Raw genomic sequence first — 143,615 nt, 5'->3', positions numbered from 1 at the left:
ACACTGTGTCTTCATCGACTCCAGGTGTCTTCATCGACTCCAGGTGTCTAATGGCCTGGGGTGACCCCAAATGGCTATCTTCTCCTGACATCTGTCTTAGCTGCAGAAGTCTGAGACCCACTCATTTCTTGGGTGCCTGGATCAAGTCTTTGAATTCCTCAAGCCCCCTCCTCCAGAGGCCTCTCTTTGTGGCCCACTAAGACCCCACTGGGGTATGCCACACTTCTGTTCACCTGGGTCCCCTGCCACCCTATGGTATGGCTTCATTTTTCTTTCCAGGGGACTCTGGTGGCAGCTGACCCTCTTCTCCTGACTCTTCTCAAAAGTTGAGCCCACAGCACAGTACTGTGGGGGACATCTGCCCCCCAGTACTCAGGTGGGCCCCAGACCAGATGCATGAGTGTCCCCTGGGCCTTATGAGACAGGCAGAATTTCAGGCTCCAGCCTAGGCCTTCTGAACCAGAATCTGCATGTTAACAAGACTCCCTCGCTCCTTCCCCTTCCTGCCCCTTGAAGGTGATTCCTTTGGATGCAAGTTAAAGTTTGAGAAGGCCCATGTTGAACTGACTTGAAGGTGCCTTGATGCAAATCATCCACAGAGCCTGGGCAGTCTGCTGTCTGGGTTCCTGGATGCCCCATCTCCTCCCAGCCCAAGCCCTCATTGGGACACGTGCTGCAGTCCAGGGCCCCAGGAGCTCTTGGTGGAAGTAGCATACTAGTCACTCCCATACCCGGAACCTGTTCTGAGCATTTGTCCCCAGAGCCTGTAGGGGACCCATTCACAGCAGCCTCTCCCTCCTGCTACCTGGTGACACAGAGCCCCGTGGTCTCCCTTCGGATGGGATTCATTATCCTTATGAGACCCCATGCCTGGGGATGCTGGCAGGTCTTTACCTGCAAGCCAGGATGGGGAAACCATGGCTCCCCAGCACGTTTGGAGCCCTACTGTGTGTCTAGGGTATCCCTGCTTACTGCCAGTCCACTGATGCCCAGGAGATGTCCTTATCCCATACAACAGATGAGGACACAGACACCCTGAGAGCTTAAGTGACTTACCCAAGATCACACAGCCAACAACGGGGAAAGCAGGAAATTAAGCGCAGGCCTATGTGACCTCCAGCCTGCGCTTTCCTCCTTGAGCCCCACATTGGAGGACTGGGAGGAGAGGGTTTGCAGATATGTCCCTGGGGAGAGGTCCCTTAAAGGTCATCATCACACTCTTCTCTGTTTATAAGTGGGAAAACTGAGGCCTGGAGAGGGGACTCACTCAAGATCACGCAATGAGACAGGGCAGCTCCAGGACTGGGACGGGGGTGTCCACATCAAAGGGATATGGTCTGGCAGGCAGGGCAGACAGAATAATCCGGGGCTGGGATTCCAAGAGGCTTTTGAGGGGTCACCCAGCTGGACCCGGGGACACAGGGTCAGTACTGAGGCCTGGGCTGGGGTGGCTATCCTATCAGGCAGAAGGCTCTGTTCAGGGTGGGCTCTGAACCTATTGCCTACATGCCCTTAGCTCGGTGACAGTCTCTCCCGGTTCCACCTGCTGGGGGCAGGGGTCTCCCGCCATGTCCCCAGCCAGACTCTCCCGGACGCCTCCAGAGCATCCGGTCCTCCTGTGCTGCCTTTCCAGAACCCTCCTTGGGGGCCCAACAGCACTGCCATCTGTTCTAGCATCCACTAGCCGTTTTCCTTCTGGTGGTCTCCTTTTACTTATGTCAACTGGAAAAGAAACTTCCTCGTATGACCCTCCATGGACAATCAGAATCACTTGCTCTAATGAGGAGGTGGCTATAAAAATAAACACAATGAAACCGCTCGCGGTTTTTACACCTCCACGGCCTTTGTCTGAGACAGGCCTTGAGTCTGAGGCCGCTGATGTCCTCTATTAACAAAGAGACAGAGACAAGCCTTAGAGACCTGCAATCACCACATTGAGACTGCTCTTGGATTTACTCGGAGGAAATGAAAACTGCTGCAAAGGGAAATGAGCCGCTGAGCACATGACCTGGATCATCCGGTGCTCTCTGTGCCTCGTCTCAGTCCAGCTGGGGCCTTGCTGCCACGGCCCTGGCCCCCATCCCTTTCCCATGCCCTGAATCAGCCCTGCTATCTGTCCGGCTCCTCGATCGTGGGCCTGCTTTCACCTTTGACATCCTTGGCTTCCTCACCCCAATTGGGAGGTGGTACCCGGGCTCCAACTCTGGGCTTCACAGCCTGACATCAGGTAAGACTCCCTAAATGCAGGGAGAGTTCTGCTTCATTCGAAGCCAGAACCTGGAGTGTGTCCTATAGCTGGAGTCACTGTGTCCCCTGGGAAGAGCCAATGCCCTTCCCTGCAAGAGGCCCTGCACAAGCCCCACCCACCCAGTCAGCAGAATAGAGCCCCTCACTAGCCTTACCTGTCTGCCTGCTTCTCATCTCTCAGTAAATAATGATGAATGATGCTCTTACTCTATGCCAGACTCTGGCAAGAGCTAGGGACATAGCGGTGAGCTGGACAGATCAGGTCTCTGCCCTCATGGAGCTGCTCATTACAAGGGAGGCACTCACAGAGCAAACTGAAGCTGGGACAGAATGGTCTCCCCAGATGGTCAGGGAGGGCTTCTTAGAGGAGGAGGTGTTTAAAGGAGCCATAGGGGAGGCTGAGGAGGCAGCCACGCAGAAGCATACCCAGTGGCAGGAAACTCCTCTGTGCCCAGGGAGCCTCAGCCCAGGCCTGCACCCAGGAAAGCAGCAGACAGGCCCAGGACATCCCTCCCCCAAGGGGCCTCCTGGCTGTGCCCATTGAGAGGAAGGGTTCCAGGTACTGACAGAAAGCCGCCTGGCAACACCATCTGGCCCGTTGCAACATGAATGAGCTGGAAGTTCGTGTTTAGGGCACACAGGCCCTGTGGGTTTACAAGTGACAGAAAGCCAGGGTAATCTGACAAAGAGAAATGTATTCTCTGAAAAGCCCAGGAGTAGCTTAGCTTCAAGCCAGATTGGAGCCAGAAACTCAAACCCTGACATCTTCGTCTGGTTTCCTTCTCACTTTCGCTTTCTCTCTGTGTCTCTTTCCTCGGCTTTGCCTTCTCTCTCAACAAGCCCTGCTCCTGGTGCCAAGATGGCTATAGCAGCACCAGGCTCAGATGTCCTTCTCGGCAACCCCCTCATAGGGCTCCCACAAAGCTCTAGCTTGAAGGATGTGTAGGAAACACCCAGCCACATGTCCTTTCCTGACCACAGTGAACAGGCGGGGCAGACTGCAATGAATTCCCCTGGCCTTCACCACAAATCGGTCTCCACATTGTAATCCGCTTTTTAAACTTTTAAATAGACTATTTTTTAAGAGAAGTTTTAGGTTCCACAGGAAGATTGAGTGGAAAGTACAGATATTTCTCATATCCCCTGCCCACCCACATGCAACCACTCCCTACGATTAACATGTCCCACCAGAGGGATAAGTGTGTTACAACTGATGAACTTACAGTGATGCATCATTGTCACTCAGAGCCCGTAGTTTACACGAGTTTACCTGGGGTGTTGTACATTCTATGCATTTAGACAGAAGTATGCACCATTATGGCCCCCCTCGTGGCCCAGTGGTAAAGAATCCACCTGCCTATGCAGGAGACACAGGAGACCTGAGTTCGATCCTTGGGTCAAGAAGATCCCTTGGAGGAGGAAATGATAACCCAATCCAGTATTCTTTCCTGGAAAATTCCATGGGCAGAGAAGCTTGGCAGGCTATAGTCCATGGGGTTGCAAAGAGCTGGACACAACTGAGCGAATGAGCATCCACACATGCATCCACCATTATAGTATATTTAATGTGATAAATTAAATGATGATTAGCGTGATTAAATTTTATCTATATATCATGAGCATTTTCCTAGAATATGTAATATTCTTCCGTGCTATTTCTAACAACATAGGTTTCTAATGTATGTGCCACCACTATTTTAACTGTCTTGTAAGGTTCCGAATTTTTCTGAATGCGGCCAGCAAGGCAGCCAATGTCTTGATCCAATGTCTTTTTTGCATTTGTGCTCTCTTAAGGCAGTTTCTGAGGAGGGCATGGCAACCCACTCAAGTATTCTTGCCTGGAGAATCCCCATGGACAGAGGAGCCTGGCAGGCTACAGTCAATGCGGTCCCAAAGAGCTGGACACGACTGAGCAACTAAGCACAGCAGCCCAGCACAAGGCAATTTCTAGCAGTGATATTTCTGAATCATAAACACAGTTACTATTTGATAACATTAATTCCTCTCTCTGGAGAGGCTGAACTAACCTGCTCCTCTAGCAGCTGAGTGTGAATGAAGTGAAGTGAAATGAAGTGAAAGTCGCTGAAGTGAAAGTGTCTGACTCTTTGTTACCCCATGGACTATACAGTCCATGGAATTCTCCAGGCCAGAATACTGGAGTGGGTAGCCTTCCCCCTCTCCGGGGTTCCCCCCAACCCAGGGATCGAACCCAGGTTTCCCGCATTGCAGGCGATTTTTACCAGCTGAGCCACAAGGGAAGCCCCTGGGAGATGCCCATTTCCCTGAAACTGCCATAACACTGGATGTTAGCATTTTAAAGCTATTTTTAATGTGATAGTGAGAAATGGCATCCATGATTTAGTGTGGTTTCCTCGTTTCTAGTGGGTATGAACATGTCTCATAGGCTTCCTGATCAGTTTTATGGTTGTAAAAATGTTTCTTTTCCCCTTTCCATCTGCGCTTTCTGGAAGAAGGCGGGACCTGGCGAAGATCTATTCCGCAATTTTAAAAATAAACGGCAGATGGTGCTGCTGCACCGGCGGATCCTAAAGCCTCGCGGGCTGCGCTGGAGAAAAAGCATTTAAGCAAGAGGGAAATTGAGTGTTTCTCTAGAAAGGAAAAAACAAGACTCTGAAAAACCGTCGGAAGGGGGTTAAAATAATGCTGAAAAGAGCTTTTCTGGGAAAGCGCTGAGGCTTCGCTGCCTCTTAACCGCTACTTTCCACCTCCCGTGTTGTTTGGAGGGTACCCACTTGGGGTTCAGGACCTCACTTCTCGGTTTCTGCTCCTTCATCCTCTTCCCCCAGCCCCCACACCCAAAAGGGCAGAAGGAGGCCTGCTCGCTGCCTTCCCTCCACCTCCTCGGACCAATCAGCAGGAGGCAGTGATACCGCAACGCAACTCCGAGCAAACCGGGCGGGAGCCTCCAGCAACAGGTATGGGTCCAGGCGCTGCGCTCCGAGGTCTGACAGCAGTTTGGCCGGTTTCTGAGGGAGGGCGAGGGGCCTTTCTCTAATATCGGGGGGTGGAGATGGGAGGGGGAGTGGGCACCCACAAAGCCCTGCCCAGCGGCTTTCCAGGACGGAGGCCTTGGGTGCCACGCCCCTCCCCAGATCCCACCTCTGACCTCTTGAGGACCCAGATGGTACTTGGGGCTTCCCATCCATCTGCCAGCAGAACTGAGGGAGAGAGAAGGGCCACATAACTTAACTTCTTTTCGTCATTAGCTACCTGGGCTCCCTCTCGAGACTGTTGGTCAACTGTGAGTTGAACCAGTAAGTACACGGGAGGGAGGGAGAGGGGGAAAGTGGGAGGACAAAGAAGAGAAATCTGCCTTGCTTGTTAGAGGATACATTTGCGCATCCGGCACCATCTACTAAAGCTGAATGTGGACAACTCTGTGAGGACCCACAAACCCCACTTAAGAATATACCCTATAGATAGATAGACACCACCATCAACAAAAGACATGAATTAGAATTTCAGAGCAGGACTCCCCCCCCCCCCCCCCCGCCCCGCCGCCCCAGAATATTCCCCATCTAGAAACAACCCACATTTTCATTAGCTGTCAAGCAGGAAAGCAAATGGTGGTACATTCATATGTTGGAATATTATACAGCCACGAAAACATTGGACACATACACAATAACGTGGATGAATCTCATAAATAGGACTGAGTGGCTGAAGTTAGACACAAATGAATATAGCCTGTGTGATTCCACGGAATAATGTTCAAGAAGAGGAGGAACTAAATGATAGAGGTGAAGAAACCATACTGAGACGGCAAAACTACCAAAGGGGGGAAAAAGCAGAGGGTACTATGAAAGTTGAGGTAGTGGCTATTACTTCTGGGGCACAAAGGGGCAGCTGATAGGAGGGACCGTGAGCATCTCTGTGGCATGGGTAGTGTTCTGTTCCTAGTCCTGGGTGATGGTTACAGGGTGTTTGCTCTGTAATAATTTGTCAAGCTATACAATTACATTATGCACTTTCTGTTTATGGTGTATTTCACAGTAAAAAGATTTTTATAGAACAATGAATAAATACAGCAAACATGAGTTCAATAATTATTGTGCGCCAGGTAACGCAGCACTCAGGTCTGGGATCTGAGCCCAAGGCTTCTGCCCCTAGCCTGTGCTGCCCTGTAGCGCTAAACCGCTGGGGATGGGCTGGGGTTCGGGGTGTGATCACATGAACTTCAGCCCTCAGACTAGTGAATGGTGCAGACCAAGAAACGTCATACTTACGCAGCTAGTGTGGTGCTCGGACTCCAATCCACACTTTCCTTAAACCCAGGAATGAATTATGAAGGTAGACCCTCAGAAATAACACTCTGCTAGTGCGGCAGGGAGATCCTCACAGGTGCCTCACTTAAATAAAGTGGTGAATTGCAGGTATGACCGCGGTTCTTTGTCCCTCCCGATCACCATGTCATTCACCCTGTGACCCTACTTCCTCTCTCTACAAAGGCTCGGCCAGTTTCCCTGCTCCTTAAGTCCTTGCTCTGGCCAGTAGGATGTGGCAGAGGGGTCAGTGTACCAGGTCCAAGCTTCGGCCTCAAGAGACCTTGTGTGTTTCGCCTGCACTCTTGAGTTTCTGCCGTTGACTTGAGAAGAACTTGCCCAGGGTCTCCTATGGGAGGATGAGAGACCCATGGGGCAGGACCAAGGGCAGCTGAGACCCAGTGTCAGCCAGCTGACTCCCAGACATGAGGGCAGACTCAGTCCGGATCAGCCACCTCTCAACCATGTGATTTGTGAACCCAAAGTAATAAATTGTTTTAAGCCCCTGAATTTTGGGGGTGTTTGTTATGCATAAGTAGCTAACTGATACATTGTCTGTAGACAATTGTGGGGTCTGGGAACTTGTTGGAAAAGTTTCCAGAAAGGAGATGCCCAGGCTGGGGGGTGAGCAATGCCAGTCTGCCCAATACCCCTGCCTTTGCTGGATTCCCTCTGAGGCCTGGAGGAGCCTCCATGTCAATATTACCAACGAGGCTACTGATGCTATCTACAAAGAATATATCTGTTAGTTATTTCTACATAATAAATAGCCCCCAAACTCAGTGGCTTAAAACAAGAATTTCTTAGTTGAGTTCACAAATACGTGGTTGTATGTAGAAGGAACTCACGCCAGGCTCTTGGTTCAGCACCTTACACACCTTTCTCACTTAACCCTTACACCAGCCCTATGAGGTAGGCACTATTACCATCCCCGTTTGACACATGAGACTGCAGACAAGAGGTTAGAGAAGCAACTCAATCCCATGGCTTGTAAGAGCTAGAACCAGGATCTGACCTCAGAGCCTGTGCCATCCAGCCTGCCCATCCCAGCCAGTTCCCCCAGGAGCATCTTCCCCAACTTGGGATGTCAAGCCTCTGGACTCTGCAGCGAAGGTCACCCCTTCCTCTGCTCGCCTTCTTCTCTCCCTCAGGGCCACCAAGTCCCCAGCATGGAGGTCATCCAAAGCAGAAATCCTATCCTAGCAGAAGATGGTTCCTGTGGCTAAACAAGAGGCTGGTTTACAGGAAACAAGCAGCAGGAAGGATGCTTCGCAACAGCTTCTAAACAGGATGAAGTGTGTTGGAACAGAGTTTGTCATTCTGATGGCAACTCTTGGAATATTTGGGTTAGAGGACTAATCCAGTCCAAGTCTCGGACATTTTTTAAGCCACAGAGTCTTCTTCAAGTGAAACTTGATATAGAAACTGAACACATAAGGAATACCAAAGCCAAGCTTTTCAGGCTGTGAGGTTGGGGAGGTCTACCTTAGGCTCATAGAGGGTACCCTTGGGGCTCCGTGGAGCACTATTTGAGAACCACTCTGGTGGCCCCATTGGGTCATTTAAGTGATGGGAAATTGTCTCAGGGTCGCAGAGCACTAGAGTAGAAGAACCAAGACTTGAACTCAAATTTCCTGCCTCCCATCTCTAGGTGTCCTCTTATTCAGGAATAAAAACACTCATTCCCAAAGGAAGGCATACACCTGATTTTTCTTTTTTTTAGCATCCATTTTTCAAAATGGTGCACTTGGCTTCTCACCACAGTCATTGGATAGAATCTCTCAGTCAGCAAATTTCAGGAAGCCATTCTTTTTTTTTTTTTTTTTCCCATTGCTTTGTCATATTTAACTTGGGGTCTGCTGGGACCCTGGACCCTTTTCCTCATGATCACTTCCCTTGTTTATTACTCTCCCCTCACCTCACTGCACAGCTCTGTGTAGCCAGTTCCCTAGGGAGCAGCTTTTCTCCAGTATCTTCACAACCTCCTCTACCTTCTGGGATGATGGTCAGACTGCAGGTGTCTGCAGACGTGAGAGGATGCTCCAGAGCATTCCTCAGGTCCTGGAGGAGCTAGAGAGGCCAGGGAAGAAGCTGGGCGTCACACATTAGGTGTCTCTGGGTATCGTCTGCCTGGCTTCTTCTGGAAACAGCACAAAGGCATTCTCCTTTGGGAGCCACCCCTCCGTGGTTCCCATCCGTGTAGTTTCTGGGAGCACTGGCTGCCTGTAGGCCAGCTCGTCCCTTCCCTGGGCCTCCATTTCTCTGCTGGTAAGTCGTCATCACTTCCTACGGATTCTATAAGAATGACCACAAGCTGGGTACTCAAAACAACAGAAATTGATTGTCTCACGGTTCTGGAGGCCAGAAACCTGAGATCAAGGCATCAGCAGGGCCGTGCTCGCTCTGCAGTTCTGGCGAAGAACCTGCACCGTGCGTCTCTCCAGGCTTCTGGCAGCTTCTGGCCATCCTTGTCATTCCTTGGTTTATAGACACATCACTCGGATCTCCACCTTCATCTTCACATGGTCCCCTCTGTACGTATCTGCATCCAAATTCCCCTCTTCCCGTAAGGACCCAGGGCCTTGGATTAGGGCTTGTTCCAATCCAGTGTGGCCTCCTCTTACCTGAATCACACCCACAAAGACCCTGTCTCCAAATGAGATCACATTCTCAGGAACCAGGGGTCAAGAGATCCAACCTCTCCCCTCCTCTACACACCTGGCCCGTTAGACCCCAAACACCTTCCTTGTCTCCTTTCTGCCCTCCCTGCTCCACCGTATGGGTCCCTTGATCCTTGGAACCACCCAGAGCTTTCTTGTACCCGGCCTTTGGTCCTGCTGGCCCATCAGTTTGGAGTGCCCTTCCTGCCACTCCAGACCCTCCCTGGTGACTCGCTGCTGTTCAACCTCCTCTTCCTTATCTCTGTAAGAGCTCACATCCCCAGGAAAAATCATCTTGGGGTCTGCTTGGGTCCTGTCCTTCTCCCTCTCCAAGGGTCAGTTGCTTTGGGGCACAGCTCACCAGGCACCTGCCCTTGGTACCTAGAAGAGTGTCTGGCAGGGCAGGCATCATGGCCGTGTGGCCTCTGCAGCCACTTGGGGCCCTGTCTACAAGGGCCACACACTTGGTTTAATGTTCTACTGTCACTGAGCTGAAAATCTTAATACTTTCTAAAAATATTTGTTTCTGTATTTGGCTGCATCGGGTCTTCGTTGCAGCATGGGATGTTCGTTACATCACGGGGGATCTTTCGTTGCAGGGCACAGACTCTCTAGCTGCAGCACTCAGGCTCTGAGCACTCGGAGCACTGAGGCTTCAGTAGTAGTTATAGCACATGGGCTTAGTTGCTCTGCGGCATGTGGGATCTTAGTTCCCCAATTGGGGACCAAACCTACGTCCCCTGCATTACAAGGCAGATTCTTAACCACTGGACCACCAAGGAAGTCCCATCTTAATACTTTTTGAAAAGAGGACCCATATTTTCATTTTGCACTGGCCTCATAAATTATACAGCTCGTTCTGATGTCTGGCAGGTTTCTTAACCGATGTCTTCGGTTAAGACACTTAATCATTATCAAATGCCTCCACAATGTCCCTTGGGGAAGGCAGACCCTGTACTCTGCCCCTGCCTGCAAATCTGCTTCTGGGAGGCTGGGCCAGGATGCCACCCAAGCCTCAGCAGAGATGCAGAAAGGGGAAGATGACCAGGTCAGTGAGGTAGGAAGTTTAGAAGGAGGTGAATCCTCTGCCTCTGTCCCAGGGCCTCTGAAAACACGCAGAAACATCAGCAGGAGGGCCCTGGGGCCAAATGGACTGCAGGGCCAACTAGGGGGATGGGGAGACAGGCTGCAGGGAACTTCCTGCTGTCCCCCCACTCAGGAACAAGCACGATGAACTCACTCACTCTGTCACACCTGGATGGCCAAGTGCACCCCTGGAGACTAGCACTGGGAGGGGCCTCTGCTCATCCAGCCAGTCTCTCCCAGAGTGGAGGTATAGCCATATAGTGACCCCATGCCTTAAACCACCTGAGCCCCAGAGTCAGACATCAATCTCCTTTCTCTTCCTTCAGTTGTGGCCAGGAGCAAGCCTCCCTGACACCTCCCCACTCTTGTCAAACTCTGCTTTTAGCAAAGAGGGGGGCACTCTCCTCTTGCTCTTTCTAGTGGACAAGAGCTCAAATTTAATGACATTTTTATCACTGTATTTATTTTTATGGTTATTTTTCTTATTATGGACCAGATGTGCACTTGTATCATCAGTTGTGTGACCCCGTGGACTGTAGCCCATCAGGCTCCTCTGTCCATGGGATTTTCCAGGCAAGAATATTGGAGTGGGTTGCCATTTCCTCCTCCAGGGGATCGTCCCAAACCAGGGATCTAACCTGCGTTTCCTGTGTCTCCTGCATTGCAGGCAGATTCTTTACTGCTTGAGCCATCGGGGAAACCCTTTTATGTAACATGTCAAAACCTAATTCCACCTATTTATTTATGTGTTAGAAAATGGGAATGCTATCCAAGTTTTATTACAAACCAAACTGGATTAAACAGAATGACACCTGGCACATAGTAAATGTTAGATATTTCTCTTTCCTTTACAAAAGATTTTGTCTCCCTATTTTCAATTCTTTCCCCTTCATGTTGGTGACATAAATGTTCCTTATTAAATTAAATGCATTTAAGTTAGGAAAAGGGAATTTCATGAATTGTGGCCAGGTGATGGTGGATATGGCAGAAATTGCAGGAGTTTCTGAGAAAAAGAAGAAGGGAATCCTGAATGCTGGTCCGGACTCTGATGCAGCATGGACACGGAAGCTCAGACGGGGGACAGGACGTGTCTAGAGTCCCATGCAGGGCTGGTGGTAAGGCCAGTTCTCTGGACTCCCTGCCCCAGTGCTCTTCTCCAGCTGACCAGTCATCCTCAACAGTCTGTGATTCATGATGCCTCAAAACTGGGCTGCCACTGTCTTCCCAGAAACTTCCCTCTACAAGTCCCGTGGGGACCCCTACCCCCGCAAGCTCAGAGTTCCTGGCCCATTTAATAACCCAAGCTGTGGGCGAATCCTCCTTAACAATCCCCAGACAAGCAAGACTGGAAATCATGTTTTTGCTTTGAAAACTGCCACCGACTGCCTTTCCCACCTTCTGCTCAGCAAATCTTCACAGGCCGTGTTTTAAATACTTTTTTCTCCTTTCGCTGTGATCAAAGGACTTGCTTGTTCCCCTGATAGGTGACAGAAGATGTCAGGGAGACTAATGAGAGAATGCGGTGGCCTCCCTCTTCCTTTTTCCCTGGGGAAGAAGTCTCGCAGGGCGTTGTGGGCTGGGTGGCCTTTAGGATTTGGGGGTGAGCACAGAGAGAAAGGTAGAGGCTACAAGCAGGGATGGAGGAAGGGACCTCTGGCAGGCTGATAATTTGGTTCTAGTGGTTGACATCAGTTGGGTGGATACTCCCAGCATGCATTTCTCCTGGGCAGAGCGTCTCAGTTTTGCTTTAGGATAACCATCCTTCCTCCACCCTCATCTGTTTCAGGACGTGTTGGCTCCAGCCTCAGCTATGGGCTGTATGCCTGACTCAGACCTTGTATTCTCCTGGCCCTGGCAATTATGGTGGGCATGTCAGCCCATCAGAACCATGGAGAAGCAACCTTGGAGTTCCAATTGGATTGACTATGGACAGAGAAGACAGCTCTTCCAGCTGGTGAGATAAAATGCAAGCCGGCAGCTGCCAGAAAGTTTGCACAAGAGGGACTAATGAAATGGAGCCCCCAAATGGAGAAAGAAATGGACAGACACTGAGTCTTGATGATCTTAAACTCCTCGACTGAACCACATCTGGATACAAAAACAATAAACTCCCTTTTGCTTAATCTGTTGAGGTTTTTCTTTCATCATGACAAAGATGACCATTTCATGATCATCTTTTATTATCTGAACATGTGTCTTCAGGCACCTCACTCCCTGCAGTGACCCCACCCTATGCCCAAGGATATAAATACAATTTCTTCCATTCTCCCCATTTCTGGGCACAGTTTCGGCCCTTTCCAATCTCATCACACGCCAACACTGGACGACTCTCTGTTAGAGGACACGAGCCCGATTGTGGAAACTGAGGCTCACTCACATAGGGTGCAATATGGAGAGCTCCAGGGTCACATCTCTGGGATGGTCTCTGCCCAGGTATCTTCCCACCCAAGAGACAGCGCAGAAGAATGGATCAAACATTCTCCCTAGTCCAGGGACTCCTGCAACTCACACTCCTTGAACATGATGGTCCCATTTCCCAGGTTCAAGGCTGAACACCTGGGACCAGCACACCCGACACTCCTGCTCTCAGCTCTTCATCTTGACATGCACTTAGCACATAACCCTCCACTCTGCAGCTAGGGGAGAGGGAGAATGAGAGCTGAAAACGCTGCTTGTGCTCCTGGGCTCAGCCATGCCTGAAGACCCTAGACCTACCTCTTGGATCTTTCAAAGACCCTTAAGTCCTTTTTTTAGGCTAAGACAGGTTACGGTGGCATTCTGTCACTTGCAACCAAACGAGTCCTAATTATATAGCTGCTTTCAAGTCTTCAAGGGTCTCTGTGTCATGGGACAAAGAGAACAGGTCTATCCAGCCAGCCCCAGAGGTCAGGAAGTAGACCTGTCACAGGAAGCTCACATTTCATGGGCCTCCCTAGTTGTCTAAGTGGGAAAGAGCCCCTGGAAGCAGTGGGAGGGAAGGCTGACAGTGTGGGGACGTGATGACTTGGATGCATAGGTGACCACAAGTGCCAGGACAAGGTGCCCCTGAGATAGGGGCTTGTCTTTGAAGAACTGGAGCCATAGGTGCCCCAGACCAATGGCCCTCAAAGTGTGGTCTCTGGATCAGCAGCATCAGTGTCACCTGGGACCTTGATAGAAGTACACATTCTCGGGATCCACCTCAGACCTACTGAATCAGAAACTGGGTTTGACACCAGCAATCTGTGTTTTAATAAGACTTCCAGGGGGTTCTCATGCTGAGCAAAGCTTGTGCACTACTGATTTAGACATTTAAATAAATTCAATGTGCTTACTGAAGAAAGCAAATTATTGAGAAAAGATAGGGGAGCCCAGAACCCAGCTATGGAGATTTCCTGTTCACAAGGAACTCGGGGATCCTCAGCAGATATACAGGCCAGTACAGTAGCCCTATGCCTCTCCCACAAGCTCATGCCAAGCAAGGTGGTGAGGCAAGGGATGCCACTGCCTAAAAGTCCCTCCAAGCCCACTTGCCTCAGCCTCCTCTTGAGGACCCTCCTGAACTGAGGAAACTCCAGGAAGCAACTGCCAGGCCCGCATACAGAGAGGAGAGCATAGCACAGAGGGTATAAGCATTGTGCTGGGGTTGACCAGATGACCTATAGCCTGACCAGCAGCAAAAGTAGATACTAGCCAGATTCCTGACTGTAGCCCTTCTTCTGTCCCCAGATCCATTTCAGTAACTCCGCCTCATAATAGTCAGGATAAGGCTGCGTTGTCCTAGCGGTAACATGCTATCCTGACCTCTCAGTGGCTTTGTACATCGCATAATACTTTCTTGCTCTCAAAAAGTCCAGAGCAAGTGTATGACTCCCAAGGATAGCTTTCTTCCTGCAACATCATCTTAGCAAACCAGACTGCTTTCCTCTTGCAGCTCTGCCCTTCCAATACCAGGCTTTAGGGGCAGGGAGAACAGGGAGGGATGGGCACAAGTTCTTAAATCCTTCCACCTGGGTCACTTCCACTTGCAGTCCACCAGCCAGAACTGGCCTGTGGCCCTAGGTAGCTGCAAAGGGGCTGGGACACATGGGGAAACCTGTCAGACGCCCCTGGCTGTGGTCCCGTCTGCCACCTTCCTGGGATCACTCATTCCTTCACCAAACACCTATTGAGGGATGACTTGGAGCCTTCCCCATGGGCAGCATGGGATCCACCACCATTAAGGGGACAGACTTGGTCCCAGCCTTAAGGAGTTCATGGGAGTAGGATGGGAAGATCAAGCATACCCTCATCAGTTTCGCAGGCCCCCATTTCTGTGTCCCCTCTTGGTTATAGCATCACCGTCCTTCCTGACACGCCAACTAAGATTAGTCATCTTTCATTCCTTGGACGAGCCTCAGTTTTCTCATCTGTATAATGGGGATAATGAGGGCAACATCATCTGATTAAAATGAGATAAGTCAGTCACTTGGGCTCAGATGGTAAAGAATCTGCCTACAATGAGGGAAACCTGGGTTCGATCCCTGGGTTGCGAAGATCCCCTGGAGCAGGGCATGGCAACCCACTCCAGTATACTTGCCTGAAGAATCCCAATGGACAGAGGAGCCTGGTGGGCTACAGTCCATGGGACTGCAAAGAGCTGGACATGACTGAGCGACTAAGCACAGCACAGCAGATGTCAGTCACCGACTGAAGAAACCTCACAGTCCTGGGCAGTGGAGCCGGGATTCATCAGTTGATTCCTTGGTTTGAGTCTCTTCAGTGGCTCTGGTCTTTTCAGATCTCCCTGGGTGAGTGGCTTCTGCAGAGTTCCCTGCAACCTTTCAAACTCTACAGTGGGGAGATCTGACAGCCCAGCCTCCTGGCTAAAGCCAAGGTTTGCTGTGCCTGGCCTTGAGCCAACTTGGTCCCCTGAAGACTACTTAGGGACCTGACCTCTAAGGCACTCCTGGAGCCAGCTGCTGGCTCGGGTCATTCCAGAAGGGTCTCCCAACCCACTCCACCCCCGGGGCCATGGACAGAGTCAGCTCCGAGCCCCTCACCCCCCACCTCTCTTTCTCCAGACTTAGATGTGGTTGAAAAGCTTACCACGGGACCAGCAAGGCCACCACCACCACCATTAGAAACCTGATCCCGAGTTGCTGATTAAAACCAGGAGGGGGTTTTAATCAGCTGGGGCCATATGCTATTTAACTGAAGATGAAAGGACAAATGATAAGCATCATCTCGGAAAGGATGTCGTTAAAGGAAGAGCAGAACAGCAAGTGGCATCTTTTATCATAACAGCAGCCCCTCGCAAAGCTCTCGTTAGGGGCTTTGAGGACCATCTGGGCTGGTCTTCATTATGCAGCACTGACGGTGTCATTGTGTTTGACGGCGGCTCCCGCGCCCATGCCACGCTAAACTCCTAAATATACAATTAATGCCTATTAATTATAGTTTTCAAACCAGCAAAATGATCCTTCATTAACTTAATCGCCTCTTCTATTTTATCAGGAAATTGTATCCTCTATTTTCATAATCCCCACATCTGAAGCCACCCGTTGGCGGCGGCATGTGCTGCTCAGCCGGCTGTTTATGGGACAGGCTTCCTGCCGGGGCTCCTGGCCATCTCGACCCTGCCCACCCCAGCCTCGCCCCCAGCCTAGAGATGGGGAGCTACCGCAGGCCTCCAGAGCATTCCTACAGGTTGTCTGAGCAGGTGTGGGGTCCAGAGGATGGAGGTGAGGCTGGGGCAGCTGCCATCCCGGGAACCTGGTCAACCTGACCCTGGGTTGGATCAAACTGGATTTAAACTATCATGCGGGTGTGGGGTGAGGAGGAGGCTCAAGAAGGAAGGGGTATATATATATATATATATATATATATATATGTATATATACTTATGGCTGACTTGCATTGTGTGTGGCAGAAACCAACACAACATTGTAAAGCAATTATCCTCCAATTAAAAATTTAAAAAAAAATATGAAATGTGAAAAATAAATAAATAAATCATTGTGTGGGGGGCAATGTGGAGAGGAAACTGGGGTCATCACCTTCTGACTGTGTATAGTTCTCATCTTCACTGCTGGAGTCTATCCTCCCAGCCACAGTAGCTAGCCACTTAGAGTATTATTAACCCATTGCATGGATGGGAAAATTAAGGCTCACAGAAGAGAAATGATTTCCTCAAACTTGCAGAGCAAGTCAGCCGCCAGCCTAGAACTCAGACACAGGTCGTCTCATCCTGTTTGTACATGTAGCGTCAGCACTACTGGACCGAACATTTCCCTGTCTCTCTGCCCACAGTGTGGTGGCTGCTCTCCTGCCCCTTTGCCTCTGGGCTTGGCCGTGTGACCTGCTTTGGCCAATGGGATGGGAACAGATGTGATGCCCACTACAGCCCCTGTGTCTTGGATGGTCAGGAAATGCTCAGGGAAAGAAGAGAGGCAGGAGGGTGGGGAGGGGGAGAAAAGGGGAAAATGTCACAGAGCATGAGCTTTGCAGCCTGATTGGGCCAAATGCCTTAGAGAATTGTATAACCTACCGGCTTTACCGTCCCCATCTGTAAAATGGGTGGAATAGAAAATGGACCTCACAAAGTGAAGATTAAATGGGCAGTGCTTTGCCTAAAGGGTCGCTTTGCCGCCAGTGGGATTGGGACAGCGTGGCATCTCAGAGAGCCTAGAGGAAGCGGCTGCATGCTCACCACCCCCACATGGTTCATGAGCCTGTCCCCTGTCTCAGTTCAGTTCAGTCTCTCAGTTGTGTCCAACTGTTTGCAACCCCCATGGACTGTAGCACACCAGGCCTCCCTGTCCATCACCAACTTCTGGAGTTTACACATACTCATGTCCACTGAGTCAGTGATGCTATCCAACCATCTCATCCTCTGTCGTCCCCTTCTCCTCCCACCTTCAATCTTTTGTTAAAGCCCTATTACAGTTATCTATAAATTAAAAGGGTTTCTGCAATGCCCTCTGCTCCAACTTCATTTTTATAGCCTTAAGATCTATCGTTTTATCTCTTCAATGCCTTAAAGTAGTTTACAGACCAACAGCTGTGATACAGGGATGGGGGGTGCAGTGTGGGAGGCTCAGGAGGGGCACATGTCCCAGCCTAGGGGATCAGGGGCTTGCTAGAGGAGCCAGGTCTCAAAGGAGGAGTGGGGCAGATTCACACAGACCCAAGGCCACCTGTAACTTCAGTTGTGACCGCCAGGGACAGCCCAAAGCACAGATTCACACTGCCCCGGCAGGAGTGCATCCGTGCAGAGTCCCGGGACCCTCTGCAGTCGCCCAGGAACCCGCGTGCAAGACACAGCCTGGTAGTAAGGAGGCCTCACCCAAGACATGGGCTGGGGCCAGAGAACGCGTTCCCCCACCTCTCGTCCTCCCAGAGGCCCACCGCCTCCAGGGGCAGCCGTGGGGACACATCCTAAAGTCACCCTGTCATCTGTCTCACTCTCCTGCTCCCCGACCCTCTTCCCAGCATCACTCTCCGCAGATGTGGTCTGTTCTCATGTCCTTGTCTTGGGCTCTGCCTTGGGAACCCAGGCTAAGACCAATGGCAAGAGTAGGCTTTGCAGGGAGGAGGAGCAGCGTCTTCTAGGGGAAGCAGAGGTCTCTCTTGTTCAACGACCACCAGAGGTTCAGTGCAGCAGGATGGAGCACAGCAGGAAACAGGCAGGAATAGCTCGCAGACAGCCTGGTCTGCTGACCTGGGACTGGGCCCTTGTCCTCAGGGCAGCAGGTTGGGTCTGCAGTAGCGAAATGTCACGGTCAGATTGCATTTGAAAAGGCACTTTCTGTCTGCACTGTGAGGACTGATGGAGGGAGCAAGACTGGAAGAGGAGGTGATCAGGCTGAGGACAGCTGACGGGCTCCTGGTGGGCCCAGTCCCTGAGGGTCCTGGCAGCTGGGATGGAGGAGTTGGGGATAGGTGGAATCTCTGGAGGATGCAGAACCAAAAGTTTTCAGTGACTGGACTAGGGGAGAGGGAGGGAAAGTAGGGGAGAGGGAGGGAAAGTAGGGAAGAGGGAGGGAAAGTAGGGGAGGACACCCAGGCTTCTGGCTTGGGTTACCTGGTGGATTGTCATGCCATTTACTGAGCTTAGAACAAGTTTTGAGGTGGGATGACATGCTTCCTTTGGGGGCATGTAGTTGAAACTCCCTATCAACAGCCTTGAAGTGGTCATCAAGGCCATGGAAGTGGGTGAGGTCCCAGAAAGAGTCCATGGAGAAGACAGGGAAGCCAAAACTGAGATTGAAGCAATGCCACTATTTTTAAAACTTTTTATTTTGAAATACTTACAGATTCTGCAAAGATAGTACAGAGAGGTCCCATGTACCCAGTTTCAATGCTGTGATTTTTAAAGGAGGATTAGGCAATGCTGACTGCTTAAAAGCAGCTCAGAGAGGCTGGAGAAAATCCAACAGGGCTTGATGTCAGGAAAGCAATTTCACTTAGGATTTAATTTGGCTACAAGGGAGAGTGGTTTAAACAAGTGAGAAGATGATTCCTTCCTCATTTAATAGTCTAAATGTTGGTGTCCAGTTCTGGAATAGAAGCCCTATTTCTCTAACTCCTCAGGGATACAGGCTTCTGCCAGTCACCACACCATCTCTGAGGTGTTATTCTTGTCCTCATGGTCCAAAATGGTGACCAGAACACCAGCCATCACATCTGATTTCCAGGTAGCAGAATGGAAGAAGGGATGGAGAATAAAAGGGAGAATAGGAATAAATAAGCAAATTCTTAAGGTGGATTTCTGGAAACTGTCACATAGCACATAATACTGACTACATACAGTTCAGTCACAAAACTTAGTTGCAAAATAGTCTGAGAACTGTAGTCTTTATTTTTGAACTCAAAAACCAGAGATCCTATTACCAAGAAGAAAAGGTGAATGGATACAGGGGAGTAACTAGCAGCCTACACACAGAATCCAATCATGGAGGGTGTTCTGAAAAGAGGGGTACGATCACTATCATGAAATATAGCCAAGAAGTCAAGAGATGTAGCTACTGAAATTCCCATTGGATTTTGGGACCAAAAAAGTGGCAACTTAATGGAGATAATGATCATTGTCCATCCCAAAGCCCTTCATCCTAATACTTTACTTTTCCAAAGTGGGCATTTGTCAGGTGGATGGGGCAGAAGGACAGTAGGTGATGAAGTTGAGAATGGCGGAAATCCAGGTCACCTACTACAACAGAAAAAGCAGGAAGTGAAGATGAGAGAGTGAAAGGGAGTAATGCATTGGGGAGAACCACAAGGGACGGTCAGGAAGACAGGAGTGAGGACAGAGGGAGGTGACAGGATTGAGGACAGAGGGAGGTAACAGTCCTTGTGGCTTCCAGGGTGGGACGCTTCTGGGGCGACAGAAGGATCAGGAGTGGGTGGCTGAAGCCAAGAGGAAAAGGAGCTTGTTTCTGGGAGGGGGTTGGTTTACAAAATTTAGAGATCGGATCCAGATGAGTGCTGAAGTCCCCTAAGATGCTGGCTGGATGTCAGGTAAAGGTGGATGCCCAACTTCCTGGAGAAGACCCAGGCCAACCTCCCCTCCAACTCTTTAAAATTATCATGGTCATCATGACACTGCCCAAATAGTTGTCCTTGAAGAGTTGTTCATGGATTCCTAGGAAAACGTTCAAACCTGTCACCTTTTCCTCTGAGGTTCTCCACGATCACTGGGCATAGATTAAGATGCTGTCAGCAACAGAAACCCCAAGGACCGGACAATGCCAGTGTGTGGCCCTGAGTGCCCGGATGAAGCGTTTCTGCCTGCTAGTGCACTTCCCAACTCCTAGCGCTTGTGATACATTATGGAAAGCTCTGCCTGGCCACTGGAGCTTGTCCTGCCTGTGGTGGGAGCAGCCCTCGACTAATGACTGAAGGAATGGGTGATAAATGCCCAGGCCTCCTGGTTCTGTGGGTGAGTAACTCTGAGGGGCATTCAACTTGGGTTCCCAGCAGAATCAAGCTCTAGTTATCTCCCCTTCCCTGTCTCCCTCCTCACTCCCCTCCAGCACTTTCCAGATTGCCTCAAAATAAACAGCTTGCCCTCAAATCTTCATCTCAAGATCTTCTCCTGAGAAAAGCCAAACAACCAGGGTACAGATGATAAGTAGCCACTGGGTACCCTACAAGTGGTAGTTCAGTGACATCCTCTAGGGCCCGGGTTCTTCCCCATGTCTGCTCTGCGATCCTCAAGCTGGTGGCAAGATGGCTACCACCCAGATATGTTACAGCCCCTCAACAGAGTTCCCTTCAGGTCTCATTGGCCAGAATAGGGTCATGTGACCTCTCCTGAACCAATCACTGGCAAAGGGCATAATGGCTTTATCAAGACTTGCTGAGACCAATACAGTTAGTAGAGAAGACCCCCTACTTCTGTGAACTTGTTGAAAAAGATGGAGGAGGGGGAAAGAGGAAGAGGAGGAATGGGGATGGGGTAGTAGAGGGAGAAGAAAAGAAGATGAAGCAAGAAAATAAAAAGAGCCCAAAGGTATAATGCTTAAAGAACAACCTTACAAGCTCAAAATTTTTTTGGTTATGTTGTCCATATTAAAACCAAAGTGTATTAAAAAAAATAATAAAATTAAAAAAAGACTGGCTTAGACTAATCACCAAGAGACAGAAAGGATATTGGGGTCAACTATAAGGACCAAAGCATACCCTCTTCTTCCCTGCCAGTCTGAATCTTCCACCATAGATGTGAAATACTGAAACGAGGGAGCTGGTTGACTCTGAATGCCATTCATTCACTGATTGTGTTCACTCAACAAGCATTTATTGTTTTTCCCTTGCCTTGAAAGAGCCCACAGGCTAGCTGCTGGGGGTGGAGGCTAGGGAGACAAGAAAGGCGCCGAGGGCTGAGTGTGGTGGGGGCTGAGCAGCAGAGGCATGATTCAGGGATGTCCTGATTCAGCTGTTTTGCCATCTAGAATCTCACTCCCCCTCCCCCCAGAAGGGTTAGGTTTAGGGCCCCACTGAGTCACTCTCTTCCAGGAAGCCTTCCCTAATTTCCAGGCCTCCAGTCTCTACTATGTCCTGAGCCCCCTCGGACTCTGGATGGATCAGGCAGGCCCTGGGCTGACACTGCCTTGGATAGCTCTGAAGTGCCCTTGTGTCCATTTGTCTCATCTTCCCCCTTAAGAATGAGGGCTCCTAGAGGGAGGGGTCGTGTCCCCAAGTCTGACCCAGAGGCTAGGCCAACCTGCCTGATCCCATCTCAGCCCCCTTACCTGCCTTGTGGCCTCCTCCCCCTCTCCCTATCTCTCCCATCAATTTCTTATTTCATAAAAATCAGTTTTTGTCCCGTTTTTGCCATCTACATAAAAGACTGTGGCATCAATTAGCCTTCGTTCTCTCTCTCTCTCTTTTTTGCTCTTCCTCATCTTTTTTGGAAACCTCTTTGTAGGGAAAATCTCATATTTCAGCAATTTGCATTATCCACACACCCAGCTTTGAAGTTCTAAGTTATGGTAAGAAAAGGACCCACTTATCTGCCCATAAAAAATGTTCAAAGCTTATAAATTCCCTGAAACAGATGTACATTATCATTGGATTTGCCTTTCTTTTTGCTAGAGCATGCCTAATAGAGTTTTGGCCGCCCCCTGGTCCCCTTCCCCCGCCCCTGTTAGCATCTAGTCTCCACAGAAGCCCACTCCCCACTGGGCCAGGCCGACTTCAAAGGTCCCAGGCTGTCTGTTAGCAGCAAAGCACAAAGTGGGAACATAGGGGCCTTTTAAATCCCCCACGTTTAAGTCAATATCATGCCTCCCTTCTTTCCCCTCTCCTGGCAGAGGGACGTAAGTCAGCCATTCCTTTTCTGCCTTCATGAGCGCCAATTCAGCAATTACCAGAAAGAGGAAAGTGAGACCTCTGTCTCTCTGTCTTTGCCCTCATGTTCTTTCCAACTTTACTTCTGTTCCTTCTCACATTTAAGATGTTGTTCCGCATCAGGGAAGGTGTTGCTGAGCCCGGGTGTAGACAAAGGCCCTTGTCTCCTCTGACAATCGCTTCCTCTCTAGGCTACTGTTTCCGGTTCCTTCTGTGGTCCCCTCCCGTCTGCTGTCTGTGCTCAGCTTCTCAGACAGCTCCAATGGCCTGCCCTCTCCCTCACCTCAGGCCCTTTGCTCGAGCTATTTCCTGTAACTTTCACCTGGTTCATTCCTCCTCCTCCTTGAGGTCCCCACTTAATGCGGCTTCCTGCAGAGGTCTTCCTCTCCAAGCCCCATTCTCAATCAGATCCCCTCTGTTATCCCCTCACCTGCCTCCCCAGAAGTTATCACAGTTAATAACGATGTGATTGTTTGGTGTGACAGCTTTCTCCTTACCAGACTGAAAGCTCTCTGAAGGGAGGCAGGGACGCCTGATTTATTTCCTGCTGAGCGTGGTTCCTGACATATAGCGGTTGACCAGTGAGTGTTTGAGAGTATAAATGGATCAAGGAAACTGGAGATGAACTTGAGACATGTGTGGTCCAGGGAAAAGCCAGCTGGGCCTGAGAAGGGCCTCTCTGAGCAGTGAGAATCAGGTTTGGGTCACCCTTTGCTGGGAGCAGGTTTGATTTTGGCAGCTCCCTGTCACCAGGGGATGGTCCGACCCCAGAGACTGACTTGCAGTAACTAAACTGCACAGCAAGCCCCAGCGAGGTCCTCAAATGATAGATTCTTTCTCCACAATGAAAGAAGAAAGGAGAGAGGGAGGAGGAAGGGGAAAGAGGTCATGGGGACCACATTAGAATATTCTGGTATTCTGGCTAGGAATTTCTGAACAAATCACAATCAGATGCTGCTTTTTGAGAACAGAGCCAGAGGAAATGGAACCGGGTGACCTCTGTTAAGATGGCCAAGCACCCGCCCCATCAGAAGAGGATCTGGCCAGGGGACTGACCCACTCAAAGTCACCCAGGACTCCGGCCCTGGTCTGTGCTGGGAGCCCACAGGCCAAGCTGCCAGTGGTGCTGCCTCTCTGCTCCCCAGCACCCAGAACATCCCCTGCACATCCCTGGGTTTCAGTCTGTCCAGAGGCTGCTACCCCTTCCTGGAGGCAGAATGAGCATGTCAAGGAGCCTGAGCAGGACCCTGTGAGCGGGTGTCCCCCGCCTGGTTGTCTTCATGAATCCAAACTACAGAGACGTGTTGAGTGCCAAGAGCAGGCCACATGCAAGGTCTGGCTTGGGGCCGGGTGGGCAGGCCGGGAACGTGCTGTGGTTCATGCGCTCGGTGGATATTTAACAAGCACCTATCTTTGCTGGGCCTTTGGGATTACAAAATAATCTTTGGTGAACAAGATAATGCTTTAGTGGAAACAGATGTTAACCAAATAATCAGAGGCACAAACGAGCTCCTACAGTTGATCCTGATTATTCACAGATTCTTCGTGAATTCGCCTGCTCACTAAAATTTATTCGGAACCTCAAAATCAATACCCACGGCGCTTTTATGGCCATCCCTGCTCTTGCGCAGGGCAGCGAAAAATCTGAGCCATTAGCTGTGCATGTTGTCAGCTGACATCAAACAAGGCAACACTCGGCCTTTCCGTTTCAGCTCTCGTATTATAAACGTGTTCTTTCCATGGCCTGTTCAGCACTGCACTTTTTGCATTTTTGTGCTCAGTGTTAGCGATGGCTGAAGGGCTGACTAGCGGTCCAATGAGCAAGAAGGTTGTGATGTGCCTTATGGAGAAAACATGCGTGCTACGGACTTCCCAGGTGGTCCAGTGGTTAAGACTTCACCTTCCAGTACAGGGGGTGTGGTTCGATCTCTAGTCGGGGAGCTAAGATCTCACATGCCTTGCAGCCAAAAAACCAAAACGTAAACAATGGAAGCAATGGTGTCACAAATTCGGTAAAGGCTTTAAAAAAAAATCCACATCAAACACATCTTAAAAAGAAAATACATGTGCTAGACAAGCTTCATTCAGGCACGGGTTATGGTGGCTCTGGGCCCTGAGCTCAGTGGTAACAAATGAACGTGGTAGAATAAACCTGGTGTCTTTAAACAGAAACACATACAAAACAGAGCTGATGGAAATGTTGTGATCAGAGGCTCGCAGGAACCTAACCCGATATTTCCCCAAGATCAGTGGTTCAGTATTGGCTAAATCAGTGTTTGTGATGACTTTACTGAGAGTAAAATGCCGCAAATAACTAGGCTCAGCTGCAATTACAAACGTGATCAGTGCTATGAATGAAGGGATGGCGGGGCACCCAGAGAGCATGGGTACCATCTTGCTGCAGCTGAGAGCTCGGGCCAGGCCAGCAGCCCCACCTCCCAGACCTTCCCTTCACTCACATTTCCCTGGACTTGTCTGGGCTGAGGGCAGAGGAGTGGGAGGACTGGTCTTTGCTAATTTTTGTCCATGCCCACAGGCTCCTGGCAAGGGAGGGTTGAATAACAAACAGCTTGTCCCCGTGGACAGGTATCACGCTATGTTTAACCCTACCACACACTAACCATGACCCTGCCAAGTCACTTGGCTGATATGTAACTTGGTTTCCTTCTTGGCTTCCACACAAGGCTTTTCTAAGGACGTCAGCAAACTCAGGTTGAGCATACAGTGAATGCTCCATAATTGACTGATATGGCCATTTAGCTTCCTCGTAATCCTAGGGCTCTGGGTCTGCTCCCAGGGGCTGGACCAGATTCCTGGAAGGACAAGGAGAGACCCAGATGCAGGGCAGCCAAGGACTGTTCTTGGGGTTCCCTTGCTCCTCATCAGGGGCAAGGAGCTGCTGAGCATGACTTTCAGGCTGCCAGTCCCAACCACTGCCCCATCCTTTTGGGAGGGCAGAGCTGCCACCCCCAGGCCCAGTTTATCAGAGCCATATGGGCAATCTCATGCACATTTGGGATTGCTGGCCCACAGTGGCCTGGGCTTCCCCAAGTTCACACCGCAGGTTGGATCTGGAGGGAATGGAGTGAATTCACTGAAGGTAGAAGGGAAAATTAACTAGGCAGGTGGGAAATGGCATGCTGCCACCACTGACCCCCAGGGGCTCTGCAGCTGGGGTGGGAGTGGGGCACCTGTCATCAGTCAGGACTGCACCTCCTTCCCCACAAGCCCTATGGGGTCAGATTCTCAGAATAGTAGCTGCCATTTCCTGAGGGCCTGCTCTGCGCCCAACAGTGAGCTGAATGCTTCAGGCCCATCAGATCGTTTAATCTGATTCTCACCACAGCCCAGTGAGCTGGGTACTCTGATTAGTCCCGTGTTGCAGAGAATGAAGGGCTTTCCCGGTGGTTCAGTCAGTAAAGAATCTGCCTGCAATGCTGGAGACCTGGGTTCAATCTCCGGGTCAGGAAGATCCCCTGGAGGAGGGAATGGCTACTCACTGCAGTATTCTTGCCTGGAAAATCCCATCAACAGAGGAGCCTGGTGGGCTATACAGCCCCTGGGTTCGCAGAGTTGGACATGGCTAAGCGACAAACACTTTCCCTTTCACAGAGAAGGAAGCTGAGGCACAGAGAGGCTGCGCCTCTTGTCCAGGGTGGCACAGCTGGGAAGTAGCAGGTCCAGGACTCAGTTCCGGTCTGCCTGACTCCAATATTCATACCTTCCACCCTGAGCTGTCCTGCCCATCTGAGCCAAGGCCCCAAGCCTGCATTCTCTGGTCTGGCTACTAAACCCAGTCACCTCCTCAGCTCCACCCACCAAGCCAAAGAGGTACGATAGGGCGCCTGTATGCTTGGGGACCAAGCCCCGGTCTGCAGCATGGCAAAGCAGCATAGCTAGGTGGTCACATGGAGCCTCCCCTTTCCCAAGGCTGGCTTTGACCACCTGCACAAGTGTCTCTCCAGGGAGCCAGGGCCTCAAAGCACAGCAGGAAGACTGGGAAGGGCCCATGGGGATATCCCTAAAGAGCCAAGGGAGGAAGGGGAACACGGGATCCCCACACCGGGGTTACTGTGGACACACCCTAGTTGGAGCACCTGCCTTGACTCCCGCCAAATCTGGGTCTTTGGTGCCTGAAGTTTTACGAGGAGGAGCGTGGTAGGTTATTGAAGGCCTGAGTGGCAAAGCAGGTAGGAAAGGAGCTCAACTGACACCTACGGGAAAGTTATTAAATTCCCCATTTGTGTCCTCTGGCATGGTCATGACCACGTGCTCCAACATCATGAGGCTTTTTGGAGGTTCTGGGTGGGGCAGGTGTGTGGGGTGCTCTGTCTCCCTTACACCTCAGGGCACACACTCCTTAAGGCTGGGCCACCAGAGTTCCACCCTGCTTGTGCCAAGGCCCTGGGCTCCTCACACTGTAGTCTGCAGGCCCAGCTGCCACGTCATGTCCCGGGGTGAGCGCTTATCAAAAGCGCCAATCCCCCCGCCCAGCCCCAGGCCCATGGAATCACAGTCTCGAGGGGTGGGCCTGAGTCTCTGCATTTAACACGCTCCCTGAGAGATTCTTATGGCCCCTAAAGTTAGGTATGGCTCTCAAAGGAGGTCACCCGGGTCCTCAGCCTGTCTGCCCAAGAACTTGGAACACCTTGGTACCCAGGCCAAGGAATCTACACCATCAGAGGTGGGGCCTGGGCACCGGAATTTCAAAATCTCCCCAGGTGATTCTGAAGGACTCATTGGATGAGAATTTCTGGTTGTGAGCATTCCATCCCTGCCTGTTCCCAGGCCCCTCTCCCACAGGCTGGTCTAGGCCAAAGTCTGGAGGGTCTCCATTGAGGTAGAGACCCTCTTGTCTCCACCAGGCATGTGAACTGGACGCACCACAATACTCCTACTTTATGGAGAGAAAACGGAAGGGAGAGGAAAGCTCTGGGGCAGTCAGGGGGTAGATGGGGAGTCTAGGCAGGCCTCTGCCATTTCCTCCACCTCTGAGGTCACCTTCTGCTACTAGGGGATGGACCTCATTCCCATTCCCTCTTCTCACACTAAAGCAAAGTGGGGGTGCACAAAGCCCTCGGCAGGGACATACATTAATCAGAATCATTCAAGGGCATGAGCCCCACAGGAGAGGGGTCAGGTTCAAAGTTCTGCTGCTTCGCAAGAAGGTGACAGGGCCAAGAATAAGATCAGAACCCCAAACAAGGGACATGACAGTAAAAAGTGATACAGCTTCAGTGGTTGGAGAAGGGTGCCCTTATACAGCCTTTGAGAGTCAATACACAGCTTTTGAAATAATATAATGCAATAATGGAATACTTGCTTATGTGTGTTAGTCGCTCAGTCATGTCCAACTCTTTGTGACCCCAAGGACTGTAGCCTGCCAGGATCCTCTGTCCATAGAATTCTCTAGGCAAGAATACTGGAGTAAGTTGCCATTCCCTTCTCCAGGAGATCTTCCCCACCCAGCAATCAAACCTGGGTCTCCTGCACTGCAAGCAGATTCTTTACTGTCTGAGCCTGCTGGGAAGCTAATACACAGCTTTTAGGAGTCAACAAAGCATTTGTCTGAACCACCTGTATTGGTTCTGCAAAACACAGCCACGTACACATGGGGAGAAGGGGTGATATTGGGGCTGGTCCCATGCCTGGAGGAGCAAAGGCAGGAGCTGGGAGGGTGGGTACTGGGGCAAGGGGCAAGGCTGCCTTGGGGTCCTTGGGGCCTGCAGTCCCTACTATGTGCTAGTGAATTCCTGTCTTCCGAGAGGAGGTGAGGGCGGTGGGGGTGGGGTACCACAGCCCGCTGGCACAGAGCACAGCTCAGGGGACCCCTTTCGTTTCCAAGAGCGCTGACAGGCCTCACAGAAGCCGGTTATTAGTGCAGGCAGCCTTCCCCTCCTCCTGCGACCTCCAAGGTTGCCTTCCCTCTGGCCCTGTAATGATTTGACATCTGAATGCTGAGGAAAAGGTGGGATGGGAGTCGGGGTGGGGGAGAGTCAAAGCAACTGCTCCTGGCTGTTTCCTTTGCCAGAAATTGTAATTGGCACTGCTGGATATGAAGTGCACGGGCCCCTCCACCCCCTGCCCACCCCCTCCCCGACCCCCTGTGCTTCCTGGGTGACTAGAGCCTCAGCTTAGTTGGCTGCCTGAGCCAGACATCCCTGGTGTCAGGGACAGATGAGCAGAACCGGGCATCCTAATGACCAAGCACCCGGAGTTTTGCACATACATACAGGCAGCCGGCAGACCCTTAAGTCAGGTCCCTAGATCCCAGGGAAGGTCCGGCCCTCAAAGCTCAGGGCCTGGGGAGCTAGAACAGTTCCTCTGCAGCGGGTGTCAGATTTGCCTGCAGGAAAACGCTCACAACCTCACCAAGAAGCATGGTTGACCTCGCGTTCATCCTTTCATTCCTTCCTTCCCTTCTCTCCCTCCCTCTCTTTCCCCCCTTTCTCTTCTTCCTTTAGCTGCTGATGACTGGGTACCACTTCTTTTAGAGCTCGTTCACAATCGATCAACATCAAATCGCACAGGCTCTTGAACTCAGCAGATCAGCATTGGCACTCCAGGCGCCAGGGCTCCAGCTGGTGGGCACCAGACAAGCCAGGCACAAGGATGTGCCTTGGCCTAGGAGGAGACCCACCTGTCTGCAGGAGAGGAAGGGCAAGCCTCGGCGGGGATGGCAGTGCCTCAGAGCAAGAGAGGGCTTGAGCAGCTGTTGGAGAGGAGTGGGCAGAGCTCTGTGATGGACACAGGGAGCTCTCCAAATACATTAGGTCAGAGAGGAAAAGGGCCTAAGTATGAATACTATGCTACTCCTTGGGTAAAAATAAAAGGGTGTGGTGGGAAGAGGATTAGGTGGTAACTGCAGTGTTTTCTTTCTTGAAAACAGATCTGAAATAAATATTGCAAAATGTCAGCATTTGTAAAATCTGGGTAGTGAGCCTCACAGTTACTGTTACTCAGTTTTCTGTTTCAAAGTTTGTTAGAAATATTTTTTAAAATAGCAAGGTGGGAGGGTAGGGGAGAGATGAATAAGCAGGGCATGGAGCATTTTAAGGGTAGTGAAAATACTCTGTACGACATTATAGTGATGGAAACACATCATTATATGTGTGCGTGCGTGCTAAGTTGCTTCAGTCGTGTCCGACTCTGTGCGACCCTTTGGACTGTAGCCCATCAGGCTCCTCTGTCCATGGGACTCTCTAGGCAGGAAACTGGAATGGCTGCCATGCACTCCTCCAGGGGATCTTCCTGACCCCGGGATCGAACATGCGTCTCTTAGTCTCTGGCATTGGCAGGCAAGTTCTTTACCACTAGCGCCACCTGGGACCCTCACACATCATTATGCATTTGTTCAAACCCATTGAATGCACACCACCAAGAGTGAGCCCCAACATAAACTGTGGATTATGGTGTGTCAATGTATGTTCAACTGTGGTAAAAAAAAAAAAAAAAGAAAAAAAAGTACCATGTTCGGAGTGATGTTGACAATGGGGAAGGCGATACATGAAGCAGAGAAAGGGTATATGGCAAGTCTCAGAACCTACCTCTCAATTCTGTTGTGAATCTAAAACGGCTCTGAAAAAACAGTCTTAAAAAAAAAATAACAGAATTTAAATGGGGAGATATCTCATTTAAATGTATTTATTTTTATAAAAACTGTCAGTGACACTTTCATAGTGTTCCTCTGGGCCAGAAGCTGTTTTAAATCGATGAATTCTCACAACAAATCTGTGGGGTAGGTCTCTTATGCTTCCCCCTTCATACATGGGAAGCTGAGGCTTGAAAAACACACGTAACTACTAAGGGAGGGTGTCAGGATTTGAACCCAGGCAGCTGGGCACCAACATCTGTGCTCACACCACCACGTCACACTCAAAAGGCACCAGGAAGCTGGGATCAGGGAAGTCAGAGGGTTGTGTGCTTCTCTGTGTGCACTGTTGTGAACTGTTTGAACATTCTACATGTGCATGTTACTGCTGTTTTTTTTTTTTTTTAAGTTAGGTAAATTCCAGGTACCAAGAAATACTAGAACCCTGACAGGTGTGGGGCTGGGGGAGGCGGCACGGACCTCCTCTCAGAGGCTGAGGAAACACTCTAGAGCCACCAGGCCACAGAGAGGCTCCTTGCGTGGACCCAGTGCCTCGCTCGTTCCCATGGCTGCAGCAGTTCTGGGCCTGGGGCACGACCCACTGTCTGCTCAGTATCCCTCTTCTTTCTTCTTCTGGCACAGACCCCACCCCCTCTCCACAGGTTAGACATATGACTCCGGGGGGCCACAGTGATTGGTCCAGGGATGGGTACCGGATCCAAACCCAGCCAATCAGAGTCCTTCCCTGGGCTTGTCCTAGTGGAAAATCCTTTTCCACCGTGGGTGCCAATAGCACCCACACCATGGCAAAGCATGTCAGTGGAAGCATACATCCAGAAAGGGAGCAAGAAGAACCAGGGAGTCTCAGCTGCATTCACAGCCTGTCATCTCAAAAGCAGCTCCCTCCCTGCCTTCCCTGGTTTGGTTACATTCCTATCAGTTTCAGTTGGTTTCTGCCTGAGAAAAGCCCACAGCCCCAAACTTGAGAAGCCCAGATCCACTGGTAAAGGGGTCCTGAGAAAGACTAGAATCCCACCTCTGCCACTTGCTGTGTGTTCTCAAGAGAGTTACTCAGTCTCTCTGAGCCTGTTGTACTTACTCCCTGAGCTTCTCCTGGCCGCCTCAAAACTCACGGTTGTCACAAGGATTAACTATACTAACCCAGTTCCAGGTATGGCAGTAAGTAATAAAATTAATATGGTGACAACAACTCCACACACTATCTTCAAAAATTACTCCTTACCAACCCCAGTAAACCAACAACACCAAAGGCTCTGGAAAAGGGGGTCCCTGCTGGGAGACCAAGTAGCAGAAAGGCAGGCAGCTGGAGCCACTTTTTCTTCCTGTGTCCCTCCAGATTCACCCTCCACTCTCCTCTTTCCTGGAAGAATCCCCGTGTGACCCCCATCAGTAACTCCCTTGCTCTCTGGTTCCTGGTGGCTTCAGCTGAGGAGGCCTCAGCAGGACACAGGAGGCAGGAGAGAAAGCTCCAGAAGTCGTTTCCCTGGAGGGTCCCCACAGGCTGGCTGCACCCTTCCAGAAAAGGCCATGGCTCCTTCGGGTGCCCCCAGCCCTCCATCTGCTGACGATGACCCCCCAACCCCCACCCCCTCCACTGCAGGGGTAGGAATGGCACCCAGAGTGCCGGCACAGGGCCTTTTACTCTTTTAAGAGGCTTGCCCCCACTATGTAGATATTCCCTTTATTAAGCTCACGCACTCATGTTCAGTCACTTCATTCGTGTCTGACTCTTTGCGACCCTGTAGACTATAGCCTGCCAGGCTCCTCTGTCCATGGGATTCTCCAGACATGAATACTGGAGTGGGTTGCTGTGCCCTCTTTCAGATTAAGCTCACTCCATTATCCAATTAGAATGTGTGTGTCACCGGTTTTCACAAGGTCCCTGACTAGTTGACAGGGGTCCTTTTCCTGGCCTCCCCAGGTCTCAATCAAAATTCTCTTCTACGGAGGACACTGCTCCAGGGTCCCAACTCTGGCCACTGTTCCCATTTCCCTCCACACTTCCATAATCCCACAGTCCTCTCCAAAACCTATCAGATCCTAAACCTTGAGAAAGGACCCCCTGGTGAGAGGCAAGTGGCATTTAATGAACAGCAGCCCCACAGGGAGGCAGACACAGGGTCACTTCTGGACTTTGGATGTGTCTTGAGAAGCAAAGCATCAATTTCTGCACACCAGAAAAGATACCTGAGAGTGTATATTTATAGAAAGATACATAGAAACGGACAGATGGCATCTATCTACAGATACAGGAAGCTCTGTTCGAGAATCACGTAGGTATGTATATATTTGCCAATGGCAGGACATGAGGTTTCCGCATCTTCGTTCATAACCAACAACACACAATTGCCTGATCTTGGAAAACCACACTTGTTTATGTGGTTAGTTCCCTCTCCAGATGTTTCCAAAGTGAGAAGTTTCCAAAGTGAGAAGGCTGGTTTCAGGGGCAGTCTTTAAATATGTGTGTGTATCTTTCTAAAGAAGAGAGGAGGAAAGAAAAAGGAGAAATGTATTTTCACGTTGCACAAGGCAGGAAAGATGGGGCTGATTTGGGGCAGGGGGTGTGATCCCACTGGAAAGGTGTGAAAGGTTAACTCCAGAAAGGACAGCTAAGGTTTCTAGGTTGGGACATCAAAACACAACAGCCGGAAAGGTCGCGCACTCCGCTGAAATCCCTTGTGCACATTACAATCAGTTAAGGGCAAAATAAAATCAGAATCATACTAAGAGGTAGCAGCTGTTTATCTTCTCGGAGATTTCGAGGGTCTCTGGAAGCCCGGCCAGGTGAGGGTGTTCTTCTGGAGTGGGGCAGGGCTCTGGCCCAGGGCTCCAGGGGTGGGGGTGGGGCTTGGGGGGGGAGGGAGGTGGGGGAAGGGAAGGGTGTGGGATGGCCCAGCGTGGACACTGGCAGCTCCGGAGCCCCAGGGAGCCTCTGCCACTGCAGGCCACTTCCAAACCCACAGTCACTTCTTGGGTAAGTTATGCAGTCCCCACAACATATAAATAAAAGTTTAGTTCTGTGTTTCCATATATCTTCTACATGGAGGCTAGCTGAATATTAGTGGAGTAACAATAATTATTAATAAACAATAATCGTCATAATAACAATAATTAATAGAATAATAATGCCTTGGGGGGCTGGGGGAGGGGGTCCTTCATATGGTGGGGGCGGGGCAGGGGGCGGGGCTCTATGTCTGGTAGAAGTGATGGTAATGGTGGTGGTGTTCGTGGTGGTGGTGATGTTCGTGTCTCTGGACCGCCTGGCCGGCCTGGCTCTCGTACACCACCACGGCGGGCAGCTCCCTCAGGTGGTCCCGCCCCACGACGGTGCCACCCACGGCCAGCGGCGCCTGCAGGCCCCGGCACCCTTGCTGGCTCTCCTTGGCGCGGTGCTTGTGCTTCCGGTGCCCGAGGGGCGCCAGGGTGGGAAGGAGGGCCGGGCTGGCGGCCAGGTGGGCCGACGGGGCCACCGCAGGGACCGCGGGTCCCCCGGGGGGCTTGCTTCGCGCCCCTCTGGCCATGTGGCCCACACCCACGCTCTTGCCCTGGGCCTTGGGGGACCTCACAAAGTGCTTGCTCCCGTCCTGGGTGCCGCCCCGGAGCCGCTGCTGGACCTCCGAGGCCTTGGCGAAGGGGGCGTCAAGAAAGTGGAAGGAGCCGGGGTCCGCGCCCGGGGGCTTGCGGTGTGGGACGTGGATGGCTTCCGGCTCGTGGGAGCGAGATCGAGTAGGGTTGGAGGCGCGAGGGGGCAGTTCTGACTTCTGGGCCACTGACGGGGAGCCTAGGAGTCAACGCAACAGACGTTTAGTGAGCACCTACTGTGTGCTGGTGTCTCAGGGTGCCCCAGAAATCACCCGCACCCCCGGTTCTCCCATACGGAGAGAGGCAGCTGTTCCTTATCGGAGCTCCTCTTCCCCACCCACTGCCGGCTCCTCCCTGTCCTGGAGGAGAGTTTCTCGGATGGAAATTTGCCATCTGCTAAGTGGGGAAAAAACTGTTTCTTTGTTAGGTCTTTAAAAATAATTAATTCTCCTTCTGAGAGTTTGAAAAGAGAGGAGACAGAGACACTGTTAACTGTCTAAGGCCACCGGGGCACGAAGAAAATCTATGAGCATGTTCCTTTACTTACAGAGGTAACCCAGAGAGGAATTAAACACAGGAGGAGGGGGAGAAGGGCGCCGAGGGGAGTGAAATTAAGTGGGCTGCGTCTTCATTTATCATAGCAAGAGCCAAGATGTCAAGGGCTCATAAAGACAGAGCGGTGTTTTGCTTAACCAAGCCCGGGGTCCTCACTGGAAGAGAGGGGAACTGGGTGGGGGGCGGGTCAGGATACAACGCTGAACTGCTGTTTTCACTGAATTAGAAACCCTTGGATAATATTTGATTTTGTTCAACTTCGTACATGTATTACTTTAATCTTTCAAAAGTTTTCAGGATCGTCTCCTCAAAGACTAGAATCACTCTAGCAAAAGCTACGCCTCCCCCCAGCCCAGGGAGCCAGTGAACACCTTCGCCCCGCCCACCTGCCCGCCCGGCCACGCCCTCCCCTGGCCACCCGCTCAAGTAAAGGCGCTCCCTTACCAGGCCCAAACTGGGACGTGTAGTTTTCTATCCCGGCGAGATCTAAGTAGTGGTTTCTCCTCTCAATGTTCTCATCCACGCAATGGTGGTAGCAGCCGGACTGCTCCAGATGGCTGTCACCCTGGAACCTTTCGGGGAAGGCAAGCGAGAGGGTGGGCCCTGGCCTCACAGTGGGAGAGGTCTCACAAAGCTCCTGGGAAGTCACCAGACAAGCATTTCTGGACCCTCTGTTAATTTCGGTCTGGGTCTTGGGAGCGGGGGAGGGAGTGACTACTTCAGTACTCTGGCCCTGCTTTTCCTCCCCTGCCTGGCCTCCCTGGGCCAAAGCAAAGGAGAAAGCAACTGATCAAAAAGATGGTCCAGAGCCAGGCTTCTACCCGTGTGCCCCCAGTGTGCGCCTGGCTCCCCAGGGGGTGGGGAGAACAGACGCCCCCAAGCCATTGGAGTAGAGGTCAGCAAACTCGCAAAATCCAGCATGGGCTGTCCCAGTGTGTGTGTGTAATGGTGTGTGTGTGTGTAATGGTGTGTGTGTGTGTGTGTGTGATCAAGGGTCTCTGTGATCTGTCCATGCTAGCTTGCCTCCTCCCTGCTCCCCTTAGGACAGCCTCCCACATCTGTAGCCAGCCTGGGCACCCCTGATTCCTAGCCCTCTCCTCACACCATGCTGCGTGGATCCCACTACCACTGCTTGGATCCCACCTTCTCTCTCCCCCCTGTGTTACTATTTCTCAAATCCCAGTCATTTCCTTTCCACATACACAGTAGATACTGATACATCTTCATGCCTCCCAGGTTACTATTACATTATATCACTGTTTAACTCAACATGTTACTTTACTCAGTCTCTCTCTTTTCATCCCTCCCTCCCTTTACTTCCTTCCTTGCAGTTAAAGAAAAACAACAGGTGAAAGCTAATTGCAGTCTTACAATCCTTTATCCACATTTCTGAAATCCAAAACGCCCCAAAACAAAGATTTTCCATAACTCGTTTGGCAGCCAAACTTGCTCTAAACAGATGTGAAGGTAGCTATAGTCTTTATCTCACTTAGCGTGAATATTTATACATGTCCCTGCAGAAATATTTCTGTGCTAAATCCTGGGTTGCTGCTCAGACCTCAAACAGAAATACAGTGGGAGCACCTTTCTAAAACTCAACAAATGCCGAATTCCAAAACAAATCTGGCCCACAGCATTTTGGATGAAGCAACGCAGACCTACATTTAGGTATTTTGGAAAACTGAGCTTGATTTGTGAACCTGTCCTCTTAAGTCACACCCCCCCACCCCCACTACCACTTCCCGCCCCAGGAGGCTGGAGGCTGCAGACTGCAGCCTCCTGCTTGAAATCCCTTAGAAGCTGGTACACAGCTGGTGCTCAACCCGTGCTTGGGACCGCCTTACCTGAGGAGGGCCCGCTGCTTCTTCTCCCAGCTTCGCAGCTCCTCGGCGGGCTTGGTCTCGGCTCTGGGCCTGGCACTCTGCAGGTCTGAGTCCCATCCAAAAAACAAATGGGTGAGCGGCTTGCTCCTGTGCCCACCCACCTCCCGGCCCTTCCCAGGCTGCCTAGCACACAGTCCTTAAAAACTGGCCCACAGAAGCTTCACAATAGCTCTGTGGGGAGGGTTCTCCGAGCCAGGACTAAATAGAGTGGTCTTGCAGCTATGTGCCTGGCTTAACTCCTTCCCCAGACTCACCTCCTCCCAGACCTCTTAGCCACCTTCGAGGCTCGGCACACTTGCCCACTCTCCCCATGCCCAGGCCCACCTCCAACGCTTTGCTCACCCAGGGCCTTCCATCTCTAGAACTCCTTCCCTATCCAAACCCTGGTCCTTCAAGAACCTGCTCAAACCCTACTTGTCCACAGAGCAGCTCACAGGAAAAGCCCTAGGCTCCCCAGCCCCACCCCCGCACTCCTCCCATGTGGGCCCTGAGCCTCCCTGAGAGCCTGGAGTGGACGACCCCGTGGCCAGCATGGCCTGCCAGCCCTCACCGGGGTGATTGAGGACGATGCCCTTTTTGCTCTGGCTCCCATCGGGGGCCACCGTGAGCTTGACCCGCAGCGTCTTGCTCGATGTCGGGGAGTGGTTGACTGAGGAATCGACCACCTCGTAGATGGTGTGCAGCAGGCTGGTGATGTCCTGGATGGGGAAGGAAGCAGAAAACCACGTGCATTTAAAACAGAGGACTCGGAGGGGCAGTGTAGCCTGAAAGGCGGAAACCTCCCCAGTTCTCCCAAAGCCCAGCCTCAGGCAAAATCTAGGATGTCAGAGGCTCACCTGGACCAGAAGCAAGAATAAGGGAGAGGGCAGGAGAATGACCTGAATGCACAGGAAGGGCAGTGGGCAGCAGGGCTCAGCGGCGCCTGGGCCCACAGAGGCACTGAATGGAAGTCGCTTCAGAAAGCTCATGCCTCGCAGGTGCAGAGTTGCCCCAAGGATTCTACATCCTCCGGATTTCCATAATGTCCTGCCAACACTAAGCCATCTCCCAGGGACCAGAGAAAGCTCTTCCGCTGGGCACTATTTAACAGGTAAACTGAGAGGAGGGGCTCAGATACTGTGGGCATGAGCATCAGCAGCATCTGCTTCTGATCTGATGAGCACCTTCTCAATGAAAAATAAAAAAGTGGATGCGTCCCTAAAGATAAACTCTTTTGTGAGAACTTAACCAAAACTCCTCTTCTCTCTAGACCTCAGTTACCCCCTCAACCAGAACAAGGCTCTCCAATCCTTTGGGTTGGGAGATGGAGGGGGGACCAGGTCCCCCCAGTAGGTCCCACCCACCACATCTGCCTAAGGTCCTTGGCCTGAGGGGAGGCTTCATGCTTTAAATGATGTTGGAAACCTCTAGAAAAGTTTGCCCTCTATAGGCCAGGCTCACAGACTCTTCTGCCCAGAGACTCTTCATGAATACAGATGGACTCAGCCCCCTGTTGCCCCCTCACCCATAAGCCTTTAGGCAGAGGTGACAGCAAGTACTGCCACGGCTCTGCAGTAGGGGGATAGATGACCAGAGGTGGTGGGACCAACTGGGTACATCCCCACCCAAAGGAGGTGGCAGCCACCCAACTCAGCTACTTGTAATGTGACAGTGCTGGCTGAGGGTCATTCCAGAGAAGCCAGAAATCCAGAATCTCCTGTTACATTTTCAGAATCTTCGATACTGGCAACTAATTTTTTTTTTCCAACTCGGTTTCCTTCTGCCCCCAGCCCCTGGCAACCCCCATTTTATTTCTGTCTCTATGAATCTGACTACTCTAGATGCCTCATATAAGTGGACTCATGGAGTATCTGTCTTTTTGTGATTGGCTTCTTTCACTTAAAATAATGTCCTCGAGGTTCACCCATGTTGTAGCATGGGTCAGAATTTCCTTTCTTTTTAAGGCTGAATAATATTCTATTGTATGGATATGTCACATTTTGCCTACCCATTCATTATTCATTCATCAATGGACGGGAGAAGGCAATGGCACCCCACTCCAGTACTCTTGCCTGGAAAATCCCATGGATGGAGGAGCCTGGTGGGCTGCAGTCCATGGGTCACTGAGGGTCGCACACAACTGAGCGACTTCACTTTCACTTTTCACTTTCATGCATTGGAGAAGGAAATGGCAACCCCCTCCAGTGTTCTTGCCTGGAGAATCCCAGGGACGGGGGAGCCTGGTGGGCTGCCGTCTATGGGGTCACACAGAGTCCATGGGGACACGACTGAAGCGACTTAGTGGCAGCAGCAGCAGCAGCATCAATGGACACTGGAGTTTGTGCCCACCTCTTGGCTACTGTGAATAATGCTGCTGTGAACATGGATATGTGCAAGTATCTCCTAGAGGATCTGCTTTCACGTCTTTAGGGTATGTACCCCAAAGTGGAATTTCTGGGTTATATGGTAATTCTATGTTTAATTCTTTTGAGAAAACTCCACTATTTTCCATAGTGCTGAACCAATTTACAATCCCACCAACAGTGCACAGGGGTTCCCTTTTCTCCACATTCTCACCAGCACTTGTTATTTTTTGTCCTTTTGATAACAGCCATTCTGACTGTGAGGTAATATCTCATTGAGGTTTTGACTTGTATTTCCCTCATGATTAGTGATATTGAATATCTTTTCATGTACTTATCAGCTATTTGTATATCTTGTTTGGAGAAATGTCTAGTTAGTCTCTGCCCATTTTTTAATCAAGCTGCTTGTTGTTGCGTTGTAGGTCTTTATATATTCCGGATATTAACTCCTTCTCAGACACTTGATTCTCGGATATTTTCCCCTATTCTGTAGGTTGCCTTTCATTTTGCTGATTGTGTCCTTTGATGCACAGAAGTGTTTAATTTTGATGTAGTCCAATTCATCTATTTTTGCTTTTGTTACCTGTGCTGGGCTAGAACACCTGGGGGTTAGATTGGGGTTGTTGGGGGCTGCCAGTTTGAGACCTGGGCTCCAGCCTCTCACTTGCTGGCTCACTGGGCATCCCAGCAATTCTAGCAAGGCCCACAGAGGACTCCCTCTTTCTTCTTCTCTTTCCCTTAAGCTGCCCCACACCACCACAATTGCCCACCCTCTCTCATCATCTTAGGAAGCCCATGAAGGCGGCATCATTATCTCTGTTTTACAGATGAGGAAAGTGAGGTCCATCAACATCATTGCCTAAAGCATCACATACCAGGCCTGGGGCTCTGGGATGCAATCCCCGAGGGTCCCAGAAGATTCAAGGTGCAGGAACAAGTGTGCTTTGGTAGTCCCAGCTAGAAAATCAGCCCTGTTGATTACACAGAGTCCAGCACAGAGGAGTAGGTGCCTGTGACTATTTATTGTACAAATGAACACCTGAAGGATGAACAGGTACTTTCTTCTGAGTTGGGAAGCTGGCCCAGATGCCAGCTGTAGACTGTGGTTGCAGTGAGGTGGGAATCTGAATGCCCCAGCACACAGGAACGAGCATGCTGATGGCCAAAGCGCGTGGAGGAAAGTGGTATTTATAGCCAGATTTGAGGAGTGGCTTTAGAGCTAAAAATAAATCGGGGGAAACACCAGGCTGGGTCCTCCCTGGACTGGGAGCCAACCTCCTTGCTGCTTGGCAGGAGACAGACACCAGTGAAGGCTCTCCCTGCAACTGGGCTGGGGCACCCTCTTTGGAAATCTTCACATCCTTGCTATTCCTCATGTTAGCAGGGGGTGAAGGATAGCAGAATAAAGAATGAGAAAGCAGCGTCTGCCTGCAAGGTTTCGTGAGGCCTCCGAGGTGGGGGCAAACCCTTTTATGATCAACTCCTGAGACTCCCTCAGTCTCTTCTGAACCAGAAAGGAAGAGGGTGGCTACCAGGGGCCACCGCACGTGTTAGCAGAGGTGAAAGGCCACCACACCCCCTGAGAAGCCCAGTCTGGCCTTCCCTTGAATTGCCACCTCCACGCATTTCTGTTACCCAGGCTTTAAGCCTGGGATGCATTCTCCTGTGAGGATAATGACTCCATTCCCAAATAGCCTGGGAGGGGGATGGGGGGCATGGAGGGAAGAACAGGAGCTTCTCAATCTGAAAAAACAATGACCCCTCACAGACAGCATGATAGCTGGAGGGCACTTGGTGTGTGTGTGTGTGGCAGTATGGGGGGGGGGGGTGGTCTCACCTATAGCATCCCCCATCTCCCCAGGGTCCCAAATCGGGAAGGGTCTCTGATGCTTCCCAAATACTCAGGTCTCTCTGGGGGCTTTGCCTGCTCAGAATTCATTCCCTTCCCCAAATAACAGACCCTTGATTTCATTTTGTGATCCAAATCCATTCCATTTTTCATTCTATGTGACTCGCGTGTCAACTTTCCCTTGACTCCAGAATGAGCACGTGTACTCAGAATCAGCCATTAAAAGCATCACGAACTTGTGGCCAAAATGGTTCTGGACCAGTCATGTCACTCAGTCAAAGCCGGTCACATTCAGCTGTGGAGCTCCACGTGACATTCTGAGTTTGGGAGCGCTGCAAACAGGCTGGGGTATAGATTGAAACTATCAGTCATTATCTTGCCAACGGGAGAGACTGTTGATAATGAAGGAACACAGAGGAAAGAACCATGAAGCACAGCTAGTCCTGAAGACACTGAGCCTCTGGATCCAGCCATGCCTGAAGTCAGTGCCCGTGGACTGAATTCTCAGTTACATGAGCCAGTATGGTCCTCTCTCTCTCCCTCTCTTTTCTTAAAAACTTACAGTAGTTTGTACTGGGGTTCTGTCACTGACACCCAAAGAATCCTGAATGATTGAAATTCACTCACAGCTTCTTCCTCCAATCTGTTCTAACATCCCCTAAACCACAGCCTGAGGAAGAGGTGGCCTTTTGTCACCTGGGTCTCTCCTCTGGCAGCTTCTCCTGCACTATTTACAGAGAAGAAAATACTAAGCCCTGAACCGGGACAGGGAGATAAGATAGCAAAGTTTCAGTTCTCCCTGGGAGCAACCTGAGGCCCTCAGGTGCTGGGCGAGAGGCAGGCGTGGAGCCAGACATGCTCCTCTCGGGTCTCTGCGGATCTGTTACAGGCCACACACCTGGGCCTCCTGGGGAGGGAGTGGATGTCAGAGAGAAACAGGGCTGAAAAGGCAACAAGGAGGCAGAAAGGAGGATATCAAGGCCCAGGCAAACGAGAGGCAGCAATCATCAGTAGTAACTCAGGCGAGGTCACGCGCCAGCCTAAGTAAGCCCTCCCCTGGCTTCCCTTAACACCTAAATTGAAGTCAGGTTGCCAGCTGCGGCCTCCGAGGCCGCGCACGACACGTCCTGCTGGCTCCTGGCTGCAGCCCTGTCTTTCCAGATAAGCAGCCATTGCGCCAGTCTCTTCTGGGTCCTTAAGCACCCTGGTGCTCTCATTCTCCCCAGCCCGGGGCTCTCCCCCAGTTTGGTACCTGCAGGGCTCAGTGCCCAAGTCATCTCCTCCAGGAGGCTTCTCTGGTCACTCCAGCCCATCTCATTCCTGCGCGTGTGCTAAGTCACTTCAGTTTCATCCAACTCTTTGCAACCCTATGCACTGTGGCCCGCCAGGCTCCTCTGTCCATGGGATTCTCCAGGCAAGAACACTGGAGTGGGTTGCGATGCCCTTCTCCAGGGGATCTTCCTGACTCAGGGATCAAGCCTGTGTCTCTTATGTCTCCTGCATTGGCAGGCGGGTTCTTTACCACTAGCGCTACCTGGGAAGCCCTTCTTAGTCACACCACTCCGTTTATTCCTGTCACTGAACAGATCACAGCTTACGATGATCCTACAATGGTTCAGGCTCTGCTTCTCTCAGCTGACTGTGAGAGCTACATGGCTAGGAATTGCATCTGTGCCATTTCCCCAAAGCATACCCAGTGCACAGGAGGTGCCCGCTGTAGATGCGCCGTCTGCAGACCAAGGTATAGAGGAAGGTGAGAGGAGCCCAGGGAGGAAAGAGATGTGGGAGAGGTTTGAGGGGAGAGAGAGACACACGGCCTGCAGCGAGGTGCCGGGTGGGGTGGCGGTGGACAGGCTTGTAACAGAGCCGCTGGCAGCACCCTGGGGGCTGGGCTGCTCATTTTTGCATCAGTGTAGAGAGGCACTGGGTGCCCAGCCCACCCCAGCTCCTGGGCAGACCGGCCGAGATGGGAAGTGGCTTGGGGCGATCTTGGAGCTCCAGGACCAGAGAGAGAAGGAGGCTGGACAGACTCTGCTGGGGACCGGGTCTCCGTCTAGGGAGGTCTGGGGCCCTGCGCCTGCCTCTTGCCCCTCCCCAGCTGAATGGTGCCCAGAGCAGCCTGGCGGCCCTTCCTCTCTGTCACCTCTTCCTTCTCACTGGTTTCCATGAAGCTTCCAGGGGCCTCACTCCTGCCCTCCCCAGCTGCCCTGAGGGAGAGGGGAAGGGGCAACAGGGGTGGGTGCACGACAAAGGGTCCTGCGCCGGGGGTGTGGCCTGGCAGGAGGCCCAGCGGGTACACTCACCTCTCGGGTGACCTTGCCGTTGTTGTCAAAGTCGTACAGGGTGAAGGTCCACTCCTGCCGGCTGTCTTCCTCCACAGACACGTCACACTGTAACTCCTGAATGTAAATAGACAACAAGCGCACGTGGCTTGTCACTCAGCGCCTGGGACACCCGGAGGCTGGGTCACAGGGCCGCCAGCCTCCCCACTGCCCACCCCAGACCCTCTGTGAAGGAGAATGCAATGACCAAGACATGCCAGGTCTGGGAGAGAGGCCAAGCCAGGCTGGGAAGCTTGGGCCTGGGGAGAAGGGCCTGCCAGTACCAGACACTCTAGGGTCTTCAAAGGCCGAGGAAACACAAGGGAGGGCCCTGGGAGGACGCGTGTGGCCTCAGGAAGAATGAACTTGGAGCCAAGGGCAGAAGCTACCGGAAGACACAGGGGGTAACTTAGCCATGGGCAGCCACACAACCTGGAAGGCAGGATGGGAGGAGTGTTAAGAGCTGAAGGGTCAGCCCCAGGTGCCAGCCTGGGCTTGGCCCTCTGCAGTGGCACGACCTTGGACATGGCCTTTCTCTTCTCCGTACCTTAGTTTCCCCTCATGCAGACTACAGAAGATGATGGTACAGACCTCAGAAGGTTGTTGCGAGCATTAACTGCCCCGCACCATGTCTCCTGAGCCCCCTCCACGTTCCCCTGTAGTTGTGGTGGGCCACTCCCCACCTCGCTCTGTGTGCTGAGGTGGCCACCTCATGCGAAGGGTTGACTCATTGGAAAAGACTCTGATGCTGGGAGGGATTGGGGGCAGGAGGAGAAGGGGACGACAGAGGATGAGATGGCTGGATGGCATCACTGACTCGATGGACGTGAGTCTGAGTGAACTCTGGGAGTTGGTGATGGACAGGGAGGCCTGGCGTGCTGCGATTCATGGGGTTGCAGAGTCGGACACGACTGAGCGACTGAACTGAACTGAACTCCCCACATCCCACCTCCAGCGTCCAGCTTCCCTGTCTGAGGAGTCAGGGACTGAAGATCCCCGGGAACCAGAACGAGGAAGGGGCCAAGCTGGGGAACACATCTGAGACTTTCAGCGTGGCTCTCTGGGGAGCCCAGGCAGCCAGAGCCCCGCTGCCCGAGGCCTGCTCTTGAGCCAACCCCCACCGCCCCCAGTGACGGGCACCCCTCCTTCCCTGCTCCCTGGGGTCACCTCCCAAGTCCTGTCTCAGGGTCTGCTTGGAGAGAACGGGACAAATACGTAAGCCGCTTGGCTCAGAGAAAAGCCCAATTAATGGTGGTAGCTGCTATTGTCTTTGCTGGAATGACTAATACAGCAATGACGTCATCACCGTGGCTCCCACAGCCCGAGGTGTCCAACTGCAGGGACCGTGAGCAGGGAATCAGGGAGCTCCGTCACTGGCCACCTGCATGCAGGGGCTGGCTGAACCCCAGACAGAGAAGTCCAGAAAGGATGGCCCTTTGGGGAAAGAGAATCCACAAACAGCCTTTTAGGTCCACAAGTCCTATGAAAACAAGTGAATACACCCCCATACCATCCAGTTCCATATCTTGCCTTGGCTCACTTTTCCTTCTGCAGGAGGACAGACTCAGTGCCCCCAGAGAGGGGCAGTGCCTGGCCTCCCAAGGCTGGCGGGAGTGAGCCCCAGCACTGCAGCCCTGCCCCAGGCTTCTGCAGCTCACAGCCAGCTCCCTCTAGCAATTCTCGGGTGGCCCACGCTGAGTTCAAAGCCGGCCTTCCCTCAGTTGTGACACGCCTGTCTGATACCTGCCAAGTGCCTGCTCTGCTCTCCAGCACTGTCCTGCAACACTAAGCCTGCACACATGCATGTACACAAGTGTGTGTGTGGGCACGTGCACACATACATACATATGAACACACACACAGACATATGTCTACACACCGATACACACATCTACATACACATTCATACACACACGCACACCTGATGCCCTCTCCCAGCCCCTCCACTTGGCTCCAAAGACAGCTCCGGTCAGAAGTTCAGAAACATGGGTCAAGTAACTACCCCCACCTCCCGTGACCTCTGTCACATACGTCTTCTTGTCCCCCCAGCCCCAGACTCTCAAGTGAGTCCTCCTCGGAGACCATGGGTGACTCACAGGCATCAGCCGGCCCCTATCTGGAAGCAGACCCACATGGGCTTCCAGGAAAGATGTCCGAGTCTGGGCCTTTCCTCTGCCCTGGCCTTGATGTTGGCTTTGCCAAGCACCCCCAGAAGACCCACAGAGACCCAGGGTGGAGGGCTCAGGAAGAAGTTAGCAACCCCAGCTCCTCAACGAGACGCTGCCTGCCCCCTCGGCTCCTCAGTCAGGAGGACGCAGGGCCCTTAATGACCTATCTCACCCCCTCTTCTGCATCATCTCCCCTTTGCTATTCCCACACAGCCAGCCAGCACTGGCAAGCCTCCAGGCCTTCTGCTCTTCCCTCAGCTGGGAGTGTCCTCCTGATCCCAAAGGCTCCCCCATGCAACACCTCTCCCCAGCTCCTGCCTCTATGCCCAGAGGCTCAACACAGACACTTGCCCTCCCCAGCTTCTGCCTGCAGCCCTGGCTCCCACCTCAGGGCACTGTGCAGAGTTTGGGATTGCCAAAATGCCCATCACTCTCGGCACCCTCTGAGCTGACTTAGGGGACCTCTCTGTCCCCTCTCCACACTCTCAGATCCCCATCACAACACTGACCGTGCTGTTATTGGGCCTGGGTCACTCATCTGTCCCCCTGACCACACTGTGCTCCGTGAGGCAGGAACAATGCCCCCCACTGCCAGGTTCCCTGGAACCAGCGGGTGTCAATCCCCATTGCTTGGAAGGAAGAAGGAAAGTACTTATTCTGCACTGGACACCTTTTTAAGCACCTGAGATGCCTTAATTCATCATGTTTCCGACATCCCAGCAGATAGATATTGTCAGCAGTCACCAACCTTTTCGGCACCAGGGAACAGTTGCATGGAAGAAAATTTTCCACAGACCAGGGGGTAGGGAATGGTTTCAGGATGATTCAAATGCATTACATTTATTATGTACTTTATTTCTATTCTTATTATATCAGCCCCACCTCAGATCATCTAGCATTAGATCCCAGAGGATGGGAACCCCTGGATAAAACGACTATCACCATTTTACAGGGCAGGCAAGTGAGGCAGTGGCAGAGGTGGGAACTGAACCCCCATCTGTGGACCCCAGGGCTCTGTCCTAGTGATTTTGTAGGGGAGACAGAGCAGGAAGGAGGGAGGGTGAAAGGAGGGTGGGGATAGGCCGGTAAGCTCCCTGCGGGCAGCCTGGGTCTCCCACTCAGCACCTGGACCTGTGCTTGGCACACACGAGGAGCTTAATATACCATCTACAGAGGCAGGACAGAAGGACTGTGGGCTCTGAGTGGGCATGTCTCTTTTGCTGTTGACCATCTCAGTCCCACCTGGGCTTCCCATGTGGTGCTAGTGGTAAAGAACCCACCTACCAATGGCAGGAGATGTAAGGAATGCAGCCTCGATCCCTGAGTCAGGAAGAGCCCCTGCAAGAGGGTTTAGCAACCCACTCCAGCATTCTGCCTGGAGAACCCCATGGACAGAGAAGCCTGGCGGGCTATGGTCCACAGGGTCACACAGAGTCAGACGCGACTGAAGGGACTTAGCACACACACATCTGAGTCCCAGAGTGAGGGACCTGCCCAAGGCCTCCTGGTCACCTGCCTGACCGGAGAGCCACATCGTGGCCCCCTGGACAGCCTCGGGAGGGAGCTGGTAGCAAAGATCTCCTTCACCCACGAGGAAACGGAGGACCAGAGAAGAAGTGCAGGCAGTCACGGCAGCACCGGGGCCAGAGTGCCGTCTCCCCTGTCCCCTCTCCTGTCCTTCCCCCAGACCAGCGGCCACCGCCTCTGGCCACCACCCCACGGTGAGAGGCCAGGGACCTGAGCTGAGAGGGGAGGGCGGCAGGGAGTCCCCAGGGCCTGTGCCGAGCTGGGGCAGCCCCAGATGTGGCAGGAGGAATGGTTGTTCATGGGGGAGGAGAGGGGCCGTCACATCTGGAGGGGCCTCAGCATCCGCCCCATCAAAAAGCAGCACCGGGCAGAGAAAACTCTTCCGCCCAGGGCTCAGCACCAGGAAAGGAAACTTACTTCGAATTTCAGCTGTTTCTTGGAGCCCGAGCAGGGTTCACCTGACTTCTCCATCCTCTTCTCATCTCCGCTGGCCAGTCCGTCTGTCTTCTCGGGAGGCAGGGCTACTGCGGGGGGAAGGAATAAGGGAGCAGGTGTGAGTTGGAGGGCCCCGAGCCGCCCCAGGCCCAGACCCTGTGGCTCTGTCTGGAGGCCATCCTCACCACAGTGCAGCGGACCCGCGCTGCCCAGCAGCTTTGCTAGAGTCAAATCCCTCTGTCCTCTGGCCCTGTTAATGCCCAGGGCTGTCCCAGGGGAGGCCCCCTCCCAGGGTGCCTCTTGGCCAGCCGCTCAGGTTGCCCAGTGGGCCTTGCAGGCCTGTGTTTTCTGTGGCCCAGAGAAGCAGCCTGAGGCCACCCACGGCATCTTTGGCCCAAAGAGCAGGTGAGTGAGGACAGAGCGGAGCTTCTGGAGACCCCAGAGGGAGCTCTGGACCACGGCCGCTTTCTGCAGTCTCCCTGCCTTCCCTGAGAACACTGCAGTGACCTCAAAGATGCCACCCGCCTGGGCTCAGCATGTCGCACACTGGTGGGTGGTCAGGAAGGGGAACAGAAGTGGGGAGTGACGGAAATGGAGGTCACTGAGGTAGGGGAAGCACACATACACACACGTGTGTGCACACGCGCACACATGCATGCACACCTTGGTATCTTCAGGAACCAGCTCACCCTGGGCCTTCCATTCTGCCTCTGCTCACCTAGAAGGGCCTCCCTCTGCCAAAAGTGTGGAGTAGACGGGTCTCTGGGCCTTCCATGCCCTCCCAGGAGCAGTGGGAAGGTGGGCATGAAAAGCTGGTGGTCTGTGGACATCACTTTCCCGTGAACACCCCCAAGGGGTGCCAGGGCACAGGGCTAGGAGCAGCCATCAACCCTGAGCCCACGGCTCCATCAGATCTTGAATGTCCCATGAGACCCCTCCAGCCAGCCCCTTCTGTCTCTGCCTGATAAAGGGGACTCAGGTTTGCTCAAGAACGTGCTTTCTAGAACCTCACAGCTCCTCTCCTTAGATTCCCTCAGCTTCCCTGGGGCAGTGATTCTGTTGCCCTGTTTTACAGGGGAGCAAACAGAGCCTGGCTCTCACTTGAGGAACTTTCCCCCTATGTCCAACTAGGGGCGGCCCAGGAGGGCCTGTGAACAGCTGAGATACCTGAGCAGTGGCCCCAACCAGGGCTGGACTTTCTTGGGAAGTCAGGAGCCTGGAGATATATGTCTACCAGGCCAGGAAACCAGGTGGAGGGCCTTGCCTCTCCCCTGACCCTGTTCCCCACCACACTCACACACCCCAGCTTTGCAGACTGGGACCCAGGAGTGGCTGCTGGGGAGTGCCCCAGCTCTCCCACTTGACCCCTGCCCCGTGGGCCCAGCAGTTATTCAAAGCCCTTCCCGGGGAGCCCTCAGAGCTTCGTGGTTGACTACACTGCTCATTGACTCACTCGGTCCTCACAGCAACCCCAGGAGGCAGGTACCAGGATCAGCTCCGCTTTCCAGTTGGGAAAACTGAGGTACAGAGAGGTGAAGTGATTTGCTAGTAAATGGCAGGGCTGGGATTTGAACCCAAGCAGCCTGGCTTGTGCTATTGACTTGGTTCTGCAGACTTGGTGCCAGCCCTGGAAGAGGGTACTCTCTGCTTTGGCTCTGATCCTCCAACACTGTGTGGCTCCAGGCAGGTCACATAACTTCTCTGGATATCTCCATTTCCCCAGCTTTACAGTGGAGATGATAATAGTCCCTTCCCCAGGGGACCCTTGTGTGGATTCAAGGAGCTGCAACTGAAAGGGCTAAGAGCCCGGGGTCAGCACACGGGGTCCAGCCATTAGTAGTGACAGTCTGGCGAATGATGTCCCTGGGTCTCCCCAGGTGGCTCAGTGGTAAAGATTAAAATCGCGCCTGCAATGCAGAAGCTGCAGGAGATGCAGGTTCAATTCCTGGGTCGGGAAGATCCCCTGGAGGCCGGTGTGGCAACCCATTCCAGTTTCCTTGCCTGAAGAATCCCCAGGGACAGAGGAGCCTGGTGGGCTACAGTCCATGGGGCCACACAGAATCGGACATGACTGAAGCAATAGCACACACACATGATGTCCCTACACATTTTATCTTTCAGGAATCAGGAAGTGAGTAGCGAAGTTTTCTAAAAGCTCAGGCTTTTGGATGCAAACAGACACAAAAAGTGTCATATCAGCCTGGGTAGGAAGCAGGACAGGGAGGAAGACATAAAGATAAGGATGCTCCAGCCACCAGGCCAGACAGGTGGGGACAGGAAGGCCTCCACGGCCAATGATGTCCTGGCTCCATCACAGCTCCCTTCTTGACTGAGCCTGGGGGCCGGGCTCAGTGGGATGCAGGGAGCCCCCAGATCTCCACGCTCGCACAGCCGACAAGGGCTCCAGCTAGAGTCCCCATCTCAGTCACAGACCCCAGCTCCTCCCTGGTGGTTTCATAGAATGAGGCCACTGAGAATAAACCTGAAAGATGCAGGTGGGGGCACCTGGCATCCTCATGGCTGGGGTGGTTGACAAGAGGAAGGTCAGGATGCTGCCTGCTCCTGGCGTAGAGGATGAAACCAAGTCCAGTGCTCTCTGCTCCTCCAAAGCAAACACCTCAGTGGCCAAGAGGTCTGGTTGTGACACCGAGCCCTGGAGAAGTCAGGTGGGAGACTGGCCAGTGACCCAAGGACAGTCAAGCACACAGCCTGCACCACCCTGACCCCTCCATCTCAAATCTACCAGCACACCGCTGGGCCAGAGCTGCTGCCATCGTGGGGAGAACAAAAAGAAAAAGAAGAAAGAGAAACAAAAGGCAGCTCCATCTTCAAAGCTGCTGCCTCCCTCTGCCAAGGTCCTGGCTGGAGATGCAAGCCGGCGAGGCTTATCGAAACCAAACTTCAAGTTCAAAGGGAAGTTATCAGAAAACCACCTTCAGGTTCAATGTTGCCTTTCAAGTTCCACTTGATAAAACCCAAAGAAAAGAAACCTCTGTCCCTGCTCTCTCCTCCTCCGGGGCACCCCTCCCCCTGACACCCAGACAGCCCATCCTCCCCTAAGCCCTCCTCTGACTGCCCTCCTCTCTCCTCTCCCGGGGAGGAGGGGAACCTCCCCCTCGATCCCTTATCCCCTTCATACATCTTCTCCAAAGACCAGGGTTTGTCCTTTCTTCATCAGTGGGTCCCACCTCTCAGCCCATCCTAGCTCAGAAGACCACCTGGACACCCCCCAGGGGCCCCTTCCCAGCATGAGGGGCAGGCACAGGTGGGTAGTATTACTGGAAGCCATCTGCCCTGGGGCCTGAGACCAGGAACAAGGACAGTCAGCACCCTGTTGCCCCCACCAAAGAAAGCCTTTCTCCCTTTCACTGTCCCCTGCCCAGGGGCCAGAGAGATGGCAGATGATCAATCAGAAAGCCGTGCAGACCCTGGTGCCAGACGCCCAGGCTGGGACTCAGGGGCCCTGCTTCTATATCCACATGTGAGTGAGCCCCTTGAAACTAAATGACATCAAACCACTGCCCACCCCAGCCACCCCTGTGCAGAACACACCCCCTTCTCTCCACTGTCCAACCTCGGGCTCATGGGTAGATAAGAGAGGGTGAATGGGGCTCAACTGCTGGCTTCCCAGGCCCCACCAACCGGAGAACAGTATTTTTGTCAGGATGGATTTTAGCACCAGACCCTGAGCCCATTCATTCCTCATCCCCTACCCTATGCCTGTTCAGCCCACAGATTCCCCCCCTCCCAGAGGTGATCTTTTGGGGGACACGGTTTTAGGGGGGCTCTGGTCACTGTTCAGTTGCAACAGTTACAACACTGCTAGTTGGAAAGCAGTGGAAGGAGGAGGAGAAAAAGGAAGGGAAGGGACTGAGTGAGGAGGAAGGAAAGCCTTTCACTTAGCATGACGTATCCTTGGGTGACCTAGAGGAGGGGCTGGCAAACTACAGCCCATGAGCCAAAGCCAGCCCACCACCTATTTTTGTAAATAACATTTTACTGGGACACAGAGACACCCACATCCATTGTCTATGGTGAAAGAGAGTTGAGTAGCTGCAACAGCCACTCTAATGCCCACAAAGCCTGAAATATGTACTCTTCCTGGCCCTTTAAGTAAACGTTGTGGACTGTGCAGTTTTGCACACCCATGAGGATACAGCCTTGATAGGCAGAGCACAGGGTGATTTCACCTGCTGTTCACCTGCTTGATTGGAAATCCTTGTGCAGTCCACAGCCTGCCCAACCATACACAGCAGCCATAGAAGAAAGAAAATGTCAACTCTGCTTTCTTAAAACCAAGTCTCAGCTCCAAAGAGTGGGGCAGCGTGCGGAGCTCCTTCCCCGTGGAAGCTGTCCCCTGTCCCTCCTCTCACCATAGCTATGGCCATGAGGAGCCAGCCGGCCGGCTGTGTTTACCAGATGATGGCTCTGTCCCACATTAGCTCCCAACCTGGCATCTCTCCACCCCCAGCAACTGCCAGATTAAATGCATTACTTGACCATCTTCACCCGGCTCCCTTTGATGTTCCCTTCTCAAGCTTCAAAATACCTTTTGGAGGGAGATCAGACAGCATTAAACAGAATTACTAATTAATTAAGCAAAGTTAAATTTTAAACACTGTTTGTTGTGTTAGCCAAAAGCCTGAACAGAACAGACTTTTTTCCTCCGCTGAGATCAAAGACAGTCTCTTCCCTCTCCCCTCCCCCAGTTTAAAAAGGAGGTGGGGGTGGGGAGGAAGAGAGGGAGAAAGAAGAGAGTGTTGAGTACCTCCAGGGAGAATAGGAAATAATCTAAATGGGGGCAACTCTGATCATGGGCCCCCCATGAACCTAGTGGGAGGCATCCGAGGCTCCCTTGGAACCTCACGCTGTGAGAGCCACGGTCACTTTCTTGGGACTGTTTAGCAGTGATCCAGGGAACAGGATGGCATAGCCAACCCAGCCAGAGCTGTTGACAGCTGGCGCCGCCCAAGCAGTATGGGAAGAAGAAGAAGGGCTGTGAAATGAAACAGATCCACCCACCCGAGACCCCACCCTCCTGAGTAGGATAAGTGCCCCAGGGCTCCTCCCTTGGGTTTGGGGTCAGGGTCACTTGGGGTCATTGGGAGACTGGCTCTGAGAAGCCGACAACTGTGCACGGTACACCTCAGGGGCGCCATTCACATGCCGGACATCTTCGACTGTGTATTGTTCATGACAGATGGACAGATGGCAGAAAGTTGTCTTGAGGAGGGGCCCCTTTTCCCACTTTGCACAAACGCATTTGTTGCTAGCAGAGGGCTGTCTAAACTCATTCAGTCTGCAGTCCTCTCTGGGATTTTCTGATAACAATGGGAGCCTACCATGTCCACGCGGCCAGAATGCAAGTTTCTCAAGAGCTGGCCCTGCTGGCTACTGCCCCGCAGCTGTCCACAGTGTACCACACGTGCACAGAGCAAATATTCCATCCCAGAATGACCCACTGCACCAAATCCCCCAGGTGGACAGAACATAGGCTATGTAACAAACACTATGAATTCCGGTGTGGTTGGGAATGGAGTGGGAAAGAGGGCAGTTTAAAAGGGGTAGGTCCATTCTGAATCCCAGACATCGGCTAAAATCCAAACCCTGGATGATATCAGCAAATGCCAGCTTATTTTAACACAATCCAGAAGGGCCTGGTAGATATTAAACTTTGGAAGAAGAGACAAATTTGAAACACGGTATGATTAAGTCAGCCCCACCAAAGACCAGAAATGACTAATGCCGGAAGGCCTGGCGGACACCTCTCTTAGCCTGGTTACCTGGCAGGTTCTTCTCAGTTGATAGAACATAAGATTTAACACAAGCCAGAGCTTCCTGGCTGGAGTTTGGACACTGGCCTTAACATACCCACAGGCCTTTCTCAATTGTCCATGTCCAGAGTATCTGCCACAAATATTTTAGGCTCAGGGTGGCTTGCCAGGATGTCTCTGACTCCCCAACCCTTCAAGAGCAGCTGTTAGAGGGAATGCAGATGAATTTTAATATTAGCCTATGCCAAATATAATTAGGAGGGTAAATCTGCTGCCAGTAAAAAGAGAAAGATATCGTATGTGCATTCCAGACCAAATGGTTTCTTGCACTATCTGCATGAGGCTCTCCTCGGGGCACGAGCGTCCTAGAGACACACAAATGTGTGTGTCCTTGCACACAGCAGTGGCTTGTCTGGGGGTGCTGGTGAAGTTAGTGGGTACACACATTATCCCATTATGTCCTCTTAATATCACTGTGCAGGGTGTGGTACCACCTGCATTTTACAAGAGGGAACTAAGTGGAGGAAGGCAACTTGATGGAACCATCTCCCAGCCCCGTCTCTCCACAGAGCCGGTCTTCCCTGCCAAGGACACTCTTTCTGTCTCTCAACACCTGCTCCTCCTTCAGGTCTCCAGGTTAAACGTCCCTATCTTCTGAGAAGCATGCCCTCCTGTGCTCTGGGGCTGGGTTAGGTTTCCCTGCCCTGATTACACTGCTATCATCAGCACTCGTGTGACTGGATCTTTCTGCTGCAGCCCCAGCCTGTCACCCTACATAGGAGTGTATCATCATCGTCATCAAAATGCAACAACCAGCAGCAGCAGCATCAGGATGTGAGCACAGAAGATGCAGAAACAGAACGAAAATCCCTGTTTCCTGCCTCCCCAGCCACTGGTCTGTCCACTCTGTCACAGGACAATGGCTAACACCTGTTCCTGCCTGTCCCGCAACCACGCTCCTCTTTCTGATAATAGCATCTGGGTTTTCTCCAGTGGGCCGCCTCTCCCCAAGCTCAATCCGTGTGGTTTATGGGGGCGCTGATCCCACTCCAAGCTTCCTGGAAGCACCCAGACCCGACCAGCTTATTTTATCCTGGTGGCCCTGTGTCCTCTCTCTAATGCCAAAGGACAGTTGTTCGTGAAGCTGACGAGGTTAAAGTTGCTGGGCCTCTGACTTGCACGGGCTCCTTCCAAGTTGGAATGTGTGGACGTGGTTGGTTGTTTTTGTGATGCTTTCAAAATTAGGTATTTTATCCTCGCTTGGTTAAGAATGCTGTCTCTTCCCATTCTGACTTCCCGCCCGTCCCCTTGTGTCATGTGGTATTGGAGTGAACACAAGCATTTCTGGAATCGAGCTAAGGGGAACTTGAATTGGGGATATATTTATTTAGGTTTAGTGAGAAATAAATGCATAGTAAATAGAAATATGTAAATACATGTATTTGTATATAAATGGTCCACAGTTATGAAAGAGAATCGTGTATTCTTTCCCTTAAAAAAGACAACCCCCAAACTGGATAAACTTGGGTCCCACAAAAATCTAGACCTACCCCGGCCAGTAAAGTAAGAATCAAGCTTTTGCAAGAAATAATGGACTTCGGTGCTATCTTTCACCTGTGATGGCTCAGCTCATAGGATATGAGGACTCAGAGCCGGGTAGTCACCTTGGCCACCTTACTGGGAGGAAAACGGAAGGAAACAGAGGGAAAACGGAGAGATGACAGAGACAGAGAGAGAAAATGAATGAATGTGTGTGTGTGTGTGTGTGTGTGTGTGTGTGTGTGTGTATGACATGGTTTGAGCTCCTGGATCAACCAGCCCTTCTTTGGCAAGATCTACCTTAGGATTTTTCGATTCTATGAGCCAGATTAAAAAAAAACAAAACATTTATTTATTTATGTGGCTGCACTGGGTCTTCAGTTGTGGCATGTTGGACCTAGTTCCCTGACCAGCAATTGAACCTGGGACCCCCTGCATTGGGAGCCTGGAATCCCAGCCACTGGCCCACCAGGGAAGTTCCTATGAACCAGATCTTAAGCAAGTTCAGGTTGAGTATCCAAAAGACCCCAAAGAATCCTGACTTAACTCTCCATCACTTGGAGCCCTTGCTTTTCAGGAAAAACAAAACCACCCAACACATAATTGACCCAATGCAGTACTCTCGAAGCAGGCTTCCAGCAGTTTCTGCCAGTGGGTGTCTACCCCTTCCAGGGTCTTTTTCTCCTCACTCCTGCTTCCCCAGGTTACATTTTTCTGTAAGTAGATTTTATTTAAGGGCCAGTTGTGACTGAGGGGAAAGAAGAAAGGGGGGAAAAAAAGCCTTCCCAACAAATAGCATTCTGGCCTTTTTTTCTCATCAGAGCATAAGGTTGATGGCCATTCTGCTTTGAGGTTTGAATAGGATTGAGACGAAACATCTGTTGGGGGAGGGAGGGGAAAACGCCAGGAGAGGGAGAGGGAAAGGGAAAAAAGCCTTCTTTGGGCTAAAAATATCATGTCCCTGCCACTCTCCCCCCATCCCCGCCCAAGTTAAAACATGTGATGAAATTCAACTTTTAAAATCTAACCCCGAGCTACTTGAAGCTATGAAAGCCTCCTCGGTATCTGACACAAGTCAGAATTTCCACTGTTCAAGCTGAGCTTTTATGAAGAACAGACTTGAGAGAGACTGCTGTCACGGCTGCAGCCCGGGCTTCTGGGGGGACTGCAGTGGACTGGAGTCGGGGCGACTGACACTCGCCGGCAGGACAGGCTCTGAACTGAGGGAGAGGAGCCAGCGGGGTGTGGCCCGCCTGCCCCCTCCATCTGGGGGTCCCTGCTGCTCGGCAGTGAACTCCCCTTCCTCCCAGACTGACGGGAACCACCGGCTGCCCCATCGATTGAGAGCCTCGCCTGGGACTCCAGGGCTCTGGTGGAGCTGTCTGTGGCCTCTTCCTGAGAAGTCCCCTCCCTCTGTCTTTCTCTCTCTTCCCCAGCTGCTCCCTGAACTCCAGACTCGGTGTCCATCTGTCTCCTCCATAGCCCTACCTGCATGTCACACAGGCCTCTTGAAGCCAACACATCCAAAAACAAAACACATCGTCACCTGCTGAAACCGCCACCTCAGAAGTGACCGCTTAGTTCCCGAAGCCCAGTCTCTGAGGCGTCCCTGGGGCCCCTTTCTTTCCCGCACCCCCGTCTCCCAGCCCCACCACCCCACCCCCAGGCCCCTCCACGTCTCTTCAACCCCTCAGCCCCACTAGGCCGAGGCCATCACCTCTCCCCTGCACCATCGCAATTGCCTCCTGTTCTCACTGCTTCCCCCCACCTCAGAATGACCCGGCCTTCACAGAAGCCACAATTCGCTGGTGAAAAGGGAAGTCAGAATCTGGCACTCACCTACCTCAAACTTGCCAGCAGTCTCTCTTCAAAAGCAGCGTGAGATCCCAGCCCGGGGCCCCACCCTTGCCGGCTGCCCCACCCCCATCCCCCAGTCTCTGGCTGCCACCTGGGCCTCCCTTCTGTGTCCCCCAAACCCCACAGCCCTCCCACCCTGGGGCTCCCCTCACTCCTCTGACTGTTCACCCCTCATATCCACCCAGGGCGGCTCCTTCCTGGCACCTGCATCTCGGCTGAAATGTCACCTCCTCAGAGAGGCCTGTCACCCTCCACCTTCCCTCCACCTTCCCTGGGTTTTACCTCTTCACAGAACACCCCTCCCAGAACCTTGTGTGAACCCGATTATCAATTCTCTACCTGCCTGCCTCGTGCCAACACCCTCACAGAAAGGCCCACCTACCTTGTCCGTGGCTGGAACCCAAGGGCCTAACAGGGCCCCACACCTGCAGTAGGCACTCAGCAAATATTAAAACATGTTGAGTGAAGAATAGACTGTCCTCAGGTCTGCTGTGTGACCTGAGACAGGTCATGCCCCTCTCTGGGCCTCAGATTCCTTACTACAGATGAAGGGGACGAAAGGCCTCCAAAGGGCTCCTTCTCTCTGTGAAGGGTTGACATTTCCCACCTGGGAGCCTCGATGGGCTGGAGGGGGGCACACGGGGCTTTCCTGGGAGCTGGACTCCAGTGACTTCGTGGTGTTGGCTTCATTCTTCCAGAGAGCACAGTTGGGCCCTGACTAACAGTTTTTTTGACTTTATAATGGTACAAAAGTGATACACGACTGTACGTGGAATCACAAATCTGGGTCTTTTCCCAGGCTGGCGATATGTGGTACAACTCCTCTTGTGACGCTGGACAGAGGGTCCCAGCCCCCAGTCAGCTATGTAATCACGAGGGTCAAGAACCTATACACTTACAATCATCCTGAACTCAGACAGCCAAACTTTTTTTTACTTCCAGCACAGTATTCAGTAGATGACACGAGCTAGTCAACACTTTATTATAAATAGGCCTTGTGTTAGATGATTTCACCCAAGTGTAGGCTAATGTAAGGTGGGCAAGGCTAAGCTATGATGTTCAGGAGGTTAGATATATGAACGCACTTTCAACTAATGATATTTTCAACTTACAATGGGTTTATTGGGACGTGACCCCATCCTAGGGCTTCCCAGATGGTGCTAGTGGTAAAGAATCCACCTGCCAATGCAGGAGACATAAGAGACATGGGTTTGATCCCTGGGTTGGGAAGATCCCATGGAGGAGGGCATGGCAACCCACTCCAGTATTATTGTCTGGAGAATCCCATGGACAGAGGAGCCTGGCGGGCTACAGTCCATAAGGTCACAGAGAGCTGGACACGACTGAAGCGACTTAGCACGCACGCACGACCCCATCCTAAGTCAAGGAAGATCTGTTTTTATTGAGCACTATGGCATGCCAGACTATGTCACGCACTGGGAGTGGAAGGAGACATTCAGAGATTCTAATAGGATTAAAGAAGCTTTGAAAATAGGCCGTCTTTGATCTGGACTAGTAAATAATTACAAACATCAGTTGGCTCTTCTTCAAGAAAGAGGAACCCACGAAACAAGAGTCAGGACAGCTCACAGACACTGGCATACTCTGAACCAGCACTGCACTCTGGGCTTATATAAATAACCTCGCTGTTACAGGCCCTCAGAGGAAGACGTGCTATGTCTGCCCCCAACAAGAAACTGAAGCACAGAGAAGTTAAGTGACTCTTCTAAGATCACACAGTGAGCTACAGTACAGCCAGGCTGGATCTGGGGTCTGACTGCAGAATAAAGGGAGAAGGGTGCCTCTCATGTACTCCCATGGGGTGGCAGGAAGACCAAGTTCGGGCCATGCCAACTGGGACAGGCCCGGAACTCACAGTGGGGCTGCTTTGCCCTTGGGTGTCAGTCCCAACGCCACTGCTCTGCTCCACACAACTCCAGGCACCTCCCTCTCGGGCCAGAGAAGCCGAGACCCCTGCAGACTCTGCCAGGTGACACCTGGGTTAGGCCAAAGCAAGGCCTGTCTGTCAGCAGCCCTGGGGGCCTAGAGGGGGGCCAGGCCCCAGAGGGAGGGGCTGCCCGACTCACTTTTGGTCCTTAATAAATGCACGACCAGCAGGCAGAGCTCTGTGGACTCAAACTTTCTATGGAAGATGCCGAGCTAACGCACTCTGCCCACTTTCACCTCCAAGCAACGAGGTAGAAAGACAAGAAACAGTCATGATGTTGAGGGTTAGTGGTCAGAGGTCAAGGGTGAGAGGTGGGAGTGGGCCAAGATGCTGGGCAGGGATGTGGCCAGCACTAGGTGGGGGAGAGAGGGGATGCAGGGAGAGAAGGGGCCTGTGACTATCTGCAGGTCCTTCTCCCCTGAAGAGAGCAGAGCCAGAGTTCAGTCTGTGCTGGGTTGAGAGGACACGCCCAGACACAGGGCTTCCTGGAGCCCCTGACACCAAGGTCCACCTCAGGCCACAAGCCACAGGCCGCCACCACCTGTCGTCCTGCCCAGCTGGGGAGGTGGGGACCTCAGGTGGGCACTGGAGTGAAGGGTGGGGTGGCCCTCCCCAGTCCTCAGTGCCCTGCTGGGTCAGCAGAAAGTGGGGGGGTCCCTTTTCCCTCCCCCTACAAGCCGCAGGTCCCGCCTGCTGCGCCAGGACAGCTCTGGAGCGCGGGACTTTTCATGCTTACTTTGTTCTCTCCACAGTTCAAACGGAGCTCGAAGTCCCAGCCCTCACTCTGGGCCCAGCCTTAATCTCCCATCCCTCGAGCTCCCAGCTGGCCAGTTAAGGCAGTTAAGACGCTGGATTAGGGCCGGCTTTACATAACAACGCTGGAGCTAAAGCCATCCTCTCCTGGGATGGCTAAAAGACTTCTTTTTATCTTCACGCCTCAGATGGCCTTTTTTCCCCCTTAACAGCCCTCCAGCCAGCCAAGAGGCAATGAACTTGGCCAACAGGAAGACAAAGAGGAGATTCAGGATTCGGCTTGCTCTCCCTTGGCCCAAGGCTCAGAGGGATGCCCGCAGCCCCAGCTCCAGGCCAGGTGGTTGCTTCGTCGTGGCCAGGACGTGGCAGCGCCCACCAGGCCTAGCCATCCACAGCCACGTCCATCATCCTGGGAGTGCTGCCTCGGACCCGGCACCAGCGGTGGCCCAAGGACCACAGGCGGCCGCTGGGGCCAGCATCCCTTCCCGGAAGCCTCAGGGGCCACACAGGCAGGCCCAGAGCAGCCCAGCCCTACTGCTTTATTTACTCCTTGATCTCACGTTTTAGTTCTGTTCTTAGTCTTTCGCTTCAAAGGGACACATGGTCACATTCTTCTTGTAAAAGCTGAAACATTAATTACAGTTAATACTACAATCCTCTGACCACGCTTTCCAATTTTAATCTTCTCCTCCCCTGTTCAGAAGGAACTCTTTCTGTCTGTCTAAGCTTCCAGCTACACAATTCGATACATACATATGTGGTCCACATTCATACACACAAGGAAATACAGAGTGCTGTCTGGTACCCTTCGTTACATAAAAGGTAATTAACATACTATCTATAACACACTGCATCTTTGAGCAGCCTGGTCTGTCTTCCATTCTGTGCTCTGTATAAGGTTTTGTTTGAAGAAAAGGGGCTGGAAACTTGACCACCAACAACCTAGTCTAATCCCTAGTTGGAAACTGAGTCAGGCTTGTGGCTCCCAACTCCTCCTCCCCCCGCCACCAATGGTGGTACTGATATATTTGGACGCTGTCAATGACTGGCAAGGTGCCCAGTCGAGGCACCTTCGAAGCTGTCCTCGAAGCCTGACCTGCAGCTGGTGGACCACAGGGATGGACCAAGTGCCACCAACATCCCCACACTTTCTCTGACAGGAGCTGGGACTCTTGGGCACCTCCTGTTTATCTCCCCTCCATCAACCAGTGTTTATAAGTGCCACCCCACAGCAGTTTATCCTCTCTACAGGGCGCCCACATCCTCTGCACATGTGCAGAGCCCACACCCCCATGCATCGTGTTAGAGAGGGAGGAGCCTGGCCAAAAGCCATAGCGAGTCTCTGTGGGAGCAGGAGGGGAGCGGGGACTTGGAGACAAGCCTGGGGGTTCCTTGGCCAAGGGCTCCTGCTGCTGCATCCAGCAGGGCTCATACTATGATCAGAGGTTGGACAAAGCCCCCTCCCCTTCTGAAGAGGAAGATTCCATAGGCATTTCATGTCTGCAGGGAAAGATGCCTCATGTGAAACCAATTACATGATTTCAGGCTGAGCCTCAGTGGCCAGAGAAGTGCCTCATTTGGGGCAGTAACCAGGGTCTCAGCAAATGATGAAAATATAGACAGAGGGTGGGATGAGTGAATGACAACTGGAAGATGGTTAAATGGGTTAAGGAATGAGTGATAGATGAGGACGAGATGGGCGAAGGATGGACTATGGACGACTGGGTGGTAGATAAGGACTGGCCGGATGGGTGACAGAAGAGTAGGTAGATGAATGAACAGGCAGTGACGGACGGACGGGTGGGCGAGGGACGGGCGGGCGAGGGACGGGCGGGCGAAGGACGGGTGGGTGAAGGATGGAGCAAAAGATGGATGGATGAGTGTTGGATGGGTGGGTCATGGATCACTGGGTGGATGATGAGTGAGTGATGGGTGGATGAATGGATACATAAGTGGACAGGTGGGTACTTGAATGGCAAGGGATGGATGGAATCGATGGAAGGATGAATGAATAAGAGGATGAGCTTGCTAAGTTACCAGGTGACTGAGCAAATGAATAGGAAATGGAATGAGTGCTGAAGCCCATGTAATCCTTGTCTGGGGTCACCTTAGCCCCCAGATCCTACATCCTGCAGGCCTTCACCTGACTCCCCAGATCAACTCTAGGCACCAGGTACTGGCATCTCTCCATGGAGCCAAGGATGACAGCAGAGGCTTGGGGAAGCCCAGGGAACAGTGAGAATCAAGGCCACTGAGCCTGAGTGTAGCCATCAGATCCAAATATGCTCAAGAGAAACACCCTAGAGTCTGTCCATGTGCCTCCTTCTCTGTCTATATGGGACCTGCTTGAATTTGAGCAAAGTCTGAGAGATACTCGGGTCCCAGGCACCCTCCAAATCCTGGGCCACAGAGAGAATCTCTCAAAATAGTGCTTCTCAAAGTACAGCATGCACACAAGTCATCTGAGGGGCCCATTACAGAGCAGACCAGATTCAGCAGCCTGGGTGGAGCTGAGGAGTCTACATTTCTCACAGCTCTCAGGCCGATGTGGCCACAGTCCTTGGGTCTTGCCAAGGCTCCCCTCCAGAACTTCCTGGCATGGTCGACTCTCCTTTCAGGGCCCTACAGCCCTTCTAAGACCTATATTTCCCCTCAGAGACCCCTGCCAGCCCCTTGTCCCAGTTCCAGAGAGGGCTTTACTGTACAAAGAGTCACTCAATCAAGTCTGACTCTTTGTGACCCCATGGACTATAACCCGCCAGGCTCCTCTGTCCATGGAATTCTCCAGGCAGGAATACTGGAGTGGGTTGCCATTCTTTTCTCCAGAAGATCTTCCCCACCCAGGGATCAAACCCAGATCTCTTGCATTGCAGGTGGATTCTCTATTGTCTGAGCCTCCAGGGAAGCACATTTATTGCCCAAAGGCTGCACCAGTTCAGCAGTTCTTTCCTCTAATTCTGAGTGGAAAAAGGGAAATGCTATCCTTTTCAGCAAATGCTTTCATATGCTGTCCAGTCATTGTACCAGCTTAGGGAATTGAGTAGGAAGAGGCCCTCATTCCCATTCTACAAGTATAGAAACAGGCTCAGAAAGGGGACGTGGCTTCCTAAAGTCAAATTAGTACACCAGTGGCCCCCAACTCTCTACTTGAGTGTCCTAATTCTTTCTACAGTGCACTGCTTCCTTGAAGAAAGAGAGGAGTGGGAACTACAGAGGAAAGCGGTGAGGGGTTGGGGCTCTGTTCGTGTGTGTGCACACCTGTGCTCCAGGTGTGTCATGTGAATGGAGAAACACAAGGGTTGCTTCATACAGTATATACTACATGCCCAGCCCTGCTCGAGAAGCCTATGAGTGGCCACTCCCCTGCAGTGGGGAAGATGAGGTCATACAACTTGTTCAAGACCCCATGGCTAACACAGAGTGGAATGTGAGCCTGGGTGGCCTGAATCCACTACCAGTGAGGACCAATGAGGCGCTCCACTTCCCTCTTGCTCCTCACCCCATCCACCCCCAGTGCACCCCCACAGAGAGCTCTGTCCTCCTCCTCCTGGTCTGCAGACTTTCTGGAGGGTGTGCAAGGCGTAAGGTAGACCAGATGGCCCTTCCCCACCTCACTGCCCTTGGGAAGGAAGTAATAGGTTCTGGTACCTTCTAGCCGAAAGTCTTCCTCTTCCTCCTCGCTGAGCGTTTCTCTGAAAACTTCACCCACAAGCTCCTAGAGGAAGACAAAGCAGAAATATTAAAGAAGTATTGGAGTCAGGTAGGAACCTGGCATCCTTACGGTCAAGGTGGCATTGTGAAGGTGTGTGTGGTTGGTCACAAAGAAGCAGGGACCCTGTTCTCATTCTTCTGATGGAAATTTAGGTCAAGTAGGGAGAGCCTAGGACACTTGTAAAGTTCATTACTGCGCTGCTTTTTAGAAAGTAAGTTTTTCTCAGCCTGTAGCCTGCCACGAAACATTACACAGGCTCACACTTCCCACTTGGAACGGGAGATCCACCCTCCACCCAGGAAAATGACAAAGACAAGCTCAGAAAATGTCCCTCCTCTACCCCTCTGGGCCAACCCGATAGACTCAGGACCAGAGCCACCCCTCTGGGTCCCTAGAGGAGACCTCAGTTTGGATCCTTCCTCTATGAGAGGGTCCCAGGCAGGTGTCTTGATGAGTTTATAAAGAGGACCTGGTTTGCTGAAGGGAGCACTCCCTTAGCATAAACCCAGCTGTTAACATATACCCAAACTTGACATAATCCCTTAACATAAACCCAGCACAACATCTTCAGCACAACATCTAGGAACCTGTAGCCTCTGCCTTTAGCTGACCTTCAGTCATGCTTCCCACATCTCCCCCTTCCAGCAGCTGGCCTGATTCTTGCACATGCCTTGCCTTGGTCTGTAGGCATGAATTTAAAATGTCCAGTAACTCATGCTATGTAGCAGAGCTGCTCCCAATCAGCCTGGTCAGGCTGCCACCCACGCATTGTCAGGTTGGCAAGGGAAGTTAGTTAGGTCCACAGGCTGGGAAATTTCTGGGATCTCAATAAAGATCCCATCTATCTGACCCCGCTCCAGTAGGATGACTCTAGATACAGAGGAGCCCAGACTAGTGCTTGTCAAACAGCTTCTGTATTTATTGGTATTCTGCCAAGAGGAGTAATGAGATCAGAAGAGATTGTTTTAAACAAAGTTAAACAAGACCCTTTGGGCTTCCCAGGTGGCTCCAGTGGTAAAGAACCCACCTACCAATGCAGGTGACGTAAGAGACACAGGTTCAATCCCTGGGCTGGGGAGATCCCCTGGAGAAGGGCGTGGAAACCCACTCCAGTATTTTTGCCTGGAGAATCCCATGGACAGAGGAGACTGGTGGGCCACAGTCCATGGGGTTGCAGAGTCAGACACAAATGAAGCAACTTAGCATGCATGCATGCAAACAAGACCCTTTACTGCAAGACTTACTATGGTAACAGATTGCAGATACCTAAGTAGTAGCTTATGCTGCACCCCTCAAACCTATTTAGACCAGGACGCTTTTTTCAAAAGCATCACATGGGATTTATGTTCCAAGGAACCCACGTTGGGAAATGTTCCTCTTTTGGGGGAGAGATGAGGTTTGGGTGTGGGGGAAAGGATCACACTGCTTTCTCTCTCTTAATGCCCACAGTGATGCCATGGCAGTGCTTCATGAACCACAGAAAGAGGTGCAACAAAAAAGCCTCAACTTGGCAGCTCTTGCCAACTTCTCCTTTTGAAAAAAAAAAAAAAAGTATAAAGAAAAAGAAAAAACACACTCTTCAAAAATTAGAAGGAAAAAAAAAATCCTGCACTGGAGATGCTTAAGAGAAAAACCAAGAGCTCGCCTCTATTAACAAAAGAAAAACAATGCTTTGTATAGCTGATCTTATCAATTGGACACAGCTGGAGATAAGTCTCGTGTGTGTGTTTTTTTAAAGATGGACAGCTAACGTTTTATGGATTAGAGGTGGTGTTCTCTGTTCTCTTTCTTCTTTCAAATCATTCTAGGGCATCACACACCCTTTCTTAGACGTCGTTCAAATGTGGTCATTCAGACTGCTGGTGTCCCATGGACTTCAAAACCAGGCTGCATTATTCTTCAAGTCAGGATGTCTTCTCTCTCTCCTCCTCCGCCAATTATTATAATCACTGAACACTTCCTGGGCTTGTAAACTGGCTGTTTGTGTTAACAGAGCTGGAGCTGACAGGGGAACTGGGAGATGGTGACAGGAAAGGGCTGCACTCGGCTGGCATCATTAGATGGCTGGGACGCCTCTGCAGCCAATTAAAGCCGATCTTTCATGCCAGAGAGAGATGGATGCCGCTTCTCCAGAAAGGCTGGCAGGCAGTGCTTCCTCACAGGAGTGGGGTGACCGTCTTCAAGGGAAGCGCAGACCTGCGTGTGCGGAGGCCCAGTGGAGGCTGGGAGCCGGCGCTGACCTCTGAGCCACCCTGACCGCTCCTGGCAAGGTGGACAGGACCCGTGAGATGGAAACTTCTGGGCACTGGCATCTTTTTACTGGCATACTCGGAGGAGTTTAACGACTCCAAACATCACTAGCAACAAAGCAGCCTTCTGGAAGAAGCCCCATAACGATGCCTCGCACTCACAGTCATCACTTGGATGACGGCTTCAATGCTCCCTGAGAAGAACTGTCTGCTGAGCGGGCCTGGCTCTCTTGACATATTAAAGATACCTCTTTGCATATGAAAGCAGAATTCTGGCAAGTTCTGGGGTTGGTCTCTTCCCACTAAACCTCACTCTGCTCTGTGTAACACATCGACAGCTCCTCAGCACTGTGGTCTGCTGACACCCAGGGCCGTGCAGCTGCTCAACTATGGCAAACATTCATTTCCTCCACTGACCCAGACAGCCCTAGGGCCTGGGGAGTGTGGTGTCTGTGGTCCTCAAGCTTTGAATCACCAGGCCAGAGGCCACATAAAATGTTGAGTCAGACACAGGATCACATCCTGCCTCCGTGGCCTCCCTGGCCCTGGATGTGGGGCCAGCAGCTGCCTTCTGGGAAATCTCAAACTACTTACCTGTAAAACGGGCACAGTGATAAACCATTAAAAAGTCAGCTGACACTTACTGTGCATTTCCTATGTGCCAGGCACTTTATATTATCTCCCTTTATCATCATAACAGCCTTGCTCTTTCCATCTCTTGAGGAACAAATGCTCATAAAAATGATGTGCAAATTTTAAAGTGAAAGGTATAATTGTTACTGTTTTCCTACAAAGTGTCTCTACCCTCAAGGAATGAGATAGGAAAACAATGCCAATGACAGTCACTCACATCCCCAAGCCCTCATGATATATATGAGGTACTGATCAATCGGGATATTCACCAGAACCTCCAGAGAATGGGGTTCCCAACAGTTCTGTGGGTTTAAATGAGAAGGAGCCTCTAAGAGGCGAAGAGACCCTGTGGTGGATCATCAGCAGAGCCAAGACTTGAGCCAGCTCCTTCAGGTGCCTGGCCCAACCTTGTACAGTGGAATTGGGGCTCCCATGGGCACAGGGCTGGAGGTGGCCAAGAGTCCTGGCACTTGCTGGGGACCAAGAATCATGCTTAAAGAAGTGCAGAAAATCAGCCCAGCCAGCAGCTCCAGTGTGTCAGAGACCAAACACTCCCCTCTGTCCTGCAGGACTCGAAGGCCCCACGGCTCCTCCTCACTAGGCTTAGGACAGGGCCAAGTCTCGGCCAGGAGCCTTCCTGCAGGATGGTCCTAAGGGCCTGGCCCCAAACCCTGCATGCAGGGCTCCTAGCCATGAGTCCCAGGGGAGCCCCAGCACAGAGGATGCAGGGCACAGAACTGGTGCTGCTCAGACCTTGGTTCAAATCCCTGCTCTACGTGGGTGAAGGAGGTTTATCTCCAGTGTTCCTCAGTCTTCCCATCTCTGCATAGGGATGAGAGCAATCATTCTGTCTCAGGGCAGGTGTGAGCCATTGCACGGAAAGTACTTAGCATTACATCTGATGGCATGACTGGGGCTTGACATACAGTGGTTACCGTTTATTACTTGCATTCTTACTGTCAAATGGCTACCAGAACATTGCTGGGAAAGCTGAATGGCTCAGCAGACCCGAGGTGCCCCCACAGACAAAGAAACAAGACACAGAGAAACACACTCTTCTCCTGTCTGGTGCATATTTCTGGTGCTTTGCGTTTAACCCCTATGGCAGTCCTTTGAGGTAATACCATTATCATCCCCACTTTACAGACGAGAAAACTGAGACACAGAGAGGTTTAGGGACTTGCCCAAGGTCACACAGCTAGTAAGTGTCAGAGCCAGGATTAAAGGCAGGCGGCATGGCTCCAGAGCCCATACTCCTCACCACACTGCCCTGGAAGAAGCCCGAGTGGGGGGTGTCGTGTGCAGTGACCTCCCTCACTGCTCTCTCCACCAGCTCAGCCATCACAGCCCACTTTCTTCTGGTCTCTAGGACAGTCAGACTCAGCCTCTGCTCCAAGTTCTGATCAAAGACCTCCCTGGATCTACACACCTCCGGCCCCACCCAACCTGGTGCCAGGCTGCCTCCTGCCCAATGGCCAGGCTGAGTGGCCTACGGGGCCCAGACCTGCCTCCCTCCCAAGTCCCAGCGCTGCCCCTCCTCTGCCCCACACTGGGCCCCAGGATGAGAGGCCAGCTCCTCCGGGTGCTGAATGTGCAGCCAGCACCAGCCCAGAGCCCAGAATTGCAGGCACAGTGCCTTATAAGGCCTCCAGGGATGGGAACCCACATCAAAGCAAGGCCTTGGGGAGCGGGCTGGAGTTCAGTTAGGGTTTTTTCCTCTTTGTCTTTGAGACTTCATACTCCTGAGCTTAATATCTTTCCCCACCGCCTGCCCCAGCAGTTCTTTGTCAATCTTTCTATTCTCTAAGAGCTAACAGATGTTGGTGCCACAGGGTTTCAAAGGCAACTCCTGGTGCCCACAGAACACGGCACAACTTACAGATTCCAAGAATGCACGGGGCTGGGGCAAGCCAGGGGAAGAGAAGGGCGGGAGGCAGGACCCAGCCACCCTGTAGCCCTGAGATCCAAGCAGCCTGCCCTGGAGCTGTTCCAGGAAATTCCTGGCGAGCTCCCTCTACCCAGCACACTCCACAGAGGCAGCGTTCCTGCACTCGGGGCGTTTCTGGGGAGCCAGTGCTGAGGCAGGCAGGCCCCTCGGAGAGTAAGCTCTGGCTGTGCAGGGCAGGGATGCTTCACTCCCAGAACCCAGCTGGACATGAGAGTCAGGCACCCACCCACCCCTTGGGAGTTGAGTGATAGCAGATGCCTTACTTAACCCCTCTGGGCCCCTTTTTGCTCCTCTATAAAATGGGGATTTCATTGTCAAAGAGGAGTTAGTAAGAAAATGCAGACCAGATACTTAGGACAGTGTCTGATACAAATGGGGGAAGGGAACACAAGCGTGAACTTCTCCTTCTGCACCCTATTCCTGCCATGTGCTTGGAACACTCTCACATTTTATCCTTGCAAAACCCTTACACCCAGCGATTCAATGCCTCAGTGTCCATCCTGGTGTGCAACACTCGTGCGTGTGCACCAGGAAGACATGTTCAAATTCAGTGAGGTTGAGGGCAAGGCTGTTTCTATTAGCCCACAGTCAGAAACACTCTGGACGCCCAGCAAAGGAAAGTGTACTAGATCTACGTGTGGAAAACCACACAGAGGCTCAAAAGAGCCAGGTAGATCTGCACACACTGACACACAGAACCCATGCCACATGCAAGACACGCAGGGTATGATTCTACTTGTATACTCAAGAAAACGCCAAACATACACATGTACCATGAGGTTGCCAACAGGAACACAATACCCACCGTTACTCCCAAGGAGGGGAGGGAGACCAGATGCAGGGAAACAGAAGTCACAAACTTCATCAGAATGGTTCCAGTTTTTAAGGCAAGCATCCTCCTGTGCCACTTGGGTCATTAAAACGCTGTTTTAGCAAAATCACACACAAGAATCTGCTTGACAAGAGAGGGGCCTGAGGCTCAGCCAGGAGACTAAGTGGCTGGTTCAAGGTCACTTAAGAAGAGAAAGTGACAGGGAAGGGCTAGGGCTCTGTGGCCCTGGGCTCCTTGTCTGCAAAATGGGGCAGAAGGCCACCATGATGCACATGGGGCCTCAAGCACAGGCTTTCTGGGGCTCCAGCCCCCCACCCAGCAGCAGGGAGACCCTTTCTCTTGGGCTTCACTCAGGAATCAAGAGAGAGAGGGCCATCCACTTTCTGAGTTGCAATGTCCCCAATTCCAACATGCATCTCTAACCTTTGTTATTTCTGCCCTCTGAGAGAGTTCTCTGGCCCCCCAAGTGTGCGCTATGCACACGGGCTGGGGAACAGGTAGAGGTGCCAGCAGCAGCACTAGAGGGGACTTCTGGGGGCCTGGACTCCAGTGTCAGGGACTGGGGACCCCCTCCTCCCCAGAGATGAGAGGGAAACAGACACACTCTTTCCAGACCAGATTCCAGCAGAGTCCAGCAGACCTCAAGGGGCAGCTTCCCAAGAGAAATGGCACCTCCCCTCAAAGGAGCGAATGGAGGCAGAGCCCTCGGCCACTCCCCTGAGGACACTGCAGCCTCGAGGGGCCACAGGTGACCTGGGGGAGCTCTAGGTCCACCTGCCCTGCACGTGTCCTCTGGCTGCAGCGAAGCCAAGTGGAGTTGTCCCCTGGGATCCTGCACACAGGAGCTGGTGGAAAAGACATCTTCTCTGGTGTCGAGGCTGTGCCTCCTCTCCTCTCCAGCTGCTGGAGAAGGTCCACCCGGGAGAGAATGCCCCACCCCCACCCCCGGCCACAGGAACAGAGAGAGACCCATGCGGGAGAGGGTGCTCGTCCACGGCCTCAGGTCCAGCCATCTCTAACAAGGAGGCCTCCTGAGGGCAGGGATCTGAGTCCATTTTGCTCTAGGACAGGGCTTACTGCACAGCAGATACTCAAATATCTGCTGGATGAATTCTGAGTCAGACTCACTCTCATCAGCCTTTCCTGGGGACCAAATAGCTATATTGCCACAGAAGCCACTAAACTGCCCTCCTTGTTCACACCAGTTCTTACAACTGAAAACTCTGACCTCCAAAGACCTCAGCACCAAGCCCAGGATTCCCAGCCAAGCTTGGAGGCCAAAGGGAGGAAGCCGCCACAGCTGGCTTCACTGCAATACCTCCAAGAGTATCCCCAAGTTCTACCCCACTGCGGGAGCCCAGCAAGCTGGGTGGGGGATGGGAAGGTGGGCCCCGAGGGCTGCAGCCTGCAGTGCCAGCCTGCGTGTTTGGTCTATGAGGACCAGCACTCCAGGGATGTGTGGCAGTCATTAAAATTCCTCAGATTTCTCCCTGTTTTTAACCTGCTTGAGATGTAATCCCTGGGCCCATGTCTCAGGGACTCCAGCCTGAGCTTGCTTCCTAGACTTGAAGGACTGCTTCTCAGGAAGGTGGATGGTAGGCAGGGGAAGGAAGGGGAGGACTTCTGACCCTTGGGGCCTGACTCTTGGACTACCACATTCCCCCTCCTCTGAGCCCCAGGTCCTAGACCCTACAGGGTACAAATCACCCCCAAAGACGGATTTGTCCCATCCTGGAAACACAGCCGGCCACAGACAGCAAGAAGCAAAGCCCACATCCTGGGCTGTCAACCCGGCAAGCCATGGGTACCCTTAAGCCATTGTCCCAACCTCCCCAGGAACTGGGTCCCACCTGAGCCACTGTGAGTACTTAGTACTTTTCTTTAAATTGGCTCTCTCTGTCCTCTTGGAAAAAAAAAAGAAAACCTAGAGAAGGAAATGGAAACCCACTGCAGTATTATTGCCTGGCAAATCCCATGGACAAAGGAACCTGATAGGCTACAGTTCATGGGGTCGCAAGAGACTCGGACATGACTTAGCAACTAAACAACTGTATAGCACGGGGACCTCTACTCAGTGTTTTGTGGTGACTTAGATGGGAAGGAAATCCAAAAAAGAGGGGATATGTGTATATGCAAAGCTGATTCACTCTGCTGTACAGTAGAAATTAAGATAATACCCTAAAGCAACTCTATTCCAATAAAGATTTATTTAAAAAATCCTGAAAGTCTTACCATAAGGAAGATCAATAAAATCATGGGTGTGATGTCCTCGTTGAAGCTGAGGTTTAAAAAAAATATGATGCGTATGAAACCAAGATGAAACTGTTAAAATACAAGATGTCCACCACTGACCTCAAATCCCATCCCCCCAGTAGAATGTGGAACACGCCCTGGAAAGGACAAGGTTTAAGGAGCCAAAAGTTGAAGTCTCTGCCCGCCGCCTCCACCCTGAGCCATCAGGCTGGTTCTGACAGGAGGGAAGGAGTTGGGGGAGGATGCGGGGAGGCAGGGAGCAAGGTGAGTACCTGGTGAGGTCAGATGGAAGAAGGTTCTCCTTTGTCAAAGATAAGATGTCCATAGGTGCATGGATTTATCTCTGGGCTTTCTATTTTGTTCCAGTGATATATATTTCTGTCTTTGTGCCAGTACCATACTGTCTTGGTGACTGTGGCTTTGTAGTAGAGCCTGAAGTCAGGCAGGTTGATTCTTCCAGTTCCATTCTTCTTTCTCAAGGTTGCTTTGGCTATTCGAGGTTTTTTGTATTTCCATACAAATTGTGAAACTATTTGTTCTAGCTCTGTGAAAAATACTTTGTTAGCTTGATAGGGATTGCATTGAATCTATAGATCGCTTTGGGTAGTATACTCATTTTCACTATATTGATTCTTCCAATCCATGAACATGGTATATTTCTCCATCTATTAGTGTCCTCTTTGATTTCTTTCACCAGTATTTTATAGTTTTCTATATATAGGTCTTTAGTTTCTTTAGGTAGATATATTCCTAAGTATTTTATTCTTTTCATTGCAATGGTGAATGGAATTGTTTCCTTAATTTCTCTTTCTGTTTTCTCATTATTAGTGTATAGGAATGCAAGGGATTTCTGTGTGTTGATTTTATATCCTGCAACTTTACTATATTCACTGATTAGCTCTAGTAATTTTCTGGTGGAGTCTTTAGGGTTTTCTATGTAGAGGATCATGTCATCTGCAAACAGTGAAAGTTTTACTTCTTCTTTTCCAATTTGGATTACTTTTATTTCTTTTTCTGCTCTGATTGCTGTGGCCAAAACTTCCAAAACTGTGTTCCTTATCTTTGACAAAGGAGGCAAGACTATACAATGGAGAAAAGACAATCTCTTTAACAAGTGGTGCTGGGAAAACTGGTCAACCACTTGTAAAAGAATAAAACTAGAACACTTTCTAACACCATACACAAAAATAAACTCAAAATGGATTAAAGATCTAAACATAAGACCAGAAACTATAAAACTCCTAGAGGAGAACATAGGCAAAACACTCTCCAACATAAATGACAGCAGGATCCTCTATGACCCACCTCCCAGAATATTGGAAATAAAAGCAAAAATAAACAAATGGGACCTAATTAAAATTTAAAGCTTCTGCACAACAAAGGAAACTATAAGCAAGGTGAAAAGATAGCCTTCTGAATGGGAGAAAATAATAGCAAATGAAGCAACTGACAAAGAACTATTCTCAAAAATATACAAGCAACTCCTACAGCTCAATTCCAGAAAAATAAACGACCCGATCAAAAAATGGGCCAAAGAACTAAACAGACATTTCTCCAAAGACATAGAGGTGGCTAACAAACACATGAAAAGATGCTCAACATCACTCATTATCAGAGAAATGCAAATCAAGACCACAATGAGGTACCATTTCACACCAGTCAGAATGGCTGCTATCCAAAAGTCTACAAGCAATAAATGCTGGAGAGGGTGTGGAGAAAAGGGAACCCTCTTACACTGTTGGTGGGAATGCAAACTAGTTCAGCCACTATGGAGAACAGTGTGGAGATTCCTTTAAAAACTGGAAATAGAACTGCCTTATGACCCAGCAATCCCACTGCTGGGCATACACACCGAGGAAACCAGAATTGAAAGAGACACGTGTACCCCAATGTTCATTGCAGCACTGTTTATAATAGCCAGGACATGGAAGCAATCTAGATGTCCACCAGCAGATGAATGGATAAGAAATCTGTGGTACATATACACATGGAGTATTACTCAGCCATTAAAAAGAATACATTCGAATCTGTTCTAATGAGGTGATGAAACTGGAGCCTATTATACAGTGAAGTAAGCCAGAAAGAAAAACACCAATACAGTATACTAATGCATATTGGGCTTTCCTGGTGGCTCAGAGGATAAAGCATCCACCTGCAATGCAGGAGACCTGGATTCGATCCCTGGGTTGGGAAGATCCCCTGGAGAAGGAAATGGCAACCCACTCCAGTATTCTTGCCTGGAGAATCCCAGTGGACAGAGGAGCCTGGCGGGCTACAGTCCACGGGGTCGCAAAGAGTCGGACATGACTGAGCGACTTCACTTTCACTTTCACTTTAACACATATATATGGAATTTAGAAAGATGGTAACAATAATCCTGTATGCAAGACAGCAAAAGAGACACAGATGTATAGAACAGTCTTTTGGACTCTGTGGGAGAGGGAGAGGGTGGGATGATTTGGGAGAATAGCATTGGAACATGTATAATATCATATAAGAAATGAGTCGCCAGTCCAGGCTGGATGCAGGATACAGGATGCTTGGGGCTGGTGCACTGGGATGACCCAGAGGGATGGTACGGGGAGGGAGGTGGGAGGGGGGTTCAGGATGGGGAACACATGTATATCCGTGGCAGATTCAAGTCAATGTATGGAAAAACCAATACAATATTGTAAAGCAATTAGCCTCCAATTAAAATAAATAAATTTAAATTTAAAAAAAAAAGAAGATTCTCGTGGCCTACGGATCCTCCTTTTCCTGTAACCACAGGCCCTCCCTCTAGGGCTCACGCTTTTGGAATGTGACTCTGGACATGGAGAACATGGCTGATGCCAACAGAAAATGGCAAAACTTAGCATGACCCAGAATGCGCCCTAACCTCCAGCCTCTGGGATTTCAGGCTCTTCTGAGGAGATGACCCGACGCAAGGCAGATGGTCTAGGGCCGGGTGGGGTGCGGCGCTCACTGCTGCATGACTGGAATTTTCCTACAAGTCAGTGTTCAAAGAAGTTTCTACAGTGGAAACCAGGATCTGATGGGCTTGTTGGGGCGTGGGAGTAACTGAGGTCATGACTATAAAGGACTCAGTGATCATCGTAACCAGCATCTCTTTGGTAAGGGCTGGCCTATGCCAGAGTTCTGCTCAGCACATTCGATGCACGGCTAAATGCTCCAAACAGCCCCGTGGGTTGGGCGCTGTTGTCACCCCATTTCAGCCACCAGGAAACTGAGGCTTAGAGAGGGGAAGTGACCGTCTGATTTTGACCCTGGCTCCTCTGCTTTTGAGGCTTCCCAGGTGGCGCTAGTGGTAAAGAACCTGGCTGCCAATGTAGGAGACATAAGAGACGTGAGTTAGATACATGAGTTCGATCTGTGGGTTGGGAAGATCCCCTGGAGAAGGGCATGGCAACCCACTCCAGTATTCTTGCCTAGAGAATCCCACGGACAGAGGAGCCTGGCCGGCTACAGTCCATAGGGTTGCACAGAGTCAGACACGACTGAGGTGACTTCACTTGTCTGTGCCTCAGTTTCCTCATCAGAACATGGAAATAACGGTGCCCATCGGGTGGGGCAGCTGCAGAGAGGCACTAGGAGGGCAGGTGGAAGCGTGCAGCACACACCAGGCAGTCGGCATGTCATCAACACAGCTGTGCCTTCTCTGTCTCTCTGGGCCTCCTCTTTCATTCTCTGCCCTCCCAGCCTCTCTTCCAGCCCCGCTGTTTTCGGGACATCATACAGCTGATCAAAGCCGGACCTAGCGAGGCCTCAGCCTACCCCACGAGGCCTTAAGCGGCAGGCCCGGCAGGCTGCCTGCACTCAGCACCTCTTAGCGTCTCTGCCTCTTGCCTGGTCACTGGCCAGTCATGCCACCGCCAGCTGACCCTGCCACATGATCCGTGTGCCACACCCCTGGCCTGCCACGCTGTGGACCAGCCATGCCACCGACGTGCCATACTGCTGGCCTGCCACGCCCCTCAGCCAGGTGCTGATAACAGGAGAGGCCAAAGGGGCTGGGGTGCACGTCTGATCACTGAACAGCTGGGGCTGCCGCTGCCAGCAGTTCCTGGCCTTGGGACAGGCCCCAGGTTGGCTGCCAGGGTCCAGCGCGTGTGCCCAGCCGAGCAGGGTGGCAGTGATCCAGGTTGCTTGTGACAGACGCACGGGCGTCTGTGGACCAGAGAACGGGGCCCCCACAGACCACAGGCCACCTCTTTGTGTGGAAAGGATGTGCATCCCTGCCCAGGGCCAGGACCAGCTCAGTCAGGGGCCCTGAGTGGCCAGGGGACCTGGGGAAGAGTGGTGTTTCTCTCACCCTTGAGAGTAAGAGATTTAGGCTTCTGGCTTCTGGCTAATGTAAATAAACAGATGGAGTACGCTTCTCTTATTTTGAATATCCAAAGACTCCTCATCAGTTTCATGAGAGAACCAGACAACAGTGGTTTGGGCCAGACTCTAGGACCCTTCTACTACACACACACACACACACACACACACACACACACACACACACACACACACACAGAGCCTACTACATCTGGCCTTGAAGCTCTTGCAGGAGTCATCTTCCTGCCCCTCTGATGCTAGTTGACATTAGGCCTGCCTTCCTCTCTCCTGATCCCCCTCCCCACTGCCCCTAACCCCATAACCCAGCTTTGATACCCTTCCCCCAGCTGGACTGCCTGCCTCGGAGTCTCCAAATCCCACCTGTGCTCTTTTCTCCACTGGGAGAGCCCTCCCCCCTTGACGGCTGGATGAAGTCTTACCCCTGCTCCGCTCTAGTGTGACTGCTGACTCCCAACACCCACACCTCCACCACCACCAAACTGGAACAGAATCAAGGGTTGCCCCTCTGGGCTCCCAGAGGACGCAGTTCATTCAGGATCATAGCTAATGCTGTGTCACCTGATCTGTACCTCAGTGTCCACATCTGTAAAATGGGCCTGTGACTCAGGAGTGCGCCGAGAGTCACATATGAGGTGGCCGTGAAAGAACAGAAGAGTTAAAGATACTGTCTGGGAGTGAGTGCCGTTAGGTGGGCAGGCAGGTGCGGGACAGCCGATCCGTTTTGTTTATAAAGTAGAGTCACATTCTCTGGAATACTTCTGGAAGGACATGCAATAGCTATTCTTGGGGAGTTGAGGTGCTGTCCTTCCCATTGTCCAGGTCTGTAGACTGCCTGGGTTCTCTGTTGTCTCTCTTCTTTCTCTTTTTTAAATCAAGAACATGTAGTGTTTTTACACTAAAAAAGAAATTAAACTTTGTTCCATGAAGAAGAATGACACAGCTCCCTGTTTATCCAAAGGTTCCATCAAGCCCCTGGGCTGGTGTCTCAGACCACACTGTCCCAGCCCTGCTCCAGATTTCTTTCCTGTGTCCAACTGGGGCAGCTCCCTCCTTCTTGTTGTTCAGGCCAGAAACCCAGGAGTCCTCCTGCCACGTGTCTTCAACCCTTCTGTTCAATCCACAGTGCATCCTGTTGGCTCTGCCTTCAAAAGGTACCCTGAGACCACGTCTTCCCTCCCCTGCACGCACCGAACGCTCCAGGCCAATGCAGCAGGACACTGACAACCCTTTTCTATTCTCCACACCCATTTCCCACCCCATTCTCCAAGGTCCTCCTAACGCCCCACAAAGCCCCACCCAATCTGTTACAACACCTCCCTGCCTTCATCTGTTATTTCTCTGTCACTCTGCCCCAGCCACCCCAGGCCCCTTGCTATTGCTCAAACACTCTTGGCACCACCTCAGGGCCTTTGTCCTTTCTGTTTCCTCTGCCTGGGAATTTTTCTTCAAATATCCTCTCCTCCCACTCCTCCAGGTTTTGGTCGCCTCATCACCTGGGTGAGATCTTCCAAACACCCCTATTTAAACTTGCAGCACCACCTCTACCCCCTCACCCTCTTCCCCGCCTAGCTTTTCTCTGAGGCACTTACCACCCTCTGTACACATAGCAGTGCCTGACAGAGGAGGCAGACTATGAACACATGTTGACGACTAAACACGGCTCTACAATTACTGACTCAGAAAGACATACCCTGCATTTTCGTCAAAGAGAAAAGCAGTTGCCAAAGATCAGAGGGAATCCGATTGCATCTGCTAAAATCATCTGCATGTTTCCATGCCGTGTAGTCCGAGAGGCCCACGTGGAGGGACCAGCGCCACACCAGCATGTTCCCAGAGGTTTGTGCTGGGCACTGGATTCAAGGTCTGCAGTTGTTTGCCATGAATGTGCAGGAGGATTTCTACAGTCAGAAGTAGCAGCCAGGCATTTGGGAGGAAACAAAAGCGGGCACCTGAGCTGGTTCTAGAAGGAATGGCACATGGGAGACTGCCCACAGGGTCTTGGAGCCAGTGGGTAGTGAGGTTTACAACTTTCCAGTGACATGGGATGGAAAAGGCAATGGCACCCCACTCCAGTACTCTTGCCTGGAAAATCCCATGGACGGAGGAGCCTGGTGGGCTGCAGTCCATGGGGTCGCTAAGAGTCAGACATGACTGAGCAACTTCACTTTCACTTTCATGCATTGGAGAAGGAAATGGCAACCCACTCCAGTGTTCTTGCCTGGAGAATCCCCAGGGACGGGGGAGCCCGGTGGGCTGCCGTCTGTGGGGTTGCACAGAGTTGGACACAACTGAAGTGACTTAGCAGCAGCAGCAGTGACATGGGGGCTTTTCCAGTCCTCGTGGAAGCCCTGGGCTTCTCAGCACCTCAGCCCCCGCTGCTCCCTCCCCCAGCTATGCTGAGCTCACAGACCATGAAAAGACCACTGCTGGAAACCCACCGCTTCTCACTGCCTTTGGCCATGCACACAGAGGAAGTCAGGGGCTGGCGAGACCCCTCTTTGTGGTTCATGTAATGCAGACAAGGTTTTGATTCCAGAAATGGCACAAGGCCAGCTGAGCATGTGAAACTGGGCTGTCATTGGGAGTGGGGGAGGGTGGCAGCTGCCCCCCTTCCCTTCCCCGAACCCGCTGCACACCAAATTCTGCAGTTTCCATTCACAGGCAAGGAAGAAAGGAAGGGAAGAAAGAAGGGAGGGAGAGACAAAAAATAGGTTTTGGGGATCAGGAAGGCAGCCCCTATCTGGTCTGGTCAACCACCTACGTTTACGTCCCCCCAGAGTGGTCCTCTGGGAAGCCCGTGGAGGTCTGGGAGATGCTGTGTGGTTAGCATCCAAGGTGTGGGATGTTCTGAAGCCTGGGGGCAAGACAGCATCCCCGACAGTGACTCCATCCATCACAGCTACACTTTGTTCCATCACAGTCCTTGGGTCTTCTGACTAACCCAACAACCCTGGGAGGTCACCAAGGTCAGCTATCATCCCCTTTTACAGATGAAAAGCCTGAGGCTCTGAAAGGGGAGGAAACAACGTGGTACAGTGGGAGGGCCAGGGCCTCATGGGACCAGCTTCTCGGCGGGACAGGATACCTGGTGTGAGTCCATTGGGCAGTGGAAGCCAGGCGTGTCCCACATGCACACCCAGCCTCCCAGACCACAGGCGCTAGGGCCAGACCGGCACCCTGGTTCAGGAAGGCCCATACCCCTCCAAAGTGTCCCCCCAGAAAAATGCCACACAGACAAAATCGCACGGTGAGCCTTTTCGCAAACTTGAGGTTAAGGACCCTCAGAGTACAGATGGAGAACCCAAGTCCTCAAAAAGCAACAGGATCTGCTCAGAGTCACAGAACTGAAGAGCAGCAGGGCCATGATCAGAACCCAGAGCATCCAAAGCAGGCAACAAAAGATGAGGCCTCACAGGGGTTGAAATAAAAACTAGAGTCTCTCAACTCTGCCACAGTGGAGGCCACTGAGGGAGCACTCTGGCCAGACTCTCCAGGTGGTCCATGCAGGACCCGTGGCCCCTCCAGGTGGTCCATGCAGGACCAGTGGTTCCTGCAGTCTAGGAAAGATCTGGGGTTCTGCTGTGGAACTTCTCAAGCCTTTATAGACTGTTCTCATTTGGAACCCCTGAGGTGTCCACAACATGAGGGATTTCCCCATCTTCTCTAGGTTCTTAGATGTAGACTCACCCCTCTGTCTCATTTACCATTTCCTCATCCCCTCAGCCCCCATTCAGCATACGGTCCCTGCCATCAGCCCAAACCAGTGAGGTTTCCTCAGAGAACAATCCCTAGTGCTTTGATGGGAGAGTCAGAGAACCCCAAGTCCGCCCCCTCCACCCTCCACCAGGTGGCCCCAGGCCAGTGACTGCCTGGAGCAGGCGAATGAAAGCCCAGCTTCCATGCCTTCTGTGGGGACTGACTCTGAGCCACAACTTACAGTCCAGAGCTACCCACAGGGTCAGGCTAAAACCAACACTCTGCCTGAAATTGCACCTTGCCTGCTCCTTCCCCCTCTCTCCCCCGCCTCCCCCTCCCCATGCCCACCCCACTGCTGATATGTTCTGGGAGAGCATCCTCCAGAAATCACTGACACGCAATCCTTGTCTCAAGCTCTGCTTCTGTTTCTGTGAACCTAAGCTATCTCTCCACTGAACTGCCTAGTAGTTGGAGGAATCCTGATACATTTGGTGAATTCACAGGGAACAGACAGGCTGATTAGTCTCAGACAAAGGCATCATCCCGTGGCCAGGCCAGCGAGGTCAAGGACCAAGGGTCTTCATGCCAGGGCTTGGACCTGAGTGGCAGGCAGGTGAGCACTGACATTTTTTTGGTAAGATTTTTTTTTTTTTTTAATGTGGACCATTTTTAAAGTCTCTATTGAGCTGGTTACAATATTGTTTCTGTTTTATAGTTTTTGGCTTTTTGGCTGCCGGGCATGTGGGAGATTAGCTCCCTGACCGGGGATTGAGCCCACACCCCATGCATTGGAAGGCAAAGTCTCAGCCACCAGACTACAAGAGCAGTCTTGAGAATGGACATTTCCTCCCACCTACCCACCCACCTTATCCCGACTTTGAGAAAGCCTCCTCTTCTTTGAGGCCTAATTCAAGTACAGGAAGGCCTCTCTGAGCACCTCAACTGGCGCCGCCACCCCTCCACCAGACTTCCCTCGCTAGTATCCACAGCTCTCAGACTGCCTTCACAGACTGTGTCTTCGGGGGGTGTCCAAGGCTGAAGCAAAGCTCTTGGTCCCTTTCATCACCTCTGCAGTGGGCACCTGTGACTTGGACAACGTCCCCTCTTCCCTCAGCATCCACTCTTCCGTCTTCTGGCAACCATGCAATTTTCCTTAGAAAGTCACCCCTTCACAGGCTTGCCAGATTTTACAAATAAAAACCACAGGACACTGAGTGAAGTCTGAACCTCAGATTCAGTCACTGTTTAGTATAAGTCTATGCCACGCAGTACTTGGGATATACCCATATTTTTAAAGAGGGAGTGCCAGATGGCCTTACTGGTAAAGGGCTTGTCTACCAAAGCAGAAGACATAAGAGATGCAGGTTTGATCCCTGGGTCTGGAAGATCCCCTGGAGGAGAGCATTGCAACCCACTCCAGTATTCTTGCCTGGAGAATCCCACGGACAGAGGAGCCTAGCAGGCTACAGTCCGTAGCATTGCATAGATTTTAAAATATACTCTTTATTTGAAATTCAAATTGAACTAGTCACCCTATATTTTATCTAGAAATCTTCCCCTCCACCATTTTCATCCAAGAGGTGTGGACAGGACTGATTTCTCCCCCTAACCAGACAAGGAAGGACACATGTCCCCAGATCTGACCAATGAGAACTCTGTACATCCCTGACAGGGATTGGCCAAGTATGGGCACATGGTCCAAAGTCAGTCAGTCAGTTCAGCCGTTCAGTCGTGTCCAACTCTTCGCGACCCCATGAATCGCAGCACACCAGGCCTCCCTGTCCATCACCAACTCCCGGAGTTCAGTCAAACTCATGTCCATAGAGTAGGTGATGCCATCCAGCCATCTCATCCTCTGTCGTCCCCTTCTCCTCCTGCCCCCAGTCCCTTCCAGCATCAGAGTCTTTTCCAATGAGTCAGCTCTTTGTATGAGGTGGCCAAAGTACTGGAGCTTCAGCTTTAGCATCATTCTTTCCAATGAACACCCAGGACTGATCTCCTTCAGAATGGACTGGTTGGATCTCCTAGCAGTCCAAGGGACTCTCAAGAGTCTTCTCCAACACCATAGTTCAAAAGTATCTATTCTTTGGCGCTCAGCCTTCTTCACAGTCCAACTCTCACATCCATACATGACCACTGAAAAAACCATAGCCTTGACTAGACGGATCTTTGTTGGCAAAGGAATGTCTCTGCTTTTGAATATGCTATTGAGGTTGGTCATAACTTTCCTTCCAAGGAGTAAGCGTCTTTTAATTTCTTGGCCCAAGGTCAAAGAGATGCAATCCCGAGGACATCTGCTCTCTTTCTGGTGACATTAATGAGATATGAGAGTAGGGATCTAACACTGAGGAAGACCTCTTACCTCCTTACAGGGAGAGTCTGTCTAAGGAAAAAGCCATCGCGGAGGGAAAGGGAACCAGGAGGTAAAACAAAAGAGAATATGCCGTGACAACACTGTTCATCTGGATCAAACTATGCCTGAAGCTAGAGCTTCTCCTAGACTTTTCAGTTATATGAACAACTAAATTTCCCCTTCTCGCTTAAGCCAGTTTGAGCTTGTTCTCTGTCATAAAAATGTTCTGCTCAATTCAGCCTCCTCTCACCCCACCCACCCCTGGGACAACAGTGGGCACAGAACCCACGCTTAGAGAGTATTTCAGCTGCATATGTCTGTAACTTTACACCTCACTGTGCAAGGCCGTGTGGGATTATGGGAAAGCCTGGGCTTTCGAGTCAGGCAGGCTGTTCCCATCCCAGGTCTGTCTTGTCCTTCTTCCAGGACCTTGCATGAATAATTCAACTCTCATGAGCCTTAGTTTCTTCATTGGTAAAACAAAGATTCTCGTACCTAGACCTGGCCTGCCCATATAATTTCACTGCCCAAACCAGGACCCTTCTGAGAGTGAAAGGGGGCAATTTTAAGAACCAGGCCAAGACAATAGGAGCAGCTGGAACTGTCTTGGGTCAACAGGCCAGGGGTAGCATGGACCTTCAACTGACCTTGCCCACCTCCTCCTGAGCCACGGTCAGTGTGTACCATCCTGTCCACCCTCCCCTCTGCCCAGGACACTCCCCCCACTCTCTCCTTCTAGCTACTTCCATCTCAGCTTTAATGTCGCCTCTTGGAGGCACTATCCTGTGGCACTCAGACTCAGTATGGTCCCCACCCTGTACCCTGGCCACCCTTGTTATCCTCAGGGGTCTTTCCAACTACTCCTTGTGGATGGCCAGTCTCCCGCATGGCTAACTCATCAAGGACAAGGACTGTACATTTCTTCCTCATTCCTGAAGGCCCTACAGACCTGGCCCAGTGCCTGGAATACAGAAAAGGGCAGCCAAAAAAGTAAACAGTTAACCCTCCTTTTCCTCCTCTCTACAAATCCCGTATTTTCTTCGTGTTGATAAACCCAGCTTGGGTGAGCTGTCAAGCAGGGCCAAATGGGACTAGGATCACAGAGTGGGGAGGGTGTGGGGCAGGAATACGGCCTGCCCCCAGCCGGCCAGGACACGCTAATAATGGTCTCAGAGCCAGAGACTCTGGGGACGGCAGCCCCAGGAGGCCCCGCCCAGCTCAGCAGTCCCTAGGCGGCAGCGACGATGCACTGGCCCCACGACAGTTTTCATTGATCTGGGGCCAGCAGAGACTGGACCCAGGCCGGCTGCCTATTCCAGAATCCAGCCCTGGCTCCTGCTCAAAACACAGGCCCAGCGTCTCCCCATGGCCCCAGCCAGCTTTGTCCTCGGCAGACACAGCCAAGTCACTGCCCAGAATGCAAATCGGGCAGGTGCAAAGGGGCCCCTCCAACCTGAGACCAAGGCCGTGACATCCCACACACAGCCCCAACTGTTCCACCCACGAGCAGACGGCGTCCCCTTGGGATGCTCAGCCCCTTCCCACGCAGCAATCCTGGCTTACCGCAGGGAGGTCTCACTGCTTGAGTTCTCGGTCCAGACAGGCTCCCAGCCTGAGGTCAGCTACCTGGAGAACACTTTGTCAGACCAGCTGCTTGGCTCGCGCCCCCATCCGGATGCCACAGCGCTACTTTATTTCCACAGGCTCCCTCCTCTGCTCTACAGGCCTCAACGGCTCCCTCTTCCTGACCAACTCAAATCCCTCTGTAGCCTTGCCCTTCCTTCCCAGGCCTGCTCACTGGGAGACAAGTGGTTACAGGGGTGGAGGAATACTAGCCTGGGAGCCATACCCCCTGCCTCATTTTCACTATTTGTACAAAGTGAGGAGACAGGGCTCCAACGGTCCATGATTCCACGGCTCACAATAAAGCCAGTCTGGCCAGGTCCTGACCTCTTCATCCTTCTGCTCTTCAGGCTACCCTGAAGGGCTCTTGCCCACTTACAAAGCCGCTTACAAAGTCATCTCTCAAGACAGCTGCTCTCAGGAGCAAATGTGCCTTAAGGAGAACGAAGGCGATATGTAGGATCTGAATGCTTCCCTCAATCAGATTCTGGATCAGCCCAGCATGTACCTCCTCTGGCCCCACACTTCCTGCTCCAGGAGTGAGACAGACTGAGAAATGGCAAACACCTAAAACACTAAAACACTCCAGGCAGGGCCCCAGCAGCTCAGCTTACGGATATCTCAAAAAATAATACCTATCAAGGTTAATTTCATGAAAGGTGGAGTCCTAATGGCCATGAGCTCAGATGATGTTGCAGGGGCCAAGAGAATCACAAAGTGAGGTGGGGCCCAGATTCAGCCCCGAGTGTGGGTCTTGGCTCTGTCACCGACCGTCTGTGAGATCCTGGGCAAGTTGTTAACTTCTCTGTGCCTCAGTTTCCTCCTTTGTATCATGGGGAAATAATAATACCTACCTCGTGGAGTCGTTGTGATGCTTAAATTAGATAAAGAAGTGCTTAGAACAGTGTCTAGCTCTATATAAATAAAAAGCTCTTTATATATATATATATATAGAAGGTTCTTTATATATATAGAAGCTCTATATAAATGTTGGTTCAACAAATAAAACTAAAGGTTAATATAAACTACATAAAGAGGTACTCACAGAAAAGAAGAATGATTCCCCTCCCCACCAAAAAGGATGACTGAATACCTTTAGCATTCGTTGGCTTTTACATGTAGGAAGGTATAAATTTTGCTTTTTCCACTGGAGGTATGCCAGTCTTATATGAGGTTAATACAAGTACAGAGGGATCAATATGGTGAGATGACGTTGGGCCAAACAGCCCTGGAAAAGGCTGGGCCTCTTCCAGAAACAAAGGCTGGACTGGCAGGAGAGGTTACTTACAACGCCAAGGTCAAAAGAGGGATTCCACATCATTTGCCTGCCCATTTCCTTTAGAGGGGAGCAGGGATGGCCCAGACTTGAGCCACCATGCCCCAGGAGATGAATCCTCAAGGTGGCCCCACTAATTAAGGACACTACTGGCAAGGCACAGCCCTACCTTCATAGTGCCCCTGTTGCAGCTGATACTTCTCAAGGCCAGGGGAGAGGGCTGTGAGCACTGGCCTCTTGCTGGCTGATGGGCACATTGGACTACAGACATGCAAAACCAAACAAAACCCCACGAGTTCCTTGTAGACAGCACACAGTTGTTGCTTTCTCCTTTATTTTTTATGTTTTTAATCTACTCTGCCACTCTATGTCTTTGGACTGGAGACTTGAATCCATTTACATTTAAAGAAACTACGGAAAGGGAAGGATTCACTATTGCCATTTTGCTCATGCCTTCTCTTAGTCTTAATTCTTTTGCCCTCTTGCTGTCCTCTTTCCTGTTTTATTGGATTTTTTACTGGCATGCTTTTCCTCCTCTCTTTTTTTCTTTTGTGTAGCTTCTGTGCATATTTTCTTTGTGGTTACCATGGGGCTTACATAGAATATCTGTTATTAGAGTCTATTTTAAGTTGCTGAAAACTTAGGTTCAAAAACTCAAACATAGAAAAATGCGACACTTACTTCTCCCCCTACCACATTTTACATTGTTGTTCCCACAATTTACATCTATTTATATTGTGCATTTATTAACACATTTTCTAGTTATAGGTATTTTTAATACTTTGTCTTCTAACTTTTGTACTGGAATTAAAAGTGACTTGTGTGCATGCATGCTAAGTCGCATCAGTTGTGTCCGACTCTGTGACTCCATGGACAATAGCCCACCAGGCTCCTCTGTCCGTGGGCTTCATCAGCCAAAAATACTGGAGTGGGTTGCCATGCCCTCCTCCAGGGGATCTTTCCGACCCAGGGATTGAAACTGCATGTCCTGCAGTTCCTGCATTGCAGGCAGATTCTTCACCACTGAGACACCAGGGGAGCCCCTAAAAGTGACTTTCAGTTCAGTTCATTCAGTTCAGTCGCTCAGTCGTGTCCGACTCTTTGCGACCCCATGAATCGCAGCATGCCAGGCCTCCCTGTCCATCACCAACTCCTGGAGTTCACCCAAACCCACGTCCATTGAGTCAGTGATGCCATCCAACCATCTCATCCTCTGTCGTCCCCTTCTCCTCCTGCCCCCAATCCTTCCCAGCATCAGAGTCTTTTCCAATGAGTCAACTCTTCGCATGAGGTGGCCAAAGTACTGGAGTTTCAGCTTTAGCATCAGTCCTTCCAATGAACACCCAGGACTGATCTCCTTCAGAATGGACTGGTTGGATCTCCTTGCAGTCCAAGGGACTCTCAAGAGTCTTCTCCAACACCATGGTTCAAAAGCATCAATTCTTCAGCACTCAGCTTTCTTCATAGTCCAAGTCTCACGTCCATACATGACCACAGGAAAAACCATAGCCTTGACTAGACGGACCTTAGTCGGCAAAGTAATGTCTCTGCTTTTGAATATGCTATCTAGGTTGGTCATAACTTTCCTTCCAAGGAGTAAGCGTCTTTTAATTTCATGGCTGCAATCATCATTTACCGTGATTTTGGAGCCCCCAAAAATACAGTCTGACACTGTTTCCACTGTTTCCCCATCTATTTGCCATGAAGTAATGGGACCAGATGCCATGATCTTAGTTTTCTGAATGTTGAGCTTTAAGCCAACTTTTTCACTCTCCTCTTTCACTTTCATCAAGAGGCTTTTTAGTTCCTCTTCACTTTCTGCCGTAAGGGTGGTGTCATCTGCATACCTGAGGTTATTGATATTTCTCCCAGCAATCTTGATTCCAGCTTGTGCTTCTTCCAGCCCAGTGTTTCTCATGATGTACTCTGCATATAAGTTAAATAAGCAGGGTGACAATATACAGCCTTGACATACTCCTTTTCCTATTTGGAACCAGTCTGTTGTTCCATGTCCAGTTCTAACTATTGCTTCCTGACCTGCATATAGTTTTCTCAAAAGGCAGGTCAGGTGGTCTGGTATTCCCATCTCTTTCAGGATTTACCACAGTTTATTGTGATCCACACAGTCAAAGGCTTTGGCATAGTCAATAAAGCAGAAATAGATGCTTTTCTGGAACTCTCTAGCTTTTTTGATGATCCAGTGGATGTTGGCAATTTGATCTCTGGTTCCTCTGCCTTTTCTAAAACCAGCTTGAACATCTGGAAGTTCACAGTTCATGTATTGCTGAAGCCTGGCTTGGAGAATTCTGAGCATTACTTTACTAAGCATGTGAGATGAGTGCAATTGTGCAGTAGTTTGAGCATTCTTTGGCATTGCCTTTCTTTGGGATTGGAATGAAAACTGACCTTTTCCAGTCCTGTGGCCACTGCTGAGTTTTCCCAATTTGCTGGCATATTGAGTGCAGTACTTTCACAGCATCATCTTTCAGGATTTGAAATAGCTCAACTGGAATTCCATCATCTCCACTAGCTTTGTTCGTAGTGATGCTTTCTAAGGCCCACTTGACTTCACATTCCAGGATGTCACCCCACTGTTATTACAATATTCTGTATTTGTCTATGTATTTACCTTTACCAATGAGTTTTATACTTTCTTACATTATCGTGTCACTGTTGGACTCTCTAGTGTTTCTAGTAAGGCAGGTCTACTGGCCTCCCTCAGCTATTATTTGCCTGGGAATAATTTTATTTCTCTATCATTTCTGAAGTTTTGCCAGGTATAGTATTCTTGGTTGGCAGGTTTTTATTTTTCTTTCAGTACTTTTAAAATATCAAGACTTCAAAAATATATTAGCACTCCCACATTTGCTACAGGATTATTCACAATAGCTGGGATGAAGAAACGATGTCTCCTTCAGTAGATGACTAGATAAAGAAAATGCAGTATATATATATATATATATATATATATATATATATATATATATAATTGAATATCAGCCTTTAAAAAGAAGGAAATTCTATAATCTGCAAAAACATAGACCAGCTGCATAGATGAATGTTATGCCAAGTGAAATAAGTCAGTCACAGAAGGACAAATAATGCATGCTTCCACTTATATGAGGAACTTAAAAGCAGATTCATAGACTCAAAGAGTAGAATGGTGTCGCCAGGGGCTGGGGAAGGGTAGGAATGGAGAGTTGCTAGTCAATGGGCATAAAGTTCCAGTAAAGCAAGATAAACAAGCTCTAGAGAACAGCTGTACAACACCATACCAATAGTCAAATAAAACATATTCTTGGACACTTAACAATTTGTTAAGTTAATTTAATATGTTAAGTTATTCTCATGTTAAATGTTCTTACCACAATAAAATACAAATAAAGTTTTTAAGCATAAATAAGTAGGGACTTCCCTGGTGGTCCAGTGGTAAAACTCTGTGCTCCCAATTCAGGGGGCCTGGATTCAACCCCTGGTTGGGGAACTAGATCTCACATGCTGCAACTAAGAGCTCACATGCAGCAATTAAAGACTGTGCACGCATCAATGAAATTAAAGGTCCTGCATGTCACAACTAAGACCTGGTGCAATCAAATAAATAAATAAAAATAAATATATTTTTAAAAAGCATAAGTAAGTCAATGAAGAAGAAAACCCATACGGACAATACAGGCTTTAAATGCCCTATTAAGTCACAAGTAAACTTTACCATTTAAATAAAGTTGATTGGTTGGTGGAGCTGAGTGACTGGTTCATGGGGACTCATTTCTATATTCTACTTTTGTGTATGATTGAAATTTGCTATCATGACTACTTTTCAAGGGGTTGGGAGGAAGGGCAGCTTAGCCTAAAAACTAAGAGCAGGACTTTGAATCCTTCTGGGAGAAGCAGTCAGATCCAAGGCTCACCAGGCATCGGCTAGTCAACAACCAAGAAACTGTGATGCTGGGTTCTGAGAAGGTGCTAGATTTCTTTTAGGCACAGCAAGATCACAGCAAAACAGGAGGGGCAAGCTGCTGCACGGCACTGACTGTGAGCTAGCCACCGTCCCGAGAGCTTTACAATTATTGACTCATTAAACCATCACAACAACCATAAGGTTCTCATTACTATTTCCCCATTCTACAGGTGAGGAAACTGGGGCCTGAAGCAGTTAAGAAACTTGACCAAGTGGCTAAGAAGTGTCAGCCATGGGATTCAAAACCAGGCCATGCTTTAGGCTGTGCTCTAACCATCATATTGAAGTGCCATTCCATGTCAGCCCAGAGCAGGTCATGGTCCAGCAGAATCAGATATAAAAACAATGAAACAATGGGTTAAAGCTGTAGCATCACCATAGCTTTGGAACAGATTTCATTACAAGTGCAGTAAAAAGTTGGTAACTATGATATCCACCACCAGGTTATTTGATCTGTCATTCTAAATGCATACTCGCAATCCCACGTATTTATGGGAATTTAACTTGAAATTAGCATTTAAATCTTTAAGAAAAATTGGCTCCTCAGATAGACATGTAAGTTGAATGAACTGAGCAGTGAAAGTACAAATAGGCACAGGTGCCCCTCTCCATGCTGAAGTCACCTGGACGTCAGGGAATCCCAACAGCACCATGGTGCTGACCCATCACCCACACCGGGCCTGCTTCACTCACCACCAGCCTGAGTTAGCCACCTTGCCCTGAGCAATTCTGCTGTATAGGACCCTCTGGGACTCCCTCTACTGATTCAGTTTTGGGCTTAGTCACATGACACATCCCAGGGGCAGATGGACGTCCAGACAAGTCATGTCTCAGAGATCCTCAGGTTCTTTCAGGTCCATCAAGCTGTATGCAAAGAGCAGGACAATTTTTTCATAAATCACTAGTTCAGACCAGTGACTTTAGAGGATTGAAGCTATCTTGATATTCAAGATAATACTTTTCCCTCCTATGTAACACAAACGTAGGTTGGATTAACAGAAGAATTGCATCTATATCACTGTAGATGATTCTACTATCACCAGAATAGGATAGACCCCGCCTGGAAAATGAGCTTTGTATGTAAACAAGTGGGTACACTCGCCTTGCTGTTGAAAATGTGGCCTGAGGGGCAGCAGTCTCTACATGCAGAGTCTCAGGCCCCACCTCATCTACTAAATCAGTATCTGGATTTTTACATGATTCTTACGTAATTCATATGCACATTCAAGTTCTGGAAGCCCTAGTCTACTGATAACCAGAAAGATGACTGCATAGTTCATTTCAGTTCAGTTGCTCAGTCATGTCTGCCACTTTGTGACCGCAGCACGCCAGGCCTCCCTGTCCATCACCAACTCCAGGAGTTCACTCAAACTCATGTCCATTGAGTCGGTGATGCCATCCAACCATCTCATCTTCTGTCGTCCCCTTCTCTCGCCTTCAGTCTTTCCCAGCATCAGGGTCTTTCTATATGAGTCAGCTCTTCACATCAGGTGGCCAAAGTATTAGAGTTTCAGCTTTAGCATCAGTCCTTCCAATGAACACTTAGGACTGATCTCCTTTAGGATGGACTGGTTGGATCTCTTTGCAGTCCAAGGGCCTCTCAAGAGTCTTCTCCAACACCACAGTTCAAAAGCATCAATTCTTTGGCACTCACCTTTCTTTATAGTCCAACTCTCACATCCATACATGACTACTGTAAAAACCACAGCCTTGACTAGATGGACCTTTGTTGACAAAGTAACCTTTCTGACTGCATAGTTAGAACTGGTATTTGTTTACTTAGCAGGTACCGAGCCCTGTTTTAAATACTTTAATTACTCACATAAGCCTTACAAGAATGAGGTGGGGACTATCGCAATCCCCATTTTACAGATAAAGAAACTATGACTCAGGAAGACTAAGTAAGCTACTGCAGAGCACACAGCTTCAGAGAAGTAGAGCAACAGAATGGTGAACAGGTGGAAACTCAAGCTGAAGACCCCAGATGATCTGCAGGAGAGGGTGGGAGGTTTTTTCCTTTCTGCAAAGTGAGAAGGTCAGTTCTGGGTGCCCCTTGAAGGCAGAGCGGAACTCATAGCAGAAAGGGCTCAAAAACTATCCTTGTAGGAGCTGGAGCCATCCAACGACAACAAAAAAGAGGCCATTCAAGGTGGTGAGCTCACAGGGAGGTATTCAAGCAAAAGCTGGGTGGCCTTCTATACAAAATGTACTGGAGAGGATACCTACTTCATGAAGGAGTCAGCTTGATAGCTTGGACTTTCCTCTTTAATTCCAAGGCCAGGAAGATGTTTCCTACATCTGCTGGAAGACTGGAAGGTAAGAATGCCCTCCTTCCCCATCAAGGGCTTCCTGTACGTAATGATGGTCCATGGGGGCCTAGGAAGTCTCTGTGGCCTTATGAGTCCAAACAGATGATGGAAACATTTGTTACCCCTCTGGCCCAAGCACCTTCCTCATCCTGAATCCCAGACATGTGGCACTGGTGGTCCTCAGACAGGAGGCAGAGCTAACTGACCCTTAACTGGGGACTCCCCTCACCTGCTCTGAAGCAAGGCCATACCTCTGTGGCTCAGAGATTTGCACTTTCACACAGGGAAAGAAGCCCCCATTCACTTCACCCATGGGCTGTGGCTTTCTCTTAGCAGATCCCACTCACTGGCATCTTCAAGTACCCACAATTTGGGCTTAGCTCACAGAACAAAGTAAAAACATCAAACCCTGATGGGAACTTGTCTTCTAAAATGTCAGCCCATGGAGCTCTTTCAGAGGGACACAGTCCTGGCCTGGAGGCAGCTCAACCGAGGCTCAGAACCTGATCGCTGACTGTTCTGTATCTCAGATTCTTGTCTCGAACATGAGGACAGTAACAGCATCTATCTCACGAAGCACACTCAGAACAGTCCCAGGTACGCAGTAAGCACTGCATTGAAACACAGACAAAAAAAGTGGGCCAAAACACCCTCGTAAAACAAAGCTTTGCTGAGTATCTTCACGAACTAGTGCACTCAATGAAATAATGAACGAAACACCTGGTGTGTCGGGCACACAGAAGTCTCTGGATAAATGGTGGCTGCTGGCACTGTGGATTCTGCTGCTATCATTTTTATTACAATGATCAGATTCTAAGGAGAGAAGAGAAGAAAACTGACACAGACCACAGGGTCCAGCCCAGGGGGCCAGGATACAGAGGGGAAGGGATGGGAGACCCTGATAGCTGAGGTGGGCAGCACAGGGAGGAGGGGAAGGCCCTGCCTGGGTAAGAGCTGGGCGGCTGGATCTTGGAGGCAGTGAGGCCTCCACAGAGCCAGCTCCTTAGGCCTCAGAAGTCAGGCCAGCTTTCAGTTCCCGGCATTCCGGCCCCAAGTCCCCACTCGGGCCAGCTGCCCAGGGCACTCAGATTCTTCCAGGGCCCAGGACGTGCTTCCAAGGCAGCCTCATTGCAGACTTAGGCCCAGAATTCCTTGGCCGGCAAGGACCTCGTCTCCGCGCGGCTGACACAGCCCAGCTGCTGGGGCGCCTTCTCCTGCACTCCCACCAAGGTCCTGCCAGCTCCGAAGTGGACAAACGGGAATTGCCAGTGTCCCCAGATCCCGCTTCAGCCACGTGTTTGGTACAAACACCAGTGAAGGGCCTTGGCCGCCTCTCCTCGTCCTTCGGTGTCTCTCTATAGTGGCCGATACTGCGGGGTCAAAATCGGAATCTAAAGACAGATTTTCCCCACCCTGGAACAAAAAAATCCCTCGAAAGGCCAAGTTTGAAGGAAAAAGAAACGAAAAAGGACCCTCTCTGTTCTCCAGAGTAGCGCATCCCAAATCTAGCACTGTCCGTGATTCTTCAAGGGAGCCAGGGAAATTGCCATCGCCTGGCCTCATCACAGGTCCCTTCATCAGGAGGCTTGTGTGCACCGCACCCCATGTCTGGGACCGCAGTCTGGGTATCTGGGGCTTGTTTCCATCTACAGATGACAGCCTAGAGCCTTCAGGGGCACAGCCGCTGAAGGATGTGGGCTCCGGTGTCATGAGGCCTCTGCCATCCACAGTCAGGTACAGACAAGCTCAGCAGGGGCCACCCTAGATGGAAGAGACCCCTTGCTCATTCACGGAGGCCAAAGATGAGATGCCAACCAGCTCCAGTCACTATCAATTAGCATGTACCTGTAACCTAGGGTCACTTCTAATTACAATAATTGCTGACGTTCACTCTGTGCACAAGATATTATGCTATATACCTTATACTTTTCTTCTTTCTAAACCCTTGCAACATCCCTTCTGTTACTATGTCCATTTTATGAGTGAGAAAACTGAAACAGGCTGAATAATGACAAAGATTACACATACGTTTAGAAAGTGGCATCTCTGGGGCCTGTGGGCAGGAAAAAACACCCTCAGCCCAGCTGTGGCAAGCTGAGCGCATTAATGGCCTCGATCGGTTCACACCCCCCTGCACACACCCGCTCCAGCAGTGTTCATCCACACTGACTATGAGCTTAGCCATGTGACTTGCTCTGGCCAATGGGACTATAGCAAATGTGGTGCAACCAGATACTTGATAAGGCACTTGGGGTTTCCACTTCCTCTCTGGAATGCCAACCACTGTAATGAGAAAGGTTGGGGCTTGCCTGCTGGAGGAAAGTGACACGCACTTGAATGACAGTCAGCGCATGTCAGATAGCTCTTTTCTAGAGCAGGCAGCTGCCAATCTACTGTGCCAACTGTCCTCAGAAGCACCAGTAAGCCCAACCCAGATCAGCCTAGCCCAGCCCAGATCAATAAAACTCCTCCAACCAATCCAAAGAAGCGATAACTAATGGTTGTTTTAAGTCACTAAGTCTTAGGGTGATTTGTTACACAGCAATAGTTCAGTATGTATCTATACACACACACACACAAATACATATTTTTCTGTTACTGTCTATTCTCTTTTGACATAGGGAACAAACCTCCTGAGATTAACAAAGTGAAGTGATGCTACTGTGAATGAAAATTCCATTTAAATCGGGGGTTCATGCTAAATGAGGGATCACCAACGAGTTTCTTTATTTAGATGAGTCTCTGAAACCTAGAACTCTTGGAAACACCCATGAAGAGATTAGACCACATCTGTAGCTGTGACCCTTGTCGCTCTGACACACCTGTGCAATGGAACCATTTATCACCCCCGACCCCACTCTCTTCCACACTCATCAGACAATATTCTACCACATGCCAGGGGATGCATCAGTTTCCTCCCGTGCAAGCTGATGTTAAGTTATGACTCTATTTTGGATATCTGTGGTATAAAAAACTGCCCCAAACTTTGTGGCTTAAAACTGCCACTTCCTTATCTCTCCTGATGCTGTGAGTTGACAGGGCTCAGCTGGGTGACTCTGCTGGTCGTCTCTGAGTCTCTCACGTGACTGCCGGGAGATGGAAGCTGCGCTGCCGTCATCAGGAGCTCACTTGGGCTGGAGCACACGAAACAGTTCACTCCGTCTCTGGCCCCTTGGCAGGCAAGGCTGGAGCCCCAGGCTCAGTGTCTCCCAGCTGAGACACGGACAGCTGGGCTTCTCTCTCGCTTCATTCTGTCTCTGAGCCTCACTCTCTCCATGTGACCTCTCCACCCAGGTCACTCGACTTCTCACAGGGCAGCCTGGGGCTCTCAAAAGCACAAGAGCAGGAGCTGCCAGGCCTTCTTGGTGCTTCTTCCACTGCTTTCTGAGGAAAGCAGTTACACGGCCTATACAGGTTCAAGGTAGGGGAATAAATCCCACTTCTTAATGGTGTTGGGGGTATGGTGATGAAAAGTTGCAGCCACTTTAATTCATCACAACCTCCTACCTCCTACACGCGGCCCACTTGGCTGAACAACCCAGGTCAACATCAGCCCACATCCTGAAGTGGAGGGGTCACCCACCTTATACCTTAATCCACACTAAGCAGCAGGCCTGGGATGGGTCTATAGCATATACATTGAATAAGCAAATGGGCTTTCCCGCCAGAACCACAGGCAGGTCTGGAAAGAAGACCAAGGTGAAGGCAGTGGGCTGTAGACCCCAGAACCCCTGCCAGGTCACTGGAGACTCCTGAGGTCCCGTTCAGAATGAATGTATGAGGTGACCCATGATTGGCACCGTTCCCATCCCTGGACACACATAGGGACACCTGGAAGGTGTGAGGTCACCATGTTCTTTGCAAAGACCTCAGTCTAGAAATGGGCACTGGCACGACCTGGTCTCCCTTGGGCCCTAGGACAGAAAAGAATCTCATCTTGGCAAGAGCCCTAAGCAGAGGCCTGAGGGACTGCTAGAGGGAAGGCAGCCCCGGGAGAGTCCTTAATCGTTTAACTAAAATCACATTTGAGGCATAATTAGCAGACAGCTCCAAATTCATGATCTGAGGCCCATCGGCTCAAATGGACTAATTAACTGAGACATACTCGGGCGGGCGACGCACTCTGGCCTTCTCTGAAGCATCCCAGGGAACTCAGTAGGTCAAGGCTGGCATCTGGTCCATGAGTTGCCTTCCTGTGGCCAGGCAAAGAGACAAACATGTTCCTGGGCAAGAAACACGGCTTGCAGCACGCACAGCTCAGGGAGGTCAGCCAGGCAATCTCCCGACCCCGTGAATCACCCTCCCCGGAACCACTCCTCCAGCCCGGCAGGCTCATAGCGACCAAGAGCTGTTGCAAAATTGCCCAACATCATCCTGGATCAGAAAAACAAAGTCACCCACTCTGTGGAAGCCCACAAAGCACCCAGAGCCAGAGACCCACCATAGAGAGCAGGTACTGGCTATTCAGCCAACTTGCTCAATCCAAGTTGCTTCGGAGCAAGCAGCTGGCACCCCACACAGCAAGGGGAACTCAAAATTTCAGCGGAGAGCTTGGGAAACAGGTCCCCAAATTGAAGGAACACTGAGTTATACTAAAACCCCCATATTCGAGATTCACAAGGCACCTGAGCAATACAAAAGTTCTGAAAAGTCCTGCAGGAAAGAAACTTGGTTAATCAGTTGTTGTATCAATTTTTTCCCAAACTTCTTTTAGCACAGGATCTTTTATTCCCTAGAAACGCCAGTAGGATACTATATTTGGGAAATACTGTCCTATGGGAAGCATAGGACATCAGCAAAGGGAAGATGTCATAACCAAAATCCTACAGGAACTCAATTATCCAAATAAGTGAAGTGGGCCAGGTTGCATATTTATATAGTAAACACACAGAAACTTTCATCTCCACACAGAAATATACTCAATTTTCTTAAAACAAAGAACAACCTTGGCTCACCTTTTCCCCTTTCTTTGAGAGAAATCTGTTTTGGTTTTTTTGTTAGAGAAACTGAAACATTTATTGAAAAGAAACGTAGGAGGAATACACGCAATGGCAGTGATGAAGGCCAGGAGAGAGAGAAACAGCATTGGTGGGTGCTGAGGGGCTCTGGTGTGTGCCCCCCAGAGCCCTGGCCACACTTGGCTCCCATTGAACTGATGCCAGTGTCCACATCACAGTGTTGTATATCTGTAACTCATGTAACACTGAGTTATAATCAACTGTACTTCAATTTTTAAAAGAGGAAAAAAATAACAAGAAGTCAGAAATCTGGACTTCTAAATGAAATTTCCCATTTTTTAAGTGTTGATTCTATTTTTTTTTTTAGATTTTTTTTAATGTGGATTTTTAAAAAGTCTTTATTGAATTTGTTACAATATTGCTTCTGTTTTATGTTTCAGGGATTTTTTTTTTTTTTTTTAATGCAAGGCATATGGGATCTTAGTTTCCCGACTAGGGATCAAACCCACACAGCCCTGCATTGGACAGTGAAATTTTAACCACTGGAACACCAGAAAAGTCCTTTTTTTCTTTTCTTTTTTTTTTGATTGCGTCAAATACAACATTTCTTGGGGCCAGATATGGCCCATCAACTTGTAATGTCTGCCAAAACGACAAGAGCAGGGTGGTCATTGACCTGGTGCTGTCTCCTGTCTTCCAAGCTTCTCTGGCCAGGGCATCCTTGGGAAGCAGGGCTGTAGGGTTGAGTATGCTTGCCATTTGGGGCACTGTCCCTTGCATTCACCCAGCACATATACGGCATTCCCTATGTGTACCTGCTCTTATGCCAGATGCAGTGAAGGCTTCCTAAAGATGCGGGCTGTGCCATTGCAAAGGCTCCTGGACCCTCTCCACACCTTGGCACATGTGACATGCGGTGAGCTATGAGCCCTGCATGCAGTGGGGGCTCAAAGTGGCCAGGCCATCAAGGGGAACCTTCATGGCATCACAATGTGAAGGTTACTTCCAGAAATGGGATCTGTTCCCAAATGAAAAATAAAAACAAAAAGGCCACCTGGAAAGGCTTACCAAGGAAGGGGACAGACAGAAAACCTGGGTGCAGGGCCAGGCTACAGGAGTATGAGCACAATCACAGGCTCACTGGGTCCTTGGAATGGCCCCTGTGATAACATAGCCAGCGCTTCCTCTGAAGGTTCATTTGTTTTCACAGACGAGGCCCATGGATGTAAACCGACTTTCCTCTAAGGACACAGCAAGTCTTGCATTCCTGACAGGAGGAGATGTCACGAGAGCAGTGACGAGACGCAGCCTGTGCCGCAGCCAGTCTGGCTCCCAAGTTGCCCAGGAGGACTCAGGCCTCCAGGGCATCTTCTGAACCATGAGGGAAGGTATATTCACCTCCTTGCATGCATCTCAGTCGCTTCAGTCGTGTCCGATTCTTTGAGACCCTACTGACTGTAGTCCACTAGGCTTCTCTGTCCATGGAATTCTCCAAGCAAGAATACTGGTGTGGGTTGCCATGCCCTCCTTCAGGGGATCTTTCCAACCCGAGGACTGAACCCATGTCTCCCTCATGGCAGGCAGACTCTTTACCACTGAGTCACTGGGGACGCCCAAATTAGTCTCATACACTCCTCAAAATCAGATGGACAACCACAGAGGTGGCAGAGAGGGCATCCAGCTGGAACCTGGGTGTGAACTGCTCAACGAAGTGCTAGCAGCCCCGAGGTGCAACACCACTCACATGGAAAAGAGGCAGACACTTCTGAAGCAGGAGCTAGACAGCCAGGTGAGGACGTCAGCAGAAAAAGAAGCCCAGGCACCAACAGCCCCTGCAAAGGGCACAAGACTCAAGCTGGGGTGGCATCAGGAATGGACACCTGTGCTCCCCCTCCACAGTTTGGGACTGTCACTGGGAGGTGGCCGCCCCAGACAGGAATACGTTTCCCAGCACATCATGGGACATCTCACAGCCAGGGATCTTCAGTAGTACATAGAGTTTCCCACTTCTCTTTCCATCACCAGATGGAAGAAAGGACTCAGAGGAACAGATGAATGAGCCACAAGATGGAAGGAGCCTGGGCCACAAAACCACCACCACATGGGTGACAGTCAACTTCCAGCTAAAGACACCTGTTTTTGACTGGTACATGAGTAATAAAGAAAATTCTTATGTGTTAGGTCACTTACATCTTTGCTATAACAACTACTAAGTCACTTCAGTCGTGTCCAACTCTGTGCAACCCCACAGACGGCAGCCCACCAGGCTCCATTGTCCCTGGGATTCTCCAGGCAAGAACACTGGAGTGGGTTGCCATTTCCTTCTCCAATGCTATAACAACTAGGGTGACCCCATCTAAGCCAGGAGAAGAAAGAAAGGAAAATGCCATGGATTGAGAGAGGAGATCCTCACCAAGATGAGCAGCTCAAGGCCTCTGTGATACAAGAAAAACTCACCTTGCTAAGTCAGATCAGCCACTGCCTCCTACATGCAGCCCTCCTGAAAGCCCCTAAACAGAGGTCAACTTTAAGACCCCTGGGTGATTAATTATGCCTACCACCTTGATCAAGAATACCTTATGAAAAGTTATTTTGAAAAAAAAATAGCTATTTTCCAAGTGTAGTCTGCCCACCCACCCAATAACCTGCTGAAGGGTATTCCTATAGTCTCCATTGACAAGTGAGGACCACGGGGTCCAGAGATGCAGGAACTGGTCCAAGGTCAAGCAGCTGGGAGAGGCAAAGCCAGATTTTGATCTAAGCTCCTGTCCCTTCCATCAACCCCTCCTGCACTGGGGTGTTTCACACCTTTTCCCACAAATCACTTTCTGGATCACTCACCACACTGGGTACCTCCTAAAGAAGCTGCTGAGGTGAGGGTTGGGGGCCAGACTCACCAGTCAATGCAGTGGGTCTGGTGCCAACCCACAGCTTTTCTCAGGCCAAATTCTGCTGTTTCCTGAGCCTGTCTGGGAGTTGCTGCTACTGCTGCAGTTTAGGCACTAAGTCATGGCCAGCTCTTCACGACACCGTGGACTGTAGCCTGCCATGTTCCTCTGTCCATGGAACTTCCCTGGTAGGCAGCCTACCTGGGAGGCTCCCATGCAAAACTAGCTCTCTAACCCAGCTCTCCTACAATCTTACTAGTCACTAGTTATTGATATTTACACCAGGCATTACTATCACTGGCAGTCTGTATTGTCTTTGTAGCCTGGAAGAGGGGAAAGGGGTGAGTGGCCAGATGCCATTATGTGATCTGACGTTGGAGGGTGGAGAAAGCTGCTCCTCCTAGTGGTTCTGGGGCGTGCTTAGCAGTACACCCATCTGGCAGCCACCAAGCTTCCATTTATCTAAGGCCTGGGCAGGGCTCTGAGGGGAGTGAGGGCAAATTACCACACAGTTCCAGCTTTAAACAAAAGGCAAGAATAAGCCAAGAAGTTAGTGACCAATCTCAGGAGATGAGAATCCTCTAGAAGCCAGAGGTGGGTTTGGTGGGAGCAAAACATGGGCCCCCTACAGCAAGAGGGAGCGATGGAGGCCAGTTCATTCTTTGTTGGGGCTGTCCTATGCCTTGCAGAAGGTTTAGCAGCACCCCTGACCTCCAATACTTTGGCCACCTGATGCAAAGGGCCGACTCCTTGGAAAAGACCCTGATGCTGGGAAAGACTGAGGGCAGAAGGAGAAGGGGGTGACAGAGGATGAAGATAGTCGGATGGCATCATCGACTCAATGGATATGAGTTTGAGCAAACTCCAGGAGATAATGAAGGACAGGGAAGCCTAGCGTGCGGCAGTCCCTGGGGTTGCAAAGAGTTGGACACAACTGAGCGACTGAACAATTAAAAAAACGACTATCCTCTACAGATCAGATGCCAATAGCAACACCCACCCAACTGGTGACAACCAAGAATGTCTCCACACATTGCCAAATGTCCCCTGATCCCGCTGAGAAACCCTGCTCTAAATTAGGGTGCGGCAGTGGCTGGCCATGCCAAAATTTAGGCCTGGTGCTCTCAGATCTTCCATCTTCTCATATCTGGACTTTCTTGTGTGAAATGTCCCAATTTTTAAATTTTGCCAACCAATTAATTAAAAATAATCTGCTTAGGCGATGAGAACCAAAACACTTGTGTGCCAGTTACCAGCTGAGCCTCTGCCACATCCAGAAGGAAGAAGAGAAAGGACATAACCCACCTACCAATGCTGAAGGCCCTGAGCTCCCTACAGACCAAGCTCAGAGCCCCCACAGCCTGGAAGAGCCCTCTGCAAGGCTCACACAACAAAGGTGGAGACAGACAAGGAATCTGAGTTATTTCTGGGGGAATATTGTCACCACCTCACAGGCTTTGCAAACACTCTCTCCCAGGAACACAGGCAGACAAACCCATCCCCAGAACAGATTCCCTCTGCAGGAAAACTGAATTTCCTCGTTCACGTCCTTGCCCCCACTTAACCTCCTCTCCCCCAAATACAATTACTCTCCTGCCGATGTTTCTGGAGCCCAGACCCTGTGTGGTTCTGGTCTACCAAGCAGATACTTAGGAACCACCCCCTACAACAACAACCAGCCTCTGGGCACTGGTGACTCTTTTAGTGCCAACACTGCCCTAAAGGACTGGGCTCTGTATCTCCCAGCCCTTAGTTAGAGAACTTGTTCTAAGCAAGTTTCCTTTACTTCGAGTGAAAATCTGGGTTACTAGGGGGAGGGCAGGAGAGAATCTAATAAATCTTAGAATATACTTTTTGGCTAAAAGAGAGAAGAGAAAAAAAAAAAAAAAAACCTACTTACTGGTGTCATGAAACAACTTTCCAGCTCTCTCTGAAGAGAGCGGGTTCAGAAGTTACTATTGTATTCAAGCTGTATTAAATCAAGCTGTGAGCAGCACCGGGGTTATGCTTTTAAAGAATGCCCTGAGCCAATTCTGATGTTTAAAGGGAAAAGGAAAAGTTTCCAAGGCTTCCATAAATTCTGACGAGAGGAAGTTTCAAACTTGGGTGTTCACAGTCCGTGGCCCCCACATGGAAACAGCTTGGTTTCATGTATTTGGTTTTCCTGTTCAAACTTGAGGGTCTTTTAACTTTTTATTTTTACAGGGCTCCAAAGAAAAGGGAGAGGCAGCCATTAGTTCCCTGAGTGCCAAAGAAAACCCCGGAGCCTCCCTCGGAGGGCCTCTCTGCCTGGGGCGGCCGCGAGGCAGGGGTGTGGGCAGGGGACCCCTGGGTCCTGGCACACCCCGGCCGGCTCCTCCTGCCCGCTGGAGGCCAGGCCTGTGGGGCCAGCCGCTAATTAACTCCGACAAGATCAATGCAGGCCGGAGCGTGTGAGTGGAGACCGCGCAGGACAGTCATTTGGCTGTGGCTGAGCTTCGGCCACTGCCGGCAGCAGGGGGAACGAAATGGAGCCTTTCCAAAGACAAGAGGAGGCCCAGCCAAGAGCCGAGGAATCCTAATTTTAGTCCCTGGGGGGAGACGGCTGTGTCTGCTCGGCCAGAGCACCAGTGAGGACCGCATCCCTCAGAAATGTCAACCAAACCAAACAGGCCCTCCTAGGACACAGCCTCTGACTTCAAGCAGCTCACCCTCAGTCGGGAGGGCTGACTCACACACGTCAGGTTCCAATCCCCAGCCCCACTCTCCAAGTGCTGCCCATCTGGGAGGTGGCCAAAGTCGGTGTAGGATACCCATCTGACAGGCAGGAATACTGAGTCCCGAGAAGGGCAGCGGCGAGGCAGAATGAACACGGGCAGTCCTGAATATGGTCACACAACACCCGTGTGACCTGGAAGAAGACACCTTGTTACTCAGGGCCTCAGTTTCACCATCTGCAAAATGGGAGTGAGGATGCTTCCCTCAAAAAGTTGTGATAAGGCACAAATAAAAGCTGGAAAGGTATCTGTATATATTGTATGTATTGTATCTGTATATATTGGGTTGGTATCTGTATACACTGGTTTGAGTTTTGAAAGAACTTTTTGGCCAACCCAATATACACACACGTACGTAGATATACTTTTAAAGGTGACTCTTGAGCTGCGCCGCAGACACAGAGGGTTGACAGCAGTCATCCTATGACCGTATATCCCTCCCCCGTCTGGGGTAACGGCACCCTGACCTGCCTTGGGCTGCTGCCTGCCCTCAGCCCCTGTGGCTGTGAGCCTGACCAATTTCCAGACACCTACTGAATCAGAATCACCAGGGGCTGAACCCAGAAGTAACTCGTTGTTTAATTTCCCCAGGTGCACAAGAGACAGTCTTAGGAACAGCTGCCAGAAAAACTCGAGAGGGCCCAGAGGCTGTGCTCACAGAGGGTGTTAATCCCCCCAGGAAGCTCACATCTGCAGAGGGTCTCAGATTCCAAAGGGCTGTCCAGATGGGACCCTCTCCCAGACCTGAAACAAGATGAGAGTCCCCGAGGGGCATTCCTGCGGGGCAGAGGCCAGGTGGAGTTCTGACCTGACCCTGGAAAGTACTCTCTGGCTCTTTCCGCCATGACCCTCCCTGCCCCCCACAGAGCAGATCAAGGAGAGAATGGACGCCCAGAGTCTCCACACGGAGCCTGCCCCTTGTTCCTATAACATTTGACCATAGTCTCGGAGGCCTGAGGGGGACACCAGGGACATCCACTTGCCACAGGGCAACTGCAGCATCAGGAGGTCTCCATAGCAACCCTGCATCTGGAGAAACTGATGAGTTACTTGGTGACCAGATAAGGGTGCAGGGTGGGCAGTGGCAGGCAGGGGTAGGGTGGTACTGAAGGATGGGGCTGGGGCTTTTCCAGAAAGGAGGGAAATAGCAAACATCTGTCCAGAGGGGGAAGAAATCTTCCAGCAAGATTTTTCCTTCTTCTATCTCCTCTTCCTCATAAGAAGACATCTTGCAGGGAATAGTTAGTAGTTATAATAGGAGCAGCTTTACCAAGCACCATCTATCTATGCCAGACCACGGGGTTCACGACCTTACTGAATTCATACACCAATCCCAGAAAGGAGGGTCAACCAGTAGTCCCATTTTACAGGTAGGGAGACTAAAGCCCCAGAGAGATGAGGGAGATTGCACAACCAGTAGAGGTGTGTGGGTGTGTGTGTGTGTGGGTGGGTGGGTGTGTGTGTTCAGTAGCTCAGTCATATCTGATTCTTTGTGACCCTATGGACTGTAGCCCACCAGGCTCCTGACTCCAGATCCAAATTCATCCGGTTCCAGAGTCCACTCTCCTTTTCTCTTCTGACCGGCACAGCAGCACCCCTTCCATCCTCCACATTCTCTGGGCTCAGCAGAGACTGGCTTTGGATCCAGCGCCACCTGACCCAGAGGCACACTCAAGCCCTGACACCACGCTGCTGCTAAGCTGGTTAAGAGAAACTGAGCACCCACTTTTAGGGATGGGCTCCTTGTGCAGAGAATTTGTTTCCCATGGTCCCCCAGTGGATGCCCTGAGTCCCTGCCCAGCTAGCGCACCAAGAAAGGGGTGGAGCACATGACCTTGGAACACCCAACCTCCAGTCTTTCCCAAATAACATGCGGGGTGGAAGAAAAGCACTCGTTAATTCCAAAAAAAAAAAAAAAAAAAAAAGTTCAAGATTGAAGTAACTTAGTAGTAACTGAGTGCAACCTCCACAACCCTATTTATGGACAGGATAGCTGAAGCCCGGAGAAGGGAAGGAACGTGGGCAAGGCATAAGCAAAGCAATTTCTTTCTGCAGGTATTGATGGATGGATCCCTTCTATGTGCCAGGCACCATGCTAGGCATGGAGCTCTGGGGGTTAATAATAAAAACTGTCCCCTGACAGCAGAGTTGATGTTCCTATAGGAGGTGAGTAGTAACTCATTGACCAGTGGTGATGAGCACCCCAAGGAAGTGGAAGGAGTAGGGTGCTACAAGGCAACAGACCCCAACATTTTTTGACACCAGGGGCCAGTTTTGTGGAAGATGATTTTTCCACAGATGACAGGGGGTCGAGTGTAGGGAGATGGTTCAGGTGGTAACGCAAGCGATAGGGAGTGATGGGGAGCGGCAGATGCAACTTGGCTCACTCGCCAGGCCACCACTCACTTCCTGCTGTGTGGCCCAGGAGGTGCCAAGGACCAGTACTAGTCCACAGCCTAGGGGCTGGGGACCCCTCCCATAAGGGACAGCAGTGACAAAGGAGCTGGCCCTAAGTGGGGCCTCAGGGAAGGCTGCTCTGAGGCCGTGATGTGGAAGTGGCATCTTGAAAGGTGGGCAGAGGAAAGCCAGGCTAAGAGTGTGGAGAAGAGCACCCCAAGTAGTGGGACCAGCCTGTGCAAAGGCCCTGAGGTAGAAGCATGATGGATGAGTTCCAAAAAGGACCAGAGTCGTGGGGACAGAGGGAGCTCAAGGGAAGGCAGTAGGAGATGAGAGGTGCTGCTGCTGCTGCTAAGTCACTTCAGTCGTGTCCAACTCTGTGTGACCCCACAGACGGCAGCCCAGGCTCCCCCGTCCCTGGGATTCTCCAGACAAGAACACTGGAATGGGTTGCCATTTCCTTCTCCAATGTGTGAAAGTGAAAAGTGAAAGTGAAGTAGCTCAACTGTGTCTGACTCGTAGCAACCCCATGGACTGCAGCCTACCAGGCTCCTCCGGTGGGAAGCGGGCAAATCATGGGGAGTGGTACAGAGTATAGGAAGGATTTCAACATTCCACTCAAGGGCCTGGGAAGTCACAGCAGGGGACTTAGACAGGAGTGTGATTCTGTAAAACCTCACTGTGTTCTGTAAGATCAGCCTGGCTGAACCACAGAAGATAAAATCAGAGGCTGGTGGAATCCTCCAGGAGTGATATGATGATGGCTTAAACCAAGATGGGGACAGTGAGAAGAGTTGACAAAAGTTGTCCATCTGTTGGCTGTTCAGTTTAGGGAGGGAAGAGTTGGGAACGACCTCCAGGTTCTGACCTGAACAACAACAGGTGAACAGAGGGCCAGTCACCGGGCCAGGAAGGCCTGGAGCCCTCGCAGTTCCCTAGGAAGATGAAGAGGGTAGTTTTCAGACAGTTTATATTTAGATGCTTGAGCAACATGGAGAGACAGCGCCAAGCAGTGGTATCCAGGTCTCCAGTCGCCCTGAAACTCCCAAGGCCTCCACACAACCCCCTCAGGATGCCATGTACATACACCCTGGGTCTACCCAGCTGTGCAGCCAGCTGGTCATCCTCATCTTAGCTGCTCTGCGGGCCTTTCTCCATCACCTCCTCCCACAGAAGGCAGAGCCTCAGCATCTGTGTCTCTCACATCATGATCTCAGAAGAGGGAATTTGCTTTAGTTATTGGAAGGCTGCCGTCTGCAAGTCCCCAAGCCAGGACCCATGTCACTGACAATTTCCAAGGCCTTGAAAGGGACCTTTAATCCAATTGTCTGTGGCAGGCAGTTAATGGGCAGCCCCTCCTTCCCCCTCCACCTTCCTCCCGGCTTTCCTTTTGAAGGCAGCCCCAGGGAAGAGCTGCCCAGCGCAGCCCTGGCCAGCCCTGACAGCTGTACGCCCACACAGCCAGGAGGGTCTGCCAGGCAGCTGGAGAAGACCACCGGTGCCCAGCCCTTGGTGTCAAGCCCCTCTGTGCCTGGCGGGGGCGTACCCCTAGCCATGTTCCTTGCTCAGCACGAAGTGCTGCACAGATATTACAGTGCCCCCAGCAACACATTTTCCAGATGGAAAAACCAAGGCTAACAGACATTACGGTCACCCTGTAAATTCTGGAAGTGGATGTCCGACTGCATTCTGCGTCCAGAAGCCTCACTTCTTACATATCAATGTGAACAATGGTGCTAACTGCCGCATGAACTGCTGTGTGTGTGTCAGGTCCTGAGCTGAGAGTTTCAAGTCCTCAACCTGCACAACAGCTCTGTGGTGTTCGTACCATTTTTCCTCCCATTTCACCAGTGAGGAAACAGAGGCACAGGGAGGTTAAGGAACTTACTCCAGGTCACACAGCTAATAAGTGGCAAAGTCAGCATCTGCATCAGGTCTGGCTCTCTGGAGCACTTCTTATTCTTTATTATCTGTCCCTACCCATCACACCAGTCAATCTGAAGGGAAATCAACCCTGAATATTCATTGGAAGGACTGATGCTGAAGCTGAAGCTCCAAAACTTTGGCCACCTGGTGGGAAGAGCCGACTCATTGGAAAAGACCCTGATGCTGGGAAAGATTGAAGGCAGGAGGAGAAGGGGACGACCGAGGATGAGATGGTTGGATGGCATCACTGATTTAATGGACATGAGTTTGAGCAAACTCTGGGAGACAGTGAAGGACAGGGAAGCCTGGTGTGCTGCAGTCCTTGGGGTCGCAAAGATTTAGACATGACTGAGCAACTGAACAACAACCCCATACTTAGCCTAGTTGCACTTTTTTCCCTAACCACTTCCACATGAAATTTAGGTATACCACAGGCATACTTTTCGTCTCTCTGAATGTATGTATACATATGTATGTGTGTATACGGGGGCAATGTCATCACCATTAAGAATGGTCTGGAATCTATACTAGGGCTACCCAGTAGGAACAGAATGCAAGCCATACATGTAACTTTAAATTTTCTAGTAGCCACATTTAAAAAAAAAGAGAGAGAGAGAGAAGGGTGAAATTAATTTTAATAATGTTATTTAAGCCAAAATCTCAAAAATCTTGCCATTTCTAAATATTATTTGTTATCAATGTAAAAATTATTAAGGAAAAATTTACATTCTGCTTTCTCATGAAGGCTTTGAAATCTGCTGGATGTTTTCAACCCAGCCCAGCCCTATTTCAAGTCCTCAATAGCCGTGTAAGGCTAGTGGCCACAAAGTGGACGGTGTCCCCCGTGCTGTAACCACTCTGCTAAAGTAATATTGTCTACCTTCCCAGAAGTCTTGAAAATAATGTTCTGAGAGACTTTTTTTCAATCAAAGAGCCCTTTGGAGAGTCACCACCATTCCTAACCAGCAGGTCCCACTTTCGTGTTCTGAGGCCTCCTATGGACAAGACACCATGCTAATATGTTCTCAAGGAGATACGAAGACTGAGAACTGTCGAGCAACTGAGGGGGGTGGGTATGAGACGTTACCAAACCCTACTGCCCTCCAGGCCCTGAGACTTCGCACCCATTATCTTTCCACCCTCCCACTCAGCCTGGGAGGAGGAGGGGTTCGACAGTATCATCCCATTCTACTGATGAGGAAACTGACAAAGAAAATGCGGATCTTGTCCAGGGCCCCCCTCTCTGACCTGGCCAACCCAGAGCAGAGCACAGCAGGCATCAGAAAGCATGCAAAGGCTTTTAGGAACAAGAAGGGCGGGCCGGAGGGAAGGTTTTGGGGGGTTTATAAATGTGTGGTGGAGGCTGCATGAGAAGGAAGGAGGAAGCCAGGCTTCTGAGGATGGAGAAGGGGCATTTGCAAGGAATGAACAAGCAATGCATGGATTTCTGGCAGAAGACACAGTCAAGGGGACTCTGAAGAGGCAGACAGTGTATCCAGGCACTAGGTGCCTCAGCAAGTAGCCCATGTGCGGGGCACTGTATGAGGAGAGTCCAAGCTCCATTATCAAGTAAAGCACCCGTTGCCCAACCCGCGGGCCATAATGCCAGAGGAATCCACCTTCCCAAAATATTTACCAGAAGGCTCTGGGCACCAGACTCCATTCTGTAAACTTGGGTACCATTCCAAAGCTGAAACGATAGATCTCCTGGAGAGCAAGATAAACTCTCCCTCACATTCTAAATAACGACAGGGAGGTGAGGAAGAGAACGAAATAAATCAACCTTCTCCAACTGCACAACTTAAAAGGGATTATGCTCAGAAGCAAGAAGAAGGCAGGGATGCCGTCTCCTTATCAGGCACACGGCTGCTCCAGACACAAACAGAACTCTTGGCAGGCATCCTTCTTCCCCATCGTGGGGGGAGGGGGGAATGAAATCTTAATCTGCAAAGGTCAAACTCATCCTCCTTAAGTACAATCAAGCCGATGCTGTTTTTCCCTAATTTCCAGGAAAGAACAGTCCCTTCCGTGAGCTGAGGTACAGACTGGGGTTCAAGAAATGAAGCTCATAAATCTCCAATTTGCTGGCGTGACCCAGATTTCCAATCCTCCACCATGGAATCCAACCAGGAGTCTCATTAGGGACTCAGGAAATATGCCCACTGCACTCCAAGGCAAAGGAAGCTCAAGGATAAGTTGGTTTTGCAATATGAGTAAGGAAGGCCCATCTCCCTGCCTCTGACAATCACCACTGGACGTCATGGATTGAGCAAACAAGTAAGTTCTTGACAGAGATGATCTCGTTTAATACTCACACATGCCCATGAGGTGGATAACTCTGTTATCCCCAACTCTGCTATCCTCAGCTTACAAATGGAAATGGAAGCTCAGAGGGGCAAAGACCCAGAGTCACAGAGCCTGTAAATGGGAGAGCCAGCTGACCCCAGGCTTGCTCTCCAGCTGGGGGCCTTCCCACACTGGTGTGCAACCCTGTTTCTTCCTTTCTCTGCCACCTCGCTTCCCTCCTTTATAGCTTAGGCTCCCTTCTGCCCACCTAACAAGTCCCAAATCCCCATGGAGGGTTAAGAGAAGGTGGGTGTATGCCCAGGAGCCCCTCACCCCCTAGGCTCCTGCGTCATCTCATATCACCTACTCCCAGCTCCAGAAATGCAGCCCAGCCTCTCAAATGGCCCATCCAAGAAGCGGGCTTCCTAGCATAATATTTTCCTCCCACAGAACGTGAGAATAAAGGGCTCTTTGCTTGTCTCCTGAAATAACTGGCTCTTACCATAAAGCAATCTTCTGCCCAGTAAAAATATTTCTGTAAAACTTGGTAACTCTATCTGCAGTTCCTTTTCTGAAAGTCAAAAACCTTGGAGAGTGAAACATGGCAGGGACAGACTTTATGACAAGCTCATGAAGTCATGTCTCCCCAGAAATTTCCACCTTAACCCTGTGATTAATTTGCTGTTAACCACAGGGGTTTTGTGTCTTAACACTCTCAAAGCAAAGCACCAGTTTGCATTTCTGCAGAACAATACCCACCACCTGAGACCTAGTGTCCAGCCAGGTGGGCAGCGGAACCACTGGCTGGGGCTCAGGGGCCAGAAAGGACTCTGCTGAGACTGGGGACCTCCACCAAGCAGACATCATGCACAGGTGAGCTCTCACCTGTTCATGGCCTGACCATGGCCACGCAGGAGGCACAGTTTATAAAATGAGTGAGAGGTGTCCTAAGATCAGAATGGAAAACCGCTCACAGCTAACTCACACTCACCCCAAGACAGCTGGATAAGTCACTGAAATCTCCTTGGCCTTAGTCTGCCCATCTGGAAATGGAAAAGAATCACTCCAGGGAACTCTTGAGTGAACAAAGATGTTCTCTCTGAACCTCTTCATCCATCAAATAGCAACCAAGCCTCTTCCAGATGCTGCCTTGGGTCCCAGAGAGATGGCTTGAGTTCACTGGGAATCAGCAGCTCCAGAGAGGTCTTATAGGACTATCGAGTATGTTTACTGAGTGCTGACTGCATGCTAAACCTTAAATCGCAACATGCATTATTTCGTTTAATCCTTGAAATGACTCCAAGAGATGAGTGCTTTTTCCCTAAGGAAATTAAAACCCAAAGTGAATACAGTTCAGTACAAACCCAGATCGGAAGTCCAGGTCCAAAGCTGTGTGCCCCCCTGGAGTAGAGAAGATCCATATAAGAAAAAAAAAAAAGTTAAATGATGAGGTTTTTAAAATATTCATACAAACTCAGGCAGCAGTTCTTAACCTGGGGGCTACAGGTGCCCTGAAATTAGGGGTCAAGGTGTAAGAGCACTTATTTAAGGAGAAAGACACCATCTGATATAGCAGATTCCCAGAAGCGTCTTATTACCTACCCCCTGAGGGTTAAGGATCACCTAATTATGTCATGTATGGATGTGAGAGTTGGACTGTGATGAAAGCTGAGCACCGCAGAATTGATGCTTTTGAAGTGTGGTGTTGGAGAAGACTCTTGAGAGTCCCTTGCACTGCAAGGAGATCCAACCAGTCCATTCTAAAGGAGATCAGTCCTGGGTGTTCATTGGAAGGACTGATGCTAAAGCTGAAACTCCAGTACTTTGGCCACCTCATGTGAAGAGTTGACTCATTGGAAAAGACTCTGATGCTGGGAGGGACTGGAGGCAGAAGGAGAAGGGGACGACAGAGGATGAGATGGCTGGATGGCAGCACCGACTCAATGGACGTGGGTTTGGGTGAACTCCGGGAGTTGGTGATGGACAGGGAGGCCTGGCATGCTGCAATTCATGGGGTTGCAAAGAGTCGGACACGACTGAGCGACCAAACTGAACTGAACTGAACCATGCTCATCACAGAGAGGCTAGGAGCTTGAAAGGAAAGCTATGACTCATGGGGGCTGCATGAAGGAGCCCCCCTTCTAGATTTGCATGGCAAACCACTTATGCTCTTCCAAGAGCCAATGGCAAGCAATGGTCCTCCCCAGATAGCTAGCTAATTGTCAGGCTGCCTCATCCCCACCCACGCCTGCCAGCTGCTGGCTGGAGCTGCGGTCAGTGCGTTTTACATGCAGCACAGATGTTGGTTCCATCCACCCACTGTGCATTCTGCAGTCTTCTTCTCACAGGTGGTTTTCCTTTAGGGAACCACCCACCCCCACCATCCCAGACCTTGCGGTTTGTGGGGAGGGGGCTCTGATCCCAGCCCCCACTCCAGGGTGGCCATGTGACCCAGAACTGGCAGAAGCAGAGGGTTTGGTTCTGGGATGGCCATGGGATCAAGTCACAACTACAGGATCCCAGCCTAAACTTTGGTCGAAACTATCTTCTACTTGGAGATGGAAGCCCAGACTGCTAGGAGCCAAATTTCCACCACCTGAGGGAGAGTCAGCCCAAGAAAGAAGCTGACCCAAAAGAAACCAGAGCTGAGAGCAGAAGCTGCCACCCTGGGACAGCTGGATGGAGCTCTAGGACCCAGCTTTCCTGAATTTGGATTTCCCTAGTGGCTCAGATGGTAAAGAATCTGCCTGCAATGTGAGAGAACTGGGTTTGATCCCTGGATCAGGAAGATCCCCCAGAGGAGCGCATGGCAACCCACTCCAGTACTCTTGCCTGGAGAATCCCATGGACAGAGGACTTGGATGGGCCACAGTCCATGGGGTCACAAAGAGTCGGACACAATTGAGCGAACTCAATTCACCCTCCCGACCTCCCCATTACAGAGGTCAATAAGACGCCTCTGTAGGAAACAGCTAAGATAGGCTTAAAATTCAAAGGGTCCTGACTCATCCACACAGAGAAAGGTCACACCTACTTAGCCACAAACCCCCCTGAAGCTTCTGCCCTTGTGAATTTTGAAGACTCTGGCTTGGCGGGGGGCGGGGGGGGGGGGGGGGCGGGGGGCAGGGGGCAGGGGGAGGGCAGGACTCTGGCTTTGCCAGAAAAGAAATAGAGGGCTTGGTGGGGGAGGGACCCCTAAGGGCACTACCCTGAGTCCATCCCAACCCCACATCCCCTTCCAGCTACTGGCATCTCTCTCCATCTCTTCCAGAAAAGCGTATCCCAAGAGCTGTCTATGTGTGCTAGTTTCTCATTTCTCCTAAATGTATTGGCTCTTTGAAAAATACAAAGTGGTACTTCCTCACTGGGGGAAAAAAGTCAACAATATAAAAATGTATAATGTGCAAACTGAATTCCTCTCCTCACCATCTCCCACCACTGCACGCCTCGGGGAAACAGAGTTTGACAGTGTATTATTCCAGATCTTTCCATGTACATCAGCAAATATATACAGACACAGGCCTGAACAGACTTTTGTATACTGCAAAAAATAGGGCCACTTTATACTGATGTTTTGTTCCCGCTTTGCTCATTCAATAGCATCTCAGGGCCTCCTTCCTATCAGCATGTAGCCCTCATTCAACCTGGTTTTACCAGTTGCAGAGAGATCCTGAAATGGAAGGGCTACACCACTGTCTACTGGCCTATCTTCTGGTGATGGATATTTGAGTTACTATAGGTGTTCCTTCTTTCAAATAACGTAGCCATGGATGTTCTCACACGTACGTGCTTCTGCTCCCGTGCACGTGTTTCTCAGTCCCTTCAGGACCCATGCCAGTCTCACCTGCGCTATCATCCCACCAAGACGGCTCCTGCCAAACCGGACTGGGACCACCAGGACCCAAAGTCCAATGGACGCCTTTTCTTACTCAGGCTGTCAGCAGTTCCTCTCCAGGAGACCACATCCTCCCTCCTGGTAAAACACTCTGATGGCCCCCAACCTATCACAGCTGGAGATTCCCTGGTGGCTCAGATGGTGAAGAATCTTCCTGCAATGCTGGAGACCCGGGTAGGATCCTTGGGTCAGGGAGATTCCTCTGTAGAAGGAAATAGCAACCCACTGCAGTATTCTTGCCTGGAGAATCCCATGGACAGGGGAGCCCAGTGGGCTACAGTCCTTGGGGTTGCAAAGAGTCAGACACAACTGAGTGACTAGACTTTCACTTGTACTTTTCTTTCATTCTATCACATCTCCCAGTACTTATGCCCCTGTGTAGTCCCTTCCCCTGAACCTGGGCTGAACCTGTGACTAGCTTTAACAAAGAGAATGTGACACTGCCAATTCTAGGTCTAAATCCTTAAAAGGCCTGACAGTTTCCGCTTTTGCACTTGTAGGAACTTGGCCATCATATGAGAAGTCTGACTGCCCCGAGACGGCCATGCTATGAGGAAGCCCAAGCCAACCCTGCAGTGAGGCCACCTGAAAGAGAACCGAAGCCCCAGGCATGAGGCAAGTGGACCTGTGGCAGCTGGCCCCTCGCTGTTGGAGCCAACCCAACTAGGCCACAGGGAGCTGGAGGCCAGGTGTCCCTGCCCAGCCCTGCTCAAACTGCATAATCTTAAGCAGATCACAAAATGATCAAGGCACTGAGTTTTGGACTAATTTGTTACACAACAAAACATAACCTAGACATCCATCTTTTCTTTACTACATTCTGAGAGGAGGAAGTAAAGGCCAGGAGAGGTCACAGCAGACGCCTAATGGCTAAGCTGGGCTCAGGATTCCCCAAACAGTGTTCTGTCCAGAAGGACTGAGTTTGTAGGATGCAGCTGCTGCTTGTCATGCTCAGAGGCTGGTTTCTAAGGTCAGAGGACATGGGACCCCCCAAGGGCCCTCTTTTTGGTTGTACAAGACAGCAACCATGGAAATCCTGAGAAATCTGTTTTGACCAAACTGTCAACAAACCAAGAAGCCCTGACGTCAAGAAAGAAAACTTAGGCTCAGAGAGGTTAGGGAACTTGCTCAAGGTCACACAGCCAGTGAGAAGCAGGGCTAGGTCCTGAAACCAGGCATTCAAACTCAGAGTCTAGACCAGTGACCAAACACCAGTGTTTTCTAACACTTATGGTGACCCACAATAAGAATGATGCTTTATAATGGGCCTCAGTATATATGGGTTTGGGTATAGATATGCATTTAGATAGAGACTTCTCTGGGCTTCCCTGATGGCTCAGTTGATAAAGCATCTGCCTGCAGTGTGGGAGACCCAGGTTCAATCCCTGGGTTGGGAAGATTCCCTGGAGAAGGAAATGGCAACCCACTCCACTCCTCTTGCCTGTAAAATTCCATGGACAGAGGAGCCTGGTCCATGGGGTCACAAAGAGTCAGACACGACTGAATGACTTCACTTTCTTTCTTTTTATAGACATATCTAGATCTATGTATCTATTTATTGGTATGGACATCCATGTCTGTGCCTGTCCATGACTAGCAACTAAACAGAAAGTAACACAAAGCAACATTTACTATTACTACACAGGATGTTCTCTCTTATTTTTGTTTTTGTCTATTTTATTTTTTTTAATACTGGTCACTACATAGATTTCAAGAGCCATGAATGGGCTTATAAGACACAGTTTAAGGAAAAAAAAACTCACCTATAATGAGTTAAGACAGCTCTCAAATCAGACTGCTCTGAATTTGAATCCTGCTACAGCAAGATTCCACTTCCAAGTCAAGTGACTTTGGGCAAGAAGGCAGATTTCCTTAAAATCTCAGTTTCCCCAGCAGTAAAATGGGATAATGGTAGTACCTGCCTCATAGTGGGGCTGGGAGAACGGAGTAGTAGTGACCACTCTTGGCCCAGGGCCTGGCATACAGCAGATGCTCAATGCTGCACCCATGGCTCAGCATAGGGCTCAGCATACAGCAGGCACTTAACAACCACACTGAAGCTGCAGCCACAGAACCCCAAGTAAGGAGGCATGTACCCAAGGCTGACTGGGGTAGTGGGTTCCTGGAGATCTCCAGGACAGGGGAGCAAGAAAAGTGCTCCCAGCACCCACTTAGAAGGCAACTTCCTCCCTGGTTTGTAGTAGTTCTCTGATATCATCATTTGCTTTTGAAGTCTATCTAGATCCCTGGCGGAAAGAAGGCTAAAACAAGGTCAGGGTCAAAAGCTGCCCTGTAACAAGGTACCCCAAAGTAGCACCCTCAAGCCTACTCAGGTGGAGCTGCCATGAGTCAAAGCCTGCGTGAGAGCCCTCCCACCGCCAGCCTGTGCAGGCCACTGGAGTAAGAGACACATTTGGGAGGCTCAGGTCTTCCCCAGCCTCAGTTGTGGCCTGAGGGTGGCCAGGCCCATCCTGATGACAGGCACCGTTTAGGCTCTGCGCCACCCTCTCCAGGGCCCCAGCTCTGTCCTCAAGCTCAAGGCTGGGGGCTTGGGCAGCACATGGCAGACCAGCCAATCAGCTCCAGGCTTTTGTGGGACCCGAGGTTCTCCCCCATCTCGCACTCAGCTAGAAGGAAGAGAATCTGGAGGGATCAGACATGAATAAAAAATAAATAAAACTGTAAAAGATTTGGAGCAGGTGGACAAGGGCTCAAAATAAGTTGCAACACATAGCATCCCCCACCCCCCGCAACTCCCAAGCGCCACCCACCCCTGCACTGGACCTTGCATTTCTACTTGAACATCTCAGGGACTGGACTGTCCTAAGCCAGAAACCAGAAGTGGGTTAAAGACTCCCTACTCGGCAATCACGCCTTGTGGCCTTTGCACTTCCCAAACCCTTTGTCTGAGCTGTTTTTACCAAACCTTTCGTCACCTGGCTATTTACCCTTTGGGGACTCAACAACTTAGTTCCCTAAACCAAACGAGAACCCCTCCTCATTCTCTCTTACCACGCCCTGTTCCTTCCCCTCATCACATGCGGTGCACATTTGGGTGAGCATCCACTAACCACACCAGACAGCTGCAAGAGGAGGGGCGACATCTGCTTTGTCCTCCCTGATTTACCAGAGTGAACACATTTCACTCTCTGAACGACTCCACTAGGTAGGAAATTATGACCGCCACAGATGTGAAAGCTGAGGATCTGCGGTAAGCTATCAGGTAACCCAGGGCCACCCGGCTGGGAGAGTTGGGAAGTCTGATTCTCAAAGCTCTAAACATACTCCTGACACCTACTATGGGCACACTCTGGGCGTTGGTATAAAAGGGGGCACAAACGACATCTACACCGTCCTTACCCCACCTGCCCTCCCATCCTTCTCTCTACCAACTGAAACATACTGTCCATGACTCCCCAGCTCCCAGCCTTGGCTTGGGCTGTACCCTCCACCTTGGAGGCAGCCTGAATCCACCCTCCCTGGCTGGGCTCAGGAGGTTAACTTGCTGAGCCTGTCTTCTCAGCTGTATACAGGGGAATAATAATGTAAAGAACGCATGTACAGTATGAGGCACTTTAATATCCATTTGTATGCGCTATTATCCCTCACACAGTCATACCCCACCAAAATCTTGTAGGTTTAAATCAACAGTCACAAGCCAGGCCATATCCAGCTGTCTGGGTCCACCCAAAAGAGTGTTTTTGAAAATTTTTATGTAGTTGACGATAATTTTTTAAATTAGAAAAATTTCACATAAAACTCCAGACGGCTGGATTCTCTTAATGATCAAAAGATGTGGCAACACCAGGCCACATTCCCACATGACAACAGCTGGCTGAGGCTGAGGGGCGCTGCTCCCTGGACATGGCACATGTACTCCCCAGGGCATCTGAGCCCTCCCCATCTCCCGGCTGTCTCCCAGCCAGCCTGACGCGTTGGTGAATATGACTCCTCTGGTCCCTGCAGGTCCTTTAGATTCTCGGCCTTACCATCCTTAGAGCTGTATTGACATGCCGTGTCTTTCAAAAACACCTCCTCCAATCTCTATAACCCTGTGTCTCTTCCTGGTTTTGTAACAGTAAGAGCGAACTTAACACAGTTACGATCCGTCCCATATTACAACCATTTTACAGTCTGAGTCCTCACAGCTGCGCTGTGAAGCAGACACTGTCATCATCCTCACTGTACAGACGAGGAAACACAAGCACAGAGTTGATTAGTCTATTTCATTCCCACCCTCATCCATTACCTGCCCCCCCATCCCCCACCCCCCATCCCCCACCCCACCCCCATCCTGTGCTGCTCTGCGCCCTCAGGAAGACCACCTTGTGCACCCATTCACCAGGGCTTCCCAGTCTCTGGCTTCTGAATTCAGCTGCCAACGGGAGGCCCCGGCAAGAAACTGGAGGATGCCAGGAGATGGGGGTGGCGTGCTTCTTCTGCACCTCCTCACTACTTCTGTACCGTATCTCTGCAGTTCATCCTCCATCTTTATAGCTTCTGCCTGGTCTCCACCCATCCTCAGCTGTGACTCCTACGTGGATCCAATCCAAAACATCCAACACATCCTCCCTGGCCCTTTCTGCCCTTGGGGGGCGGTAACAGCTTCCTCCTATTGCCCAGGACCCACCAGACACTGGGTACCTCTAGACCCCATGAAGGCTCCTGAATGCTGCCCATACCTCTGGAAGCTAATTTCACTTAGACTCTCCAGGGTGGCTCTGTTTCCCGCTAGATCTCTGGCTGACAGAGGTTCGACACTGTGCCCAAGCTCCCACAGGCAGAAAACGGCGCAGCAGGATCTGAACCCAGGACACTGGGCCGCAGAGTCCTCACTCTGGCACCACCCCCGACACCACCTGTTCGATTCTACTCCTCCCGGTCCTTCACCCACCTGTGGCCCCCTCAAGAGTCCCCTGGGTGGCCCCTGAGAACTAAGCGCTGTGCCTGGATCGAGGCAGACCTTCCAGAATCTCTCCCTCAGCCCACAGAATTAGTCACTTGATTCCTCTTTATCCTCTGAAGTATTTTTACAAGGGAGAGCCCATCCTTCCCCACATTCCTTCTTCCCCTAGATCAAAGGGCTTACCTCTGAGGGGCTGGCCCCTCACACACTTGTCTCTCCTCTGGACAAAGACCAAGCTCCATGGCATGGCTGAGAAGGCCCCCAGGCCCAGGCCGTGACCCCTCTTCAGCCAGCTGAACTTCGATCAGTATCTCAAACGGCCCTCTTCACTACACGGCGTTCTCCCATGTGGTGGGTCAGTCCAGCAGACCCTCATGTGGCCGTTGCATGTTCTCTCCCCTTGCCTCGCTCAGCACTACCCCTCTCCCGATGCAACTCTGGGCTTAAATCACAGCTCCTCTGAGACCAGCTGTGACCCTGGACCAGTTCGCACTCTCTGCTCTAGACTTTCCGAGTGTCTAAAGAAAGTCTTTCAGACTTTCAGAGAATGCCCAGAACATTCTCTAACATTCCCTAAATATTGTCATTATTCAGCAGATAACTTTTCAAACATGAGCCAATCAAACATGAATATTAATGCAAAGTAAAGTATTAGCAAATCAAATATGTGCTAAGTTGCTTCAGTTGTGTCTGACTCCTTGTGACCCTCTGGACTGCCAGGCTCCTCTGTCCATGAGATTCTCCAGGCAGGAATACTGGAGTGGGTTGCCATGCCCTCCTCCAGGGGATCTTCCTGACCCAGGGATCAAACCCACATCTCTTATGTCTCCTGCGTTGGCAGGTGCGTTCTTTACCACTAGCACCACCTGGGAAGCCTAGCAAATCAAATATAATAATATTTTAAAGCAGCAGTCTAGCACAGCAAAGAAGGATTTAGTTTAGGAATGCAAAGAAACTTAAACTCTAGGAAATCTGGCAATGTAAATCATTCATATAGATCACACATTATATTAGCAAAGAATCATCAGCTCCATCAATACTCCAACAGCATTTGATAAAATTCAATAATTATTCCTGGTTTAAAAAATCTTAGCAAGTCAGGAGATAAAGAAAGCTTTCTTAATTAATTAAATAATGAACTTCATACTTAGTAGTTATGAATCAGTCAAGGATATTCTAACCAATGCAATAAGATAAGAAAAATGGATGAGAGGCAAAGATGAAAGTTCAGTTTCACTAAACTCTAAGTTCTATGAGGCAGGAAGTATGTTCTATTCCTCATAATTTCCACAACATCCTAACCACACTCAAAAATCTGTGGAACGAACAGCCACCCAGATTAGGTCTGATTCCCATTAAGTGTTCTCAAAGCACCCAGGACCTCTCCTTTGAGGCATAAATCACAACTTAGATTGTGTAATTTGTTTTTACAAACCCTTTTCTTTCCCAACTAGAATGTAAGGTCCATGAAAACAAGGACCATGCCTACTGACAGGGCAGATGTATACCTGGCATAAAGTAAGTACTGAATTTCTGTTGCACAGATGCACAAATGACTTGAATAGAAGGCATTCAATACCTAGTTTCCAAATTGCAATAAATGTAATAAATTTTATCCTACTTCTCAGCTAGAAGATTCGAGGCCCAGAGAAGAGAAGGATGCTTCAGCTGATGCCACACACCACTGTGAAGCCCACCCATTACCCTGGGTTCCTCTGAAAGGTGTCAGCCACACATAGGCCACAGCCCACACAGCTCAATAAGTAAGGAAAGTGAAGCCCAGAGCAATTCTTGGAGCCCTCAAAGCAAACACACGTCCAGGACACACCCCGGTGGGCAGAGTCACCTGGTAAGAGCTCCTCGTGCTGCCTTGCTGGGGAGAAAGATGACTTCAGCAGAGGGACCTGAGGCCTCCCTCGCAAAGCCCTGTGACAAGTACCACATGGATAAACAGCCCCCTCTGCTTTCCTGGGCAGTAATTAAAGAATTACTTATGTCTCTGTAAATGCTTGTTTGGAAAAGGTTCTCCACCCCACCTGGGCTTGGCAGGAGCAGCAGCATCACCAAACCTGCCCTTTGGGGAGTGATCAGCCTTTTCCTCCAGCTCCTGAAGGAACTCGGCCATTCTTCATGTGCAGAGTCTGAAGTGAGCCATAAAGAAGCAGGCAGCTTCCCAGGATAAACGGAGCACGGTGACATCAAAGACTGCCTTCCAGATTAAACAACCAAGGCCTTCAGCTCTCTCTGGCGTTTCTTCCAGGATATTCTGGGCTCCTGCCTCAGTTCTCCCTTGGATGGAATGGCAGATATTTTGTTTGTGAGAGTCTGAATTTTTTCCTTCCTTGGGGAGTGGGGGAAGCGAGGGGAAAGGAGGGGGAGAGAGAGTGAGAGGAAGGAAAAGAATGTCTGTGAGAGACAAGAGCCACAAAAAGAACATGTGTGAGTAGAAAAGAGAGCGGGAAGTCAGGGAGGCAGCCTGAAATGCCTGCTTTGGAATCCAACAAGTGACCTAAAAATTCCAAAGTTGTGAACCTTCAGTCACAGTGAGTGAGGCTGCAAGAACCCTCGAGCAAAGACGATTGTGTATGTGTGTGTGCTAAGTCGCTTCAGTCGTGTCTGACTCTTTGTGACGCCATGGACTGTAGCCCGCCAGGCTCCTCTGTCCATGGGATTGATTCTCCAGGCAAGAGTACTGGAGTGGGCTGCCAAGCCCTCCTCCAGGGGATCCTCCCGACCCAGGGAGCAAAACTGTGTCTTTTAAATCTCCTGCATTGGCAGGCGGGTGTTCTTTACCACCAGGGCCACCTAGGAAACCCATAAGGAGGGTTGGGGGGTCCCTGACTCCCCGGGGCCCACAGATCTCCTTACAGGCTCCTGCCCCTTGCTTGCCCAGAGGGTCACAATGCACTCCTCTTCCTCAGACACATCCGGTAAACTGAGGCAGGAGACCCTCTTCCCTCCAGCACAGGCTCACAGCAATTCTGGGGTAGGACAGGCTCCCCTGGGATTGGCATGTCACTACACCCCTTGGCCCTTGGGATGCCTCCCTCTGCCAATCCTATGGCTCAGGCACCACATCCCACCCACAGCTGGGCTTCTGACCTTCCTCCCACAGCGGGCAGCAGGGGCCACCCCTCACCCAAACAGCTGGGGCAATGCCCCCCAGTCCCTGAGCATGACACTGCACGCTCTACAGAGCGTGCTTGGTGTCTGGACCAGCAGGCTGGCTGCTAGGCTGGCTCCACCCCACCCACCTGTCCAGAAGGACAGGGAGCTCACATGTGCCAAGAACCACTAAACTGTGGGGGGATTTGTAAAATCTAAAATTTGTAGCAAGAACGAGCACCAGAGAGTTTCAGACCCCACAGGACCCACAGCCACTTGGAGCCCACAGCCCCTTCTCGAGGGCTCACCCCAACCACGGACACTAATGTGCTGGGGCCTCCCCCAGCTCCTGCTGCACAAACCCATCCCCTCTTTCCACACTTCCTTCCTCACTGGCCCAGCCTCTCACGAGTGTCACTGTCTGCCAGTGCACTGTGCACACGCTTATTCTTCGTCTCCTTTATTAGACTGGAAGCCACAGGAGGACAGGCTCCACTTCTCTGTGATCTGCCACTGTAGCCTCAATGCCTGTCTTGGCTAGGGAATTCATAATTAGTAACAATTCATTATTGATCATAGTGAATGAACAGCTAAGACTCTGGAAGAAAAGGCCGAATTACAGTCTGTCATTTATTCCTGCTTCCAGCTTTACCTGGCCGGAGTAGGAAGAGGCAGTGATGGTGACCTAATCCATCTTCATTCATTCTTCATTCATTCACTGAGCAAATTTATCATGAGAGCCCACCACATGCCCCGGGACTGCCACAAGGAAGACAGATTCCTGAGGAGGTGATTCTTCCTTCGCTGACCGCTCAGCCTTGTTGCTTTAAGGCTTCAGAGGAACAGTCTGGCCCCTGAGCCCAGTGCCCAGGCTTCCTGGTATGAGGAGGAACACGCTCTGTCCAGTCATCACCCGCATTATCGCCTCACTCTGACACTCCCACGCGGCGAGGGGATTAAACATTCCCCAAGTCTAGAAGTTTGTGGGACATAGTGCGGTTGTCTCCTGGTTTAGCTTCCCACTGAGTTTACGACAGTCTGCACAAGGTGTGAATGTAGAGTGTTTATTTCTGAGTTTGAGGGAAAGCGCACACATAACAGCCTGACTCAGAGAACCAGAGTCCTTCTCAAGGACAAAAAGGTTTATAGGGAGGATAAGACACTCCTCGAAGCCTCTACCAGAGACCCCGTCACAGAGACGCATTAATGTATCCAGAGTGACACCTTGCCCACTTTCCACCATTCTGAGGGACCCAGACCTACCGGAAACCAGAATCTGGCACTCTGCCCAGCCCCAGCTTGCCCCTGCTCTCCTCCCCATCCCCCACGGGTCCAGAAAGCTGCCAGGTGGGGCTATGAAGCTGGCCTGGGTGCCACAGGCAGAGGGCACTCTCTGTGGAGAACTCAAAGAAACCAGTGAGTGGAAGCCCAAACGCCTCCTCTAGCCTCAAAGCAAATCATCTTTTAATTGTGAAACACCAAATATTTAATTTATGCTCTACCTCAAATGTCAAGTCCACCTCCCGGCACATAGCTTTGAAACCACGTAAGGAGGCCTAACACTTTCCATATGGTGAAGACATGGGGCCTTTTAATTGTGCCAACTGGTATCATTCAAGGGTAATTCCCCTGGAATCCAGCACTCAGGCAGCAGCTGGGCCAGCCTCCAATCTCATCACCCAGCCCGATACATCCCCGCAGGCTCCCACCATGCCTGCGCCCTCCCAATCTCCCCCAAATATCAAAATGCACAAGGTGCCCCTAATCAAATTACCTAACCGCCTGGCAGCCACCTTTGATCCAGAGGCAGGCTTGACTGCACCAAAGTGCTCAGCCTGTTTTCTTCAGGCGACTTTGCCATAAAAGAACAAAAGGGCCAAACTGGGGGTGGGGGGAGGGGATGGTCTTAAATGCGGAGGTCAATGTGCATATATGCACACGCATGTGCATGCTACAGAAGTGTTCACAGACACGCAGATTCTGCTTCTCCAAGTGTTCTCCTATCAATATCTCTGTGTCCATTTACTCCATCCATCTACTAAACTTGTTAATTTTACCCATTATATCTTCCAGATCCAACATTTCCAATTGCTTCTCTTTTGTTAATGCCTGTTGCTGCTTCATGCTTCTAATATCATCCTTTATCTCTGAGATTATTATGCTTACTTCAATGTCTAATTATCTAGCACACAGTTGCCTGGCATACAAATTGTTCATGTATCATTCATCTTCTGTAGAACTCATACAGCTTGCATGTCTCCTTATTTTCTCCTCTGAGCTCATATTCCCTTGAAGCTTATCATGTACCACTGAAAGGGCAGATGTCTTAACCTGTGTCCCTCCAAATGAGGCTATAAAGTATGGGGGAAGGAAGCCTCTGGTTTCATAATCTGGGCCCCCATCTCCACCTTCCCAGGGCCTCAGGAACCTGCCTGGCTTTCCCCAGGTTCTACACGTTATGAAGAGTTACCTGCCAAAACTCTGCCAGGGATGAGCAGGTTATTATACCCATTTTGCAGATGAGCTCCTTAAGGTAGACAAAGGTAAAATGGTTTCTACAAGGTGACAAGCTATTGTGGCCGAGACTGACCTCATTTATTTATTTATTTTTTGGAAGGGTAGGCATGGGTTAATTGCTGATGAGGTCACCCTCTCACATCCCAAGATCTTGCATGAAACTAAGACCCACCTTAAACACTTATTAAGCTACTCAGACCCCCTCAGGGAGGAAGAGGGCAAGCAGGGGCCCCTCACGCTTCTGCCTGCCTCACCCCAAAGTGCTCGGCAGCTGGCCAGCGTGCCACCTCTTAGGGATGAGTAAGTGCGACCCCCTCCAGGCAGATGCTCTGGTGCGGGAAAGTACTAGTAAGTACTCCGGAAAGGGAGAAAACCAGAGTCCACACCAGCTGGCTGGCAATTTTACAGGGTTGTGAGGAGGATTAAGATAATGTAAGCAAAATGCTTGACACACATGGGTGCTTAATAAATAGTAGTTATCTTTGCAATAATAATACTGCTGGTTGGATGAGCCAGGAATGTGTCCCCAGCTGCCTTGGTGAAAAGCTGGGTGATGGAGTAGAGACAGAAGCCATTCCCAGGACAGGGACAGGTCTGGGGTGGGGGGTGGGCGTGAAGCTCTGCCAGCGCTTGGAAGCACACTTTGGAGCCCACACCCTCCTACATCCTGATGAGATAATGGAAGAACCTAGAGCCACCCTTTCCATGCCCCTAGAACTCATGGAAACTAAACAGACCGGGGGTTGCCTACTGCGATCCCATTTAATATCTCAAAGTTAAACTGGGGGCATTCTTTCTCAGTCACAATTCTGACCAGTTGTACTTAACATTTTTCTCAGAATTGACTTCAGACTATCTGTTTCAACTTAGCTTCATCCTAAGCAATAATATCCATGAAATCAAGGGTTTGATGTCCCAGCTATTTTTTTTCTGGTAAAAAGAAAAAAAAAAAATGTAACTGTTAAGATAAAAACTATTCCTCTAAGTACTGCTTGAAATCACCTTGCAGGCACCCACAGGACAGCCCCACACCTTGGGCTCACCCTGGCTTCTCCCTCAGCCAACTCCACCTCTGCAGGCTCAGGCATGGGGCCAGCAGTGGGGGGAAACCAGGCGTCCAGGTCCCAGTCACCAAGCACGACTCCCAAGGAGGCAGAGTTTCTCTCTTCTGAATATCCTGGATGGCAGGGCCCACCCTCCACCACCCAGCATATGTCACACTGATGGCTCTCGGGCTCACATCTTCAAAAGTGCTTTGAACAAACACTAATGACCCCTCAGCATTTCTCTGCGAGAGGGGGCTGGGAAAGCAGGGGGCAGGCCCCATCCCATGCTGTCCTCAGCTGGGGGAAGAAACCAGGCAACAAAATTCCCGTGACTTCACCAAAGCCACAGACTTAAGCTGGGGCCCCCTCTTCCCCCTCCCCCATTTTCCCCAATGGCAACTTTTACTGGCTCACATCCCTCTTGCTGGGAACACTACTATTTAATTAAAAACGACAGACTTTTGTTTTCCTCTCCTTCCTTCCTCCTCCCTCCCATCCTCCAGGATTGGATGCCAAGGAGACCCACCAAAAACATGCGGGTAACATTTGTTATGGCTTTGAAGATAAAAGTCAATTGAAGTAAGCCCTCGCTGTATTTCAAGTTTCCCCTAAAGCATGGAGCAAGCTGCCTGGCAGTTTAGGAAAGAGAAAAAAAAAAAAAAAGGACTGCAAATAAATGTCATTCTGCAGCAATACTTTGTAAAAATAAACAAGCTGAAAAAACCCAAAACTTGATTAATGGAAATCCACTCAGTTGGCCTCTGTCTTGAGCTGCAAAATGCATTTGTTCATATGGCTAAATCGGATCATTTTCATTGGGCTTTAAAGAAATAAGGAGATCAAAAACTAGAAATGGTGGGGGGAAGAAACGGAAGTTTGTACTTCTGTTTTTAAAGGGCCCTAACTGCAGAGCCCCCTCCCCCGACCCAGCGTTGGCCTTTCCTAGGGGACAGTAGCTTCAATTCTAACCTAGCCAGCAGATGAAAAGAAATGGAGAGAAGAAGGCCCCCTGCTCAGCAGTGACAGTGTAGGAGGAGATGGGAGCTTCCTCTAGATACAGAGGTTATTTCTTACATGCACAAGAGTCACCTATCCACAGGGTCACCTCCTGCAACTGACTACACTCAGTCCAGATCCCACCACCCTAACACACAGACATACACACATACACACACACATCTGAAAACTCCACTGGCCCCTCCCCAGCCTATGAACAAGACCAAAGGACTAACCAGACCTGAAACTCAGTCTGTTCCCCTCTAAGTTTAAGAAAAAAAATTAAATGTCACATCAAAAAGTTGATTCATCCTTTGATCCTTGGCTTGCTCGAGTTCCACGCAGACCATCTGAAAGCCCTGTGCAGAGTTCCAGAGCCCATAGGACATCTGTGAACACCAGTCCCAGGCCAGGAGCTGCGGCTGGACTCACTCACTCCCCTGTCACACCTACTACTCCCCTAGGAACAAATCCAGCCACAGGGACTCACTGGGTGAAGGCTGGGGGTGGGCCAGACTAGAGCACAATGAGGCCCTCTCTCTCCTTGTGCACCAAGCCAAGGGGTCTCCCAGATCTCAGTAACCCCCAAGTTCTGCCCCCACCCAGATCACTGGCTGCTCTACTGGGTCTCCAAGGCAGTTGGCACTGATGAATGCCACAGACACTTGGAACACATTTGGAGGGCAGCACAGTCCTGCCTTTCACCCAGACTCCCCCAACAGCCTTCCCTCTTCCCTAGCGCAACTCCAAATCCACCTTTGAATGCTGGCCACAGAAACAAGAAAGAAATCAGAGCAAGTCCCGAATCCCTCCAGCACAGATAAGTTCCCCATCAACTGGCCCACCTCACCTAGGACATTTCCCCCCAGGCAGCCCTCTGCTCCCCAACTGGCCCCTCCATCTGTGTCACCAGTAAGGTTCCGCGAGGCAGGGGGTGTGCAGGGTCATGTTGGTGGGGCAGGGGCACCTAAGGGATTTCTGGGCTTATAAGTTGTGCCAAGAGGTGCTAAAAGTTGGCTGGGGGCTGTATGGAGACCCATCTCTGAGGTTGAAAGGGAGGTAAGTGGGGATCGTACCCGAGTTCCTCTGCCAGCGGTGCCCGCCGCCCGCAGCTGTGGGGGTCCCGAGCTGCCACCCGGGCAGCGCTGCCTCCCGATCCACTCCTCGATGCCTTTCCGAGCCCAGGCGGCGCTCACAGCGAAGCTGTCACCTGGGGCGGGGACGACATGAAGCCCCTGAGTCTGGCCCCTAGGCTGAAAGTTACCCGAGAGAGGAGAGAAAGAGTGGGCGAGGCAGAGGCAGCAAGGGACCAGGAGGGTGCTAAGAGCTGCGCACGATCCTGAGCGAGGGGCGCAGGTAATTAGGAGAAGGGGGTTCTCGAAGCGAAGCCCCGGGAGCAGGGACCTAGAGGCGAGCCAAGAGGGACACGTCTGGGGATCAGGAGAGCGAGAGCCAGAGGCCAGGACTGCGGAGAGGAGGGACGGACACGGGGCGAGGGGAAGAGGGACCTGAGGGTCAGGAGAAGGGGCGCAGGAGCCAAAGTCTCCGAGTGGGGGCTGACGACCAAAAAGAGAGGAGGCAGCCTCTTGGTGACGGGGCGGCAGTGAGCGCGGAATTGGGGTGCCGTAGGGGAGGGGTTGAAGGTCAGAAGAGAAAGTACTGGATAGCGGGGAGGGAGTAGGGGGGGCAGAGAGGGGGACACAAAGTGTGCTCCAAGGAGAGGGTTTGTGGGACTGGTGGCTGGAGTAACGGGTGCGGGCGGCCCTGGTAATCAGATCCGCGGGTTAGGCCATTCCGCTGCCGTCCGCGGTGCTTCCCCGTCTAGCCCCCACCCTCCCCCCCCCCGGTCCGTGCCCCGCGCGCCCCTACCTTCCGGGCTCTCCCTGCGCTTGCACACGGCGGCTGCAGGCACAACGCGCGCGGCGGCGGCGGCGGCGGGAGCCGGAAAGAAAGGAGAGGCAGAGAGTTAGCAATCGCGGGGCCGAGGGCGGCGGGGGCCAGGGGGCCGGCGCGCGGGCGGGGACACTGACCCGGCTTGGAGTGAAGTTTCCCCATGCTGGGGGGGCGGCTGGAGGGGGCGTCCCTAAGCCATGCGCCCGGCCGGCGGGCCCTGAAGGCTCGCCGCGCCTTGTCTCGCTCTCCTCCTCCCGGAGCGGCCCGGGAGCTGAGCGGAGCCCGAGGCGGCGCCGGGACTCGCTCCTGCCGCTGTTGCCGCGGCCGGACTGACGCCCGGGCGAGCCGAGCCCCCAGCCCGCCGCCGCGGCCCGCGCCTCCCCGCGCGCCCATTGGCCGGGCGCGGCGCATCAAAGGCGAGGCGGGCCGCCGAGGGGGCGGACTGGGGGCGGGGCCGGCGGGCTGGGGGCGGGGCGTGGAGAAGCGCTTAGGGCTGGACACAGCGCCCCCCTCCAGGCTTCGGTCTTCGACCCGGGCCGGGGGCGAGGGACCCGGGACTGGGGACCAGAGGTGGGGTTGGGTGGTGGAGGGAGGCGGAGGAGCTCTGGTCAGTAGGAATATTGGGACAGACACCCTCTTGGGTCCTGCCCGCTGTAGAACAACTGCTCCTCTCACAGCGCTGCTCACGGCGCTATGTGTTCCCTGCGCTCGATTTTTCCTGGAAGCGGACTGGACTCTGCGGCTCCAATTTACAGGTGATGAAACTGAGGTCGGAGACGAGATGCTGCTCGGAGCGCCCGCAACGTTTCCCTTTCCCAAGTCTTGCACGGTCGGACTTCGGCAGAAAATGTTCGCTATTCCCCGCCCAAAGCCCGCCCCGCTTCTCCTCCGAACCTCTCTCTAGGCTTTGATTTGGTTGTGCAGGAGAAGCCCCCATTGCGCCTCCGGCCAGCTGTGGACCCAGCCAGCTCGCGGCGGCTACAAGTGTCCGAAAGCCGCGAGTTGCCAGCTAATCGCTCCGTCCTCTCCTCCCGGGCCCGTGGGTGCCCGCCAGGGGGTCGGGGCGCGCTGCCAGCTGTGCGGCCCGGAAGGGGGTAACCGCTGGGCCTTTGATCTTCCTGGGTTTCCGCTCCCCGCTGCAGTTCGCCAGACCCAAGGGCTTGTTTGTTTTGTCTGGGGAGGTCTCTGCGGAGAGGAGGGCGACATCAAGGGGTTCCACTCCACCTTTGTGGTTCTCAGAGAGCACGCCTGCTCTGCTGGGGACACTGGGGGCCTGTTAAGTTCGGCCTGGTACTGGGCAGTCTGGGCGTGGGAAAAGAAAACCCTGTGCTAAGAGAGAAGAAAAGCGCTGCCCCTTGGACTGAGTTCTCTGTGCGAGCCTCCGTTTTACAGATTGTAAAACGGAGGCTCAATTCTGTCCTTTTTGCCAACTCCTTAGAGGGACACTGCCCAACAGAAAGATAATGTGAGCAACATATGTAATTTCGAATTTTCTAGTAGCCACATTTTTTTAAAGTAAAAAGCAACACTAACTAATTTTAATGTATTTTATTTAACCCAATAGATCAAAAATATTTCAATTTCAACATATAATGAGATGTACATTCTTTGTTTTGCACTGTTTAAAATCTGGTATATTTTACACTTTGACCATAACTCAACCCAGATGAGCCATACTGCAAGGGATCGATGGCCACAGGTGTTTGGGCATCACAATTCTGCAGCATCTACATGTCTCCAAAGGATATTGGGGACTGTGCAGCCCTGTAGAATCATAAATCCCTTCACCCAACAGTGTCTTACTTCCATCCTTCAAATTTGCTTTTTACATCCCCTTTTGCAGAGAAATGAAGGCTACTCTTATAAGTACATTAATGTTCACAGCAAGCTGGTTCCATTTGAGGAGTGCTGGGACCACCCCCCCCCCCCAAAAAAAAGTTATTATTGTTCATTTTATATTGCATTTCTCTATACAGTACCTGGGGCTTCCCAGGTGGCACCAGTGGTAAAGAACCCACTTGCCAGTGCAGGAGTCATGAGAGACACGGGTTCAATCCCTGGGTCGGGAAGATCCCCTGGAGGAGGGCACGGCAATCCACTCCAGCATTCTTGCCTGGAGAATCCCATGGACAGAGGAGCCTGGTGGGCTACAGTCCACAGGGTCACAAAGAGCTGGAAATGACTGAAACGACTAAGCACGCATGAATACAGTATCTACTGTATATCAGCCATTGTCTTAAGTTATGTATAACTCTTACACAACCACTGTCCGATGCAGGCCCGTACTTGTTCTATAAAAGAGGAAACCTACTAGGCTCAGAGAGGTGAAGTCACTTGCCCAAGGTCACACAGCTAGTCAGTGACCTGGTTAGGAACTGAGCCCAATCCTGTTGATTCCATTGCCCATGTTGTTTTTACATTGCCCATGTTGTCCCAACACTGTCCAAACTTAACATTCCACTGTTAGAGACAGACTTGCCCACCTGGAAACAACTACTGATTCAGTGCCAGCTGTGTGACAAGCACTGTTTCAGGCACTTAAGATACGTCAGTGAACAAAACAAAAAAATCCCCACTCTCACGGAACTTGCACTCTACTGGAAGGAAGACTGAGAACAAACATAATGAATGGGCAAATAATATGCTAAGTTCGCAAGCATCACCAGCTATAGCAGTGGTTCTCAGCTGAGGGCAGTTTTGCACTTTGGGGGGCATTTGGGATTGTTTGAAGGCATCTGGTAAGTAGAGGCTAGGATTGCTGCTAAACATCCTTGAATGCACAGGACAGCCACCTGAAAGACTGATCCAGCCCCGAGTGTCAATAGTGCCGAAGTGAGAACCTCTGGGCAGCAGGAGAATGAACGAGCAAAGCAGGGTGCCAGGGATCAGAAGTAAGAGGGAGGTGGGGGCTCTGCATGTCTGAATTCCAGTAGGAGCTTTCCTGCAGACCCCTCCAAAGGAAATGGAATTTGCTTGAGGGGGGAGGGATGCTGGATGTCTCTCTCACCCCCACCCCCCACTGGTGCCAGGGTGCATCTAAATCAAAGCAAAACTCGGATCGGTCTTTCTCACAGTGCTCAGAAAGTTGGTTACTTCCTTAAACCGGTCATGGCTTTCTTCCTGCATGAGAAAAAAGTATCCCCTCATCCCCTTGGGAATTTCTTTTTACAGTTCAAAAAGAGATAAAAGCAAGAACTAAAACTCTGCAGTTACCAGCTTTGAGTCTTGAGGGAAGTAAATCCCAAATGTCCAGCCCAGACACAAAGCTCCCCCTCCACCTTCAGCCTGGCCCTTCCCAGCCCGGCAGGCGCCTGGGGCTTCACTGCTATGGGAACCATGACATCCCCACCCCCACCAACCTGGTCCTAGGGGGAGACACAAGAGAGGTGGGCCTGATGCTGAAACTTCAGGCTGTCTAGAGCTCTGAGGAGGGGTGCCCCAGAGGCCACCAGCCCACCATCCACCTGGGATGGCTATTCGCCCTTTGTTAGCTTCTGGCCCCACGACTCGCTGTCTTTTTATGTGTTTTAATAATTTATCTGGCCCACTTCCTGGGCCGTATACTTACAGTGGCACATCTTTTTCTTTGAAGATTTCCCATCCTTTGAGGGAGGAGAATGGGGAAGGAAGGCAAGGAAGAGATAAGAGGGAGAGATTATAACAGAAACGGGTTTCATGGGGCTTGAGATTTAGCAAAGCTGGTTTAGGTGAAATCTGTTAGACATGGAGCTGGGAGGTTTAAACACACACACACTCATCACCCTGGTTGGCTGTCCCATGCTTGTCCCCAAGTTAAGCCATCTGCTCTGATCCCCTTCAAATGCCACTTCCTAGAAGAAGCCCTTCTTGGCTTTCCTGCCTGAAGAACTCTGACCACTCTGAAGAGTCAAGTTCCCCTCCCCCCTCTCTCTCCACTTAGCACTCCTTATTTTTTAAGGATGGGGCTAAAATTCCCTTCTGGAGTTAGGGCTCCTTGAGCTGGGTTCTTGCCGGACTTGCACGTCCAGATGCAGTACCCAGCATTGCCCATAGGAGGTGCTCTATATGAAACTAGAGGCGCCCACCCAGTCCCGTCTCTACCTTGTGACATGTTGTGGTCAATAAGAGGGTGCAAGGGCTTCTGAGAATATGAGCTGGGATATATTAAAGAAAAAAAATGAATGTCCAAATTTTGCTGGCTCCCCCTAGATCCCTGGAGTTGCTTCATGCCACAGCTGCCTGGTAAGTTTTGGGACTGTGTGTGTGGAGGGGGTGGGGAAGGTTAGTCATTCAGTTGTGTCCAACTCCTTTGCAACCCCGTGAACTATAGGCTACCAGGCTCCTCTTGTCCATGGAGTCTCCAGGCAAGAATACTGGAGTGGGTTGCCATTTCCTTCTCCAGATTATCTTCCCAACCCAGGGATTGAACCCAGGTCTCCTGCATTGGCAGGCAGATTCTTTACTGTCTGAGCCACCAAGAAAGCCTGGTTTGGGTGTGAATAGGAGAGTTAAACTGTCCTGCATGGGGCTTCCCTGGTGGCTCAGTGGTAAAGAATTTCCCTGTCAGTGCAGAAGATACAAGTGCAATCCCTGATCCAGGAAGATCCTACATGCTACAGGGCAGCTAAGCCCATGTGCCACAACTACTGAGCCTGTGCTCTAGAGCCCAGGAGCTACCGCTGCTGAGCCCGCATGCTGAAGCCCACGAGCCCTAGAGCCCGGGCTTCACAACAAGGGAAGCCACTGCATTGAAAAGCTGCACACCACAGTGAAGAGTAGCCCCCACTCACACAACTAGAGAAAAGCGCACGCAGCAGCGAAGACCCAGCACAGCCAAAAATAAATTAATTAATTAATTAAAACAAAAACTGTCCTACATGAAAAAGTTGCAGGAATTTTCAATATGGCAACCAGGAAAGAGAAGGAAAGAGTGACAAAGGAAACAGTAAGAGAAGAAAGTGACAAATAAAAGGGCCCACGAAGGGGCAATCCAGTGAGGTAGGGACAGTCAATCCATTTTCAGGACAGTGAAGATTAAAATGTGATTGGCAGTTGTCATTTGCTCTGCTGGGTGCTGGAATTGCCCTTCATCCCTCCAAACCTCGGCAAAACCCTGACCACATCTCCAGGGTAACGGCACAGGACAGAAGGAAGGAAGCAGAAAGATGGCCCAAACATAGATCATCCATCCATAGGTCATCAGGCCACCGTCTTCAGAGTGGAGATGTTCATCAGGAGGGAAAGATGGGAGCAAGAGGGAGCCAGGAGGCACACCAGCCCCAGCATCAGTCCTTGGAGGTGAGCGGAGGGGCGTCTGGACCAGGGGTACGGTCCTCAAGCCACTCTATCCAGGTGTTAGAGGAAAGAGACCCCAAGGACAGCTGTTGGCGCCTAAATGTTGATAAAACTGAATTGAATTTTTGTGCTGCTGACACCTCCTGGGTCAGGAGTGTTTTAGCAAGTTCAGAATGCAGGCATCCCAGGTGACCTTGGAGGAGGGAGAGAGACAGCCCAGCCTCAGCCTGGCTGGCTCTCCTCCAGTCCCTGCCTCTCTGCTCCTCTCCAGGCCCCTCTGAGAAGCCCTTCCAGCCTCAATACCACTCTGTCTACTTCCAGACTTCTTTTACAAAAGGGAGAAAGAAACTCCAATCTTATGAAGACTTTGTTTTTCAGTAACAACCTGGGCCTAATCCCCATACTCAGTCTGCTCATCCAGAAGACAGAAGGAAGGGCCCAAGAGATCAGTCTTTCCCGAAAGGATGTCCATTGAACACCAGAATTGTGAGATGCTCTTATTACATGAAAGAAAGAGCTCTGTGGGCCCGGGCCTAGCAAAGAGAGACAAGTTCCTCTTCTGCAGAACTTGTCAGAACCTTCAGGGAGTGCCCCAGCTTTGTGAGACTCTGAAAGGAGGGCATCCTAAGCAGTTTTTTTTCAGACTCACTGGACTGGGGAACCCTTTCTGGGAAACACAAGTGAAAACGAACATTCATGGGACAGTCTTTGGAAAATGCTAGATTTGGTGTCTTCTAAGGTTCCTTCCAATCTGAAATTCCAAGTGCTAAATCCAGGGACCTAGCCTAGAAGGGTGGCAGGAAGGAAAGTTCAGTGGGGACAGAGCCAGTGTGGGGAGGTTCCCTGAAAGAGTAGTCACATGTGTGTAATGGTGTGCATTTAATGTGTTTCAGAACACATGCATCCACCTCCGTGCCTTTGAACAGTCAGACATCTACAACACATGAGACTCCACGTGGGGCTTCTTAAGGCCAAAGCTCGAGGCAAGACGGAAAAGCATCACTGTTGCAAAGCCTGTAGTATGTGCCTGCCTCACCTACCTTCCCTTCTAGTTTAGCCTCGTCTCCCTCTCCTGTTCCTCCACCACCATCACCTTCTTTTCCTTCCATTTCACAGAGCACAGCTTCAGGGCGGCCCTGTTGCCATGTTGGTACACATGACCTCTTTACCCCCTGGCCACGGCTGATTGGATGCCTAACCCACAAGCTTGACCAATTAGGATCTCTTTGCAGAATTTGACTAGCAAGGCCCAGGGTCTGGGGTCTGCTTGCTGGTGATCTCTGAAGCTGAAAGGCTCTGTAGTTTCCGTAGCCCCAGGGACTGGAGCAGCTGCTTAGGCATCCACGTGGGCTGATGAACAAGCAGAAAGAAGCAGGGGTAGGAGCTGTCGGAGAGAGAGATAGTAAGCCAGGTGAAGAAAGATGTGCAGAGAGACAGACAGAATGTCTTGGTCCCTGATGCTGCCTGTACCCAGCTCCTAATCTTGTTAGTTCTGCCTATGTATTTTATCCAGAACTGAGAGATCCTTGGTACCCCCGTCTTGGGCTGGTGTCAAAGAGCCTAGATGAGAGTTCCCTGGAATTTAATGTGCATATGAATCCCCTGGGATCATGTTAAAATGCAGTCTGGTATGGGACCTGAGAATCTGCTTTCTAAAAAGCTCCAGGATGAGACTGATGCTGCTGGTTTGTAGACTGCATTCAAGACTCTAGAAAGTAAAGTCTTCTCAACAGCCACTAGTGTTATAGAACTTGCCTCTTCATTGAGTAAGTTGCAGTACTGGGCAGAAGAAGGAGGAAAAGACATCAGGAGAAAGGGACCTGAGAAATAAAGATACTCTCTTTCACCACGTCATTCAACAAAGACTTTTGAGGGCCTACTTTACACCAGGCTTTTATGTTGACAAAACAGACAAATATAAGTCAGTGCAATATTTGGTGTGTCTATGGGGAAAATCAAGAGGGAAAGAGGGAGACGAAATACTAGGAGAGGGGTTGCAATTTTAGATAAAGGGGCCAGAGGGTAGTCTTTATGCAAAGATGTGAAAATTAGGAAGGGAGCCATAAGGATGCCAGGGGAAAGGAGGTCCAGGCAGCAGGAACAGCATGTGCGAAGGTCCTGAGGCAGGGACCTGCCAGGAATGTTTTGCAAACAAGGAGGTCGGTGGCTGTGAAGCAGAGAAAGTAGGGAGGAGGGGAAGATGAGGTGGGAAGGGGACAAGGCTACACTGTGAGAACTTTGTGGGTGTTGGCAAGAACGTCAGCTTTACTAGAGAGAGATGGCTGCTGTTAGGGGATTGTGAACCAGAGTGACAAGGCTGCTGAGCTGAGAGCAGAGTGGGAAGACAGGGGTGGTGGAGGAGATCAGGCAGGGGCAAGGAGACCCACCCAGAGGAGACGGCAGCAGCCTTGGCGAGACACCAGAGTGGTTGAGACCAGGGTGCTGGCAGTGGTGGAGGTAAGAGGTCGTGGGCTGAATGTACTTGGAAGTTAGAGGTGACAAGACTAGGTAATAAACTGGCCGTGGGGTGGAAGAGAAAGAACCGAGTTAAGGAAGATGCTCAAATGGCCTGAGCGGCTGGGAGGAGGAAGCTGTCACTAACCGAGATGATGAAGCCTACGGTGGGCGCTGTCTACAGAGCAGAGAAGCTCAGGACTCAGACTGCACGTGTTCTTTGGAGAGACCTGTTGGGTATCTGAGCAGTCAGATCAAGTAGGCAGTTGGATCCATTCACCTAGGGTTCAGAAGCTGCGGGCTGAAAGCTACACCTGGGTGTCACAAACCTTGAGAGGGAATTTAAAGCCCAACACTGGGTGAGCTCCCCTGGGGATTGAGTGCAGACAGAGAACAGAAGAGGGCCAAGGACAGAACAAGTTTGGGGGATGGCGAGTATCTGCCCATCTCCTGGGAATCTCCGCAGCTCGGCAACCTCTTGACCTCCATCCCGTCTACACAGCTCCCCTCCTAGAGAAGCCCTGCTCAGTAAATCCTTCTCTTACCTGCTCACCCCACCCCTGCCACCCGCCCCCACTCCACAGCAGGCAGGATTCCTGGCTCAGCATCTGAAGTCTCAAAGCAGTTCTTTGTTCAAACCAGCCCTGGAGATAAACGAGACAATGTGTGCGAAGCGCTCCGGGCAGGCGGCTGGGGACCCGTGGAGGCCAGCTCTCTCTGATCGGCAGAGCTCTGCACCCTCCCCAAGTTAGCCATGTCTGGGCCTGTGTCACAGCACCCTGTGCCTGGCACACAGTAGGGGCTTTAGACAGGTATGTTGTGGACAGGAATGACAGCAAAGGGGCCCATCTGAGAAGAGGTGATGCTATCTCTCCTTGGACATCTCCCAGAGTTTTCTAAACCCCCCTCCCACGTCATTTGTGTTTCTTCTGACTCTGTGCCCAAGAGAGGTCACTGCCATCCTATGGCTCCCAGCAGCTTTTGGCCATATCACACCTACCCCCAGCCAGAGCAGGAAGGCAGATGGAGGTGTTCATACACCCAGCTACTACTGTGGTCCTTTCCCTCTGAAACCACAGGGCCGAGTGTTTTCTCCTCCGCAGAACAGAGAATTCTTCATTTGCATCTTCCAGCAGAGAGCTGGGGTGCATCCTCCACCTGGAGCCTCTTTTGACATCCTCGTCTGCGGACCTCTCTGGGTGACAAGTATCTTTGTACTCAGCCCCCTTCCCCAACCCCTCCCTCCCTCCCTGGGTTCTGACTCTTTCTCACAGGCTTCCGTCTGCACAAAGGGACCATTGAGAGGCAGGCTGTGGGACGCCGCCTTTGATCTGGGGTTCTAATAACGTGTGTATGTTTGCGTTCCAAAACAATGCAGCCGCCTCGCTGGATGGATGGAGGCGGGGGAGGACCAGAAAGTCGGCAGGATGCTTACAGCGGAGGCTGGGCAATGAGCATCAGCTTGCTGGTTGGCACCTTTGGAGAGCACCTCGGCTGAGTCTGGCTGGTGAGGTTACACAGACCAAGACCCTGGCACAGCCGTGCTTTGCCAGATGCCTCTGAGCTCCACAGAGCCGGTGATCATGGGTTCACCAGGGGAATGGGGAAAAGACAAAGGAGGGGTTTGGACAGGTAGAAGAAAGAAGTGAAAGTGTCAGTGACTGAGTCATGTCTGACTCTTTGTGATCCCATGAACTGTAGCACACCAGGCTCCTCTGTCCATGGGATTCTCCAGGCCAGAATTCTGGAGTGGGTTGCCATTTCTATCTCCAGGGGATCTTCCCTACTGAGGGATTGAACCTGCATCTTCTGTATTAAAGGCAGATTCTTTACCATCTGAGCCACAGAGTTGGTGGCATCTGCCCAGTCTAAAAGGGCAGCTGCAGCTCACGCCAGTTTCCATTCAAGGACCCTGAGTTGCTAGATCTTTCAATTTTTCAGGAGTAGCTGCAAATCCATGTTTCTAGGTGAAATCTCCAAATTTTCAAATATTGGCAGTTAGTTCAAAAAAACATATAAATTATGATGTAGGCCAAATGAAACATGCACTCCTGCTGGGATCCTGCCCCCGGGCACCTGCTTCACCCTCTGCTTAGGTAAACGCATCCAGAGAAAATGTACAGTGGAGACAGGCGAGGCGGGGGAAAGGCAATGATTCAGACCAGATCCAGGCTCTCTTTAAAAGGGAAAAACAGGGTGATAATGGCAGACTCATGCCCCCTGCCCCCGTGTCCCCCAAACGCCACCCTGCCATTAGCATTACTCCTCCAATCTCTCAGCAAATGGGTACTAAGTCCCTCCAGTGGGCCAGTACTAGGCTGGAAGCAGGAGATGCAGGAATGAATCAGAAAGGACTCCCTCAAGTCCAGGCAAGCAGACAGAAATGTGACGAGCTAGGCTATGCTGGGGGCTCACTATTCCCAGGCTGTGTGTGAAGGGTTGTATGCATTTTGTTACTTCACAGGGATTCTCAAGGAGAATAACAGAATTTACCAACACAGTGACAGAGGCTAGATGCCCCATTGCCTGCTAGCCGAGCTTTTGCATGCAGTCACTACTCTTCACTGTTTCATGGGCTGCAAGATAGGTCTCCCAGGTTTGTGCCACATAACCCTTGGTATTGTGCAGTGTATAACCTGTGCAACTGTACGTGCTAACCCTGTGGTAGGACAAATTACAACAAATTAAGTGTTCGTCAAGGTACAGATAAAGTCCAAGAATGTTGTGGCCAGGGCCTCTCCTGAGAGCCTTCTTCCCAGCACAAATCTTGGATCTGGAGAAGAAAAAAATTCCTCCTTTGCCCAGACCATCTGCCTCCCATGGGTACCTGAGAGAGGCAAAGTTGAACGTAGCACTTCCTGGCTCCAATATTTGCCTTCAGTTTCCTTGTCTATAAATGGGGATTGTAGTTAAGACATAATTCTAACATCCCCGAAACAAGTGAAGCGGGAGTCTAGGCTAAACAAGGTAGCTCTGCCTTCCTCACCTGCCAGGAGAGTAAACTTGAGCCCCTATTTACCCTCACTTCCTCCACCTATCAGCTGATAAAGAATCTGCCTGCACTGCAGGAGACCCCGGTTTGATTCCTAGGTCAGGAAGATCCGCTGGAGAAGGGAGAGGCTACCCACTCCAGTTTTCTCGGGCTTCCCTTGTGGCTCACCTGGTAAAGAATCTGCCTGCAATGCAGCAAATTTGGCTTCAGTTCTTGGGTTGGGAGGATCCCCTGGAGAAGGGAAAGGTTACCCACTCCAGAATTCTGGCCTGGAGAATTCTGTGGACTGTATAGTCCATGGGGTCGCAAAGAGTCAGACACGACTGAGCAACTTTCACTTTCACCTCCATCTATAAACAGTAGACAGCTCCCAGCTCGGCCTGGGCTCTTGGTAAGCTTCCGCCGTCACTAATGTTGCCTAACTCTCATCATCATCATCTCTGTAACCTTCCATGGTTGGAACTGTGCTGCGGAGGGCCATGCCCTCCTCCTGCAAAAAGCCTCCCATGGTTCCTGCTGCCATCAGGCATCAGGCCAGCCCTTTCCAAGAACTCACTAGGCTGCGCAGGCCAGCTGACCTTTCGTGTTTGCAACAGAAGAGCAACGGGATGGAGCTCCCAGACAGTGTGAAGTGGAATGGGGCCCGCCCAGCCTGCCGCCTTCCATCTGGGCTGCTCTTTCCCCGAGCAGGGGGGCCAGGGCTCCTCTATCCATTGCCCCGGATCGCTTCAGGGAGGGTGCTGGGGAGGAGGGCTGGTCACAACTCATTATCCAAGATTGGCAGGTCAGGCCTTAAGAAAATGGCGCTGGCCTCAGAAAGAAAAGGGTAGAGGAGGGACGAGCTGACAGGTCTGGGAGCCCCACCTGCTCTGCTCCCAGCTCCTCCCCTAGACCCTTAACCTCCTTCTTTGTAGGAGGATGCTCTTGGGGGCCTAAGTGATTCAAGGGAAAATACAGAGGGCTAGTAATAACCTTTACAAAGCTCCTCAGCCTCACTAAAGTCCTGGAGAATGGGAAGTAAACAGCAATAAGACATTTTTAAAGGGCTTTAATCAAAGGAGAGCTGTGTCACTCTCAAGCCCAATGTCCCCTTCATACAAGGCAATGCTTTAAGGCACATGTAACATTCTAGATCCTCTTCCTTTAGAATGCAACCCACTCCAGTACTCTTCCCTGGAGAATCCCATGGACAGAGGAGCCTGGCAGACTGCAGTCTGTAGGGTCGTGGGGAGTTGGACATGACTGAATGAATTCACTTACTTACTTACTTTAGATGAAGATCATTCAAATGTCGAGAAGACTTAAATGCCAATCAAGCTGCCAGTTTTTCTGTTCTTAAAAACAAATATATGTAGGGTGTTTCTGGGTGGTCCAGTGGTTAGGAATCCACATTTCCACTGTAGGGGCATGGGTTCGATCCCTGGTTGGGCAACTAAGATCCCTCTAGCTATGTGATGCAGCCATACACAAAAAAATAGGAATAGGGGCCAGCATTTCAAAAGGCAGCGTTGGGGAGCCCTCTTATCTCATATCCTATTCCTCCTTGAGCTCCAGCATCTGGCCAGCTCATCAGACACCCAAGGGGCCTCCTGAGTCTGTCCTCTTGCTTTGGCCCCTCTCCCTGCTCTCCCCAGTCCAGCCTCCTGCTCATCCTTCAGCCACAGCCTGGGTGTCACCTCTTCCTCCACAGGTCAGCTGTTCTCTTCCTGTTTTAGCCCTCAGCTGGAGCCCTGGAGAGTTCTTACCTTCAAGACTTGGTGGGTCCAGCTTGAATCAGATGCCCAACCTCATGGCCAGATAGAGTTGATTGGCAGCCCCATCTAAATGACAATATTCAATGAGAAGGAGCAAGTCCCCTAAAGTAAGGGGGAAAAGGAGACATTTTCTTACCTAAGGAAGGCAGAATGTCTTCATAACTCCACCCTTCTGATACATGAACTCAAGGCCTGCCAAAGAGGTATTTACCTTCCCTTTATGGATGGGGAGTCTCAAATCTATCAAATGATTTGCCCAAGGTCACATGATCCATAAGTGGGGCCCCTGGGACCCAGTCTCGGAGCATCTGCCTCCGTAATTTTCCTCACATCTAATCCCTTTCTTTCCTCAGAAAGAACAGAAGGATTGACTGTACACAGATACTCACATTTCCCCAACTCAACTACCTTCTTGGGATAGTCCAGCTCATTCAGAGCCAAGCTCGATCTTTGGAAATGTCTTTGAATGGATGAACTCAACCTCTTGAAATCGACCCCTGGGAAAGCAAAAGGGAAGACAGTAGAGACACAGGAATGAGAGAGTGAACAATCTGAGAAGCAGGTTAACAGTCGTCCTTGACCTTGAAACACAGGTGACCTGGAGACCAGAAAGGAAAGCTGGTCTAAAAAGGAAAGAAAAGCTGCCTTGGTGAGGAAGCCAGAGGAGGAAAGATACTTTCGTTGAAAAAAGAATAAAAATATATATATCATACCTGGCCCAGGGCTACCCTCTGAAGCCTGGTCTTGATGTTGAGAAAAATGATTCTAAGATTCTCTCCTGAGAACCATAAGACCTCTCTCTCCAGATGCTCATGGGCCTCCAGGGATGAAGGGAAACCATGAAGGGGGTGTCAGCATCAAGACAGATGCCCTGGGTCAACTGACACTCCTGGAAGGAGGCCAGGTGCCACCCTTGAGAGCAAATAATTTATTCTCTGATGAGATGGCAAGAAATTTACTTTTCAGAAAAATCAGAAGCCAGTCTCTCTCCTTCTTCCTGACCTGCCCACAGTACATCCTAGTCTGGCTTCTGCAACCCCCTTCTTCCAAGAACATCCAGTGATTTTCCTTTCCTACCTCCTTACTATCCAAATCTACCTGTCCTGTGGCCTCTTCATTCAGAGCTGTACAAAGAGCCCAGCTAATCTGCCTGATGTCACTGGAGTGACTGTAGGTGTCCCGGGTGAAGGTGCCAGTCATCTTTCCTTCCCAAAGAACACACTTAACACATGACAGAGGGCTTGTTCCCTAGGCTGACCTTAGGGTTTGAATAGGGCATGCCAACAAGTCATTCCCAGGCTTTCGGGGCATCCCAATACATCCTTTCACGACCAATAAGGTGCCAGGTCCCATCCATTCTTCTGAAATCTCCCTTCAATCTGCATTCTCTCCCTCCACACTGCCACTGTCCAGGTGTGATTGGTTAAAAATGGCCACACGTGGTCCGTCACTCTCCCTATGGAGCAGAGGTCTTTATTTTCCCCCTTGAGTTCGGGCTGGCCCTGTGACTGCTGGGCCAGTGGAGTGAAGGAGAAGTGAGCCTGTGCACATGCTGGGCCTAGCCTTTAAGAGGATGGGCAGCTTTGTTTTCTCCCACCTGGAATGCTCTCTTCTGGAACATTCACTCCCAGAACCCAGCTGAAATGCTGGAAGCCCAAGCCGCATGAAGAGGTCATACATCTGTGTCAGTCAACAGCGCCAGCTCAGCTTCCAGCAGACAGCCAGCCACAACCACCAGCCATTGCAGTGCACCATCTTTGATGTCTACCATGAAGGAGTCCCCAGTCGACAGCAATGCCAGTCAACATCACACGGAGCAGAGGAGCTACCCCACTGGGCCCATTTAACCCTCAAAATCACAAGAGGTAACAAAATGGTCAAGTCACTGAGTTTTCTGGTGGTTTGTCTCACAGCGATAAACACCTGAACACCAGAATCAAACTTTCATCTCCCCTGTTCGACCATTTGCTAACTGTCTCCAAGCCTCCACACTTGTCTATTCTTGAGGGTTCTTTTCCAAGCCCAGGACTGAGGGTGTCATTCTTCTGAAGCCTTCAACAGCTTCTCATTGGCCATAATAGTACTTAGGCCGTGGATTACCAGGGCAGCTTGATTAAATACAGATGTGCCATTGGAATCAGGGTATCAGATGGAGAAAAAACATGGCTGGTGTGGCAGATTAAATTATTTGTCCATGATTCTTCCTTGTCTGCCTTTACCATGAGCCCTGATGAGCAGAGGGAATTCTTCACACCAGTGGGCTTGGCTGTGTAATTTATGTCACCCGGTTGAATATGGGCAGAAGCAACACTGTGCCAGTTCCAAGACAAGACCTTGGGAGGCGTTGCATATTTCTGCTCCTCCCTCTTGCACTGTTGCCGTTCACTGTGAAAGAGTGGGCGCCAGATGACCACCACCCTATCAGCCTGGGTCCCAACATGAGAGATAGGAACCCAACCCCCACAGAAATGTAGTGAGAAAAATTTGTTGTTCTATCCCTTAGGGGTCACTGTTCATTGCAGTAAGACCCTATGGACTGCAGCCCACCAGGCTTCTCTGTCCGTGGGATTTTCCAGGCAAGAATACTGGAGTGAGTTTCTATACCCTTCTCCAGGGGATCTTCCTGACCCAGGAATCAAACCCCAGTCTCCTGCACTGCAGGCAGATTCTTTATCATCTGAGCTACCATATCTCAACTAATACATCCAGTGATTCCAAAGCACATCTCTGATAAAGAACCACTGGCCCAAAGGATAAAGTCACAGATGCTCAGACTGGCATTCAAGATGCTCTTCAGTCTGGCTCCCAGTTATCTTTCTGGCCTCATCTCCCAGCTTTCTCCTCTGTTTTTGTTTTTGTTTTTTCTTTTTTTCCTTTTGTTTCCTTTTTTTTTTTTTTTTTTTAATTTTCTCTTCTGAACCAGTCAGGAGTCTGGGTGCTAAGACAGAATCCAACCCTGATGAACTCTAACATAAAAGGCACCCAGAGGTAGCTGTAAAATCAGACAGAGAGAATGGGCAGAAAGCAAGAAAAGTCAGGCAGATGAGACCAGGGTCAGAAGAGACACAGTCAGAAAAAGAGGGCACCGTTGGGGACCTGGACTCTGGGTACTGGATCTTTAAGCCACTGTTTGCAGAGAGGGGATCTTGGGTTCTCCTGCTCCTTTAGAGAGGGAAGCACCCCCACCAGCGCAGTCACACCACTAGAGAAAGACCAGGTGGGATTCCTAAAGAGGACAGGGTCAGACTCTAGGCAGCCAGAATCCCCACAAACCTCCCCTGAACCTCCACACTCCCTACAAAGAAGAAATGAGTTCACAGTTGTAAAACTGTTGACTGTTTCCAGCAAATAGAAAGTGCTATAGGAAAAGTGTTAGTTGCTCGTCACGTCCGATTCTTTGCAACCCCGTGGACTGTAGCCCTCCAGGCTCCTCTGTCCATGGGAGTCTCCAGGCAAGAATACTGGAGTGGGTAGCCATTCCCTTCTCCAGGGGATCTTCTGACCCAGGGATCGAACCTGGGTCTCTTGCATTGCTGGCAGATTCTTCACCATCTGAGCCACCAGGGAAACCATAGGAATATTTCTCAAATAAATATTGCAATACATAACTTCTAGGCCATGGGCTAAATAAGGACTTTTAAATTTTTGTTGTTGTTAATATTTATTTATTTGGTTGCTCCAGGTCTTAGTTGCAGCATGTGGGATCTAGTTCCCTGACCAGGGATTGAACCCATGCACCCTGCATTGGGAACTTGGACCACAAGGGAGGTCCCAGTCTTTTTTATTTTAATTTCCCTTCCTCTCCATTCTCTTAGGTTGGGTTCCCAGAAGCAGATTTCAAAAGAAGAAAATGTGTAGAGGGTTGGGGGCCAGAAAGAGAAGGTATCAGTTAGGGCACAGATATCCAAGGGAGGATGTGTTATCAAACAAGGATGTGTTATCAAGCAAAGTCCTCCAGAGAGTAGCTTGGGGTCACTCCCACAGAGGAGCTCTGGAGTCACACGAGCTGCGTGAGCTGGGGTAGTGATACTCCCACACTGACGGACATTGGTTGTTGAGGTCTCTGGTTGCCTCTGGATCAGAGCTCACCCACTCTGGTTCCAAGACTCTCTTCTTGGAGCTGTCAAGTGGCAAAGCACTTCCAAATAGGAGACTCTATGTTTGACATCCCAGTCTGAGGAATTAGGGATTTTGACCCAGACATATGTTGCTCTGTGGCATTTCACCAGCAAGCCCTGGGCTGGGTCAGGCTGCACACAAATATTAGCCCAAGCTCAAGTGGTGTTTCCACTACTCATATTTTGAGGGTTCAGATGCATGCTGGGCTTTCACAATTGGCAAAATACTCCCTTGCTCAGGCATTCTCCCAGCACTTCCTCAGCACCCACCAGGCACCAGACACTGGCCTCAGTGCCTGGGAAGACCTCAGGCCTCGCACATTCACAGATGACTCCAGGTTCTGCCCAGCATCAGAAGAGAAGGACGGATCAAGTGGGTCAGAGTGCTGAGGAAAGAGATGCCACTTCCCACCTGGAGCTTAGGGACTGGCCTCAGGGAAGGGTCATTTTTGAGCTGGCCTTGAAAGGATCTGAATGGACTGAACTGGGAAATTATCCTCTGGAAGACTTTCCTTGAATGCTCACTCTACTTCAAGACCTTCTCATGAATTATCTCTTTTAACTACCTCAACTGCCCTGCAAGGAATATTTATCCCCATTTTCAAGACGAAGAAATTGGGGCTTCCCTGGCAGTTCAGTGGCTAAGACCCTGCACACCCAATGCAGGGGGCCTGGGTTTGATACTTGGTCTCCAACCAGTCCATCCTAAAGGAGATCAGTCCTAAGCATCCATTGGAAGGACTGATGCTGAAGCTGAAACTCCAATACTTTGGCCACCTGATGCAAAGAGATAACTCATTTGAAAAGACCCTGATGCTGGGAAGGATTGAGGGCAGGAGGAGAAGGGGATGACAGAGGATGAGATGGCTGGATGGCATCACCAACTCAAGGGACATGAATTTGGGTAAACTCCGGGAGTTGGTGATGGACAAGGAGGCCTGGCGTGCTGTGGTTCATGGGGTCACAAAAAGTCAGGCACGACTGAGCTGAACTGAACTGGAAACTAGATCCCACATGCCACAGAAAAAATGCTGTATGCCATGGCTGAAAAAGATCTCATGTGTTGCAATTTAGACACAGAGCAGTCAAATAGATAAAATTTTTGTAAATAAAAATGAAGATGAAGAAATGGAGACCCAGAGAAGTTAAGTAACTTGCCCAAGGTTATACAGTTAATAAGTGTTGAGCAAGGTTTTCTAACTGCTATTAAGTACTTGCTACCTTCCATTAGAAAGATGCCAGTAGAGTTTAGACACATGTCTATAAGTTAAACTTGAGAAAAAAAGCCATAACCAATCCATGAAATAAACATGGATGACAGAGCACATCCACGGGAGTTGGAAAGTGTGGTAGTGATTGCTTTTGTCTGTCAGACATAGCTCCCTCTCTTCACCCCATCTTTCTCTAATATAAGGTAGAGGTACACATGTGCATGCATGTGTGCGTGCTAAGTCACTTCAGTCACGTCCGACTCTTTGTGACCCCATGGACTGTAGCCACCAGGCTCCTCTGCCCATGGGGTTCTCCCGGCAAGAACACTGGAGTGGGTTGCCATGCCCTCCTCCAGGGGATCTTCCTGACCCAGGGATTGAACCTGTGTCTCTTATGTCTCCTGCACTGGCAGGTAGGTTCTTTTCCACTAGTGCCACCTAGGAAGCTCCAGGTGGGTGTACCAACAAAATTCCTTTCCCCAGATCTAGGCCTTGAGCTCAGGGGTGAAAGGTGACCGCCACAAAAACATCAGGTAGAGACCCCCTGTCTCTGACATCCTCTGAAATAGAACTTCCAGATCCAGCTGTTCAGCACCATCTTCAATCCTCCATATTACCCCAGGGTTATTTCAATAAAAGCCCCCAAAAGGCTCAGGTTAGTTAGAACTTGTTACTCCAGTTTGTCAACAAGATATCTCAAGTGACATAGCAGTTGATAACAGCAGAGTGGTGTTGAAAGTGACCTACCCTAAAATATGGCATTGGTGAGTATATATTATCTCATTATGTAAGCAAGTGTGTGTGGAATGTTTGCACATGCAGCCAAAC

At 50.9% G+C, this 143,615-nt stretch overlaps 1 protein-coding gene across 1 annotated transcript; it reads right to left on the bottom strand.

The window, feature by feature from the left end:
* Positions 1–32,884: 32,884 nt before the first annotated feature.
* On the bottom strand, positions 32,885–125,146 carry NKD1 (NKD inhibitor of WNT signaling pathway 1). The gene is made up of 10 exons (XM_052656577.1): positions 125,122–125,146; positions 124,961–124,993; positions 124,168–124,301; positions 61,878–61,944; positions 46,341–46,447; positions 42,211–42,306; positions 36,267–36,414; positions 35,678–35,762; positions 34,278–34,405; positions 32,885–33,477 (listed from the first exon to the last, which is right to left on the bottom strand). The coding sequence occupies exons 1-10, from the start codon at positions 125,144–125,146 to the stop codon at positions 32,885–32,887; spliced, it is 1,416 nt and encodes a 471-aa protein (XP_052512537.1).
* Positions 125,147–143,615: the final 18,469 nt, after the last annotated feature.

Source organism: Budorcas taxicolor, chromosome 18 (assembly GCF_023091745.1).
Source record: "Budorcas taxicolor isolate Tak-1 chromosome 18, Takin1.1, whole genome shotgun sequence".
In the NCBI taxonomy this organism is placed as follows: Eukaryota; Metazoa; Chordata; class Mammalia; order Artiodactyla; family Bovidae; genus Budorcas; species Budorcas taxicolor.
Note: the sequence above shows the minus strand (reverse complement) of the source record. Positions and strands in the feature narration are given on the sequence as shown.

Bases quoted from the DNA above. Each gene is read 5' to 3' on its own strand.
- NKD1 (XM_052656577.1), bottom strand. From the start codon at position 125,146: ATGGGGAAACTTCACTCCAAGCCGG. The intron at 35,763-36,266 runs GTGAGGGCTGGC...GATGGGACTCAG, and splicing joins CATCGTCCTCAATCACCCCG to ACCTGCAGAGTGCCAGGCCC. The intron at 33,478-34,277 runs GTAAGGGAGCGC...GTTGACTCCTAG, and splicing joins CACGTCCCAGTTTGGGCCTG to GCTCCCCGTCAGTGGCCCAG.